Raw genomic sequence first — 113,100 nt, forward strand, 5'->3', positions numbered from 1 at the left:
TAACAGGCCAAAAAAGAAACAGTAGCTAGTACTGGATAATTCAAACCATGTGTTTTACATAAGTTCTTTCCTCTAAAGTTTACTTCTTTCACCTGGTCCTCGTCAAACAGCACTCCATGCTGCATATTTATCCGCTTCATTAAATCTCCACCATCACAGTATTCCATCACAATATACAGCTTGTTCTTTTCTGAAAAGTAAATTTTTTCCTTTATTACTCATTAATACAGCAATAAATTCTTTTTATTTCATATGGTCCTTCTTTCAAAAGGGAGTAGTTAGTCTTCTATCTATTCCTCCATTTCAAAGAGTAACTGAGAAAAAAATGGATCCTTCCACTGAAACCTGATGCAAAACTAAGACATGAAAATATATTTAAATGGAGATTCACAAAAATATTAAATACACAAGAGAACGCTCAACAGACCATACTGATAGAAAGACAGATGTTCTTACAGGCAACGCTTAGCAGAATGCTGCATAGTTGGGATTGTTCTCCAATAATAACTAAGTATACAGTCAGGCTTAGGGAAAAGGTTAAAAGTAGCCAGTGTCCACAAAGAAGAAATAAACAGCACAGGCTACTTAATATGGAAACACCCTATTCTTATCCCTCTGAGGTCCAGAAGACTACCAGATTTATGTGTCCTTTACAACATTTACAGTCCTGATCACAGAAAACAATTTGAACACAAGCTGTAACCATTGAATTCATTGCATAAGGCATTGCTTATGACAGATGTCAGGAGGAAAAATAAATATAGGGAATTAGCTTTTGTGGAGAACAAACCTCCTTCTATCTCTTTCAGTCCTGAAGAATTCCGTACCCTTGAGTGATATCTCAAAATATGGCTCAAGACAAAATGCCAACAGGATCTATTTCTTGCCATACTGAAAAGCTCTCTTCTATTGAAACTCCTAGAAAAGACTCATTAAACTCTGGATTCCTATTGATCAAGACTGAAGTTCAACTTAAGAAATGCAGACACTCCAGGACCTAGCATTCATGCCACAATACCTTAGGTCCCCCCACACACAGGAAGAGGGCAAGTGATGACTGAATTTAATACCTCATGTTCATTTTTAGGAGTTGGGACCTGTCCCCACTAGTAAGCAAGGGGTTGGGGACAGGCTCAAGGTTGGGCAATATTAACAAGCCAGGTTGTGCTGCCTTCCACTCCTATAATCACAAATAAAACAAAAATGTTAAAAGTAAACCTTGCAAAGAATCATAGAAGGTTACGATATTTGCGTGCTTCATCTTGGCCAGAAGAACAACTTCTTTCTGAGAGGCTTCTTTTTCTTTTACAGGCATCTATAAAGAATTAGGAAACTATATGCTAGCAACAATTACATTAAACTCTTCAAAAATAGTTACATTGTTATCAAGCCTTTCCCACAAATAAAAAGATTGTGTACCAAGGTGATGCAGAAATATAAAATATGATGTACATATAATGTAAAATATCAATTTGCAGTGTATGCTTGGAAATATATTGGGACGTTACTGAAGTCAAACCAAATTATGACATTTTACAAACACGCAAATGTATACCTTTGAACTTTTTACACAAATGCTATTGTTAAGCTAGCTGATGAATAGAGTTAAAATCTAAACTCCCTTTCAGTATTTGAAGAACAAGGGTCTAGATTATTCTGTATTATTAATATGGGCAATCTCAAAAGCATAAAGTAAAAAGAAAGAAAGTCCTTCTGATTTACTGGTGTTATGAGTTCCTGCAACATTTCAGGCAAACTCTTTGCCCTACTACATTAAATGGAAAATTCATACGCAGTTCACTGTGATCATACTTTCATCAATATTACTTCTGAAAAATTCATGTCTCTGAGTATCTATCCATTGAAATGTCCTCTTGTATTTATGAAAAGTTTCTTACCCTCATTCTTAAGAAAAAAATTTGAAATGCAATCCTCAAAGATTCAAAAATCAGAAAGTGAATGAAACAGAGTAAGTAATTTTCTGTATCCAGCTCTTGACTTTTGAAGGAATGGGATCCATAATAATATTTTATTATCTTTCATTTTTCTATTTTGCATACATCAAAATCTAAGATCAGAAATGTATGTTTTTATTGGTCATGGGCATAGAGAGAAACTATTTATTTTTTATTTAGCTGTCATTACTAGCATATCAGTTTTTCTGGGTTTGAATCTGGAAGTTATACAGTTCTTTCTAGAACTGATACATATTCATTCCTCTATTATAATTCTCTGATATATTAGAAATTCACGTGTGGCCCAGAATAGCAAAAGACCTGTCAAAAGCATGCAGGCACTCATTGAAATTGACTGTTGAAACCCCTGTTTTGAAATCACAGGGGATTTAATTGCCCATCTTTCTGGAACCAAATATAGAAGTGGTATTCCTCTGATATCTGGGATAGTCGTCCTAACCTGCCTCTGCAGTCAGCAGAGAGAAAGAGAGCACTTTTATGGCCCGATTCAGCTCATTCTAAAACAGAATTCTAAAACACACAGATCAACAGCATCCTAAAAATATTTATTTCTCTTGTTCTCCTAAAAAGGGAGTCTAGCCAAGCAGCTCAGATGCTGACAGCTACAAAATGGACATTTAAAATTAGATGAGATGAATCAAACTGCCATAAACGTAAATGAGAACTGGAAACACTCCATTCTGTATTAATCACGTCTGAAAATATGGATGTGAAAATGAAAAAGTTTAACATATCACAAAATTGTGATTTGTTATTTCAGTGGCAATAGTTTCATTGCAGTTGAATCATTTATTATAAAATTTGAATTAGGTTGTGTCATGCATTGTAGGCAGAGAAAAGATTTGAAAGGAACAAAAATGCAGTAAAAGGTAAACACTATCAATATCAAAATATGTATTTCATCTATGCTTCTAAAATCACTGAATTATCAAAGAGTACAGTCTTCAGAAAGTTTAACTCTATATAATTGAGATAGAACTACAAAGGAGATGAAACATAACCCAAGTTCATATCCTAGCTAAATGCAATTAGCACCATCAGGTAAATAACTACCGTTATCATCCAGGTTTTGTTGTTTTACCTTAGTTAAATTGATCTCTTTGACAACACACTGCTCATTATCCACCTTTCCTTTTGCCAAGAATATTGTGCCAAAAGATCCTTCTCCAATTTTTTTAATGATTTCATATTTATCCATGACGTCTTTGTTTTAAAGCAGTTTCTAAAATAAAAAAGTCCCCGAGTTAGTATTGCACAAAGTCAGTGCTGTAACATCAGGGTTTGTGCTACAAACCCAATACAACACTACCTTTTATGACCATCATTTTTATTATGTTATTACTGCTGCTGATTCTTCCTGAAAATGTCACCTTCCTGGAAGTCTGCAAATTATTGTGGATCTGAACTTTCAGTAAGCAGCAAGTTTATGAGTGTCTCATAAAGAAAAGCTTGAAGCTTAGTCCTAGTACACCCTAAAGTTAAAACATGAGAAGGCAGTAGAAAGTACTATGTCATATTAGGATACGATTTTGGAAAGTCTGACTCATTATTTCCTGAAGTTAATGTTACCGCAGAATTGTTCTTGTAATGGAAAAAATAAAATTATCATCTATTTCATGTTGACTTATTTTAAACTAATGCGATCTAATGTTGGCAGCAAAATGAGAAGCCACTGTGTTTTGCAGGAGACCACAGCCAAGCGCAGTCAGGCACCAGCAGCCACCTGGAAACCTCTGGCAGAAACGGCAATGTCACTGGGTACCTGCAACGTATCCATAAGCAAACTTACACACCTAAATATGAGCAAGCACCACTATAAAACTGTTCTTATTAGTTGGCCTGAGTTTTAGCAAGGGAGATTTGCTGAGACACTAGACTTTCCCTGTCAGTTGCTGGCAAGCTCTGCAACAGGCTACCTCAGGAGCCCGTGTGGGCTCCGTGACTGGTGGTTTCTGAAGACTGCCTTGCCAGCGCAGGTGGGCTGATCTTCAGGCATTCAAAATTTAGGTGTTGAGGTAAAAGCCAGCTCCTGTTTGTAGTCACCGGTGAGAAGCGGCCACTCGGGACAGGTGGGCCTCTCACACAGGTGGCCACTGCCCTCGGCCTGCCATTCACCCAGGCCTCTCACCTCCCAGGGCCTCGCCTCTGCGGGCAGCTCAGTGGAAGTGGGCTCTGCAGAGGGCGGCAGGGCCAGACCTCGGGCTGGGTGGTGGGGCTCCACCGGGGGGTGGCGGTAGCAGCGGCCACCGCCTCCCCCGCAGTGGGAGCCTACACGAAGTCACGGGTGGTGGTCTACAACCTCCTGTCGCTGTGCCCGCCGCGCAGGGGGACAGCCGCCCTTCCCGCCTCCCCTGTGGTGCCGTCGCCATGGCGACGGGGCGCGCCAGGCGGGCTGCCTTTGCCAGGGCCTCCCTCCCCTGAGGCCCGGCCCGGCCCGGCTCGGCCAGGCCCTAGCGGGCCAGACCCGCCGCCGGAGGATGCGGTACCTGCGTGCGCCCAGCCGCCTCCGGAGCCCCCGGGGCCAAGAGGAGGAGCCCTCGCCGGGCTCCGCGACCCCCCCGGCGGAGGTGTGGCGGCGCGGCGGCAGCGCCCGCGGGCGGGCCCGGGGCAGTGGGCAGGGACGGCGAGGGCCCGTCGGGACCAGAGGGAGCCTTATTTCCCCCGCACAAACGGCACCTCCCTCCCGCGGCGGGTGTGCTTTGCTTCGGGTGGTCACTAACAGAAGTAGGGTGGACCAAAAGGAAATCTCGGCTGCCTCAAGTCTGCTGCTGAGGCTGCTGACAGAGCCCTGGAACAGGCTGCCCAGGGAGGTTGTGGAGTCCCCTTCTCTGGAGATTTTCAAGACCCGCCTGGATGCAGTCCTGAGTAACATGCTCTGACATGCTCTGGGCAATCCTGCTTCAGCAGGGGAGTTGGACTAGATGATCTTTATGGTCCCTTCCAACTCTAAAAATTCAGTGAAATTCAGTCAAGTTCTTGAATCCTTGGCGGAGCCTCATGTACCAGCGTGTGTGCAACACAGGAGATGCGGTGTGAAACGGATCCGGACTAAACCTACAGATGTCCTAAAGCGTTTCCTATCTGCTATTCTTTAATGTTATTTATTACATGGACACACGCCAGAACAGCTTTCCCAGGAGAACTCAGCTGAGAGGGGAGTGGCGGAGCAGCTTTGGTGAGCAGCTGGTGTCCAGCCAGGGTCAGCCCACCACAATCATAGAATCATAGAATGGTTAGAGTTGGAAGGGACCTTAAAGATCATCGAGTTCCAACCCCCCTGCCATGGGCAGGGACACCTCTCACTAGAGCAGGTTGCTCAAAGCCCCATTAGGCCTGGCCTTAAACACTTGCAGGGATGGGGCATCCACAACTTCCCAGGGCAACCTGTTCCAGTGCCTCACCACCCTCACAGCATTTCATTACGTAGTCAGGAAGAAAAACTTCACCCATTCTCATAGTGTTACACCCTCTCTTTGAAACATGGCAATTTCAACAATGGTATTAGCACCAATGCTTTTGACTGAACATTTCTGCCAACTCCAAATATGTTCAGGATCTAGACTTGGTTCGGTTATTTGCAAGTGTTGTAGCTAAAAAAGTTTGTTACGCATTTTCCACCCTCAGTTTTGTAACACAGAAAACATGCCCACTCAGATTTTTTTGACTGAAATAATTTTATTAATAACTACAACTATTAACAACGATTTGGATTATAAATACTGGCAAGTCTAACTTCATTTATTGCAGGCAAATTCAAGTTTTCAGTCACTGTGTTTCAATACCATTTCCAGTTCTGACACCCAGTCTGGGTCATCTTCCTCAAAGTCCCTAAAAATAGATTTCAAAATGTTATTTTGCAAAGAAAAATACAACTTTATAAATCTTTATTTGCTATTTTTCTCCCTAAAATTACCCTAGGAGAAATTATGTTAAAAATATCAACACGAGAGACTTTATTTCCTGCACCATTGTGATTAAGGAACCAATAGACGTTCTCTTTTGAATTTACCCAAATAAGTTTTATCAAAAGCAAAAACAAATGCATGTACTAAGAGACTGCAAATGTGTTGATATTAACAGCTTGCAGCTGAACTGCAGTAATACGTGCCTTAATAGTTCATTTCCAAGTGCCACAAAAATAAACAATGGCATTAACTGAGATTCTGAGAATCCAAGAACCCTCTCCAAAAACATACACACATCTGTAAAACACAGTATTTCTGTTCAGAATATGTTGATGTACACTCCGCTCTTTCAAAAAACAGAAGTGGGTCACTAACATAAATAGAACACAGAAGTTATGAAATTTCTACAAATATTTCTCAATAATTAGATATCAAAGTGATTTTATTGCACTGTGCATGAACGAGTAGGAAGAATAATCCACAAATAGAGCAAACGTACCACTAGGCAAGTAGATTTGCCCCTGGTTATCTGAGTTCAAGGTCAGAGTACAAAGATATTTCATGCAAGAAGGTTTGGTACTTTACTGTGGTTCTAATTTCATCCCATGCTTTCATTTTTGCAAAGTCATCAGCAAATTATTGGCATGTCTGCTAATAACAAGCAACGTGTTTAATCTCAACACCATCCATAACTATAAATACAGCAAAGAAAACCTGTACGATAGCGAATGCATGAAATTTTAAGATCATTATGTAAGAGAGGGATGGATTTAGATGCTGAGAAAAATACTGTGGTTTTTTCAGGAGAATGTCTTTTTGGAAAAATCACGTAGAGGAACCAAAGACAACAACAAAAATACATGGATGTAATCTGGACGTACGTGTCATCTTCATCAGATCTAGGCTCAAGTCTCTCAGAATCTATGGCAATATCTTCATGTTCACCATCTACTTCATCAGATGCTTCAGTTTCATCAGAAAGCGGACCTCTTAATAGATTTCCAGAAGCTTTGAAAGTATAAAAATGAAAATGTCACCAAAATCCTTTAATTTTAAAAATAAAATTATTAAGAATATAAATACAATATAGCCTTTCTGATTTGTCCCCAGTTCTTAGCAGATTCCAATACAAGCTGTTACCTATTTTAAGTGGGGCGATAAACTAATAATACAACTGAAGTGCAGAACAAGTATTTACAATTTATGGCTGTGCACATCTATAGGCTACGGTTATCTTTTGCCGTGCCGTCTTGCCATCCTGTCTTTAAAATAGGGCACTACTGACTTAGTGAAGGTGGATTTACCTGATGGGGCTACAGCCTATTAATTGTGCCTCGCTAGGGCGTGCACCAGGCCGCTGAGCAGGGCGGAGACTGCACGGCCCTGCAGCCGCTGCTTTTTTTGTCCCAACCTTATTCAGCTACTGAGCTGCCAGTGAAAGTTCCTCATAAAGAGATGCAGTGGAGATGTGCAATCACTCATGGATTCTCAGCTGGGATTTTTGTAATCCCACATTTTAGTCAGCAAACAGAAAAAAACCCAAAACAGTCTGTTGTGACGCGAACTCAAGTGCACAAGCTCTATAACAGAGGGGCTACGTATGTGTAAAAAAAAAAAAAAAAAAATCTTTATTAATAAACCTGGGGATTTACCTGGTTTATAAATTGTGTATGTTTTAAATGCTAAACTGACATCTGCATTACTGAGAATGTTCATCAGGGTCTGAGGAGCTTCCTTGTTCCACTGCTTACGTGGCTTATTTTCACTGTAGTTTATAACACAGCCACCTAGGTATAAAATCGTTAATAAATACTACTTAGACAAAATTGCATTAGTAGTGTGGATTACAAAGATCACATTCAGGAGCAAAATACAGGAGGAAAAGAGTCTAGATGTTTCCATCTACAGCGCTGCTGACCTTTCAACACGCTGAGGTTGACACTATCAGCATGAAGAGGAAAGAAAATTACCAAAGGCCACGGCAGAGCCAGCGGAAACTGGCCAAGGGGTGTGAGGAGTCAGGGTCTCTGCAAGCTTATTTGGTGTCTCCATAAATCTCACAAAATGGGCTATTTTTGTGCCTTTTAATAGCAGAACACCTAAATGCATGCATCTTTCTGTTCTCTTCCTTTGCCCTGCATTTAATTATCATTTAATGTTCCTACCAGAGCTTTTGTGACTGCTCTTATTTATTTCAATCGCATCTATTCACATTTACTTGGAACACACATCCAAAATCACATGAAATAATTATAACAGTATATACCCCACAGTGTGGGGCATTTTAAAATTGGGGTTTCTTCTGAAAAATATTTCATGTTAAGTGTTCTAATTAAAAGCTGATGATATGGAAGAAGAATGTCCGCCTCACATCTGAGGTACATCATTAATAGTTCTTGTCTTGCATAATCTGTACGTTAAATGACAACAGAAGTAGAGGTATAGATGTTATATGCTCTCAATAGTATGCTGTACTTGAAAGACAGGCAGCTGTGTTCTGCATCAAATTAATTCCTCAGTGTTACCCCCCACAAACAGCATATTAAGAGGAGAGTTGGTAGGATAATTTATTAGCAATGATTGTAATTTCAGGGTTGCTAATATTATCTGTGGCTTTCACCACTCTTTTGAATCCTCCTATCACACAAGACCACAAAGAAATTCTCTTCAGCACAGTGGACTTTTTGAGTGCTTGTTAATAAAATATTTTAAAATTATTTTTACATCATTTTAAATTTGCCTTGTAAATTTTTCACTTTTAAAATCTGTAAAGAATGACTGATATTACTTGAATTAAAACCACATTTAATTAAACCTTACTTTTAGCCTCTTCAGACGTAAAACTGGAAGAAAGCAAGGATGCATTTTCTAGGACACCCACTACAGAACCAGGTATCCTTTTTTCCCATTGTCTCCTATGGGGATGTGAGAAATCAGTAATTCCTGGGAGGACGGCAGAAGTTTCTACTGTAATTGCAACAACAACAAAAAAAAATAACCAGCATCTAACTTGATTCTCTGTCCATGTGAACTAGTTCTAAGCGTACAGCACTTTACTAACAGTGACATTCGATTCTGTGGGTGCAAGTCTGAAATTGGTAAGAGTTCCCCATACATTTACCCTATACCAAATATTTTCAAAAAATCATTTTTTAACACTTTGGCCAAGATTTTTCTTTTATTATTATTTTTTAAATCTCAGATAAGCAGTAAGAATCAATACGATTGCAGAAGTAACAGACAGCGGCATGGTTTTCTATACGTGCAGACTTGTATGCTCTACCTGTTTAAATAGCTGGATCATTGACATTTAGATATCACTACATAGAAGGAAATGCATCAGCCTTAAAACCATAAAACTTACCCTCTTCATCAGATTTCCTTCGTTCCTTTGTGCTTTCACTCAAATCCTTAGTATTATTTTTCCTTTCTAAGTGGCTATGCTTGCTTTCATCTTTACTTTGCTTTAAAAGAGTAAAGACTATATTAACCATTATCCTTGTTGCTGAGAAAAACAAAGCAGTAATATTAACATGGCATTAATTATTTCAGTTTTGCTATTAAATGGCTGGCTGCTATTAAAGATCTTAACACTAAACCACTGACACCACAAAGCCAATTGCAATTGCACTCTTATCTATTACTGCACTGCATTTCACCCTGACTGCCCTTTTTTGACAGACAATCTCAGTTTCTAAGCACACATGCAATTTGTGGTTTTACTCTTTTACATTTAAGAATAGTGGCAATGTAAAGATAAATGAGTCATATTCCCAGGGAAAACAAGATGCACCCAAATATTAAGCTTCTCAGATTGACAGGTTTATTAAATGGAAAAAAAAAAAAAAAGCCCTACCGGCAACATGTTTTGAAAAATATACTCAATGTGGCTGAGCCAGGCTGTGCTAATAATGTACCCACAGGTGACTTCTTGGCCACCTGTGACTTAATTCTTCTCACCTGAAATCTCACATGGGCCCTAAAACCTACTGAGAATTACGTCCAGACTAGACTGTTTCCACAGCAGCCTGTTCAAAACATGTCCCTAAAGCAAAGAAAATGCATTAATTTTTGCAGCATCCCAAAACTTAAAAAAACAGGAGAGGGTTTTTTGCTTTTTGGGTTTTTTTTCTGACAAGGCTATAAGAAACTAGTTTGGAACTAAACTAAATGTGAGAAGCATCAAAAAGTTACAGTGGTGGGAAATGCACAGGAAAACTCTGCAGTCTGAACAGAGATGACAGCTGATCCAGTAGGCTGATCTATGGTTTAGCATACTAATAATTTTCTATATGAACTTTTCTATAATACAGAACATTCTAGATTAATAAAATACAAATATTAGCCTTATATTTGAATACTTACCTTACTTTCTTTCTTATTATTTGAGCTTCCACCAGCCATGACACTACCTGATACATTAAGGGACAGGTTCAAGAGTTAATACTTCTAGCAAACATTTGTGGCAAAGTGGTGTTCCAGAGGTATGACAGCAACACCACTGAACCGAGCAATGAAAATTCTGTGAAAGCTTCTTCCCACTTCTGTCAACGTAGCTCATTCTCAACAGGGAGTCCCTCTACTATTCAGTTCCAAACGTGTACAAGTTTTGGTGTAGCTAAATTTATGCAGAAGAAGAAAATCCAACATTGTCTCTAGAAATTAAATAATGAAAATAGCTTGCTTCACCGTATTCTGGGAAAGAAAGCACTGTCACATTTAAACTATACGCAACAGCTACAAGTTTTACTTGTTTTAAAACTGAAAACTTTAATTCTAGCACAAGTCTTAAGACTGACAATGTATGTATTGTAGCTCTGCACCGTACTTCTCATGCTGGAATAGGATTTACACTCTTCAGGCATTTTTCCACACAAGAATATTAGATTTTGAAATAATTAAAAGTAGATTTGAACATATAATACTAAGGTTTTATAGCTGTATTTAACATCTTATAATTCCTAGTCAAGAAAAATGTTGCTGACTTACCCTTTGGTCTTGCTACATTGCCTTCATGTTTCTTGGTTTCCTTAAATACCTGCTCAAACTCATTTGTCATCTGGAATATGTATAAGGAGATGCAAGTACTGTACCATTTTAACTTTCTCAAATTATTGTATGTGCTATTTGTTAAAACCAGACTTACTATACAAAAGCACTGTTACAGCTAACACCTAACAAATACCTAATTTTAGCAGCATTGTGTCAATATTTTCAAAACAAACCCTTCTAAAAACTCAGTTTTCTGAGAGGTCTACAACTGTATGACTTTCAGAGTAGGACCTACACAACACTACATTTCCTGTTGTTTTACACAAACAAGCTACAAAAGAAACTGATTTAGGATCTAAAATGTAGATACTATTGTTTAAATCTAGAGACAAAGAATATACCGTACCTCAGAAGGCAAACAATTTTTGATAAGTTTGGTTAAACAACTTCTTGCAAGAATAGTACTGGCTGATGGACGATTCTTGGGATTTCTTTTAAACATCTGTTTTATTAAGTAATGAAGTTCATAGGAATAATGAGATGGTAGTGGATTGTAGGATCCTTTGCATATCTTAAGGATGAGATGCTTCCAGCTCTTGGCTTGAAACTACATTAAAAACAAATGAACGTTAGAGCACGGAGTTTAAGCACAAAGTAAAAAGAAGCTGACATAATTTAAAAGCAACTTTAACATTAATTATATAAAAATGCATGGTATGTATCTATGTAGGCTCACTATTACCATACTGATTTGGCTCCTGGTTTGACAGTTTCAGGGTTCTAATTCAGAGGTGTGGAATAATGACCCTGAGTGAACACATCAGTAACTTTCCTTTACATTTTGTAGGGCTATTACATAGGCATTTATTTAACAATGACAGAAACATCATTTGCGAAGAATGAAATCATTACAGTTTCCATAAAAAGTTTGACTAAAACCAGATCGTAACAGACACTGCAAGCAATAACCTGTTCAACTGGAAACCAGGTGGGAGTTACTCCTATAAATTTGGGATTGTTCAGTGTCCTGGTTTGGGCTGGGATAGTAAATGTTCTTACTAGCAGCTGGTATAGTGCCGTGTTTTGGCCTTAGTTTGAGAATAAAGTTTATAACACATTAATATTTTAGCTATTGCTAAGCAGCCAAGGCCTTTTCAGCTTCTCATACTGGCCCTCCAACAAGAAGGCAGGGGTCACCCAAGAAGTTGAGAAGGGACACAGCCTGGACAGCTGACGCCAACTGGCCAAAGGGATATTCCATACCATATGACATCATACTCAGCATATAAACTAGGGGGAAGAAAAAGGGGGGCACAATCAGAGTTATGGCGTTTGTCTTCCCAAGTAATGGTTACGCATGATGGAGCCCTGCTTTCCTGGAGATGGCTGAACACCTGCCTGCTGATGGGAAGTGGTGAATGAGTTCCTTGTTTTGCTTTGCTTGCATGTGGGGCCTTTGCTCTACTTATTAAACTGTCTTTATCTCATCCCGTGAGTTTTCTCACTTTTAATCATGATTGTCTCCCCCATCCCACCAGGGGGGTGAGCGAGCAGCTGTGTGGTACTTAGCTGCATTCAAATTTTATTTTTATAGGAATATAGCATTCAGGAAGTTTGGATCATCTTAGTGTCTTTTACTTCACATACATGAGATCAGAATCAAACTGCAAGAGTGAAATCATAAGCCAGGAAAAATGCAGACTTCAATTTTTAAAAAAAAGAAAAAAAAGAAAAATCATCAGAAGATCAAAAGTAGCTCATCAAGGCACAAATAGCCTCTTGCAAATCTATACGAAATGGCTGAAGTTGTTACTTTCCTCAGTTGACAATCAGTCCTCAGTCAGGAATTACTGTATCCAAGTACAAGCCATCGGATAACTGCGATATCAGCAAGGACAGCTGTAACCATGGATGGCAACAGCCTGAGCAGAAATGGCTGAGAACTTCTACCTCCAGGCAGAAAGTTTTCTTATGGCACACCCTGCTGCCTTGGCTGCAGAGTGCCAAGCATCCCCGGCGTGGCTTTTATATCACCTCTGATGGATTATGCAAGATGGTATGCAACCATCACATAAAAACAGATACATAATATTATTTCACTGCTGCTAAAAAGGGAAGAATACTCCACTCCTTGGTATCCCAGCTCCAAGCACGGCCTGAATAACTGTGACACTGCCAAAGCCTTGCCACAGACCTATTTCGGCTAACACACACCTCTATACAGACTCCTTTACCACTCAGTGACATACAGTATAAATTTCTAAATTCTTGTACTGCTAGCAGTTGCAGCTGTAGAGAACCTTTGGCTGATTCCAAGGCATAGGTTTAGCTCAATGAAAGGAAACTGCTGCTTATAAAAAACTAAGACAAAATGACCTTAAATTAGGATGATTTCATTTTCTTGCAAAACAAATGTATCCTGATAAGGGCTCTTGTGTTAGCCATGTGTCTGTATATAGAAGCTGGAGGCAGTTAACAGCTGAAAAGCACACCATCAGCATGTAAAAGACAGTGTCCCAGAAATGACAGAATCATCCATCAAGATTCCCACTGTCCCAATAGGAGGATAGTGCTTGGACAGTGACTTACTGGATTTGAACGATAAGCAAATAGGTATCACTGACGCAAGGTACAAAACTGTTTATTGCTTACTACATTTTCCTATACTCGCACGCCAATACGTTCTCATTAGCAAAGACTTTGAGTGTCCTTGCCTCCGAGATCTTCTGTGATTGCCTTGATCCTGTAAAACAATGCTCACTGCAACATCCCTGCAGATATCTGGAACCAGTCTGGTGGCTGCTGGACTCCTTAATAAGCCCCAGATTACCTCACTTGATACTGAGGAAAATTAACCAAGAAAGAAAACCAGAAGGCAGGTAGTGGAGGAGAGGTGAGAAGGGTAAAGCAATATATCCCTCTTTCAAAAAGAGCACCAAACATATCAGTCAAATTATAACTGACTATGAATCCATCGAACTACAGCTAACTGCTAATTAAGTTTTAAGGAATTCCAAAACTTTTCTGATAGCGATACAGCTGTACTTACCGGATGTCTAAGAGTGCACAGCTCATACAGGATACATCCCAGAGACCATATATCACTGTAGATATAGAGAAAGACGAGAGAATTTGAGCCAAAAATTACAATTTAATATCCTGTCTGGAAAAAGTGAAATTCATTATGTGTACATAACTGAATTGAATAAACTAAAAATAAATACAAGTAACCATAAAAGACAATACAATTATGTGTTTAACCTCTCCAGTGGAAATGATCTTGTTTATTTAATCCTTTCCTGACGTAAAAAAGGATAACTGTCATGTAGTTAGCTTTTTATTCCTAGAATGACTTTTAAGCAATTTGCTGCAACAGTATTTATTCTTCTGCACTTGAAAGCCTTTGTGTTCCATGGCCCTTTACATCAGATGGCAGACACACAATCCTAATTCTGAGAGCTGGAATTCTGGCCTTGCCAATAGTAGTTCTTCTACTTAGAAAAAAACATTATCTTGCACCAAAAGCGAGTACTGCCACCTGTGCAAGAAGCAACTGATGCCTTTCTTGCAAGAGAAGCAGAAAAAACTTAAGTGCTAGAAGGTTTCTTCCCTCCCCTGGAAAATGAATCACTCAGTTCAGGTACAACTTGGGTCACAGAACAGATCTAGGGGAGGGGATATAAAATGACTTAGCATTTTGGATTCTGGGAGGATACTGTAAATGCCATACTATCAAGATGCTCTCAAAAGTTCTTGCATAAGGGCCAGAATAACTGGGCTCTATAAATCTAAATCATCTGTTCTGTAACCGGTATCCCTACGTCACCATCAGGACTGGCAAGAAGAGCTTTAAAAATGCGACCAGCCAAAAAAATAAGACCAGCAAAAAGACACAAACACATACATATGTATGTGCATATGTACGTACATACATGTTTGTACGTTTGTATGTATGTAATCGCTCTCCCAAATGCACAGAAAGGTCTGCACACCAGTTTTCAAACTTTTAAGACTAAAGCTACTGTAATCTCAGTTACCCCAGTAAAGAGGAATTGATGCCTTTGCATCTTATAAAAAATTGTAATTGCCTCTTTCTCAATATTCTTCAGCTCGATACCTTCTCCAAACCAAATATGGATATGCCACAAAGCCAAATTGAGACAGTAATAAAAAGACATAACATCAGTCAGGCATTATTTGTGGCCACTGAAAACAGGAATACCTTTTGTTGTTGTATGGCATGCTTTCCCATATTTCTGGAGGTACATAATAAGGAGTCCCCACATACGTGCAAGCGTATGACACTGGGCTATTGAAATGACAAAGAAGAAACACCAGATGAAAAGTAATGATTTAAGAACTCCATGCTATTTAGCAATGGTAAAATAAAACTTTATACCACTGAGATCAGTGGAGATATCCACATACTGTGCAAGAAGGCGCGCAGATCCAAAATCTCCCAGTTTGACTTTTCCACTTTGAGTGAGGAAGACGTTCTGCATTTCAAGAGCATCGATTAACATTATTCTAGGAAACATTTCTGCAGTTTGTATATACAGAAAACACAGTGACCATCATTTCTGATATTTTATCTTTCTATTTCCTTTTACTTGCTCCTCCTAATACTTCTACAGAAAAAAAAAAGTTAAGAACTATGTTGTGTTTAAAGGGAAATGGAAAGGTTATATGGGACTAAAGCCCCAGCACCAGTAGCAGAGGAAGAATCAGAGCTTAGAAATGCCTTAATCTCTATGCTGTACTCAAACCACCAAGGTCACACTTTCTTCTGAATTTCTACCTTTCTGCTAGAAAATAGTAAGAAAGAAAAAAAATGAGAGGCAAGGTATTTACAAATTGCACGCTCCATATATGTTTTATACTTCTGTTATTGTTTTAAATTGTTTGCAGTCTGTCATGAGCAATTAGTGCCAGCAGCAGAGTGGATATGAAGGGTATAGCTATACTTACATGATGTTTATGCCCTCAATATTATGTCATTCCATACACCAAATAATTTCTTAAGCCTAAATGCAAAACACAGCATGTAGCAGTAACAGGAAATTATGAAACAGGTAGCTGAACTTTCACATGCAGAAGAGATTTCATTAATGGCAACAAAACTTGCTCTGTTCACCTTGGATTTGATATCCCTGTGCAACACACGTTTATCATGAATGTGCTTCACACCCAGGCACATCTGCACAAACCAGTGAAGGATCTGAAAAGAGTAACTAAGAGTTATAACAACTCAATGCTGTATATAATGCTTTACTAATAGATAAAAAAACACTAAGAAAGATTAAAAAAAAGCATGTTCAGAATATCTGGGAGCTAAAAGCAATTCTAGGGTAACAGCCTCCAGTCAACATGAAAGATAAAGATTTAAGATAAAGTATATTTTAATATGGCAGAAGGAATGTTTACTAGCCATGCCTAGAAAACTCTAATAATACGTAATTATAACGAAGCTAAGGAGTCACTACATGGCACTTCATCTGATGGTCACTTTTGTAAGAAGTCAATTACAATTTCATAGTCAATTAACAAATTAAAAACAAACAAACAAAAACAAAACAAAAAAAACCCAAACCAAAAAAACACCCCAAACCCACACTGAAACAACACGCTGTTTCTAAAAGGAAATGTATTCTTTTTTTAAAGTAACAAATGAAGTTCTCAGAGATGCTTGGCCAATCTAAATATTAGATTAGGTGAGGACTCTGGTCTTTTCATTTTAAATAAAAGATGTTCCTAGGAAGTAGCTTTCAATCACTACAATGTCACTCCAGACCTTCTCCCAAGTAATTTTATAGCCTCTGTGATAAAAGGAGTTAATGCCCGCTGAATGGTTTAAACATTTAATTGCTACATAAAATGCAAGCATTTAGGTTCCTGGCTACTTTCATTTATCTTACCAGAGCGCTTTATTTACTTTTCATTTGCAGTACCTCTTTCTGCGCTTTAAATTCTGGCCGAAGTTTGTGTCAAATTCTTACTTAATTGCATAAATTTATACATGCAAACCTGACTCCATTTTTCACACTGCCTGCACAATTCTCGGATACTGACAGCGATCTCTTTTTTTTATTCCTTTCAGTCCAATTCTCGTCTTGTTCTGCTAGAAATTAACAAAGAAATAATGCTTCTATTCTATCTATAAATGTCTTTGCTTCATCTAAGGAACTTCAAGGTGTTTGTATATCTATAATTTGTTTTATGCAATGCAAGGTGCTTCAGTTTACGTGAAAAAGGATTCCTAGGTCCTTGGTTAAAAATACTATCTTTTCTTACCGTATCTTCAGGGAACAAATTTCCTCCTTGGTGTTTAATCTTTTGCATTAGATCTCCATCATCACAATATTCCATCACTATATACAGATGTCCATCAGCTAAATTTTAGGTAATTTAAGAATAGTTAGTATTTTCATTAGCAGGGTTAAATATATTATTTGTACTATAAAGCTCTGACTACATGCTATGTATTATATATTCTAATAAACACATATTTAATTTATAACAGGAATTATAAACAACAACAAAAAAGTAATCTTGATCGCTCAGGAGTAAACAACTTTAAACAAATAAAGGTATCTTGAGTTTTTAGATTTACCTTCAAATGATTCTTTATATGCAACGATATTTGGATGTTTCATTTTAGCCAAAAGAATTGCTTCCTTTCTAGAGTTCTCTACATCAGATGAAGACTGAAAATGTAAGTACACTTATATAAATATCACAGCAACAAATTTTCATATATACACATGATGCACCTCACTTTCCAAAAGGAAAATATTTTTAAGAATTGTTCTTCAGTTATTTTAAGAAGTCATTTAGAAACTTGAAAACCCCACAGTTTTTTAATCTATGGTTTATTACTAGCTGAAGACTTCTTCAGTTTTTTGGGGGGGTTGTTTTGGGGTTTTTTTTTTATTTTTATTTGAGAGGATACTTTCCTGCTTCAGTTAATGACTTTTTCTATTTCAAAAGCGTAGAACTATGTAACAAAGCGGCACACGCTGATTTTGGAACACCTGCCAGTCTACACTGCATGAACTCAGTATAAAGCCAAGTGCCCAGCTATTAACTGAGCTTCAGTCTCCATAAAGCCCGGGATTTTGTGATTTTTTGTTAGCTAAGTGCAGAGAAGGTAACCCAAATAACTGACGACCAGCAATAATATGAGGCTAATTTCCTCATTAGGTGTTGCAGATGAGATCTGCGTTCTAGTGAAATCAACAGGAATCCAGCCAAGAGCATCAGGGGAGCAGGGGTTTCATTCTAAGTGTGTTCCTATTTGCTCTACTTCCCAAAATGTAACCATGCACTATCTGAAACTGCTACTTTACTTATTATCAACAACATTTACTCAGACATAGTTATATAGCAGCAGTACCATGCAACTCATACACAAAACTCTAAGCAAAAGTATTCAGCATTTCAAAAATATATCCAGTATTATGATTTTTTAATTTTTTTTTTTTTAAAGCGGTGGGTGAGGTGATGTACATGTCACGCTTACCATGGGAAGTCTTATTTCCTTCATTGCATACTTCTGGTCACTGATTCTATGATGAACTAGGAGAGCTCTGCCAAAGGATCCCTCTCCTAGTACTTTCAGCACTTTGTACTCTTCCATTCTTTATAAGCCTAGCTCCAACACTTCTCTTCAAACACTCTCTTTCACAGGTTTATCTTCTAAACTTTGTCATGACCTTGATTCATTTTTTGAAATTTACTGTTAATATAAACTGCAAGAGAAAAAAACCACAAAACGCAAAATAATGAGAACGGGTGATAAATGTGGGTACCTACAACTATTCAGCATTACCACAAATAGAATTCAAACTGCTCTTACCATTTTTTTTTTGCTGTAAAAGAGGCCTTCAGAAAGTTCATACGGCGTTATCTCTGCTTTTTTTTTTTTAATTTTGAATGCTAAAGCTCTTTGAAAATGTAAATGATAGACCTACAACTTAGCATCTTCTTTTTGTTACCTGCACTTCTGCAGGCGCTTTCGTAACGCTCAACAAAACTCACGGGCACAGTATTATAAACTTCAAGCTTCCAGTGACAATTCTCACCTAGTACAGCATAAGTGGGATGGGATGGGGTGGGGTGGTTGGAAGGGACCTACAACCATCATCTAGTTCAACTGCCTGACCAGTTCAGGGCTGACCAAGCATTAGAGCACATTGTTAAGGGCATTGTCCAAATGCCTCTTAAACACTAACAGGGTTGGGGCATCGACCACCTCTCTAGGAAGCCCGTTCCAGAGTCTGACCACCCTCTCAGTAAAGAAATGCTTCCTCATGTCCAGCCTAAACCTCCCCTGGCACAGGTTTGAACCACTCCCACGTGTCTGCTCACTGGATTTACGGATTATGATGTTGTTTGCTCAACACGTTGGTACTTTTAAGTTAGGTATCCACGACTCCAACATCACTTTACATATACACCTGTACACGCACGGTGTTTTAATGGGCCGACACGTTGTTTTTAGGAGGCATCTCAGGCCTTAATTGTTTCTGAAAGGATAAAACGCCGATTTACTCAGAGGCTGAAAAATAAACACGCCGATTAATTCGCTTGAAAAAACTCTGAAGGCCCCTAAGCGATGACTAAAGATGGCGTTTTTCAGGGGAACGATAACACTCCGTGTGTGCTTCACATTAATAGCAGTTAAACCTGGTAGCTATGTCTCCCCTTCCACGAAGGGGGGAAGCTGAAGCCCACCCCAGGCCCCCTCAAGCCCCGCCGGGCCCTCAACGCCTGAGGAAAGGCGTTACTCACCTCAAAGGGGCCGCGCAAACCGCCCGAGGCCTGAAGAAAGACCCTCTCGGGCAATGCCCGCCGCTTCCTCCACCACTGGGCCGGGCACCCTCAGCCTCACCGTGTAGGGCTAGGGGCGGAGGGTCGGGGAGGAGGAAGAGGACGGCGCCGCCTCAGAGACCGGGCGGGACCGGGGGAGCGGGCGGGGCGTCTGCCCCGCCCGCTCCCCCGGTCCCGCCCGGTCTCTGAGGCGGCGCGGTCGGCTATGAAGCATCTGAGGCATTTGTTCCTCAGAACACTGGTATTTATTAACAATAACACCTCAGCAGGAGGCCAGTTAATACCTCAAGAGTCTCTTCAGACCCCACGTTGTATAAATCTCTGTGAACTGCTTCACAATCTGAAGTTACCTGACTGTAGGGAGGGACTAATTTGCGCCAGGGCACTAGCTAGTGAGATAAATGAAGCCTTAAGGCCACGCGAATTGTACTTTAACCTTGTGTTTTATCTATGGAAACGTAACCAGTGAAGTATTGACTACAAGATGTAAGGGAATGGCCTCAAACCAGAGAATCACAGAATCTTCTAGGTTGGAAGGGACCTTCAAGATCATCTTGTCCAACCATCAACCTAACTGACAAAAATAAACACCCACAAAACAACAAAATGCAACACCATCACTAAACCATGTCTCCCAGCACCATGTCAACCTGCCTTTTGAACACTTGCAGGGATGGTGCCTCAACCACCTCCCTGGGCAGCCCATTCCAATGTCTGATAACCCTTTCAGTGAAAAAATTTTTCCTAATATCGAGCCTGAACCTCCCCTGGTGCAACTTGAGGCCGTTTCCTCTAGTCCTGTCGCCTGTGACTTGGGAGAAGAGACCGACCCCCACCTCTCTACAACCTCCTTTCAGGTAGTTGTAGAGAGCGATAAGGTCTCCCCTCAGCCTCCTTTTCTCCAGGCTGAACAACCCCAGCTCCCTCAGCCTCTCCTTATAAGACTTGTGCTCCAGACCCACTCCAGCACCTCGATGTCTTTTTTGTGGTGGGGGGCCCAAAACTGGACACAGTACTCGAGGTGGTGCCTCACCAGTGCCGAGTACCCTAATCACCACACTGTTCCTGATACAGTGCTGGAAAACCAGCTAAAGCTGCTTGCAAAGCATACAGGTCTTGTGCAGTTCTGTTGGCAGAAGAATTTCCATTTTGTTTTCCATGCTAGAAATTGCATTTCAACTTCAGACTTCCAAGTTAAAAGAAAATATAGTAAAATCACCCTGAGCCTGACTCCATGCAGCCCCCGTGCAGAGCAGAAACCACCGCGACACAGATGTTCTAGTGAACACATGAACCACAAGATACAGCAGTTAAATCCTCCACAACAGAGAACCAGAAGTGCCTGCAAAAACCATGTTCTGTCTGGGACATGTTTGATCCCACATTACTTCTTGTAGTACTACACGTGGATGCTTAGACTTGCTCATCAGCAATCAGGAGGGTTGTCTGAAGAAAATGTAGTGCAATAGCACACTTGAAGTTTGGTTACTTGTTAGATGCATCTTCTTAGATGCAAAGAGCATGTCCTTTCTGCAAACAGAAGATTCTGGCTAGCCGTAAGGACCAACTTCTGTTTAACAGTGAGATCTGAATGCTTAGCTAACATTTTAAGTCACAGTTCACATAAACTTTGCATACTGAAGATCTGGAAACACTCAGCTTCTGCTGAATGTGAAAAATTTCAGTGTTCTGCTCCAACAATTCACTTCCAGAATTCCAGTTCCAGGCCTATGGCCATGTTCTCCAATTCATTCCCAGCTCAAAGCCCATAAATAAAGAACAAATACAACTCAGTTGATTAGTTTAATACATCTACCATATTACAGACTAAAGCAAACCAACATCATAACAGTGACATAGTAATTAGTGTATCAGATCTCATTCTAAGAGAGATCCCGTCAACTAAAGGAATTAAACTCAGTTTTGTTGAAATACCTCCTAAAAATGGATACAACAGTTTAAAGTTAGTGTACAGCTTACTAGCTGGTTTCAGTTTTAAAAACTAAGTGTTTCTGTAGTAGACATTGCCCCATTGGAACGCCTATATTATTTTTTTTCCTTAAACTAAAAGTCAAGATTGTGCAATTCTAAAGAATGTATAGGAATTGCAACAGGAAAACAGTAGATATTAGCAATATACTACAATCAAGCTGTTATATGAAGTGTTAAGCCTAGTCTTTAATATTTAATGAATCATTTAAAATGAAGACACTGATAAGTACTAAAACAGAGCAGATTTACCACCATTTTAACAAGGCAGAAACTTATAAATTCAAAAGTTTAGTGACTTAGGCAGTCAAATTTCATCTTAAGCCATCCACACAAGTTCTAGATAGCTCCTCTCTGAAAGCTGCTATAAACAAACACCCCCCAACTCTCCTTAAAAAAGATCCAACCTTTAACCCCCATGTAACATTCCTGCTACTTTTTACTCTTCTACTTCAGCACTTGTTTCTTTGAGCCCATTGCTCTGTTTGTGGATAAATGCAGTGGCTTTTGATTCCAGTTCTCCCAGCTGTTCAAATGGATCCTGTTCACATAGATCCTGATCTTTAAGAGTATCCGACAGCTTGCACATCTTCTCCCGAATGCGTTGAGAATATCGCAAAGGGGTCACAATTTTCAGGTGTTTAGCACTGGAGTCATTTGCCTCATGCTGCATCTTCACACTTAGGAAAAGAGAAAGAAAATAAATAATCACTAAACATAGGTACACCATCATACAAATTACCTTTGTAGCATCTAGCAGAAACAACAAGTCATGATTCCTATTCAACTCTTTCCCATTCCCATAACCAAAGGAAATGGCAAACAGGCCCTTTCTCATTCATACAGTTTAAAGAGTGCAACACTCTTCTCGGGAAAAATACTTTGATCTGGAGAATCTCCTGATAAGATTTTCCAAAGGAAGATTTCCCCCCCATTCCATTGGGGAAAACTTCTTGCTATGAGGGATTGCAGACAGCTGCCATGAGTCCAGCTTCATCAATTGCCAAAGCTCAGCACAACTTTCCTGAGTCTGCTGTCTTAGAAGAAACCTTGTGGCAAGAAAGAATTTAAGTGTTACCTGTTTTGTCTTGAGGTTACTACCCATTTTTTTTTGCCTCTAGGTACAATTAAGGTAATCCTTACAGGACAGTTATATCTTGTTCACTTCTGTGTTGTATGACATACAGCCACATGTACATTTGAAAAGGGGAGGACTGGAGACACCTATTTTTCTCTTTACCTAGCTTGGTGTAGAAGTGCTACTGCCATGTGGGCTGTGGGAGGGGATCCTAAACCTGGAATTTATGTCTCTGCCACAAAGAGGTTTGAGTACTCTGTATTGAGGCATTCAAAAAGCAAAACAGTTTGAGTAAATAGAGGAATTTATTTAAAAAGTCTTCCTTCTGAAGGAAGAGGAAGCAATCCTAAAAAACTAAGTTCTTGAGAGCTTTTTAACTAGGTGTTCACAAATGCAGCGCCTCTGTTTCAGCAGGACACAAACAATATTGTTGCCCCAAACACTGCAAACTTTCCATAGTTACCTGAAGTAATCTTACCTTTCCACATATGGTGTGGTAGATAGATTGCATCTCAAGTAAGATGTGTCATTCTCCTTCTCAGGAGAATTAACTGCTTGGGTTGTATCTTTCACCTTATCCTCATTTTGCTCTTCTGTTTCACATTTTCCTTTCTTCTTTGCATGTTCTTTAGTCTTGCGCTTTTTAGTCTTTTTTGGAAAGATCTCTTCTCTTGGTTTCAAGTCTAAACCCATTTCTTCTTTTTTGATCACTTCACTGCTAATCTCTGCCTTCTTGTCATCACTTTCTGCTTTTTGGTCATCATCAGAGCCAAGATCCTTGAAGGTCACCTGAACCTGCTCTACAGATGAATTTGGTTCCTTGCTGACTTCCACTACCTCACTTAAATGAGTTTCTGTCACAGTTTCCCCTAAAGCTGAAACATTGAAGAAAGTACAGCTGTGATTAGTTACAACTACAGAGAATTTAAAGATTTAGAGAGAGCTCTGAAAACTTAAGGGTTTACATGAGAATGAAAGTTAAGTATGTGTTGAGTCTGAGCCAGAGCAATTTAAGTAGCTAATAATTTTAGTCACCTGCAAGAACCTGCAACCTGAAAACTCAGGCTACTGTGATATTTCACAGAATCTTCATGGTTGGAAGAGACCTTTGAGATCGAGTCCAACCACAAAAAAAAAAAAAAAAGAGAAAAAACCCCACCACACCCACCCTCAAACCAACAATCTCAGGCACTAGAGCACACCCTGAAGTGCCATGTCTACACATCTCTTAAATACCTCCAGGGATGGCAACTCCACCAACTACCTCCGTGGGCAGGCTGTTCCAGTGCAATTTACCACCTTTAATTGACACTCTGCCATAACATAACCATGCATCTGCTAGTCAAGGAGTTTGTGTCAGAGGCAATGTTTTTTTAGCTCACAAGAATGTATTTATTTACTCTTTGATTATTAGGCTAAAATAGCTGGACAACATTGTTTTGATAGAGTTTAAGTAGAAAGCTTGACTATGAAACCATATCCACTACTCGTTTTAACACACCTACAACTGAAAAGGATTACTTTAGGCAAGGTTGTTTTCAAAGACAATCGAGTACAAAATGATCACAGAGAAGTTTCCATGAAATAGGATTTAATATAGGCACAAATGGTTTAAACAATTAGTTTGTGTTGCCTGTCAAGCCAGACATTTAACTAGAATACTCAGACTTACCATCCTCAGACTTAAGAAAGCTTTCAGCATTTTTCATAGCATCTATTAGTGTGTGTCGTAGTTCATCTTTAGGCTGGAAAAAAAGTTGTATTCTTTTAGAAAAAGAATTCCAAAATTGATCATCATTTCAGCTTATTTTGTATAACAGTTACAGGGAAAGTGGTACAGACCACATGATGTTGATATTATAAACCCTTTATTTAATGCTGTTCAGACACAAGTCAGAACACAAGTGAATCCTGTATTTGGTGCATTAAGGCTGGATTTGATGGCCTGAAATCTTGCTGCTATTAAAGCACAAGAATTAAGTCCATCAATAAATGTAAAATTAAGTTCTGTTTTGGCTTTCTAGTGATACAAGGAGTCTCAGTCCTTAATTTCTTCTAGGCAGAACATCACATGGTATTTTAACAGTCCTAACATTTTCTTTTTGAAAGTACAAAGCATCTACAGTGGTTACAAAGCAAACCAAATCAAATTTTTAATGTTCAAATAGGTCACATGGCTCTCCTACTATAAAAGGATTTATTAAAATCAGAAGTAGTGGCATTTTATGTACCATACTTTCATGCCTTTATCTTTGTTAATCTCAAACTTGAGGACCAGTTGCTCACCATTGCTCCTGCCAAAATAGCCTCTTCATAGACAGCAATAAGCTTTTCAAGAGGCCCCTTCTGTTTAAGACGCATACAGCAGATCCAGTATTTTGCAAGCTTTTTAGCCCCAGGAATGCTCAGTGTCAGATCTTCCAACATGGCACGTACTTCATCGCCTCGACATCCCTAGAGTCAACACAAGAGCAGAGATTTAAATGCAGTGAACATTGAGATGCTGTATTTTAGCTGGTTTTGAACTAGAAAGCAAGTATTTTTTTTTTTCTTTGGAGAGTAACCCTGAAAGTTGATGATGGCAAGTATTTCCAAGACTGAACTATGAACTTGAGCAGAACTGTCGTTCACCTATTCTTCCAAATGAGAATTATTTATACAGTGTTGTAAGTAGAAGGGATGGTAGAATGCATAAACATCTTCAGAACTACTCAGAAGAAACTTTTTCAGAAGTCCAGACAAGTTTCTGCAAACGCAAACTTGTTTTAGATGAATTACTTCATAGCTACTCTCATTACATTATAGCTTTTCTACTTTATTATGTTATGATTATTGCCTAATCTTATTGGGTACTTCAAGAAGCTAGTGAAGCTTGAGTGAGAACTTAAGCTTCTTCAGGTGTCAGCAAAAAGCTATGATATTGCTTAACTCAGGGAGCAATTAGTCCCCTGCATCTGATTCATTGGTCCAGCACGCCCACAGGATTTGCATGTTGTAGGGACCTGTACGATTAGAACGTGGTAGGCAAGGGACTGAATACCTGTTCGGTTAATTGCAGACATTCTGTGAGAGTGCTTTTGACCTTTTCACTGTTTAATACATCCTCTAAGGAATCAACAGAAGAGAATTCTTGTTCTTTACTTTTAGACTGGGGTCCTAGGAGCACAGATATAGGAGGTCTCCTCATCACTTTTCCTCTAGACGCCCTCCATTCATCCAGGCGAGCTCTGCATTGAAGAATATTATTAGCCAAAGGGACAGATGTTTTATCATTTTTCACATTGACTGACAGTAACTAGGGTAAGTCATACAAAGACATACTTTCCGGATAGTCCTCAAGTCCTCTCCCTTTAACTCAAAAAGGAATACAGCTGCCATTTAGACCTGCATCGGAATTTCAGAGCCATGTGTATCACTATCTGCTTAGGTATCTATCAGGTCAGAACTCTTTAATCTCTCCCTTTGCAGCCGCAACAAGACACTTGATCTACAGACCCTTTTTTTCAAGGGAGGGTAAAAAAAAAAAGTAATCCAGTTTTTAGTAAACATGGCTTCCTACAAGGAGTTCTACAAAGGATACTAAATGACTTTTAGATTATGAATCTTTACCCCATCATATAAAGCTGCATTCACCAAGCTGAAGAATATCATTGACAAGTGCTCTCCTTTAGTCCATAAACATGCTCACTTCTATATACATCCTGCATCACACTTGGTTTTTTTTAAAGCAGTGGCATGCACACGCAGTTTGCTTACAGGATTATCTGTCATGCCTAAGGCTGTTACAACACTTAGCGTAAAAAGAAAGGGAGCTTAAGCAATATACATTTTAAATTTACAACCACACAGGACAAGCTGTAAGCCTTAAGAGCTGCTGCAGTTAGTCTGAATCCTGATTTTTCAGTATTAAGGCTACAGTTTTAATCTGCTGCCCTTGGGTGCTCAGTTCACTTATTTTTCAATGCATCTACAGCAAGAAATAGATCCAAAAAATATTCTTGGAAAGAAGGTCTAAATACCTCCCAAGATCAAGCTACAACAGTGAGTAATTCAGTTACCTTCTATCTACTGCTGACTCTTTTGGCAGAATAGATTTTCTGTTGCCATTAGTTCTAGACTCCCATCCCAACTTCGTACCAGGAACAACAGGAATTGGTTTTGCTGGAGCTTTGGATCTTGCATCTTCGGAAAAATCTGTGAATTTCTTCCCTCCTAGCGCTTTGCGATCAGAATTGTTAGAAGCAGCCTTAGGTGGCTGCACTCCCCTTCCACCCATCATTTTTTGGCCTGTTACTTTCTTTGGCACCACAGCAGACGCCAGTTGCCATTTCTTCATACTGGACTGTGAGTTAATAGCAGCTTTATCAGATGGTTTGCTCTGGAATGGGAGGAAACCATTTGGTTTTACAGAATTAGGGTTGTCTGTGCCTTTGATGGTCTTCAGAACTGTGCTTGTGGACACAGACCTTGCTGCTGGTTTGATGGCAGAAGGGAGAAGCTTTTTGTCTGGCAAAGAACTCTTTTCCCTCTCATTTCTTGGTGCTTTTCGGAAGGAGTTTATCTTGGATTGGATAACTTTGCCACGATATGTACCAAGCACTGGTTTCTTTGGTAGGCAGATACTTGAATTTTCTTTTTCTGCAATCAATCGCTTCTCTTTTATGCTTTTTATTTGCAAGAAGGACTTGGTAAGTGACATATGCTGAGATTTTACTTCAGTGACTTCATCCTTGCAAGGATGATCTTCAGGATTATAGTTTGTGCCTGATATGGAATTTGTCAGTGTGATTGTGGAAGAGTTTAAAATAACATTTTTCTCTGAGGTTCCACTGGATTGGTCCCATGACAGTTTATTAGTATTCTCTTTATTTTCCTGAAATAAAAAGCATATCCATGGAACTGTTAGAAGTACATTGGAAACAATTAGCATGCAGCACCAAAGAGAGGCTTTCACTCATTTACAGGACTAAAGTGATTAACAGTAAACGCCACTTTAGAAGTATCTACAGAAGTAGTGTATATACGCTCTCCTACAGCAACCACTGGCTTTTAACTTCCAAAAGTCACCTTCTAAGGAGAGCCATAGAGTAGAAACTTGCTTTAGGCTGTGTGTAGTCGAAAGCAGTATCTCAGTTTGCATACCCTATCACTTAATGGCAGCACCATTCCTCCGCTTAATGCGGGTAGCCTACTAACACAAGGTAGTGAGTAAAGCCTTTAATTAGGGCATTAGGATATGTTACCAGAAGAAGGAAAATTTCTTACTAATGAGTTGTAGGATGCTGTAATTAAGAATAGACATGTGAGTTTTTTTTATGGCCTTACTACTGCCTGAAACTCTTAGCCTTATGTTCTCTGTATAACCCTAGCCCAGAGGCCATGAGAAGTGGGACCTAGTCTTTTCCTCCAAAGAAGATGCTCTACAGGAACTAATTCAGCATTATCCAAGCAGCAGTTCTGGAAGAGTGAAAGATCCGAAGGCAGGAAAAAAAATAATGTGAATGACACATGGGAGTCTGCAGAAGCAGATATTCTTCCCCTTTAAGGAAGATGCCCTTGAACAGTAAGAAAACAGCACTGTATCCCATTTCCTGGTCTCTCATTCAAGCTTAGAAGTTAGATTTGACCCAGCTAATAAACAGAGCTTGAGTATAAGGGCTGTTATTTCAGGAAGCTATGTAGTTTAACTCAACTTTAAAATCAGACAAGACATTAACACAGACCAAAATACCTCCCTTCAGGACATTTCTAAAAATAACTTTGTTCTGACTTTTGGAATTTTTCCCCTTAACACTCAGTTTTGAAGTTTTAAGGTTTTTGCTTTCCTCCTCAAATAAACCCAGGTCTCTCAAACCTTTCAGAACCCAAACTCAAAACCATCTAACATGAACACAGGTTTTCTGTCTATTTTTTTTTTCCTTCACCTTTCCCTGAGAAAAAGTCTGGAGAAGAACCTGTATTTTGCTATTTCTAAGGAGCACAATTATGTGCATCTTAATTCTAGAAAAGTGACACAATTATTTAGGGAAAACATTCCCTTGAACTCTGATTAGGTATTGGCATCTATTTCTGATTACATTAGATTTACCAGCATCACAACTGAAAAACCACAGGCCTTCAACAGTTTTGTTAGTGGTTTGGGGTTTTTTTCCAAGTAACAGAATACATTCGAAGAATTCTCTACTCTGACAGAAGACTTTGCTCAGATTTTAAATAACTTTCCCCAAAGACTGAAAATACATCCAAAAAATTCTGAGTATCAAGAAAAGTTTTTAAAATTTAGTCATTATTTCAGCTACAATGGTATCCTCTTTAACCAGTCAGGTACAAACTGACTGTCAATACGATCCATTACACAGAGTAATGTGACAGATCTCCAAAAAGCCTATAAGCAGCCACTGAATAAGTGAAAAAGTTTTAACATACTGCATCACTGCCCTGGCAAACTTCTCATGCTCTGGAAGTCGTATAATTTAATACAACTTAAGTGAGTGGAATGTTGTAGTCACAGAAACAGAGAACCATCAGTATTTGAATATCAGTCAGAAACTTACCATTTCTGGCTTTGGAGATATTGAGAGCTGTATTTTGTCTTGCAGCTTAGTGGTAGTTGCTCTCCTAGTTCTGCTACTGTTTATAAAAAAAAAAAAAAAAAGACATCTTAAATCATCCTTACACTAAAAATACATTCCTTTGTTATGTTGCAAGTTTACATGGTCCAGGTGGCAGTCTGCAGGCTGAACTCTCACTGAAGCATTTGTTTGGCCTGTATTCTTCCTCCAGAATAAGTGGCTGAACAACCACTGATCAGGGCCCAGGCTGCAAAACATCCCTTCTTGCACCATAAAGAGCTGGCTATTATTAGGGAAGAAAAGAGAACAGACCCTATTTACTGCAAGTGCCATTCTGATGTTTAAGGATGAGCACCAACCTGCCTGGCCTGATGCATCTGCTACAGAAGGTGTAGTTTCTAAATGCTGCAGTTGAGGGGGAAGAAGGAGCAGCACACCGGGTTGAAGCTCAGCTACTGCAATCTTCAGAGGCCAGGACGTTTGAGGCGAGTCTAAACAAGGATATGTAGTTCCTACCACACTGACAGGTTGCAAAACCTCCAGTGAGGCACCAGAGCTGGCATCAGACTACCCAGTGAGTAAACCATCAAGACCAGTATTGTCTCCTAGCAACTATGAAAATATATTGACAGCTCAGAAGAAAAACATCTCAGTTTAAAGTTACAGATCAAAATTCTTCCTCAAATGCTTCATGATTCGCTGTATGAATCATGTGGCACTATTGCCTGTGACTGAAAATTAACATTTCAGTTAGCAACCAATATCTTTGCATCAGATCTTCTGGAAGCTAGCTGAGTTGAAAATGAAGGTACATAAGTGAAAATAAAGATAACTAGTGACTTTGAAATGCTGGAGAAAGCAGTCTACATCATGCTATCACCTCTGTGTCACCTATGATAGAGAATACACATTAAGAGAACTGATTAGAAGTCATAGAATCATAGAACCATTCAGGTTGGAAAAGTCGTTTAAGATCATCAAGTTCAACTGTCAACCTAACACTGCCAAATCCACCACTAAAAAAGCATCCCTAAGCACCACATCTACCCATCTTTTAAATACCTCCAGGGATGGCAACTCAATCACTTCCCTGGGCAGCCTGTTCCGGTGCTTGACGACCCTTTCAGTGAAGAAGTTATTCCTAACATGCAGTCTAAGCCTTCCCTGGCACAACTTGAGACTATTTCCTCTCATCCTATCACTTGTTACTTGGAAAAAGAGACTGACATCCAACTGGCTACAACCTCCTTTCAGGCAGTCAGTGTGGAACAGCGATAGCTTCACAGTAGGGAAGTGTCTGCAAAATAAAAGCATTAGTCATACCCACATACACGATGGCTCTAAACAACGAGTTAACTGAAGACTACGAAAAGCCCTGGAATTTAATAGTTGGAGAAAAACTGAAAACAGTTTTTGTTTTCAGTAAAGTAGGAAAAGTGAAGTATTGCTACAATGAAAGTAGTTGGCGCTGGTTTTCTAACACAACATAGCCTCCTACAACATGAAAGCACTTGCTTTTTCCCCACTATACAGAGCCAAGTCTTTGACAGATTATACTTATCCTTGTCATTTATGCATATTTTGTATTCAAAGGTTGTTGTTCAGTTCAATTTGTACTACCAAGTAGTTCTGTGCTGTTAAACGTGGGACTGTGCCACCACAAGTATACAAAATGGTAAGCAAGACTTCCCATTTAGATGGGGCCAAATTTCAGACTGAAATTTACCATGTGTAAAAATATTAAAATAAGCAACAAAGCTACACCATGAACTAATGTTAGAGCTAGAGCCTCTGTACTCCTTTACACCACTGTCTTCTCTAGAGAAACTTCTGTTGCTTATTGGAAGGTCTTACACTAAATTGTCTAGACTTCAGACAACAGCAGGAAGAAGTCAATAAAAAGAACTACTAATTGGCGATAGGTGCCCACATTTTGCTTACAGAACATCAAGCCTACCTGCTGGCCATCACACAGGCTGGGTTTTGTTACAGTGTATTTGCTTTTAGCAGAAAATAGTGAATTAGTACCTATAAAAATGCAATGGAGCTAGATCAAGTGGATTGTGAACACATGCAACATAGCCTGAGTAGAAAGAAGGGGAAAAAAAGTTATTTACAGAAGGAAGGTTGTAGAGGCAAACAGCTAAGCAACATTTGAAATGAGAGCTCTGCCATGAAGTTATCCGGTCCTGTCACGGTCTCTAGGGGAATAGATAATCCACTTCATGAATTGCATCTGTTGTATATTTGCTTAACAAAAACTTTCAGTACTTGCTCACAATAAAAGGACTTTAGGAAATCCATGTGGTCACTATCACTAGCCTTGTTGCATGGTCTCACCTTTCAGTTCGGGTTCTCTGCAAGAACTGCTATTTACGTCTTTCCCACCAACCATGGACCATTCTAAAGGAATGTAAGCCACTGCAGAAATACTACCTGATCGATCCCTCGTTTTCTTGAATGGGCAAGCCAGAAAAGGTCTTTTTTCTTGATAGATATTCTTCAACTTTTTGTCGCCTTTGTTCTAATGGGTTTGAAAAAAAAAAAAAAATCAGACTTACTACATTTTCAGTTGAAATAGTAATGCCAGACAAACTTTGTCTCTTTGAAAAAACAAAGCACAATTAGAAATGCATCAAGACATTATAAAATGGACACCGTGGATTAAGAAAGTCTTCAGTTTAATATTCACATCTTGTGTCTTATACAGTTTTTCATTTCCTGAGAAAGGCTATATTGAAGGGGCAGTTGAATGTAATTTCACAGCCGTACAAGATGGCTGTTTTGCTGCATTAAGCTAAAAGAAGCACGACTCTGCGATCTAAAGAAATCGGACTCCTTTTACTTTCTGGATGCCTGTCCAGTATTTCACATACTTAATGTTGGTTCAGCAAGCACCAGCTTTTCACTTGTGACAGTAGTGAGGCGAGTATAGCACACATGAAAAACACTGTGCACATGAACCCAACTGACCATCAGTGAAATCATTTGCTTCTCTTCCGTTGTCAGCTGGGCATCTGTGCAAATGTTGGACCAATGTGAGTGCTAATAACAGCACAAAATGATCCTGAGGCCAGCTGTCACTGCCTTAATACAGAAAGTCAATCCCAGAACAGGATACTACTTCCCATGTTTTTGCTGCTTGACCACACACCAGAGAGTTATGTCCTTCATAGGACTATGTATTTTTCAGAGACCTTTCCTTATTCCCATAGGGAGCTAGTGACCTTTGCTTGCTGGCAGCAGCTGGGTTAAGATGGTCCTGCCACCCAAAGCAAGATCAAGCATCCACACAGTCAGTCTAGACAGTTAAGACTCCAAGTCTTACAACTGTTTCATGTGCAGTGGGTTGTGAGAACAAGGAGTTAAGTCATTATCTTTGATTCAGAACAACAATTCCTTTATGGCATTCAGGAACTTGTGGCATTGCACTGTCCGCCATCATAGACGGGCTCATTCGGCAGTGGAAGTCTTCAATGAACTCACATATAAAACCCAACTTCTGCCCCTCCTAGGCAGACATGAGTCCCCTTTTGAATGTTTGCACCTGTTCCTTATCTTTCATATTTTGTCTTGCCCATTGTTCATGATTCACACTTCAGAAATCTCTGCAAGGTCCATCAACATGTTCCCTCAATACTGAGATACTTCTGTATTACTGAAGTTCAGAGAGTAGAAATTGCTAGAATATTATTGCCTTTGAGGACCTGAATGTTAATTCTAAAAAGAAGTAGGCACTTGGTTGCACAGTAAAAAGTTATCAACCTACAGAATGGGGTAATTACCCTCAGAACCGCCTCCTAGTCCTATAGGAGAACTGAAAAGGCAAGTTCTTTCTCATGCACTGACACACCAAAGCCCAAAACACACAGCCAGCAGAGTGAATAGAGACTTAGGCTTGGGGCAACACTGTGTTTCACTTAGGATATAGCGCTTTTTTAGCACAGCTTTCCAAGCCCACGCTGAATGAAGCCCCAGGGGCAGCATACACCACCTGCTTCTGAAGAGGGGTACACCAGAGCTCTACCTGCCAAGAGATGCTGCCCAGTAGCAAGCATCCCACAGCTTCCCGCGCACCTTCTGCTTCAGGAACTCGGCTCCCACCGACTCCAAACAGCAAAGCTTCATCAAAGCGATCCGATTCGTTTAACTTGCAGAAGCCAAACCGGGCAGACAGTAATAAACAAAAAGAGCGCAAGTCTAGATCGCAGCATTTGCTTGTCTCAATGGGATGCGTTTGAGTTAAGGTGTGCCTTTTACCGTGAGGAAAGGATTTCGCTTCAGAAGCCCTGCCTGGAGTGGGGTGAGCACCGGCCCTGCCGGCGGCATAGGGGGAGGGTCGTGGGGAGAACCGGACCCAGACCTGCCCTGGAGGCTGTGAAGTCTCATCCACCCGCTCGCACCGGTCGGAAGCTCCAAGGCCACGGTGGCGGGCACTGCCGCCAAGACCCCACCTCAGGCGATGCCCTCGTCTCCCGCTTCCCGAGGAGAGAGACCGGCTCCTCCGTTACCCACCACGGCCTCACCCAGACAGCAAGCACCTCGGCCTCGCGCCGCCGGGAGCGGATGGCGCTTCAGCCCCTCTGGGATGCGTCTCCCGGTGCCCGCCTTACCTCGGTACGCCGGCTCGGACCTGCGGCTGGTCGGGAGCTGTGGAGGAGAACGCGCAGCCATGGCCGCCCACCGTATAAAGAGGGTCGCGAGGGCCGTTTGAATCACCCGCCGCGGGACTTGAATTGGCCAATGGCGAGCGGGAGGGCGGGGCCGGCTGCTTGGGCGGGCGCGAGGCGGAGGCAAGATGGCGGCCGCTCCTCAGGTCGCCGCTAGAGGGCGCGGGGCGACCGGGCATGGGGCTGACTCGCCTGGCGACTGCAGGCGGGGAGCGGCGGCTGCGGCCTGGTCTGCCGGCAGCAGAGCAGGAGGGGAAAGGGCTGCGCCATGGACCGGTTCGTCTGGACCAGTGGGTTGCTGGAGCTGGGGGAGACTCTGGTGGTCCAGCAGCGCGGCGTGCGGCTCTGCGACGGGGAGGAGAAGGTGACGGGAGCGGCCCTGCGCGGGGCCCGGCGGCCCGGCGGAGGCCGGGGCTGGGGGGAAAGGGCACGGCCGTGGGCCCCAGCCAAGGGGGGCGGCAGGGGACGTGACTGTGGGTGTTATCGGGAGAGGGGGGGGCGAGAGGAGGGGTGTGAAGGGGCCTGGGCTGCCGGCGGAGCGTCGGTCGGGGGTGTGGAGGTTTTCGCTTCAGGGCCAGGCAGGGTTTGGCTCTGTGAGAGCGATCGTTAGGGAGCAGATCCAGGCTTCGTGGGACCGAGGAAGGCCTTGGATGGTGTGTGCCCCACGGAAGGAGGGTTGACATCCCCATAGGGCTGCTGTAGCTGGTGTCACTGCCAGCTTGGGCATCACTTGATGTCCAGTGCTTGGGCTGTCACTGTCTTCCTGTGACAGGGGCCAGGCTCTCCCCCATGTTGCTCTGCACAGCAAGCTGTCCTCTTTGGCTTGGATGCCACATACAGGGTGTGCCATACAATTCACACTTGAGTCATCGCGATATCCATAAAATGCTCTTTAGCTCTGGCTGCCAGGAAGGGGCTCTCTTGCCCTCTGCTCTCATCACAGCCTGTTCAATTATTGTTTTGCATCACGGCTGGAATAACTCTTGATCTCTCCTCATTTTTCCTCACCAGAGTAGGTGCATACCATGATAAAAAGCTGTAAAAACATGCCTCCAGTTTTACATGTAGGAAGCAATTTGCTAATGCAGATTTTCCCAAATACTGATGCCTGTCTGATAAAGGACTTTTCAACAGTAAAATGCATAGAAGCAATACTCCTCTGTGATAGGCCAGAAGATTTCAGACTCTGTGTAGCATCTTCCTATTAGGTTTGCTTTGCTTTTTTGCATAAGTTTTACTTTCTTTGTCAGCAAATAGTGTTCCAAAGGTAACAGCCCTGTTTAAAATACGATATTTAGGAATGTTTGTGTATCTTGCACAGCATATGGAGGGAGGATCCTTCAGGATTTCCTGGGGGAAAGTTTATACAGTTGAAAAAGGAAGTTTGTGTTTATCTATCTAATCTTTTTAAACTAATTTTCTCCATTGTTCTCCAATTACTGTGTTTTCTGAAAAAAGTGTTATCAAAATAGTGGCTTGTTGAATCTGATTGCTATGTTGTAGCAATGTGTAACGTTTCCAAGATAAGTATTTATGCAACTTACTGGTTAAATTGATTGTTGATCTGTTTTATTTTTCCTGTTTAGGTGAAATTCGATAGTGGAGTATTACTGCTTAGCACACACAGACTAATCTGGAGGGATCAGAAGAATCATGTAAGTCCCACTTTTGTCTCTGTTACATCATTCAATTGTAAATTCCATAATAAACAACAGGTAGCTTGCAATGAAAAGATTGCACATGGAGAAGAGATTTTTCTTTGCTTTGTGTGTGTTTTGTTTTACAAGTATAGTCCATTTTTTGGCTCACAGTAGAAAGAAAATTATGTACAGGAACGTTCTTTCACCCAATTCTGCTTTAATAAAATAGTCATGCAGAAATGAGAAGGGATGGGAATGAATCGTATAAATTTTCCTTTTCTACAGCACAAAATAGAGGAGGAAAGAGTCTGATATCATGCACTAAAAAACATTGGGTTATTAAACATTGGAGTGGGCTGCCCAGGGAAGTTGTTGAGGCACCATCCCTGGAGGTATTCAAAAGACGGGTTGACATAGTGCTTTAGTGACATGGTTTAGTGATGTTTTTTTCTTATCAGAGTTAGGTTGATGGTTGGACTAGATGATCTTAAAGGTCCCTTCCAACCTAGACAATTCTATGATTCTATGATTCTATTGGTTTTGAGACTGAAGTTGAATGTGTGAGGCAAATCATAATGTGAACTCCTCTCCCATGCTCCTTGTCAAGCAAGACCTTTTCTTCCTCGTTGTTTTCAAGTCCAAGTTTCCCTGTTTTCTGCACCCACCATATAGTCATAGACCATGATTTGATAATTTTGTATGTGTTTTACCTTCACAACTGCCTGTTCTTGTGCTGAACCATCCCTTCAATAAACAAGAACATTTGTCTGTACTGCTGTGGAGAATTAACTCAGAAGTGGCAGTGGCAGAACTACACTGTAATACTGCTGCTGAATGCTTTGTATCATCAAGCCACAGACTGCAGGCTAAAAATGGGTAAGAAAGACTACAAACACATACAGAGCTCTAAGCGTAGACTGTGACAACGTGCACCATTTTGCAGCTGCAATCGGAGGAGACGTCCTTCTCAGAACCAGGTTGCATTATGATTGTTTTGGACACAATCTTTTAGAAATTTAGCCCTGGAAGCCAAAGTTTAGACAAAGCTTGTTCAGTTGACAACTTTTCAAAGGCATTTTATATTCCACTGAACTACTTTTGCGTAAGAATAGCTGAAGCACCTCTTGCACCCAAGGGCCATTCCCTACCAAATATCATATCCTTGCTTCAAAGCAGGGAGCTACTAAGAGCCTTCTAAAGGTAAGGTCACCAAGGATGTTCTTTATTTGGCAAAGCAATACATTCTTTCCTTAGGGATTGTTTGCAGGAATAGCAGAACTATTTTTAGTAAAAATTTTTCAAAATGTTTTGAGAGCTGGTCCCCAGGGTGGGGTTACTGTTAAACAAGACAGGGGTTGATAGTCCAGACCACGAGCTATTCTGTATATAATTAACTTTTTTTTTTTGGCAGACTTGGTGTGAGATTATTTATCTGTGCTAAACTGTCTGTGTAAATCGCTTCTTATTTCTTCATCAGCATCTCTTCTTGGCAGGTGGGCATGTACTACAATGTGCACTGCTTCTAATCTTCTTTCTTGAATTTTCTACTTGCTTAGAGTAACATTGCATGTCACGGCTTCAGCAAGTCTAACAACTTTGCCTATTCTCTCCTTCCCAACGAAAGGATGACATTTATCTCTTTTCCTCTACTTCTCCCCCTGCTCCTAGGCCACATGGTTCCTTGTACTCTTCCAAGATCATTGAATTTGCTAAATCAGCAGAGAAGAAGCTTGGACAATAAGAAAATAGTTTTCTTTTAACACATTAATTTAACTCAGCAAAGATCCTGACAAGCTCCATGCTTGATTAAGAGAAGGGGCAGAAACATGGCCAGGAGATAAGCAAAAATTACCCAATTCTGATCTAATATAGACCAGGTCTGCTTCAGTGGAGCCAGGTTTGGTTTTTTATTTTAAGTTTATGGTATACAAATAACTTTATTAGTGTGATAAATGAAGCTGGTTCTTTCTCAAGCTCTTAGGATGGAAGCATGGGGAGCACAATGCCTTTTTATTTTTATGGTGAGTTGTTGGCTGAGCTCAGCCTTAGAAACCTTAGCTAGCTTACCTAGAATACACTTGTAGATGGTTCCCTTTTACAGTGTCAGCAAACTTTAGTAATAAAAGAGGTGCTTGTTAGGTTAACATAGCAAACCTTTTTACAAAAACAGACAGTTGTGTTTTATGCCTGCTCTTCTTATATTGTTACATTACCTCTCAATTGAACAGTATAGAAAATACAGTTATTTCCAAAGGAAAAAATACTAATTCTTTTAGAGTTTGTTACATAGCTAGATTTGTACAGTATTTAAAATCCTAAAATGTGAACATGGGACACTAAAAGAAATATCCAAATAAACTTTGATTTCATATACCCACAGCATTTTTAATGCATCTCTCTATTTGTATCACTTCCTCTTGCTTCTGTCACCAGAAAGGGCTGGTTCAAAATCCTTGGGCTTACAACAACTTCATAACTTTTTAGCTGTGAACTAAGTTAATGTAATCATTTTGACAATGTACATACTAAGTGTAGTTGGGCTTTTTTGTAATTTTCAAAAACTTTTTTTTTTTTTTAACAGAAGCATTGTTTTGCCTATATTTTAAGTGCTTGGAGCTATGTTGGTGTTCTACAGACAGTAACAGTTGTATACACCAGCTGTAAAATTTGGGGCCATAGAAGTCTCCAAATAATTTATATTAAGAATTTTTAGAACAGAAAGTTAAACTCATGTTTTTTCCCAATGAGAAATTTACTCATTAGTCAGAGTTCCTGCACGTGTACTTCCCTAATCTCCAATTTAGTAAGTGTTTAATCATTTCATGCAAAGAGGAGCAATTTTGGTAGTAGGGATTAAGAGGGCCCAATAACAGTGTTTACTATAACCTGGTGTTAGGCACAACCTCATGGCAGGTGGAAGAGGGAGGTTCAAAGAGGAACTGTAACCCCTGTTTCCTGTATTCTGGGTGACTGTGTCAATCACCAAGCTATTGTGCGGAAGAGGACGTTCGCCAAAGGACGCTCACCAAAACAAGGCCAGACACCCAATTAGATGCTGTGAATTGCTCCCTTGGGCAATTTCTGTCTCAAATGCATATAGAAAGAGTTTGGCCTGGGTAGCTTAGTCTCCCACAGATGGATACAGGTTTTTTTCTTGCTCCGCTTTGTTTTGTCTAAAGCACAGTCAACACACGGATGTGTGTTGAGATGTATCAACTACTGGATTAAGTCCGTGGGTGTGGGATAGATGGAGAAATTCCTATTTGGTGTTTGACCTCTCAAAGGATAGTCTAGTTTTTTAGATGTTCAGCGCTTAAAAGACTGGTGCATTTAGATGTTGTTTTAGCTCCCAAAGTAGCAGCAGTGCAAAAATTTTAAGAACATATGAGCATTGTGCACCTACAGGGTTAAGCTGCAGTAGTGTGGAAATTTCAGTGTTTAAACTCTGTACTTAGATACTAAAGATATGTTAAATTTCTGAGTCCTTCTATGAATCTAGCTTGACATGTTGACACGTTGACATTTAAATTTGTTTTTTGATTACCTAGAATGCAGTTTCAAGTTTGTATTAAGTTTTCTACTTTAATAGATTGTTTCTATTGTTACCATCATGTTTCATACTGAGTGCCTCAGGCAACACCTGTAGAGATCAGTATTGTTTGTGAAATGGGGAAAGAGAACACTTGGTTTTAGAGAATGCCTAGTCAGGATATGGCTTTAATTTCACTTGTGTTTGTGTTGATTATTCCAGGAGTGCTGCATTGCTATCCCTCTGTCTCAGATCGTCTTTATTGAAGAGCAAGCAGCTGGGATAGGAAAAAGGTAACGTGATAGTCATTGTCTTTTTTCAGATGGATAGTTTGCACATGCATCTTATGTGAGGTACCAGAGACTATATATTAATTCCTGGTGGGTTCCATTTACAATCCAGGTTTCCAGACTGACAGCCAGAAGGACCTGCTTTCCTCACTTGAGATCAAATGTGTGAGAGAGTCATGACAAAGCAGTGTTTGATGCTATTTGTAAAATAACTGTCTTGTAATCACTAAACAAATATGTGTTGTAGCTTGCCATTTTTATTTGCTTAGTCATAAATGACAACAGTTATTTTGCTGGGTCTACATTTGAAAGCTAATTTTAGTCTTTTGTGCCACAGAACTGGTTGGGGATAAAAACTCTGCCAGATCCCGTATTATATAACTTTTCATGACCATGTGATTGATTTTGAGCATGGAAACACTAGCGATGGTTGAAAGGAGCTCAAGTGTTTCCACTCACTTGAATAACTAATTCAGTTTGGTATGTGTATAAAGAAGTTTCACAAGCAAAAGAGAGAAAAATATTAACTGGAGAAACACATATATAGTCGACATCTGCTTGCAGCCTGCAGTCAGATGGGTGAGGTAATATGCTGGGGGTATCCAGAAGAAATTGGGAAATTCACTAGTGCTGGAGAAGTCAAGTAAATAAAGACCCATTAAAAAAGTATCAGTAAAATGAAATGGGAACAGCGGACTTGCAGTCATGCTGTGATATCAGTCTGTTATGTTCCTAAAATAATGCTATCTCAAGGTTTGTTTTGGTGGTAGGTGTCATTTTAGACTGTTATTTCCATGCATGTTACCTTTGAATGTTGGTTTTGGATAAATTCACATACAGTGTTCGCAAGTGACATACAAGTAGGATAGATTAAACATAATATTGAGACCTTTTGTTTTCCTGTGACAAAGATAGTGTATTTTGGCAGAAGGCAGCTTTGGCAGCAAGTCAAAAGCCAAATCAAATGACTACTTGATGATCAGTTTTTATCTTAACTAAAACATTTTTCAGAAATTACTGCTTGAAATGTTAAAATTTGTTATGTTTATTTCTTAAGAATTGAATTGGTGGTCTGTACATTTTAAATTTGTGAGGTGTAGCTGTTTTAGAGGTTATAGTAGTTTTTCTGCAAGATCTGTAATATTGAGTCAAAATACTTAAATGTTGATGCGCAAACTTAAAGTATTATTTGATGTACTTTAGCTCTTATGTGAGAGAAAGTTATAGAGGTTTTGATTAAATGGCTGACTTTGGCCGAGAAATATTTTTTTAGATATCACAGAAAGCTGCCTCTTTTTCCTTTAACTTTTTCTCAGTGCCAAAATAGTAGTTCATCTTCATCCTGCGTCTTCGAACAAAGAGCCTGGTCCATTCCAAAGCAGCAAATATTCCTACATCAAACTTTCTTTCAAAGAACATGGACAAATTGAGGTAAGTTTTGTACCATGCAAGGCCAGCACATCAGATTTTTGGACACGCTTTTCTCCTCTTGCTGCGTTAGTGATAATTTTCCATGATCTTTCCATGTTTACTTTTGAGGTGGAGCTTTTTCAGTACATGCTTTTTGAAGACAAACACTATGAGCCTTCAGGGTTCTACACTTTGGTTAAATAATACAAATAGAGTTCCAGAAATGTCAAGAGGCATTATTAGGCTTTGTTCTTATTTTAGTAGATTTAATATAATCTTATACTTTCTTTTTTAATCTTTAAACTGAACACAGGATTTTCCAAAATTAAGTCTTTGAAATCTGTTAAATGTCTAACAGAGTAAAAGGTGTTTCTTTGTAGCTAACCCTCTACTGAACAGGAATCAAGCAACTTCTTCCTAATCATCTCTCTAATTTTATTGCTGAACGCTTTTTGTTGCCTCAGAGCTTTGTTTCATTTTATGCTTTATAAATATTTATTGTGTTTACCTATACCAAATCTCAAAGGCCTTGAGCATTCTAAAAAAAAAAAAAGTAATATATTTTTAAAAGAATGCTTACCCTAAAAAACAAAGAAATTGCACGCTGTAAAGAAATTTCCCAGTAAGATACTCACTTGAAGAGACTGAGAACTCTAACTTTGAACAATGAAAAAGCCATACCTGTTCACCGCAGAAAATCAGATTTTCAACTTGAATTAGTTATAAATGTCTTATAAATGCATGTGCCTAATGAGACTCGCTTTCATTTCTTTGTGAGTAGTTTTCAGCTCAGGATGACTGTAAATGTATGCCTAGTTACAATTGTATAGCTGTTTTGCCTAATCGTAACCTTCTTTATTTTAATGTTAATGTTTGTGTCTGAAAATCAAACTTACTGTGCTTACTGGTTACCTAGCCTATCAATTGCACTCCACATCTTTTATTTATGACTTCAGAATGCTTTCCTGTGAACTCTGAACAACCATAAGAATGGAAGAGATTTTCTTCCTGGATTTTGGTCAGTCCAGTATACTTAAGTGTTAACTAATCAACTAATGCCACCTTCTGGTATTAGCAATAAACAAATAAGTGTAATTGATCTGTGTGGTTGTCTTTATATTGTTGAATTAACAGATCAGTAGTAATTGGACTGATCAACGTTCCTTCGTTCTAAAAGCATGCATTTGAGCAAACCTCGACACTTTTAACTTTAGCATGTTTTAGAACATTTTGAATATCTGACACTCTTTACTGCTTGCAGTTCTACAGACGATTATCAGAAGAAATGACACAAAGGAGATGGGAGACCATGCCTACTGGTCAGACTATTCAAGTTAACAAGGATCCACGGGTACGTGTAGAGCTTCTGAGCAGAATCCCATGTATGGGATGTAATCTCATTTCCACTTCTTGCTGCCCCCATATCCTGCATCTGACATACCTCTCTAACCAACATGGTTGGCACGTGGGAATTCAGCTTTACTTTGCCTGTTTCTTCACTGGCATATATGAGTTCCTCCTTTGCAGTTTTCACCTGATACAGAGCACTGTAGCCTTCTCTACCCTATTTCAGTTTAAAACCATTACCCCTCGTCTTATTGCTACACTCCCTGATATAGAGTCCCTCCCCATCTCTCTTGTAGGCACCCTTTAGGTATTGGAAGGCCATTACAAGGTCTCCCCGGAGCCTTCTGTTCTCCAGGCTGAACAGCCCCAACTCTCTCAGCCTGTCCTCATAGAGGTGCTCCAGCCCTCTTATCCTTTTTGTGGCCCTCCTCTGGACCTGCTCCAGCGGGTTCACATCCTTCTAATGTTGGGGCCCCAGAGCTGTATGCAGTACTCCAGGAGGGTTTCACGAGAGTGGAGGGGCAGAATCACCTCCCTGGACCTGCTGTTCACGCTTCTTATGATGCAGCCCAGGATGCGGTTGGCTTTCTGGGTTGCAAGTGCACATTGCTGGTTCATGTTTTGCTTCTTATCAACCAACACCCCCAAGTCCTTCTCCTCAGGGCTGTTCTCAATCCATTCTCTGCCCAACCTGTGTTTGTGCTTGGGATTGCATGGACCCACATGCAGGACCTTGCACTTGGCCTGGTTGACCTTCATGAGTTTTGTACAGGCCTGCCTCTCAAGCCTGTTCAGGTCCCTCTGGATGGCATCCCTTCCCTCCAGCATGTCGACTGCTACACACAACTTAGTGTCATCTAATATATGTCAAATATATTAATATATTGATCATATAGTACTATATGAATGAAATAGGGTAATTTAAGGATTGTTCAATGTCAAATCACATGTACTCCATTGTAAATGTAGTACCTATAAACATAGTTGCATTTGGACTAATGGGGAAGCCTGTACTCTGCATCAAGAATCACTAAATGAAAATGCCTTACCTCCTGTCAGACCTCTTAAGTCATAGCAAATCATTAGCACTGGTATTAAGCTTTGCAATCAGATTTGAGGGCTCGCGCCTCTGCCACTTTAGTACCAGCCTTTCTAAAACACATTTGGCATCAAATGAGAGGTTGACCATCGCCTCCATTCTGATACCTCTCAGCAAGGTAAATTAGGCTGCATTTAGCATTGTGTTTCTGTGGCTGTGTTTCTTCAGGCTGGATTTCTTGAGGTAATGATGTTTAGGTGCACTCGGGCATTTCCACAGCTCTAGTATAGATGTTCACATGGACTCAGGAGGCTTTAATTGAGATGAGCTGGAATACTCAGTCTGGATCAGGCTATTAAGCATCTTTGTATTAATAGCTTCAATATAATAATCTTATAATGTCTACTACAGCAAATTTATGCTTTACACTTACTGTTTATTTTCTTATGCTGGTTTAAAAAATACTTTCCAGAAATATATGAAATATCGTAGGCATGATACCAGCTCTTAGCAGGAACGTTTCCTGTCTTCTAATGTAAGGTTTTTCACATTGAGGCGGATGAGAAAACTTAGCATTTCCTATTTTGATTCCTTTCATTATTTTCTTTTGCAGGCAGGAAGAATAAGAGCTGTAGGAATTGTGGGGATTGAAAGGAAATTAGAGGAAAAAAGAAAAGAGACTGACAAAAACATTTCCGAGGTAAATACTACTGAAGTTTCAAGGTCAACCACCTGTCTGAGCATTTACATTCATTCACTCCTTCTTTAAGGGCAGCTGAGACTATTTATTGTTTTTATTGAGAAGTCTGAATTGATTAAGAGTGTATAATTTCCAGTTATTTACTTTGTTTAACTGGCTTTTCAGTATATGTAAAGGTACTTCATTAAGGCTTCCTTTCAAGAAGACTGTTCTTTGAAACTAACGGTGTGTATTTATAAAATTAATTTTGGTAGAATTAGAAATCTGAGTTCAGTGACTTTATATCAGGGGAAGCAGAACACAAAGGCATCTGCAGAAAGAGACTATTACAAGTTTACAGTTTTTTTCCTTATGTTTTTTTTTACAGCTAATTTTGGTTTCAATTGAAAATTTAATATATATGAAGAAGAATACGCTGATCCAAGTGTCTGCATATAACTATGGTGAAGTTAGGTTTTCATCTTATAAATACTCAATTTTTATATGTTAGATTTAGGCTTACAATTACAGCAAAATGTTCTGCAGTGCAGGCATCGGTAAGATGTTACAAGTATTTTTGCAGAATACGTGAGCTAGGTGGAGACCATTCTTTTCCCTAGAAACAGCACAATAGTTGAATTCCAGATAACAATACTGATGGACAATAGAGGCAATTAATTTCTTCATATATACCTGGGAGCAATATCATGCTGTCTTGTAGTAGAGGTTAATACAGTGGTACTCATAAACTACATGCAACAGATTCGTTCTTGTAGCAAAGAACGAATGGGATTTAGTGTGCCACAATAAAAAAGGCATTCACTGGTACATAAGAAAATTACAGTACCTTTGCAGACCACATGCTGTTTCAGATACTGGTAGCATTAAACTTTTTCCTTTCTGTTTATGAAGAACGTAATGAATGAAGTTCTGTGTGTGGTTCAAAAGGTATTGTGGTTACATGCATGTGCATATAGTTCAAAAGGTATTGTCTGGTTATTTTTTCCTTTAGTAGCTTTGTCAGAGAGTAAAAGAAGTCCATTTATACGTGTTGTATGAACGGAGGAAAACCATGACTTGTAAAATCCTGCCTTCCTCCAGCTTTAAATGTTATAATTGACTTAATTTAAAAAATGGTGCCCTGGCTTCCAGGAAAAGGCTTCCTGCATCTGCTGTTCACTGCTGATAAGAATCCAGTTCTTTAGCCTTTTGTTTATCTGAGGAAGTTCCTGTTAGGTGTGTGCACATTCCCCTTTGTTTCCAGGCCTGCCCTCGGTGAGTCAGGCAGAGGAGGAGTTAGACACAGCTTGCTGTTTATTTAGCTAAATCAAGGGTTCTTTTGATGAATGATGTTTTCATGCAGGTTATAGAGATTAGAAATAAACTGGGAAAAGCCTTGTTAGAAAACTTTTTGTTGATGTCATATACGAGTACAGTAGAAGGACTTTGATTTACACTAAAGATTGGGAGATCTATCGCAAATTACTGAATTTGGCAGATTAGGAAGTAAGAAGAAATACTTCAAAGTGAAGCTTTTGTTCTGATAGTGGCAGATTATTGTTGTAGGGTGGTATATTTTCTTTTTGCCCCTTGGACCTAGCTTTGTCCCACGTAATTTTGGATACCTAATTTAGGTACCAAGTGTTAAGAGGCTGAAACACTGGAGAAACACTGGCACTATTAGGAGGGATTCAGACGAAAAGCCAACCCTGTCCCTTCTTGGAGCCATCTCCTTCTCTTCTTTGCATGTTGGATCTCAGACCAATAAGCTTCTAAGTAAGGTAGAACGTAGATGGGAGCAATTGGGTCTTCCTGCTTAAATTCTGCTAAAATGTGTCTTTCTACTGGGAGATTAGTCAGAATAAGCTAGGAGTCACATAGAAGCAATGACTAGAAGCTGTAAGCAAGATGTATCTCTGGTCATTCGACGTACTCTAACTGAACAACCTTCTCTACTTGTGGATGGAGGGGCTGGGTGCTGCTGTCAGGCAAGCTTTAGTTGAAAAAGTTCAGAAATTTTTCTCACACTGGTTGTTCAAAAAAGGTTGTTTGAAAAGGTTGACTACCTGGGGCTGCCGTCATGTATTTGAGAGAAACAAGGTGAGAAAGGCTGAATGGGTGTTGCTGAGGATGGGAGAAATGAGAGTTGCCTTTTAATATAATTGCACTAATATAGTTGCTAACTTTTTTTTTTTTAATTTTTTAATGCTACTTGATTATCATCACTAAAACTTTTGAATTTCAGTATACCTTCAGCTTTTCTTAAAGTACGTTTATTTAAGCCTAAAAATGCCCTTTGTGGATTGTTGCAGAATTGTTGTATTTACGATCGTAGCAGTTTACTAAGCTTAATAGGCTTGATATAATTGTGGTCCTATGATTGATGTCCAGTTCATTACATATTTTTTTGTGGAAACAAAAAATTTCTTAGACTAGAAAAAAATTGTTTTGTACAAATAATTTTTTCTTTAGCAGCTGTTTTTGGTTTTTAGGTCTGACAACTAGAGTTTTCAGAGGATGTTTTTTATCTTGTTTTTATCTTAATTTATTTAAATCTGATTATTTTTCTCATGAATCTTACTTAATTCATTTTTTAACTGTTCTATGTTTATTATGGTAACATCACTGTTATGTGATACTTAAATGAAGATATGTTGCGATACATTTTCAGAGGTTTTATCTCTTAAGTTAATCCTAACTGTGAAAGCATATACCCTCTTCCTTGCTTAGTAAGAAACAGTCATTTCAAATAACTTAGTAACATCTATTGATTAAAGTAAAATTGCCTTGTCAGGGGGAATACTTCTGTAGCTTTACAGCTGGCCTGCTGCTGGCCAGAAACAATAGATCTCCTTGAATAAGGGTTAGCTGTTGGAAGAAAACCTACCATCACCACCAAGAAACCTTCCCCCAGCTTCTAGGAGAGCATAATAAACTTGGACAGCTTAATCTTTTCTGGGTCTCAGTGTCTCATTGTTCCTTCCTATCATATGGACTTCGTATATCATATTGAATTAGTGTTCACATACTAAAAAAGTGTGTGATTGATTCTTTTCTTCATTCTTTGTTATTTACGGATTGTGTAATTTTAAGACCTGATATAAAACAGACATATCAACCAATTATATATAATATCTCACACTGTAAGATACTAATCTAAAGGGGTAGTAGGGTGGACAAAGGCAGCTTACTGTATCCCTGAAGCTGAATGCTGTAATTATACTGATCTGCAGTGTCTGCTTTTCATTTCAGGCTTTTGAGGATCTTAGCAAACTGATGGAGAAGGTATGGCACGTGTCACTTACTCAAGTAGACTTATACTTGTTTTCTCAGTTTTAAGCGTGCTTTTCTCTGTTGAGCTGGAAGTTGACTTATCTCTGTGCCTTTCTTGATAGGCTAAGGAAATGGTGGAGTTATCCAAGTCAATAGCTAACAAGATTAAAGAAAAACAAGGTGACATCACTGAGGATGAGGTAAATTAATTTTGTTTTCAAAGTCAACCGAAATATTCCTATGCAAAGCCGAAAGCTGTTGGTTTAATACATGTAATGTTAATAAAGAACACTTCATGGTTGGTTTTCTTCATGTTTTAATTGTACATAAAGTAAAAGTGACTTGCTTGTTTGGTGTTAGCTTTTCTTTTGACCCTTTCATAAAAGCAAAGATTTTATTGCCCTTGTGTAATTTTTTGTATTTTTGACCTCTGATGGTCAAAAATAAATTGTAGTAAGTCTTCCCTTCTCATTGCTAGTAATTGACTTTATTGGTAGTAAATCCAATGGATTTATTCACCAAAACTGTTTTATAGTAATAAAATCAAAGACTTTTAAAAACCAGATTCATTCACTAGCTGATGTAGTAATTTATTTATTCATTTGTTTAGACTATTAGGTTCAAGTCCTATCTACTGAGTATGGGCATAGCTAATCCAGTTACTCGGGAAACGTATGGATCTGGTACACACTACCACATGCAACTGGCGAAGCAACTCGCTGGAATCCTGCAGACGCCATTAGAGGTAAAGTACATAATGTTTGCGCCAGCATTTGCCGTGTGTTGCTGAATTTTTATGTAACTGTCTTTCGGCTGTAGTACTGTGCCGCTTTTTAAATTCTCAGATTTAGCAGCTCAGCTGCCTGATACTCAGTGTTCATGGAAGGAATATATATCCTCTTTCTAAATAAGAAATTTTAAATCTAAGTTAGAAGTTTTCTTTGGAGTAATGGCATCTCAACTTCTAATTTGTGAAATATCACTGATATTTAGAAAATCGTACTAGCAGTCTTTGTTCTATTTGAACAGCCCTGTGTTCATCCCTCACTGCAGAATACTACTTTTTTAAAGAAAGAGTGAAACAACATTGAGTTTGAAAATATAAGTAGTCAGTCTTTGAACAGCTTAAAAATGGCATATTTTGCAAATATAGCACAGTTATTACATAGGTTACTCCCTGTTAGTAATATCTCATATTTTAATTTATCTGAAGCTATTTTAGAATTTAGGATTCTCACCAAAAAGTTAGATTTCATGCTGGAATTAATAAGGCTATGTGTCTACTAAAAAGCATTCTTATTACAGTATTTTTGTGACAGCTGTGTGCTACCTACAGAATGGAAAACTGAGTGTATCTGAAAAGTAAAAATGGTAAATTGATTGATAGATTTAACGTATTGCAATTCCTTGTTTCAGAGATTTATTCTGTGCTTTAAAATAAAAGTAACTCGCAGTCTTTGGATATAGTATCAGTGTTTTGCATTTAAAAATTATTAGAGAAAGGTAATAACAACTTACCTCTCAGGCTAGAAATACGTGGTATTGCCTTTTTTTCATTAAAGTCCATCATTTAGTTCCTCTGTTTTACCTGTTTAATCAGTCGAATGCAAGTTGAGATACTGTGTTTACTAGATTAATACTGTTTCTCTTACCAGTCTTGTGCTTACCACAGGAGCGAGGAGGGATCATGTCACTTACAGAAGTGTACTGTCTGGTAAATCGCGCACGAGGATTAGAGGTGAGAAATGGGTTTTATTAAATATTTTATAAAATGTACTTCAGTGATAAAGTAATTAAAGAAAAAAGGTAAAACTGTTCCCTACTAATTGCTCAGTCAGTCTGTCTGTCTGACAGCATGAAATGATCAACCCTTTATTAAAATTAGAGGTTTTTACCTTTTTCCTTTCACCTTCTTCCATGTAATGTTTATGTATCCTCTATAAGTTGTCATAATGCATGCTGCTTTTTATAATACCATATAAAAGGGAAAATCCATCCTTATCTGGAAAGAAAACTGAAAGGGCAGAAAGCACTAAAGAATGGTGAATGTTTTTTTGTTTGGTTTTTTTCACAAAATACATCAATTCTTTCTATAAACAAGGCAAGAAGGATTATTGTCGAACACACGGTAAAGGAACAAAAAGGAGCATAGAAGCCAAGAAAATAGACTAGACAATAGAAAGGAAGAAATTTAACAATATTGTGTAGCCCAGTGTATTTTATAGCTGTAGTTATTAAAACTGTTTGTTTTGGTGTTATGCTATATCCTTGAAATACAAGCTGTGAATAAATATGTTTTACTATTTTAATAGTTGCTGTCTCCAGAAGATTTAGTAAATGCTTGCAAGATGCTGGAGTCACTGAAATTACCACTAAGGTAAGAGCTTTACTGATGTATTTATAAAACATGGCACTTGCAAGTGCTTGGCTGACTTAATACTTTACCTGCAGTAGATTTTTTTTTTGTTTTTTTAAACAAACTCGTCCTTTGCTTAAAGGATGCACCAACATCAACTCTATATTAAAATATGAATTTTTAACTGTGGTTCACTTTGCTGGGAAGACAATATTCTTTTCAGTTCCATTAGAGTTTTTTCAGACTGGGAAAAGTGTTTAACTAAGACCAGATGTACACCCTGCTTTTTTTGGTCTCTTCAGATTTTGAAGACACTTTTAATATTAAGTACATTTTACAGAGCTTTTTTCTTTTGTTTTCCTTTTGTAATGTGGTTATAGGTGTGGATGCATTAGAAATGTGGCCATAGGTGATGTGTGCAGGGGTTTTAGTTACTTTGACTCTTTCTTTTGATTTTAGGCTTCGGATATTTGACAGTGGAGTGATGGTGATTGAACTCCAGTCTCATAATGAAGAGGAAATGGTAGCTTCTGCTTTAGAGACAGTAAGTGTGCTTCATTTCCTTCAGTGTTCTGACCATGCTGGGGAAATTTAAACACATTAGGTATAAAAACTGGAGGTACAGGATTTCCTTTTGAGGTTTTGAAATACAAAATATTCCACTTCCAAATCTTCTAACAGTAATAGCACTTTTCAACTTCAAAGTGCTGTGCAGGCAATAATCTTAGTCATTGCTTTCTCCTTAAGGAATAAATCACTTTTCCGTCTCCTTTCAAACTTCATTAACCTTCAACCTTCCTCCAAATCTTTTGCGCTGTAGGATGAAATTCATGGCATGTATTAAGCACTTAATTTAACAGAAGTGGACTTCAGACACTGTACTCAATGTGGTTGAAGGCAGGGAAAGTAGCTCTTAAATCTTGACATAGGCAGCTGTTTGGTTTGGGTTTATTTCATAAAATAGCACATTGCATGTATAACATCTTGTACCTGGGTTTGCTGCTGTGAGGAGCGTTCAGTTGGGAGTAGCATGTATAAAATTAAGCTAGCTGCTAGCTTCATCAGAAAGAAAAAATAGTATCACTTTTTCAGTGTGGTAAACCTTCTCGGTCTTGCTACCTCTGGACTCTTTAAAAAGTCCTGCTATCCCATTACTTGATGCGTTTTCCTGTGTCTTTTTCAGTGGGATGTAATTTCATAGAGTAAAGGCTGATTCAGTGTATCCGAAGTTAAACATCAAAGTCAAAGAGGCTTTGACTTAGGCAAGAAAAAGTAGAGCTATCACAGACACCTTCTCACTTGATATGTGAGGTAGACTCTTCAGTGCATTTTGCATGATTGTTATCATATAGCTTTCTCTCATCAAAAAGATCTTTACGTAAACATGTATAGCTGTCTAGGAAGATCCCATCCTAAATGATGAAAACTAAAATGCTTAAATCTTTCAATATATGTTAATCCTTTCAGTTTATTTTCTTATATTTACAGAATAATACCTAGTCCATTTTGAGTTTTTTATGATTATTTTTGTTTTCTAATTAATTTGTTGCCTTCAGTAAGAGTGCTTATCTCTTTGAAAGGAAAGGAAAAACCTTTTCTTGGTAAAAAATGAGGTCAACTGCAAAAAACAAAGGATGGTTGATTTATTACCAAAGTGACTTTTTTCTTTTATTTTCATAATATGAGACTTTGACTCCATAGAAAAATCTAAGGTAGAGGCTTTGAATGAGGAAGGTGAGCCAATAAGGGAAAGGGAAGATGAGATCAGACTTGCGGCCAAAAGCACCCTGTACTTAATGTATAATGTACAGTAACATGAAACTTCTGAGAAAAAGCAAAAGGAAGTCACAGAGTTTCAGACAGGAGGGAGAGGTGGTTTTGAACGGCTGGTGAAGACAGGAAATGATAGGGAAGTCAAAGGAACCCAGTCACCCTTGACGAGAGCAGTAGTTTGGGAAGGAAAGATAATTAATCACCCGTATGCATATGAGATTGTATAGCTGACTTCCGTTACTCAGATTTGATCACTTAGCTTCATAAAATCTCAAGTTAGGACTAATTTAATCTGAGTTTCTGTGAAAAGGCTACTGCTGAGAATGCTGCAGAATAGACCCCTCCCCTCCCAGTTATGTGGGAAGCAGGAAATGGCAACTACGTCTGGATTTATAAGTTTGCTTGAATCTGAAGCAATGGAGAAATGGAAGAATTATTAATTTGTAGGGTAATAAACCACATGTTTTTATGGGAGATTCAGTGCAGTAATAAGCCCTGGCTTGACATCTAATATTTTAAGCATCCGCGTGTCCAACCTATGTGAGAAGGTTTCATTTTAGCACCTATCAACTAATGTGGTTGAGACAGTGAGAAGGAAGTTTTGAGTGCCAAGACTGAACTTACCTTTTGTGTGATTTGAATGTGATGGTGGCTTTTTACTGATCCCACTACTGTCCCATACTCCAGGGTGGAGTACCAAGATTTTTTTATTTACTGTGGGTAATGGGGATATTTTAAATGAACTCAAATTATGCACCTTCACCTGAGGTAACTTGAATTTATAAATCAATGACCTGTCCTGAACTGCTACCGTTTATTTCCTTGCTCAGTCTTCACTGTTTGCAGAACCGCTTAGTACGGTTGGGCTGTGTGAATACTGATTGTGACCATAGACTGCAGTTTGTGAGCTATTTTAATTTTTCCACTTATTTTGTCCCAAGGCATTGTTTAAAAAAATCTGAAAGAAAGGGTACCGTGCCATTCTTTTACAGATTTAACTCTTTTCTGTGTTCCTCTTTTATACTTGGCAATTTTCCCAGGACACACAAAAGGCATTTTAAAGGGGAAATACTCATAATTATTTGTACTTTTTTAAAAGACAAACAAACTAGTTGTCTTCATAAGGGATTTGCTACCAATTTATCGCTTCACAAAGCTAAACCTGATACAGTAGCTGAGAGAACTTGATTGTTCTTTTAATGCCATAGTTTGTTTATTTGTGTGTTTGTTTTTTTTTTTAAAAAGGTATCTGAAAAGGGTTCTCTCACAGCTGACGAGTTTGCTAAGCTGGTGGGGATGTCTGTCCTCTTAGCCAAAGAAAGGTAAGTAGTAATTGCTGTGTTTAATAACACCTTTGTTATCATGTTGTCCTTAAGTAATACAGCACATCTTCTTTTGGTTTCTCCAGGCTGCTTCTTGCTGAAAAGATGGGCCATCTTTGCAGAGATGATTCAGTGGAAGGCTTGAGATTCTACCCAAATTTATTTATGACACAAAGCTAATGAAGTTCGTGTACAATTTTTACATTTAACAGCTGAACATGAAAGCAGAGGGCAGAACCCTTCCAACAACAGACTGTAGAATTTTTATTTTGTTAGTCAACTGCAACGGTAACAGCAATGGACATTGCAATTCTTTACAGTTCTCAGGTATTTCACATGCTGAATCCTCTTACGTGGAACTGAAAGGAATCACCAAGTCAGAAGAATGTTAATTATCTCAAGCCGGCTAATTCATGTTTCAAGTTTTATTTGATCTGCTCCGTAGTTTCTTATTTCAAGAGAAGTCAGAAGAAGATTCCACCCAAGTGAAAGTGGAGAGAATATCCCTGTAGTCTGCCATGAGGGTTGGTACCCAGAAGACAGGTTACTGCGTATTCCAATTTCACTTTGTTTATGTCTAGAGTAACAAAGCAGGCAGATGTATCCGCAGCGATAAGAAAAGTTACTTTGGTGTGTGCTGAGGTATAAGGAACAAACCAGTGTAGAATAACCCCTTCTCCCTGAAATGATGAACGGTTTTCTAAGAGAGGATCTTGGGCTTCTTGTACTTTAAGACAGAAAGAACCTGCTGCAGGAACGATTAACATGTGAATCTAGAAAATATGGTGTTTATTTTGTCATGTCTTATGCTAATATCTCAGATAGGAGCATTGTTAGCCCAGACTTCCTCCCTTCTCTTTCCTTGCCATCTTCCTTCCTGTCTCACTATGTTGCACTTGGGGTGCCCTTTCTCTGTCCTCTCTTTACAGGCAGTGTGGAGTAGCCCGCTGTCACTCTACCAGACTCTGTGCTTTAATGTGCTTGGTCTTCATCTTGTACTTTTAATTTGTAGTAGATCATTTGTTCGTTTTATCAGCCTGTTATCTTGTTTTGGAGAGACGGTTCATTTGCTTATATCTCACGTACAAAAATTAATATGCTTTCAATACTGAAGGAAGGAAGAAGACCATCTCCCTGTGCTTAATAGTCATGAGGTATCACATTGTTTGCTATTCCAGTGTTCCCACTGAATGCAGTTTGATAGTCTCAGCTTTCATAACTCCAGTGGAGTTGTTATATTACTCGAAGAGCTGTTGTTGTGATAATAATGGTAAGTGGATATTTACAATCCACATCACTTAAATTTTTGGCATTCTGAAATGACCAGTTTTAATAAATAATGAAATTCCTTCAAGGTGTGGGCAAGGACAACTTATATGTAACTGCACTGTGGTTGTAATGGCCAGATTGACATTATAAAAAAGGAGAAAAAGGCTTTTAATAGCCTGAAAACATCTTCAGGAATATTTTGGCATTACCATAGCTTGGACAAGGATTAAGAGCCTGTTAAGTTCAGTGTAGAGATCCCTACAGTGATGGTATTTTTGGTTCTAGGATGTTCATTTAGATCCAGGGAATTGTGTCCTCTTATCCTTGTCACAATCAAACTTTTATGCCGTGCTTTCTTTAGGGCAGTTTTGCTCTGTTTCATGAAGGTGCTAAAACTAATGTGTTTAACACAGCTGAAGGTTCCACACTGTTCTCACTGTGTTAACCATCTAGTACCATCTCTTCAGGAGCCTCGTGGCTTGCTGCTTTTCTTCATCCTCACCACACCCCACAGAATAGATCTATGCGAGGTACACCAAGCATCACGCATTTAAGGAGGAACTGAAAAGAGAAATTCAGAAGCAAAAAGCTGTTTTGTGACAACTGTTTCTTTTGTCCAATACCCAAACCTGTCAAGGGAGACCAGGGGTTTATGGGCCTGAACTTCTCCCCACAAGAGGGCATGTCTTCTGCAGAAAGAACAAAACCGGAAAGCAAATGCCAAGCGTCAACTCCTAGCCTCTGTTGCTCCGACCCTGAGCATTTCATTATCTTAATTAAGCAATAACAATACAGCCTATTTAGAACGATGGTACGTTCTCGAGCTTTTCTTTCCCAAGATTTTTCCTTGGTTTTTTTTTTGGGGGGGGTGGGTTTTTTTTTTTCCTACAGGGAAGAAATCTATAGGGTAAAGTGTAATAGCTGGTTTAGAATGTCAACATACACATGAGAAAATGACTACTAGAAAGTGATAAAAAATTAAAAGATTTTCTAATTAGACTGTTCTGTCATGTTTTTTTCTTCCTAAATGTTTTGGGCAGCTTTAAAGTCTTTACACATCAAAATCTTTTGGTTCTGTGGGGCAGGTTTTTGAAACACATCATATTTTTGCTGTCTCGTTTTGTAGTTAAAAGGGTACAAGATAGTTTTGATCAAAAATTAAACAGCAGAATGAAATGTAATTAGAATGGCCTAGTTCTGTACCTGAGTAGCCTGTGCCCCATCCCAGCCAGAATCGCAGAGGTACAGATGTCTGCACAAGCACCAGTTTCACGAGGGAGCAAGTCTGAGCCCGAGCCAAGGATGCATCCTGTGTGTCCTGTGCTGGCGTTGGGAAGGCGTTTGACACATTGGACTGTGTTTTCCCAGCTGAAAGACAACAGAAAACATGCATCTGATCCCATAGGGAGAGCCAGCTGTTGGGGAAACAAACAGAGTGAGGTGTTTACGGGTGTGCGGTGTCAGGGGAGTACATCACGCTGTCCTAAACTCCCGTTGCCCACTCCTGTTTCCTTTGGTACTACCAGCAAAAAAAATCCATTGGCTGTACTGAAGCAGGATTATTGGGGAGAGGAAAATGTAGGAGTTGCCATTCTCACAGATCATTCTGGTTTAATACAGAAGGTGCCTACATGAACCTTCCATGTTTTGATTATTCCTAGAATATTTGTATCACGATACAAGAGCATTATCTTGTTTTGCCAGGGCTGCCCAATTATACAGTGCTTTGAACAGGGGTTTGTAATGGAGGGCTGTTCAAAAAGCGCTTGGTTTTTTTATGGAGCAGTCTTCAATGGCGATTACGTTTTTTGTTTGAAAAGATTGGCCTTTTTATACCTCTCAGAGGAAAAAAACCTGCTGCTCAGGAATCTGTACATCTTTTCTGTTTCTCCTTTGCCTTTGTTTTCGGGAAAATTATTCAGCGTATGGAAACATTGATCTAACCTGAACCATATTGCTGAAATGCAAATATTTTTTTTCTCTGAAAGATAGATATGTATGTATGTGCATTTGGACGTCTTCAGAAGTGTGTCTTTAATAACAACTACTGGTTGCATATTGATCAGCTAAACTCTTCAACGCTCTGTTCTTCTAACAGGACTTTGACAGTTTATCCAAAGGGCCCAACTGTGCTTCTTGTAAAGTTAGTGGAAGTATTGTCACCAGTTTGATGAGGACAGTACTGGGAGACAGCATGAGCCTGTTGCTGTCAGCAGAAGTTCCTCCTTCCTCAAGCCTGGCAGGCTCATATGCAAGTGGCCAGTTCTTTCAAAATATTTACACACTGAAAAGGCAGGAATGGCTGATTCACAATTATTTGTGGATTTGCTATGAAATCATCATTTTCTTTGGGAGGAATCCCCTCTCCAATGTTGTTTTGGGTTTTTTTTTCTGAGCTAGATTCACAAATCTGACAATTACATTGCTTCTCCTAGTAGTTCCCATTTCATCCTAATTCTTAGCGCTTCAGGCATTCACACGAAATACAAGACAATACAAGTTCCAGGTCGTCTTCTGCTGGGAGGACTTCAACTATCATTTTGTTCTCCCACGAATGAGCTGCAGGTACTCACGCTAACAGGATATTCTGGGCCCGTCTGTTGGCAACGTTCGTCTTTATTTTAAGGAAATCCTTAAATACTTAAAAACACCCAACCCAACAATCTCAGGCACTAGAGCATGCCCTGAAGTGCCATGTCTACACGTTTCTTAAATACCTCCAGGGATGGCGACTCCACCACCTCCCTGGGCAGGCTGTTCCGGTGCCTGACCACCCTCTCAGTAAAGTAATTCTTCCTAATATCTAATCTAATCCTTCCCTGCTGCAACTTCAGACCATTTCCTCTGGTCCTGTCATTATTCCCTTGGGAGAAGAGTCCAACACCCACCTCTCTACACCCTCCTTTCAGGTAGTTGTAGAGGGCAATGAGGTCTCCCCTCAGCCTCCTCTTCTCCAAACTAAACACGCCCAGTTCCCTCAGCCTCTCCTCATATGACTTGTTCTCTAGACCCCTCACCAGCTTGGTGGCTCTCCTCTGGACACTTTAGGATACTGGCAGGCTTGAGAGTCATTTTTCTTTGTGTGTTAAAGTATTATTCAAATATTTAAAAACCACCAAAACACAAGAACTTCAGGAGTGAGTGAGGAAACCTCAGTTTCAGAAAACCCCGTGGCCTGCTAGTTAGCACAGACTCGTGAGACGTAGACTTGACAGAAACCACCTGCTTCATGTCCCTGCTCCAGACCAAAGACCAGGATCTTGGGTCTCCTGCTTTCCCATTGGACTGTGAATGCTGAGATTTCAAATTCCCGCTAATGAAAGAGTGCTTTAAACTCTCCTCTGCTCAACGGTGGGCAGCAAATCTCCCTTATGAAGAAAGGCTGAGAGAACTGGGACTCTTTAGCCTGGAGAAGAGAACGCTGAGGGGAGACCTTATCAATGCGTATAAGTATCTGAAGGGTGGGTTGAAGGAGGAGGGAGCCAGACTCTTTTCAGTGGTTGCCAGTGAGAGGACGAGGGGCAACGGGCACAAGCTGGAACATAGGAGGTTCCACTCAAATATGAAAAGAAACTTCTTCACGGTGAGGGTGACAGAGCCCTGGAACAGGCTGCCCAGGGAGGTTGTGGAGTCCCCTTCTTTGGAGATTTTCAAGACCCGCCTGGATGCAGTCCTGAGTAATATGCTCTGAGACATGCTCTGGGCAATCCTGCTTTGGCAGGGGAGTTGGACTAGATGATCTTTATGATCTTCCAACTTTAAGATCTTTCAGATCTTCCAACTCTAAAAATTCAGTGAAATTCCAGGTAAAAGGGGGTGGTACTGCTGGAATAGTCACAGCACTCCTGTGAACCTAGTCCTGCTCTAAGCATAAGGCTCCGATTATTTAGGCATTTTGCATTGTTTTGTTCAATTCAAAGTATTTTATGGAGGGTTTCACTTAGATGATGATGAATTATCAACAAAGTGATCTCAGGAAGTAAGTAAAGGAAGGGACTGATATAATCTAAATGCTGTATTTTTGAAGTCAGCAGTCAAACAAATCAGCCCTCCCATGTCCCTTGCTTCATACATGCAGAACACTCCCAGAAACTCAAAGACAGAACTTCTTATTTTCTTTTAACCAGAAAGTTTGCAGGAGGACACACGCTGTGCGAAGTCCTCTCTTTTCGCAAAGAACAATAAAGGCAGCACAGTTGCACAGAATAAATCTGTGTCTGTTGCTGGTATGGTGTTTGTACTCTGTTTATTGAATTATTCACTTCATGTAGGTAGAATTCTTTTCAAATGTTGCCGAAATATAACAGCATTTGACACGGTATACGAGAAACACCTGTTCTTTCAGCCAGACCCAGCAGTGGGGCGTGCGTGTGGCACCATTCCCCCGAGCTTCACTTCACATCGGATGGAGAATTTGAGGTGTGTCCTTAAATTGCAAAGATACTCTGGTTTGATCCACCCGTGAAGTGAGAATGGCAAAACTCCCACCGACTTCAAACCCCAGTCTTTGTTATAATTATCAAATGTTGACCAGTTAACAGTTCTGAAAATGGGTGTATCGGGAATGGCTGAGCTCTGACGGGCAAGAAGGAAGAGCTTAAAAGACATTCTGGAATAAGATCACAAGATGTTTTGGTCTCTTCAGTAGAAATACCGAAGCAGGCACAACTGTTGCAAAGTGACTATTTCTGATCTTTCTGCATTCCTATTGTTTCTTCCACAGTGTTTTGGGAAAGCCCGAGATAAGGATAATTTCTTTTTCCGCTGGGACTCTATTTATAGGCTACAAGGCCAGAAGAGACTATTACGACCATTTCACTTGACCTCTCGGGTAACAGAAGCTGTAGGACTTCCCTTAGTTGATTTGCGTTTGAAGTAGAACACAAATTAAGTTTTAGGAACAACAGGAGATTCTGGGAAATCCCACCATAGCTCTTGGCAAATTATTCCAATGACTGTTACCTGCTGTAAATATGTTTTCTGTGTACATAATCAGAGTTTATTTAGTTTTGGCTTCCAGCCACTGGACCTTATATTTAATAAGAAGTCCTTTATTAAGAGTGAGTTCCCTTCATGCCAGGTGTCCTGGAACATAAGTAGACACTTTCCTGCAGACTTGCTTCCTCAGGGCTCGTCCTTTGCACTACGGTTGTGTGATTATTTCTCATAGTGACAGATGAATTTCACGTGATAATCTCCATTTTGCTATCAATGGTAACTTCTGTCTCCCTGATTTTCCTACAAGTTTTGTGTTTCCTCATAGCGATTTGATTGAGGTCTTATTTCTTGCGCTTGGTCGTACTACTTTCAGGTGGGACAGTAAAAGTAACAAGTGACGTCTTTCTCTCCTTGAAACCTGTGGGCAGCAGCACAAGAAAACTGATGTGAGGGTGGGAGCTCAGGATGAGCTAACAACTCGGTACCATCCCCGGATCTTTGTAATGTGACCTAGGAGGGAACTGCACATCCTATAAAGCATGTCCTGCAGCCTTTGTTCCTAGATATGTAATTTTATGGGAGCTACATTAAAATACGTATTGTTTGCTGAAGCCCCACTTGCTCAAAGACCTGGGCTGCTCAGCGGTAGTGACCTGCCTTCGGGACTTAGCATTCTCCCAATTTGTGTGTTACCTTAAAACTTAAGCAGTGACGATGTGACATCCTCTTTTAGGTCTCTAATCAAAGTTTTAATTTGCTGAAGCCTAATTCATGCTTAAATCTTTAGGTAAATACATCCCGCGTAAAGAGGATACCTTAAAATGACAGTTTGAGACCAATTAGTCAACACTTAACACTTCTACTGTGCTAATTTTGCAGCAATGTCCTTGGTGGAAATGTTGGGGGTTACCAAGTCAAATGTTCTATGGAGATGTAAAGTATTATGACATCATACCTTCACTCACCAATCTTCTGACTTTATCTAAAGTACATTTTAGGGCTACAAAGATGATTAGGGGCCTGGAGCATCTCTTTTATGAGGAGAGGCTGAGGGACTTGGGTCTTTTTAGTCTGGAGAAGAGAAGACTGAGGGGGGATCTGATCAACGCCTATAAATACTTAAAGGGTGGGTGTCAAGAGGACAGGGCCAGTCTTTTTTCAGTGATGCCCAGTGACAGGACAAGAGGTAACAGGCACAAACTTGAACATTAGAAGTTCCATCTAAACATGAGGAGGAACTTCTTTACTTTGAGGGTGGCAGAGCACTGGAACAGGCTGCCCAGAGAGGTGGTGGAGTCTCCGTTTCTGGAGACATTCAAAACCCGCCTGGCACGTTCCTGTGCAACCTGCTCTAGGTGGACCTGCTTTGGCAGGGGGGTTGGACTAGATGATCTCCAGAGGTCCCTTCCAACCCCATATCATTCTGTGATTCTGTGATTTTCCACCAACCTTTGTCAAGTGGCACTAGTGATGGTATTCCCCCTTTTTATTACCAGCTTTTCCATCCCTGTGTCCGGAATTCGGGTAAGGCTGACAGGTCTGAGGCAGCCTGGGCTGCTCTCACTTTACAAACCAACCAAACCACCAACACCCCACACATGAGTACTCATCCAGTCGTCTGAAACCTCTACAGCATCTCCAGACTGATGGGAAAAAACAATCTTACAGGTTATCGGATGCGAATTTATCCAGAGCTGCTGATTTTAAGATGTTTAACTGGAGCTGCTCTTATTTTACATTCTCAAGCTTGCATTGGACCAGAAAGTATTTTGTTGCCATCCTGGAATATGGCTCAATCACCTGTTTTCCTCCCCAAAACAGAACAGAAATATTTATTGAACATCCACGCTTCTTTTGCATTCCAACTGACAAGTCAAATTTTTCACGTAGTGGTAGACCAGTAGGATAGCTACCGTTCTTTTGTTTCAAATGTATATTAAAATCAGAAAAACTTTCATCACTCAACACTGCTGGCTGCAGACCTCATCTACTTTCAAGTTCTTTACCAGTTTTCTGCTTCTAATTTCTACCAATTCCTGACAGTTTTACCTTTTTTTCCACTTATTTTTATTTAAATACCTTCTGTAGTTAAATTATTAGTATTCTTGCCAGTTTTCTTTTTTTTTTTTTAAATAGCTTGAGAAATTTTCTTGAACAAGGAGGAGGTACCATTTCCAGAAGGACACATTTCAGCTTCTCAGTGTTTCCAGCTTTCTGAAGTTTCCCCCTAAACCACCAAATATTTACATTTCTGTTTTGGCCCTTACCGTGTTCATCCATAACAGATGTATCCCAGCCAGCTCCACTCTGGGGGTTTCACAATTAATTCTTCTTTGCCAGTGCAGATGAGGGCAAAGAGAGATTTCTCTTGCTCGCACGTTTTTCTTCCAGAGTCAGGATATTATTACTGCTCCCATTAGGAAGCTTGAGGTCATGTTAATATGAGCAAGAGGAGACTTTTAGCATATTTTGCATAGACAGAAATCAAACCCGGTGTCACATCTCTCCCCCTACGCGGAGCAGAGAGGGAATCCGGTAGGCAGCCTTTCTGCTTTCACACCTGGTGGTCTGTAGTCAATATGTGCTACTACATGATCTTGGTTTTATGCCAACGGAGAAAAAGGACATTTTCTTCCCAACCCAACTGTGCTGGCAGGGGAGAGAGCCACAGAGCAACACACCACCTTATGCCTACTGAAAACCACCAGCACAGCCAATCTGGTGCTGGTGCCCTTCGTATAAATACCCTTATTTTGGTTTGGGTAAAATGAGGGACATCAGTTTCGGCTCGTGGCTGGTGTCAACATGGCTGCTCTGGCCTGGCGAAGCAGTCACCACACGTGCAAGCATATTCTGCACAGCTGTCAGCAGCTGGAAAACAGGTGATCCTGCTTTTACAGGCCAGGATGCTTTTCCCTGCCTGTCACAGCTGCCTTTAACGTTTCAGCCGTGGGGGCCACCTCAGCACAGGGGCTACCTGGGGTCTGCGCTCAGGTGGGATCCCTCTGCACACTCCTCGCTTGTTTATCGCACCGGTGGCCGGCACTACAGATCAGCAATTAAAGCTCCCTCTCTCTTTGTATCCTTTGGTGTCTAAATTCATTTTGTTCTCAACATTATGGTTGCAGGCCAAGCAAGTATTTGTCTGCTCCCTCTTTCTCGTGTCCCTTCTGTTATTAGTTTCTCGCTCTCCAGGGAGACCGACTTTCATGGCAAGGAACCCGGCATTTCATCCGCCCCTCGCCAGATGCCTCAGAGACCAGCTCCGCCGAAGTACTTTAATGAAAAATATGTTCCTGATGAAATTTGGACGGCACGTTAACAAAGACAGATCTTAGTCTTTAGCATCACAGCAGGTGCGTTGTGTGCAAACACAATCCAGTGTGCTTCAAAGGGTTTAATAATGTAGTCTCTGTATTTATCCCGTGCTTATCCTCCTGTTACCTGGGGGGCTTTACAATTTGTATCATGTAATCACAGGGGCTGGCTTGTGTTTTTTTTAATCACTATATTTTGGACTGTGTCCCCTTTTGGATATGTTGACACAAAGGTGAGATGGGTCTAAAAGAAGGCACGGAGAGGGAGCACCGTGACCTGAGCTGCAGTCGCGGTTTTGTTTCTGGCTTTACAATTTGAGCATAATCTCAGTGAATCGGTTTACTCTGGCAGAAAAATGAAGACAAAGCCTTTTTCATCAAGAGTGGGAAACAAAAAGACCAAAGATCACTCATAACTCATAAAATACTCTAAGGCCGTTGCATCAAAGGCGCTATAATAAGTGCAAAATACTGCGATATGAGTAAAATATCTTTCCACATGTTCTAGACTCCTTCCTGCTGTGTGGATTTCTTTATTATTTTCTCCTCTGTATTAGAATGGAGGAATGACAATTTTTTCTTAGTGATTAAGTTTTTAAGAAGTTGTGGTCATAGAGGAAAAAAAGCCTGGCAAACACTCACCGATGTAAGATTTTTCAGATGTTAAATATAGGGAGCGAGTGAGACCGGCGTGTCAGTGCCGGGACTTCAGCACACGTTTTGAAGCAGGGAACCATTCACCACACGCTTCCTCTCCTCTGAACTTCCCCGTCATCTGTAATCTTCTTAGAGTATTATTTTCTTTATTACCACACATGATTTATAACCTGTTTAATTCAAACCAAACCCAGTGCCACGACACCTCTACTTGTAAACCTACCTGACGGATGTGAAAGGAGCTCCTGGCGTGACTGTGTACCTGTGCGCCTCGGCACCTCCACGGTGGCACTGCCTGGTGCCGAATCTTTGCTGTCCGTCACACAGACTGGGATTGGGCATGGGAAACTCCTCGGCATTCAAAGGAAGGGTTGAGCTATGTCACCGCAAGAGATGGAGCAGACTGTGCAGCTGCAAGCGTCTGATGGTGAAATGCGGTCGCCTTCACCTGTTAGACTGGACACACACGCGTGTGTATCCCTTCTCCTCCGAAACATCAAGCAAAATCTTGCAGACACCAAAAAGATGTCCAAGTTAAAAAAAACCCTGTACAGACCTCTATTAAAACAAAACAGGAGAATATTAGGAATTCAGATTGTTCAAATCCAAATGTTTAAAAAAAGCCTGGAAAATCTTTATGATACGTAAATACTTCATTCTTTGCTGTCCAGAATACTGTCCGAGTTCCTCAGTAAGCGTTTCACTTGCTTTCCTGAAGGTGTTTGACGGCACTCCAGATGGCAGTGTGCCTTTAACCACCGCATTAACCACCGCAGACCCCAGCGAGCATGTGGAAAAGGGTTTGAGCAGAGGCTGGAAGCGGGAAGGCAGGGGACGACGGGGGGATAGGGGGGGTGACAGACCTTTTCAGCTGCTCAGGCTCAGCATTCGCGTGGGGCCAAGACACTCGTGTTGCATGGAAGTTGTATTTTCTCAGTCATATAGGCGATGAAATTTAACTAGGAGCAACATTTTGGAGTAATTTTGGATGCCAGAAGTTGACAATTACTTCTTGGGCCTTTATGCTGTGCCCACGCTTACTGTAGATGAATTAGGGAAAGGAGGAAGATTCTTTACACGTAACATCAGTTGATTTAAATGCCCCTTGAAATCCTTCCGCAGCTTTGTGGGTGTGTGGGTATCCATCGGTCTGTATTTAAATCACAGACTCCACGACAGGGAAATAAATTTAACTGTGGTATGAGATAAATGGGTGACTCTGTTGCATAAAAACAGATGGAAACTTTTCTTTTAAAGGTGTCTCTCTGCAAGAGGATAGTTTTATCCTGTCACAATAGTCCCTGAATACTGTCCGTGAACACTGGGCATGACAAATACCCATGCATATATGAACTTTGGCTGCAGATGGAGCCACGTTAAGGAGCCAGGACTGTTCTTTCCTGCTGATGACATCTTTTGATGCCTCATCTTCAACAAGGGCAAATGTAGGGTCCTGCACCTGGGGAGGAAGAACCCCAGGCACCAACACAGGTTAGGGGTGGATCTTCTGGAAAGCACTACTGAGGAGAAGGATCTGGGAGTCCTGGTGGATAGCAAACTTTTCCTGAGCCAGCAATGTGCCCTTGTTGCCAAGCGGGCCAACGGAATCCTGGGCTGCATAGGGAAGAGTGTGGCCAGTAGGTCGAGGGAGGTCATTCTCCCCCTCTGCTCCGCACTGGTGAGGCCACAACTGGAATACTGTGTCCAGTTCTGGGCTCCCCAGTTCAAGAGAGACAGGGAACTACTGGAGAGAGTCCAACGTAGGGCAACTAAGATGATTAAGGGATTGGAGCACCTCCCTTATGAGGAAAGGCTCAAATTGCTGGGGCTCTTTAGCCTGGAGAAGAGAAGGCTGAGGGGAGACCTTATCAATGTTTACAAGTACCTAAAGGGTGGGTTGAAGGATGATGGAGCTGGAGTCTTTTCAGTGGTTGCCAGTGATAGGACGAGGGGCAACGGGCACAAGCTGGAACATAGGAAGTTCCATTCAAATATAAGGAAGAACTTCTTTATGGTGAGGGTGACAGCCCTGGAACAGGCTGCCCAGGGAGGTTGTGGAGTCCCCTTCTCTGGAGATTTTCAAGACCCGCCTGGATGCAGTCCTGAGTAATGTGCTCTAGGCAATCCTGCTTCAGCAGGGGAGTTGGACTAGATGATCTCTAGAGGTCCGTTACAACCCCATATCATTCTGTGATTCCATGATCTTCACTGCTCCAAGTTGGCTCTGGAAAGCATCGCCCAGTCTGCCCGCTGCTTTCTTCATACAGTAATGACCAACACCAGTGCCTGGCTCTGACATACAAACTCGTACATAGATGGATGCCTTTACCAAAGCCTTGGCAGGAGGGGACTCATTTTGTGGCGAGGACTCGCCACCGGCCAGAAAGGAAGCTTGTGGAGAGGTGCAAGGGATGGAGACCACCACACATCTGTGGAGAAATGGCGACTTGGGCCAGTGCGACAGCCTGGCCTGGCCTCCCGAGGGCCACCTCAGCCTGCACCGCGGCTCTCCAGCTTCTCCATCACCGAAGGGAAGGCCATGATCGTTCACCCGGGGGCGACACAAACCGCGAAGAGAACTGTTGGAGGCCGCCCCTCACCGGGGCAGGGCGCTCACCGGGGCAGGGCCGCTAACGGAGCCCGGGACGCGTATGGAGAACGGGACCCCGGCGCCACCCTCCCTCGGCGGGCTGCCCTCACCGCGTCCCTCCCGGGGGCCCCTCTCCCATCGGGGCCGCCACACCCCGGCGGCGGGCGGGAAGGCGTGTGAGGGCGGCGCGGCCCCGGCGGGGCTGGGCAGGGCAGGGCTGGGCCTCGCCGCGCCTCGCCGCCAGGGGCGCGGGCTCCCCTCGCCGCCGCCCCGCGCCCCGCTGACAGCCGCCCTGACAGCCGCGCCGCCATTTAACCCTCCCCCCGCCGCCGGCCGGGCCGGGCTGGGCGCTGCCGCCGCCGCCGCCGGAGGTGAGTGAGCGCCCGCCCGCCCGCCGCTGAGGGAAGGATCACGCCGGTGCCGCGGGCAGCAGCGGCGTGGAGGTGAGCGGGGGTAGCGGGCGGAGAAGGGAACGGCGTCTCCCGCCCGGCCAGAGCTTCCCTTTGACGGCGGGGCGGGCGATCGCGGGCCTCGCTGAGGCGCCGTCGGCGGGGCGCGGGTGGGCTACCCCGCGACGGGGGTCGCTTCCCCTCGCCCCGCCGCGGGTGAGGAGGCGATTGAACCGCAGGGTAGCGCCGGGCTACCTCAGGCTGGGTGGTGACCAGCGGGACGGAGCCCCGCCGGCAGCGGCTGGGGGACAGCCCGCCGGCCGCCTGCGAGGGGTGCTGAGGGGACCGTGCGGCGTTTGCCCTAAGGCTGGGTTGTTCAGGTTTTTAAAAATGCCCCTGTGAGTTCAAGGTTCTGGTTTCGTACGTGCCCTCTGCCTGGGTTTTCCCTCTGGTTTTCCCTCTCCCCGCGAGGCAGGGACCGTCCCGCCGGGTGCTTCGGCGCTCCCGAGGTGCCGGTGGCACCGACGCGTAAAGTAATTGCCATGTTTTGGGGTTGTTTTTTTTTTGCGAATCTGTGGTAAGTAGGATTAATTTTCAGCGTTTTTCAGCAGGTTTAGGCATTTCTACTTTATATTATCAGCCGCTAGATGAAACCGGGCGAGTCTATGACAAAAATTCAGTGTAAAGCACGGGAGACAGCTTCCCGGTTCTCTTTTTAATACTCAGACTTCGAGATATTTCAGACCTGCTTATTACACGTATTTCTTATTATTTCAGCTGTGCAATATGTATTCCCCATACTGTGATCATTAAGGTAAACTTGACCAAAAGCGGAATTCTAGAAACAGTGAACAATATATATATAATTTTATTTTTTTTTTTAAGAAATCTAGAGGGGAAAGGAAAGAATGGATGACTGCATTCCGTCCCTTATGCCATAAGGGGTGATCTAATGTATTTGATTCTTTGCATTCATTATTTATTGTAGCTTGGACACTTTCCCAAATCTCCTTATGCTTAATAAACTTATTTTCACTGTACATTTTCCAAAGTAAATCTCATCCATCTATTCAGTCTGCTGTAGCCCTTAGGTTTCAAAGGACGGATGTTGCTGGCCAGCTAGCTCCTGAATTGCTGAGTTGATATCAAAAGGAACTGAGAAATCCCAGGATTTTGTGAGATCAGACCCCAAATGTTGATGAAAATAGCTTTTACCAGCTAATTATTGGGTATTTTTCTTGCACAAAGAGAATCTGGTGCTGTCAGTTTCAGTCTGGTGAATTTAGATGCATAATTTTAATAAAGCCATTATCTGATAACAATGTAAAATTGTCTGATGTGTAAATAAGAATGAAAGATGCCTTTGAGGATGTCAGCTCTAGCCCCCTGCTGTGGCAGACATCGCCTATGCGCTTTCCTTGCTAAACTCATCTTCCGAGAACTGGCATATTTTTGGCCCTGACCACTCTGACTGGTCAGCAGTGATACCATTTTGATAAAATGTGATGCACACCTGAGGTGCTCCCTCTTTAATGTTGAAGGGGGAGGATTATATGGGAAGTTCTGAAATTCCCAGCAGGTGGTAACACTTCAATAGCTGGCTAATCCCACATTGCAATAAGCGAATGCTGGTTGAAAATAATTAATCTCTTTTCTACCATACAGATAAAATGTCTTAAATTTGCGAAAATGTTGCAGATACACATTTCTTTCTGCTGTTAGGGCTGCTTGGCGTCCCTCAAGTGAAATGTAGGGAGGATTTAGGGACTTTAAGGCTTTTCCATCTCTAGCCTATTTTACTGCCATCCTGTCCTGCATAACCAGAATTGTGCAAATTTCGGGTTGCAAATACAGCTGAAAAATGTTTACTAATAGAGAGCTACTAAGGAAACTCTTCTTCACCTGGGATTGTGGTTTTTTTTTTTTTTTCCTTTACATTCTGGCAGCATTTTGCTTGTTTTATTTTAAATTCCAATAGATAAGTGGTTTTTTCTGTCCCTGGGTCCATCAGGGTGGCTGGGGTATGCGCCGCTGTTTGGGGAGGTGGTGGGCTGATTCCAAGAGGATCAGTCCTCAACCTGACCCCCCCACTTACTCCTTCCCTGAGTCCTTCTTGTGTCTTCTTCCCACTTGTGCCCCAAGTCATGGCATGTCCCGTGCTGTGGCTGGATCCACCTTCACCTGGAGCTGTGGAGCCTGGGGGACAGGGAGGGACAGGGCTGTGCTCGCTGTGGGGGAGAGATGAGCGAGGACAGGCCTCTTCCCAACTCCTGAAAGAGGATGGAGGGGAGGGCTCAGCTCTTGCCGGGGATTTGCGAAGAGGAGGAGGATTGAGGATACCTGTGGCAAAATAGGGGATCCATCAGTGGCACTCCCCTTCATGTGAATGAGGCTCCAGGGCACAGAGGTGTTGAGTGCCGTGAGTTTGTGTTCTCATTATACTCCGTGCTTGGTCATGGAGTAGCTGATTAATTCCTGATGGCCCTTTCTTAACTGCAGGGCTTACTTGCCTCTCACCTCCCTTATGAAGGGAGAGTAGCTGCTGCGTGCTCTGCTGTTGCAGCTGATGGAGCTGGTCACCAGTTAGCTGGGCTAAATCAGCAGGTGACAGCACTCGGAAGGTTTGTGAAATGTCATGTCTGCTCTGTGGCCTTGGCTACTGCTGCAAAAAGTACTTGGAGTCATAAATCCAGTTGGCGTGTGGTTTGTTGTGGTCTTGGGATTGTTTTTTTTGTTTTGTTTGTAAAACCAAAAGGATCACCAAATACTTTATGATTTTAATGACATAGTGAATAGGGACCTTATTTGAATAGATGAATGTATGTGACTCTACTAGTATATATAGCCTATTCTGTTACTTCTTTACTTGCAAAAAAATATTGTAAATAAAACTGTAAAATTCATCTTTGTTTCTCACATGGTTTGGTGCCTGTAAACCTCCTAGTTCATGGTGGATTTCTTCTTGTAATACCCATACCAGAGACTGAGGTGCTATTTCCAGTGGAGAGCTATGACACAAGAAAGCTAAGTGATGTGACCAAGATCGCACAGGAAATCTGTTGCAGGGCAGGGACTTGACATTTTCCTGTGTCGTTTGTGTTACATACAAGCCCCTTGGTCTTCATTTCCAAGGCCCTTTATGGCTTTTGCCCTTCTCATCTGTCATTTCCAATTCCCTTTGGAGAGGAAATCTTCCACTTCCAATCAGCCCATTACACCGTCTCTTGGAAGAAGAAAGCGTCTTTTTATGTTGCTGTGCTTCTGCTGCGTCTCACACAATAGAGCCTCAGTTCGTGCTTGTCCACGGGAGCAATAAATTAAAAAAGCCAATTATTCCAAGTCTGATAGCCTTCTCTGGTCGATCATTTTTCATCTCATTAAGTTAATGAACTTGAGGTAGAAGATCTGAAGAGAGTAGAAACCATTTAAGATGCACTGTCTGCCTTGAAAAGCAAAATTTTATGCGAGTATGAAAAGTGGAAGACTAGTGGAGTGGGGAGCAGGAGACAAAGATGTGGAGAGTTTTGAAGAAGACCTAAAAATGAGAAGAAATCTAGAAAGAAGTTGTCTTAGGGAATACTGAGAGGAGAGGGGATAAGTCTGAACTGGGTTTAGAGGCCAGCATAAGGCCTGTCCAAAACTGAGGTGAGGGGAAGGGAAGGAAAACTGGAGGGAAGAGGAAGAAACCCGTGGGGAAAGAGAGGAGAAGGAGCGGTGATGCTACCCCAGAAATGGGGTAGCGATTCTTGCATTCAAAGCTGCTCTTAGAATTGATCTAGCAAAGGGACAAGATCTCAGGGAGGCTTCCTGGAGACCCTTTGATGGAGGCTTTGTCCAAAGGCAGGGCTGTTTTGCAGCCCGTAGCCTGAATTAGCTGTGGGTGAGGTGGGAGGGCTCCCGCTGCAGCGCAGTGACCGCAGAGGGTAAAGTAGCCCCGGGCTAGGCTTCCAGAGGTACCTGAGCTCACTAACTGGAAGTTAGTTTTGGTACCGTGTCAAATACTCCCATTTCTGGCCTGGGTGTTGCCTGTGCTGCACGCCGGAACCTTTTTCCCAAGCGAGCCAAGACAGCACAGAAGGAAGGAGATTTTGGTCTGATGAGTGATCAGCGTTACAGAAACACCCAAGGGCTTTCAGCTCCATCCCTGGCCTTGGCTAGAAGGAGTCCCTGTCCTGAAAAGTCTGCGCTATAGATACAGAGCGGGAGAGGTGGGGTGGGAAAGAGAGGAGCAGAGTTAAGGAAGCAGTTTGCTGACCTCGTATGCCTGGCAGTGGCAGGAACAGGACCAGAAGTCAGGTCTCCTGCGCCTCCTGTCAGCACCCTGTCTTGACCACGCCGGGTCGGGCTGACGCACACAAATTCAGATGCAAGGTGACTATCTTGATTGAGAGTGTTCTCCCATGCAGGCTTTTTTTCTTTCTTCCCGGGGATTTATTCTCCCTTCCACAGCTCCGTTTCCTCTCTGCAGCGTGTCGCTCGTTAGGCTGAGATTAGGATTATTTGAATTTCACCTGTCAGTGTGTGACTCTCTGACAGAAGTATTTGTAAAAGCCATTTGAAGAATGCGCAGCTAAGAAAGTTAGAAATGGAAAGGACCCATTAAATCATCCAGCACAATCACAGTTGTGGCCCACAAAGTGTTTTTTCCCCTCTTTATTTCAGAGCAGTTTACAGCAACGCTGCCTAAATTCTGCTGTTTTCCTTGAGCAGTTATGCTAGAGGCCAAGGCATCTGTCGCAATTATTATTTTTTTTTTTTTAAATGAAACCTGCTTTTTCTTCTTTGGACCACTGTGATTCTTTGTTTTGATTAACTGATGAATGCTCCATAATGATACATGAAAAGAACGACGTCCCAGGCACAGTAGCTGTGGGCTGCCCGGGAAGGCAGGCTGGCTCTCCACCACCCTCTGCGAGCAGCCCGCCCTTGTCTCGAGGCATAAGGTTTGTCTTCCTGTAATTTACGGCGTATCAAGTGAAATTGTGGGTGGTGGCGGTATCACTGTCCCTATCTAATTCTTTCTGGAGCCTTGTCAAGTTCGTGGGCCGGATGATGATTATTCCCTTCAGATATGTACAGCTATTATTGTAATGGGCTTTTACTGAGCAAAGCCATGCTGTTAGTCTTTTCTTAGTAATTATTGTCTCTAGCCACTTGGCATGGAGAACAGTTTAAAAAGCTTTCAAATAACACGTCTGCTGTCTCGTAGTTCAACAAGTCTAGCAGTGTAATTGTTGAAATATCTCATCTGTGATTCCTAAAGACGTACCTGATCTTTGCTGTACCTGGTTCCTATGTTTTACCTTTCTGCTTTACAGTTTTGTTTGCTCCTAGCTTATGTCTGCTCCAGTGCCAGATTTCTCTCATAAAATTAGGTTGTAAACTTTATGGAACAAGAACTTTCTTGCATGTTTTCATGATGCTGAGCGCAGTAAGACTGACTTGCTGATGCTCCTGTGCAGTACAAAAGAGCAATTCTTGTGTTTTGAAAATGGTTCCCTTGAGCTAGATCTTCTCCTTTTAGATTCTACCCTACTTCTGTTTCTGAAGCAAACTGTTGTTTTTGCTGCTATCATCGTGCTTCCAACCTGTTTTATGTGATTATTATGAGATTCATAAACGCTAGTTTAAAGCACATTGGCATAAAATTGTGAAACTTGCCAAAAGGAACTCTATTTTTTTTGGCTTTATCAAGACTGCGGAGAAAGTAAGCTTAAAAAATGGTGGAGGAAAAAGTGGAAGTTAGCACCTTTTCCATCTGATCAGTCTGAATGACATAAAAGGCAGTTATATACCTCTCATAAATCTAGCAAGATAGATAGATAGATAACTAAATATATTACTGGACCTGAATAACAGTGTGGTTTGGTAATTTTCTACTGAGTCTCTCTTATGCTTGAAAGCAGTTCACAGTAATTGATATGAATTGTGTAGCAGCAATAAATCTTCAATGTCAACAAGTGCTGAAGTCAGAGTTACATTTTGCACAAAATACTACTTGTTTTGCTATCATGAGTCTTGATCTTAATATAAGAGATGTACAGCAGCAGTTACTGCAGTGCAAAGGTAAATTTCTGTGACCTGTCTTTGTTGTTCTGGCTCAGGAGATGGCATTTCCGGAGGGAAAATGTATTGTACTTGCACTTGCAGTTGTACTTACTCAGATCCATTGATACAGTATTAGCAGTTATTAAGTAAATGGGAGAAAAATGTTGATTAATAGTGTATTATTTTTACTTACTAGTGGGATGTCTTCCTCCTTGTATTTTATGAAGCAAAGTCAACACAGCTGTAATTTTTCAGCTTTCAGGTGATCTTGGAAAAAAGTGCCTGCACTTCGGAGCTGAAGAAGGACATGAGGAGTAAAAGGACCTGGGATCTCACTGGTCAGAATGAAACAGATGTTGAAAGATTTTTCAAATCTGTTGTTAGTAGTGCTCTGTGACTATGGTGAGTATTAGAGCTATCAAGGGAAAACTGTGAGATGTATATTCACACGGTGGTTTTGGATGGTGCCATTTCCAGGTGATCTGTTGAAATCAAATGCCACAGAAGCCACCACTGATATGCACAGAATATAGTCTAGATCTTATGCAATATTTAGGTGGGAAATGCAGCTTGCATAAACTACCCCTGCAGATCAGAGTGGCAGGAACCTTTCCTGCTGTAAATTTGCTCAGAGAAATAAACAAGACAAATGAACAGATTTCTGTGGGCATCATTGAGGGACTGGCTGTGTTAGCAGCAGTAACTGGAACTCTGCTCTCTTGTGAGACTCATATTTCATAATATTTAATGAAAGTCATGAAACATAGACCTATTTTAGGTATCCATACTAGAATTGGTGGAACTGCACCATACAGCTACCTGTTTCTCACCATTAACTATAGAAGGAATCTATGGTGGCTGGCTGAGATTTAAGCATCTACAGCATTGGCAACCTCCTGTGGTTGAGTGAGCCCGCATCCAAGCTGCCACTTGGAGAACTTTTGAGAACAAGAGCGGAGTTCTTTCCTGTGCCCATATGATAAACCAAAGGATGGTATTCGTATTCAGTCAATTTCAGCCATGTAAAATTAGGCAGCTAGTCAGAGGCAATCAGTCTCATTTGAGAAGCCCACGAATAAATCAGCACATATCAAAAGCAGCTCCAACCCATCTGCAGTCTGAGATGTGTGGAATGAGAAAGCACCTCCTTCTCACCGTCAGGTGCCAAGGAGGGAGGTTAGACATCTACGTTCGAGATGATAGACAACTGTAAGATGCCTGCAAGCTGAGAGGCATCCTCTACATGGCGTCTTATCTTTTCCAAGATATGGAAAGAATGTACCAAGTAGGAAATATCTTTGCAAAGGGAATTAATTCTTTACTGCACAGTGAATTAGAAATTTTGAAAATGTGACTCTTAATTCCTGAATAATACATATGTTTTCAAAAATTACATTCGTAATTTAAAAGCAGTGTTCTGACAGCTGCAGTACGTTGTCAAACCATGCTAAAGGATTAAGCCATGCACTGCTGAAACGTCTGTAGCATGGAAAAATGGAAAAAGGATTGTTTACTCCCTGCTTGTGGAACAGGCCGTGGTAGCAGGTAGTTCACACACCAGACATCTGAAGATGTCTTACAAAGAAGAGAAATGTATACAGTTTGCCCTCCTTGTACAAGTGAGAAAAATCTGATTATAGGTAATGACTGAAACCAGTATGCTCAGCTACTGAAGCCTCGGTGCTTGCTCCATCTCCACTCTAGAACAAGGGATCACTAGAAGGTGTAAGGAACCTAGAATTGCCATCTTGTAGATGAACTTAATTCCAGTAAAAGTAGAGACACTTGCCTGTGGCTTTTAGTACCATTTCTTCTTTTAATAAGACAAAGTTAATTAGCCAAGTTAGGAACACTGCACTGGGTGGGAAACACAGTGAAAGTAAGTATTTAATTCACTTAACCCAAGAAGTGAGGTGAATGATTGCAATATCCACCGGTTCTTGGTGAGTCAATCCTGGAGGCATTAACAACTAGTTGACTCAGAGGTAAAAGCTATTATTCCTGAACTTTATAGAGCGTAGCACAGTAAGTAATTACAAGGTGGAGTTAAAGAGCTAAATGTCTGCTGCAAACTTTAGGTGCATCATATTTTGCCTTATTTCCAGTTAAAGGGAATAATTCAGAAAATTACTTCCAAACTGTTCTGCATCTACACATCATTGAGTATCACGTGTGTAAATAGTTTTTAAATGACTATTTCATTCCTATACTTCTCTGTTTCAGACAAAGACTATTTTTTAAATGATCCAGTATGCTCTGGAAAATTACTGTAATGCTAAAAAAAGCCCTAACATACAACAAAACAGTATTCTCATTTCTTATCAGTTTTTCTGATGTGTTTGTTCTTCTTAGCTGTGCGCTACTGGTGGCTGACATGCCAACAGCAGAACCCAAGTTGGCTTAAACACAATTAAAAATAAATAAATATCAGAATAGCACCCTCAGACAATTCTTCTTGCTCTTTGGTAAAAACAAGGATTTTCCTTTTGATCTTTCTAAGCATGAGTTCTTGCAAAGACTCCTCTGGCAGGTTGTTGACGCCACAGACAAGCTCCATCCAATGGGAGACCATTGTAATAACAACCAAAAATATACAAAATATACAATATACAAAAATATGCATTGAAAACTGCCCCTGACTGGCTGTCCAAACAACTGGGACCAAGTTTTGGCGTGTGACAGAGTCCCGCGTGCACAGTAGGCTGGAGGGCAGCTGAAGGAGCTTGTGGTGGAAGCTGGCTACTTTTGACTGGTGCCTTTGTGGAACGTTGTGTAAAACTGCTGTATGGGCTGTCCAAGAGTGCAAAGTTCCTGTGTTATTAACCAAAGATGGGAGAAAGGATGCTATGAGCCGAGGTGCACCAGCCAGAGCTCTGTAATGCTCTAACAGCATCCTCCAGTAACGCTCATTTTCCCCACTTCCCAAATGACCTGCATTAGGGTTGATGGGAGCTACATGGAAGTCCCCTGGCCTCTCTCCAGTCCTCCCACACACATACACAGTGGTGTTAATTCTTCACATCTGAGCCTTTCCAAATAAAAAACAGTGCAAGAGAGTCAAGCCAGTTGTAAAAGAGAGTAAGGACGGTAGAGCAGTAGGTACAAACATCAGTGCTTTTCATTACTATCACTTGGATGTTTTTGTTGTAAGTTTAAAGCGTGAAGTTGAAATTTTTCATGCTGGGTTTTTGCCACGGTCTGATTTCTTTTTCCCTCGTAATGTTTCAGCTAAGTTGAATCTAGGCCAATTCCTTTGTAGAGAAATGCATCACTTTGCCCATGTTCAAAGAAACCAAAACCAGCAACTGGCAACCAATTCACTGGGAAACCCTAAAACACAGCTGTGGGAACTTCATGTTTGTTAGAGTGCTCACGGTGGCCTGGGACATGCTTTCTGCGGTCCTTAGGAAGATTTGCCCAGACTTGGTCCAGATATAATGCCTTGTAAAGCAGTTAGTGAGGAAGTTCTCTGAAAGGTCGAGCATGCCCCAACTCCTGCTGGCTCCTCTTCCCAGCCCCACGCAATACTGTGCCTGCTCCAGCCCAGGGTGGCAGAGTTCCTCCACATTTGTGATACTGGGCACGAGAGTTGCTTGTCTGGTGGTCTCTGCTGTCGTGCCAGCAGCGAGCAAGAAAGGTGGGAACTTACTGGAGTTAATTACATACCTGAGGAATGGAAGAAGGTAGAAGAGCTCTAAGGCAAAGAGATGAGGGCAGGAGTTTGGAAAACCGTGGTAACAGTAAAGGAGTTAGGATAGTACCCAAGAGATATTGACAGTGAGAGTAGGAGCAGGACTGGAAAATATGGACAGGCACAGATGAGCAAACCATAACATGAAGAGCAGAGAGAATGTGTTCCTGGGCAGTTCATAGAGAGCCATTTTTCACAGGCATTCAGGGTCTGTTTCCTACTCTCTGAGTGGAGATCAGGTTTGCTGGAGTGCCATGGGCTCAGCACAGCTGCTGAGCACACCGTGAGGTCCCACAATGGGATCCTGCTTTGGATGTCTGAAAGGCCATTGTATTTAAAATCAGGTCCTGGGTTTCTTAGGGCATCCACAGTTAGTTGCTACTTGACAGTTTTCACCTTTGTGCCCGTGCCTTGGTTCCTAACACACTAAGCAAGAATAGTGACATCCTCTCATCTTTTGGGAATATTGGAAGGATAAACTCATTAATATTTCTAATGCACTAATATGCTGTGATAAGAGCACAATAGAAGAGTCCATGGGGGAAATGAATAATTCTGTGTTATCAGGCTGGATTTTGGATGGTGTGCAGTCAGTAATACATGGGACCACCCATGGAAGAATGAGAACAAAAGAGCCCTCTGGTAACGTGCACCATCCATCTGCCAATGAAGCAGCGTCTTCTGGAAAAAGTGGTACTGAGTCATGCAAATTAAAGACTGAATTATAGTACATATATTTAAGAGTTTATGCATGATTTATATGTGTAAGGCTGTGCATGCCACCTTCATTTGGACTTTATGGATGTGGTTGGAGCTGGTTATTTTCAGCATGTGTTATAACTGTTGGAGAGTAATAGGCACTTCTGGTACACGCTGCACCTCACCCTGATGTGAATGTCTGTAGCGGTCAGATGAATTTCTTCCTGAAAATGTTCCCTGCTGACAAGAAAGTGAATCCAAGGTGACTAACTCAAATTGAAGCTTCGAGTGGTAGGTGTCTAATGTTATGTGAGATGAGTCCTGCTACTCCTGACTGCTGAGTGCTTGCCTTGGCAGTTGCAGTGTTTTTCCAGCAAAGCTTTCTTTGAGGTAATCTTAAGACATGTGTAACATTTAACAAGTCAAAGTATTGTTAGTTGATACTGCTTATGAAAGGATTGCTTTAACTGAAGTTTTACATTTCCATAGCACCTTCCATCCAGGACTCAGAAGCCTGTTCCCAGACAATTAATTAAATAAAGATGTCTCGCGGCACATTCTGTATCTGAAATAGATGTATGCAGTTCCCATTTTTCAGATAACCTTTCTATGTCTGAAATCCTTAAGTTTCAAGTGACGCAGAAAATCTAGCAGAGCTGAGAACCGAAATGTGATCTTCCCAATCCATTGCTTTAGATATCATCTATCCACACTAGTTACAGCATGTCTCAGGATAATTTGGCAACTTGCACAAACATGGTCATGCAAGAAGTGAATTTAAAAAGACTGTGCCATTTATGATGAAATGATGTCATTTAGACATGTTGCACCACATCTGAGACAAGAAAAGTGCTGCAGTCACCATCACTGTTATTTTCAGCTCTTTCACTCAAGTGTCTCTGTGATGCAAATGAGCAAAATGAAAGATTCATAAGACAGAGCAAGAGAAGAAGCTTCAAAAAGCATCATGCAGACTTCCTATTTTATTTAATTTGAGGGACATTTTTCATGTTTCTGTATTAAGAAACTACTGTCCTTTTTTTGCTAAATTATAGCTAAAGTAAGTGGAACAACAGCTGGCCACTGTGAAGCAGACTTTAAGAATCTGTAAGTGAAAGAATCTGAGAAGTTTGAGAATCTATCCTGATAAATAAAGTTTTCTGTGAAACTTTCAGGTTGAGGTTTTGTTGTTTTTTTAAACCTTGTTTTTAACCTTGTTGAACATGTTCCTGCAGTGGACTTTGAGCTGCTCCAAACCACATCCCTGCACAAAGGAGAGGTGGTGAGCTTTAATTGCTATAGCTAGAACCTCTTTTTTTGTGTGTGTGAACTGGTTCACTTTAAAAAGTTTGAGAACCACTTCTTAAATATCCACTTTATAAATCTTCGTTTTCTTCCATAAGGTAGATTAGATAAACCATCAGCTGTCTCTTTGGTTCTTAATACTGTTGTGAAACTGTTTTCCTTTCAGTTCTCGGTGATGTGGAGTATCTCCTGTTGGAGCGCCCGGGTCATGTAGCCTTCAGCAATGATACAGTGTCTGTGGAATACCAGTACTATAGTGGTGGTAATGTGTCAGCAGAGCATCTGTCCATCCTGTTGCTGGATGCCAGCACCAACGAGATAATTGCAAGAAAACAGCTTCCAGCAAATCAGTCCCAGGGGATGGTAGAGTTTGAGTGTTTCCATTTCAAGAGTGCTGGGGACTTCTTGTTCAGAATGGTGTCTCCCAGCGATAACGGCAGTGCTGCCCAGTGGAGCAGAAGAAGCATGCCTACCCTCCATGTGGAATGGCCTGTATTTCACATTGATTTGAACAAGAGTTCGGAGGTGCTTGGGAACTCCCTTCAAGTTGGACTTTTTACAAATGAGCAGTTGTGTGCCATGAACGAGACAGTGATGTCGCTGGATGTGATATTCACTAGCACCCTTTATGAATTCAGAAGAGTAAGCTCTGATGAGACTCTGGGCATCAGAACTAGCAAAGCAATCCCGCTCTCTAGGTCCCAGTGGGTAGAGTTTGATTGCCCACCTGTTGGTCAAGAAACATACATCACTGTGTTACTAAAATCGTTAGAAACACATTCCATCATTACCTCCATCGGACCCATAGATCTCCTCCACAAATTTGGATACAGACTGGTTGTGGCACCAGAAGCAACATGCAAAACTTTGGTTCAGGTCTTCATAGTCTCTCCACCGTGCACTTCTATCAGCGGAAAAATTGTCGTCTATAAAGAGGCTCTAAAGCTTCCTAGTCAAAGAACAACATGGCTGTATGAGAACACCCTTCACCCAGGAGACAACAGGACAGAATTTAACTGCACTTTGTTTGATGTGGGGAAGAACAAATACTGCTTTGACCTCTTTAATTTCTCAAACCGAAGCCATTTCCCAACAAGAGTTAAGGAGTGTATGATGATCCAAAGGAATATGGGTTTGTACTGGTGTTTGTCCTCTCTTAGCTAAATTCATCACTTTTCCCCACCAACATGGATGATGATAAATAGGTTTGATTGTGGTGTCCCCTATTGAATAGCTACGTTTTGGGTCTTCTACACCAGACAAAACAGTTGTAATGACACATGCAGATGGGAACAAGATGGAGTAGAGTGTTATGTAGAGGCATACACAAGGATATTTGGTAGCAAATGCCACTGTGGTAGCTTCGAACTGCAATAAGTTAACACTAAGTACCAACCAAAGCTGTTTGGGGCGTTCTGAATAATCTGTCTATTTAGTCTGGGTAAAACTGAAGCTTGGCCCTCTCAGTGAGGTAGGAAGCTACTGCAGTAGATCTGGCCCATTGGAGACACTAAAGATAGGATTAGTTTTACCTACATTTAAGTGTTTAAAAGCCAAGGGTCCAACATTAAGTAGTTGTCTAGCTTTTTAGTCAAGAGAGAAAGGCATCTCATAAGGGTGATTAATAGGTATAGAAGAAACATGGGCTGAATGGGCTGACACACTAGTGTTTCTTTCTCTAGACCATTTGCTGTAGGAATTTAGAATCCCACCTGTTAGATACACAAATTTTGGTGAAATGAATCAGGATTTGGCCATAATGAAAGACGCTGTTGGGTCACTTGGACAGCTTGCAGGTTTTTCAGGCAGCCTTTCAAGACATGTCTCTGCTGCTGCGTAAAACAGACCAGGATGTATTTTCTGACCCATGACGCCACCTGGCAGATCATGGGTCACATTCATATAGCTAAACTTTTCCTCCCAGAAAAGATTAGAATCATATAGACTGCCAACTAGGGACAGTCTGTGGTTCATATAGTCATTTGAGCCATGACCAAACATGGTTCTGCTGGTTGGCAGAAGCCAAAATCATGTCCAGCAGTCTGAATCATGGTTAAGGAGTGATCACAGTTAAGTATGATCACAAGACAGAGTTTGAACCCATTCCTCATCCTTGTTTAGGGAATATCTATATATTCCATTTATAGCTACACATCTTACGCAAATGTAGCTTCAGAGGTGGCAGTCTGTGGTTTGGCAGAGTCAACAAATCACAGTAGTGTGGCAGAGGAAGCAGATGAGGCAAATGTTCTTTTCATCCCTCATTTGTGGAAGGCAACCACAGTGAGGGATAGGCTGTATGTGGATGAGGGCATTGGGGCTGGGTTGTGTTAGGTTGTGTTGCCTACACCCTGGAACGGAAAAGTAAATGTTCTCATTTAGAGCAGGCTTGTGTCCAAACGTAATGAATTAGTCTTTCCCATGTAAACACTTCAAGGAGTTTGGGTTGAAAGGTTTGAGACATACACCGTTTCCTACACCTCCCCACCCTGGTCTCCCTGAAAAGGAAGTGCAGGAACTCGAGCCAAAAAAGGGTCATTGTGCTTCATGGGCAGGTCTCTGAGTGGAGTCATTGGGAGACCAGGAGCGTAGGACATGCTCCATAGCACACAGTCCAGACACAGCCTGTCTTAATTAGGCTCCTAGTGTCATATGGTCTTACTTTGTACTATTTCATAGATTTTAAAACTGTTAGCTCTTTAATTAACACTCTGTACTAAAAATGACCCCTGTTTTCACCATGTGCCAAACTTAGTACGTAGTTCTCTTCATCTTAACTTCCCATCTGCATTCTCTCTTGGCACACTCTCTCTTCCTTTGGCATAAGAAAGTCTATTTAAAATGAAAGCGTATTATTTTCTTAATGGAGATAATTCTCAAGGAAAAAGGAAGAGAGAATTCTAATTCTTTCTCTGTGCTTGAGTGGTATGTTACACTGATACGATCTAGATAATTACCCTGACAGATGAATACCTAGGATATGACATAGATACGTTTCTGTGCCCAATATTTGACTGTTTTAATTGATGAGATGCACCTTAAGCAATGACTCCCTGCAATCTGCTTTGTTTCCTTGGGTTCCCTGATAGCACCCTCCTTACAACCGCAGTCGAAAGAATCAGGCTATGCCTGTGAAGAACAGAGTTAAGTCAATAGCTGCCAAGTTAGAAGTGTCAAATCTACAAAGCCGATGAAAGCGAAACCACACCGTGTAGCCGTAAATAAAATGTCAATCTGAAATTAATTAGACTGCAGCACATCTGACTCCGTGCCTGTATCTGTGAGACTTCAAAGCCCGCAGGCGGCGTTTGAAAGGAGCGGGGTGTTCTGGGAGGGGTGCATCAGCCTGAAGCCACGACAGGCAGAGTGAACCTGCGCTGCCTGTGGTGGCCATCCGCCTCCTGGCTGCTTTGGAAAGTCTTCTCCTGGGCTCAGGAGTGTCTCTCACCCTGCTGCAGAGCACGGTGCGTAGACCCGGATCCCTGCTAGCTGTTCATGTAGAACGTACAGCTGCTGCACAACAGGCGCCTCTCCACAAGTCGCTTATTTTCTGCATTGGACTAACTGAACTCAGTCAGCTTAAGGCAAGGAGAGGTGATAAATCCTCTAGTCTGGGCTCCTGTGCAGAGTGAGCCATCACTTCTCATCCAGTTACTCTGGTGTTGAGTCCCACAACTAGTCGTTGCATTCGACTGGCGCTTATCATCCAGAGAGATACCCAGTCTTTTGTTGAACGTACCACAAAACAGAGACCCTTCTTCTAATTTCTCTCAATACTTTAATTTTATTTTTTTTAGAAAAAGGCATCTCTGTCTTTCATAACTAAAGCTCATCTAGCTTCATCCTGTTGTGAAGGATGCTCCCTCTGCTGCTCCCTCTGAAAGGAGACAGCTATTTCGTAGCCACTGGCTTCCCCCCGCGAAGACGTTTGCACATCCAGATTGTCTCTGTCCTTCCAGATAGTCTCAGTGTTTCTTAAATAAACTGAAAAGGTTAAGTCTTTAGTTGGAAGGTATTTTCTTCAGGATTTGATTATTTTTCTGGCTCTTTTTGCCTCCATTTCTTTTTTTTTTAAACAGCCCTTTTATTTAAGGACAGAGTTACCAGCTTTGGGTGCTGTCTGCTGACGTCCTCCTTACCCATGCCCCTTGAGCAGCTACTTACTGCTCCTCTGCTTTAATTTCCACTGATTGCATTAGCTAATTTTGCCATAACTTTTACCCTGTAAAGTCCTCTTGAAGTGTTTTTGCCTATGACCTTCCAATATGTAATCTACCATCCTGCAGGTACCATTTGTATTCCTTCTTCCTACATTTTACATTTTCCTGATTTACAATCTAATTTTCTTGACTTATCCTAACTTAGCAAGTAACCTACATTGCTCATACAACTGCACTATCTTCTTATGTTATCACAAGAGTGACATATTTTCTCAGTAATGGTTTTATATTTATTTTCCTGTCAACTAGGCAAGCATTGTGCAGCACTGAGCCTTATACTAATCCCTTTGGAATCTCTCCAAATGCATTCCCACTCGGTGATGGTTTTCTGTTGACAATTGCATATCAAATCTGTCACTCAGCCAGTTCTTACTTCATTTAGCATATGCTTTATTATTACGAAGCAGAGATACCGTCTTGTAAAAGATCAAAGCTCCTAAATCATTAAAATTATCTTCATCCAAACCACAGAGGATGAGATAAAGGAAGATTATTTTGCCACACCTTTTTTCTGTAGATCAGGCATCAGTTATAATCCTGACCCTTCATCAATCTTGCTTTTTACGCCTCATTCCAGCCAGGTTTAGTCCAGCTTGTGGAACAGGGATCTGGCTTGTGGTTGGAGTAGGAAGGAGAAGGCTCCCGGTGACCCTGAGTGGGCCAGGACAGCAGCTGTTCCAGCCCAAGTCATCAGCTTCAGAATGAGTGTCACAAAAAAAATCTTGTGCTATCTAAGACTGTGAATATATCTATTAAAGGTGGGGAATATGTTTATTAAGTACGAGCCAGCACTTGTGCAGCTTTCTGTAGACTCCAACTGGAGAACCTGTGAAAAAATAAAAGCGAGATGTGAGTCACTTCATTCATCTCAGTGGGATGTTAACTGTTTCACGCAGGTGACTTAGAGAAAGTCATGCAGCTAATTTTTTCCCTGTGTTTGACCGGATTATTTGAATGTCTGAGGTAGGAAGCTCTATTAGATCATCTTACCCAGCAACAGATGCACTGCAGGCTCATTCTTTTCAACACTTTATCCTGTGCTTTGCTCATCTGGGATTTAAGTGTCCCCAGCAGCGAGGCTTCTGCGCTCCTTAGAAGGATGTTCCATTTCCTAGCGTGTATCCCACTTGAAACATTTGGGATGAGACTGATAAAATGAATCAGTAATGCTATAGCATGGAAATGGGCATATTTTCTTCATATTTCCAGTGTTAATTAACTTCCTTTTATAGTTCTTAGTTACACTCTGGAGACCGGTTTCAACTTTGGTGTAACTCCAGTGAAGTCTCTTGCACTTACCGACACCAGAGATTAATTTTGTTCATCTGACTTTTGCTAACTGTCCGAAAAAGCTATCTGCAGGTCAGCAGGGCATAAGAAATGCAGCTGCTGCCAGCAAAGGGAAAGAGGGAGGTAGGGAAAGACCTTCTGAAGGGAAAAGTGATCAGTAAGGGAGGAGAGAAGTATGTGGAGTATCTAGGGGTCAGGCAGGGATATACAACTTCCATCAAATTCTTGCTCCCTGAATAAGATTGTATGAATCAGACCTGCCTATCTGTAGAAAAATCTGGGAGCCAATTAGCTCTATTGCCTGAAACTGTACCTGGCTTGCATTTATTTAGAAACAGGCAGATGCAGGGGATCTGGGTATGCCAGGGCTGTTTTGTGCCCCATCCCCTTCTCCTGTGTCAGTGAATGCTTCATCTCCGCACTCCCAGCATTTTAGGAATAACTCGGGTGTTACGGGCTCACTGGGATAGCTCTTAGCTTCTGAAAAAAAAAAAAAAATTGTTAGGCAGTGCCTCTGTAATTCTTAAAGGTGACTGTTTGTGGGGAAAAGACTGTAATTCCCAGTCAGAGTCTAAGTTTTCTTCCTTTAAAGGGATCCTTGTCCTTTTGTTGTCCAAGTTAGTAACCTGTTGGAGCATGCCACCATTTCAGTGGACCCAGGCTTCATTTCCATGGAAGTAGAGAAACACAGAATGGGTGAGAAAGGTCTTATCCAAACACCAATACACCCAGTGTACACCCAGTCTCAGGACATAAAAACTCATCTTGGCTTCTAGGAGTACCCTGCAATCCCCCAGGGCTGGTATAGGCATTTACATGAGCCTGTAAATAATTAGTGATCTTGTCCCATGTCGCTGGACTTGTTGAAGTGCTTTGGACTATCACGTGCGTCAGGCTGGAAGGATGATGCTGAGCATCCCTTGCTGAGCGCACCGCTGGATAGCACTGCGTGCTCAGGGTCCTGCCAACACAGAAATTTGAGGGGAGATATGTACGCAGAGCAACAATTAACACAGTTAATTGCATTTATTCTTTCATGTTGGCAGATCTGCCAACTGTCAGCTATTTCAAACTAACTCATCAGTTAGATGCCTTCACGTTGATAATTGATTCCTCAATTGTATGTGAAAAAATTCACACTTATTAGAGCTAGTTTGCAGTGCATACCTTCTGGTTGTTCCCCTGGCGCTTTGGATCCGTTTGCCTTAAATGGAGGTTAATCATTTCATTTCCTTGGGGTAGAATAAACTACGCTTCATTTTCTTTTGCATTCTGGTAATTGCAGGAGGTTGCAGAGCAAGTTGCAGGGGTTTAAATCTCCCGTCTTTCAGAGAGCTGGAGCATTTCCTGCTCTCCTGCTGTTCAGGGCACATACTCTTAGCCCCAAAGCTATGGATACCACGTGTTTTTGCTGAGGAACTCTGTGCCCTCAGCTGAAGTCAGTGAAAAGTGCCCCACGGCGATGGGCACATCATAGATTTTGATGTCAAAGTTAGAAAATTACTCAGCCCAAATGTTCTTGTACGTTGAAGCCCACAGGCATCAATGTGGAGGCTGCTGAACACCCTCCACTGCCACCGGTGTTAGCAATGGAGGCAACCAGAACCTTTCTGGGTCTGGCTGTATGTCTGACTGTAATTAACAGAAGATTAAATGAGCTAGGAATGTGGAGAGGGGAATGAGCTAGCTCATGCACTGGAAATTATGTCAGGGACTCACCAAGCTGCTCACATGAAGCAGTTTACGAGGAGGTGGGTGCTTCTCCAGCTAGGCTGCCTCCCTCTGCCAGTGATGAGGGACACTGCTGGAGTCTTTAATGATACTGATGTGAAGAAAAGCGTCATGAGATCCCCAAATACTGTGATACCGTGAAGTCTTTCAGAAGAGGGACCTGTGGGCCCTTGACTGACTATTGATTATGGCCTTTTTTCTTGCTGCCCTCACTAATAGCTCTGCTCGCTTGCTGATGTGATTTTGTAGCTGTCCAGGCTCTGTACCTTTAGGGACTCCTTACCCCAACAAAATTCCCCAGGTCCCCCCTCTGGCATCCTCTGACTCTCTTTCCTCCCAACACCACACATTATTCAGTCTTGCTCCATTTCGCACTTCACTGGGAACTGGCACAGCTGCAAACTGGGGGAGGAATGGGAAAGCTCAGCCTGCCTCTGGGCTCCTTCTCCCCTGCTGTAGCAGCTCTCCAGCTCCAGAGACAGAGGGGTGAAAGCAGAGAGATGCACAAAGAACACAGAGTGGAAGACATCCTGGGATCATGGATATTACAATATCATGGTAGAGTCAGTGGAAAACAGCCAGGGAGTCACTTGGTGTTGTGTAGACTTAAAACCGCAGCACCACTGGGGTTTCTCACCATGCCCAGGCTTTTCTCTACTCCGCATTAGGCAAGGCAGATGTACTCGATCATGTGCACACAGATGTGCCTGAGTATGTGCCCACACACGCTTTACAGGCTCGGCTGCCGGCACAAGCGTAAGCTCAACACCTCTGGGCCTCGTCCTGCCATGCAGGTGAGTACCTGCACCCAGGAGAGTGGCCCTGCTGGTTCTGCTACGCTCCTCGCGTTAACAGCATTCATGCTGGCGTGCTCACAAAAATTTGTAGGACAGGGCCCAAAGCAGTTAAAATTTTGTGTTTGTTAAAACACAGCTGTATTTAATTTTGTTCGAGACTTTTAAAAATAATAACATGCTATGAACAATATGGCAAGCAATATAACATGAAATCATAAAGCCGTTTCCAGTCATGCAACACACTCCAATCCTTTAACATCATAAATTGTCCACTGATCCCGAGCTCGGTGGCATGCTAGCAGCAAAGCAACAGTGTAGGAAAATTTAAAGATCGTGACCTGTGTTGGCAGTAGCAACACCATAAATTATTTAAAAGAGCAAACTTCAGCAAGTGTGATCTACATTTTGTGATTTAGCTGGTTTTCCACTCTATCTGTGAGCGGTGAAATGGAGTAAGTGGTCTATTGTTTTGCTTTCTGGTGCATTTCAAAGCCAGGTCACTGAGTCAACTGACCCATAGGAGGGTCCCCAGGGTATCTGTCCTTAAAGGTTGCACCTGGACTTGTGCATTGGTGTGGAATTTAAAGTTGTGGTCCTGTCTCAGTATCACAGCTGTCAGATACGGGCAGGAACGGTCCCTTCCTCTCTCTGGGTTCTCACTGCTGTAAAGTTTGAGCGTTGAACACTGGATGAGAATGTTGCCTAAGCAAAAGAGGGATTTCATTATGTATTAAGACATGATAGTATTTGAGGTAGCATTAGAACCCGAGCCTGCCTCCACTTAAAATAAATAAATGAACCTGCAAAATTTCATCTGGAGTTAATTGCCTAACCATAAGCAATAAAACAAAAGGGACCTGTAAGCTGTCAAATGAATGACTCAATAACACGTTTGTGTGCTGAGAAGATAATAAAGAGAAGAACCAATATCGCTGTTTCATTGGGCCTTGTAGGCTTATCCTCCTTTCACAGTCATATAAATCAGGAGTAACTACACTTAAGTCAATGAAGTTATCCTGCTGTAAAAGCACTATTTGTCAAGCAGGAATTGGATTAATATATAAATTACAAACCCATTCCAAAGATTTGTGGATTAATTTCCATTTGCTGTTGTTCCAGGCAGGTCCTGCCAGCCTTGGTTAACTGACTGCTGTGTCGCTGGCTGGCGCTGGAGCGAAAAAAGGGGAAAAAAAAGCGGGAACGTTGCCTCAGACTTTGATGGAAACAGGAGCAGGTCCCTGGATGCTGCTTGCTCTTTTGGTGTTGCTGTTTGCATTGTTTGGTTATTTACTGTTGCGGTTATTTTAAATAAGGGAAGACAAGTGGCTGTGTCTTTAAAGGTAAGGAGACAGACGCTCCTCATTGCTGTGAATTTGTGCATTTGCAGAAACGTGGAGCCCATGGCAGCCCTGGAGCCCCTGCAGCGTCACCTGTGGGGACGGCGTCCGGGAGCGCTTCCGAGAGTGCCTCACCTCCTTGCCGGCAAAATCAGGCTGCGCTGGATCACCCAGGGAGACTTCCTCCTGTTCACTGGAGGAGTGTTTGTGTACGTAGCTCTGCTCTCCTCTTCCCTGCGGTTGCGTGGTTGCCCTGGCAAAACCAAAGGGACTGTTATTAGAAGGGCTTTGTAAAATGGAGGCATCCGGTCTCTCCTTTGGTCATAGTGATTTTGGGTGGGGGGTGTGTCACATTCCTGTGGTTGATGGAGTAGGGTGGTAGCCTACATGCATTTGTGGGACAGCTGGAGACAGGGCTCCAAGCCTTAAGAAGTTTTCTGCATGCTGTGAGTGCCATGGAAGGGCTGGGGGAGCGATCTTGGGGCCAGCAGAACATGTTCGGTACCAAAAGCTAAAGACTCCAGGCAGTGAAAACCTATTAAAAAGTGAAAACCTATTGAAAGAAGACTGGTTCCAGCTGGGACCTGCGGTGTGGGGGTCTCACTCTGGGATTTTTTTGAGGTGGCAGTGCCAGGTCTCCCCCTACTCCAGCCTGCCACTGCTGTTGGCCAGTGACAGGGCAAGCTGGCTGGTGCTGGTGAGTGACAAGTGGGTGCAGATACAGGAGACTTGAGCCTCCTGTAAGGTGAGAGGGGGTTAAGAGGGGGTTACAGCAGCCGCAGGGCCCCCCCCGCCCCGTGAGGCTGGATGAAGCTGTGCCAGCACCATAATCGGGTGCTTGCAGCCGGTGTGAGAGGCAGGAGAAGGGATCTGTTTTAACGGGGTGATGGTGCTCAGTCCGTGCAAAACTTTTGCTTCTTGCAAACTCCCTGCTGAAAAGGAGGGTGCAGAGGCCAAGGGGCCCCAGAGGTCTGTCTGCTCAGAAACTGGCTGATCTGCAAGCTCCAATGCCTTCCTGTCCCACAGGGGGCAGGGATGGAGAAGGGAAGGTGGTCAGGGACTGTGCAGGCTCCCAGGCTCTCAGGCTGTAATTTAACAGATAATTTAAGCTATTACAAAGTGAGCAATGCCTTACCCCTTGCTTGGGCTGCTTCCATGCTCTTCCTTGTGCTGGCAAAAGTGGAGCGTGGAGAACTGGAGTGGAGCCAGCTAAAAAATGGACAGTTTGGGGATGTGGTGGGGGTGTTGTTTGTCAGGTTGCCACTGCAATGATAAGGGAAGGGCAGCAGAGGGGGAGAATGTGTAGCTGGAGCAGGAAGAGGGGAGGACTCCTTTTTTGATGGAGGTGTTAGCTTGAGCCAGCTTCAAGGTGTTTGTTGAATGAATGCCTCAGAAGTGTACAGGCAGGATGGAACTGTATTGTGGAGCACTGGAAGGAACAAGTCAGTGTTGAACAAAAGGACGGGTGAAAGGAAAATATTAAAAATTACATTCCATCAAGACAGGTACTACATTTTGTCAGTGTTCGTGCAGCGCTTGGGATGTTTTAACAATTTCTTGTTACGGTGTCTGATGTTTTGTGTCTGATGTTTAGGAGCCCAGCTTAAAGCTAATGCCCTGCTCTAGGGCTAGTTGGCTTCTCCCTGCCAAACTCTGTCAGATTGCTGTGGGCAGCGCTGCCACCAGCGAAATGCAGTGGGGTAGTTGGTGTTTTTCTAAAGCTGATGCTGAGCTGTTCTATTCCGTGCCTTCTGTTACCTGCTGGAGGGGTGTTTCCCCGAGTATGGTCCTTGCCTGCCAGTTTCACCCCACTCCTCTGGAGCTCAGAGAGCAGTCCCGGTGCACAGAGCTCCCCAGAGGAGGGTCTATGCATGTGAAGCATGTGCTGGACACCTGATTTGGGGTTGCACAGAAGGGACAGGCCTCTCTGGTGCTTCTCAGTGGTGTCACTCTTTCCATGCAGGTGCCATATAATGCCTGTATAAGGCATATGATGGTTTCCAGAGAGGTCAGCTGTTATATGTGTTATCCACAGTGCACATGCCCATGGCAGTATGGTTGGAGTTACTGGCTGACAGCACTCAGCAGGTCTGGACAATCCTCAAATTCCAGTGAGATCTCTGGAGGCTTTATATATAGAAAACCCAGATGCATGGGAGGCCTACATCTGCACCCAATGCCATGAGATCATCTGGAGGAACTACCTCACTTCTCTCCTGCACAACTTTTCTAACCTTTCTGCTCCCACATCAGGCAGCTTCCTTTACAGAATCACCTACATGGTTTCATCTAATTGAATCTCAGGCTACTCAAGAAGTGACTTGACACTGCTCTTACGGTGTTCATTTGCTGTCTGATCTCAGGCTGGGAGTGTCATTTCTCCCCACCCCCTGCTCATCCGAACCTTTCTGAAGCAGGAGAGCTTTTTTTCAGCAAAACTATATTTGCAGTCATTAGTCCAGCAGATGGAGCAAATGGCTGAATAAATGAAACCAGCACACAGTCTAGGGGCAGAGGTAGATGGGGTGGAGAGAAGCAAAACTAATTGACTAAGTCTTGTTTCAAACCTTGCTATTTGCCAGCTGTTAGCTTTCTACTCCAAATGGTACAGCACAGTCTGCATTACAGATAAAAAATGGAGTCTTTAAAAAACAGCTGTGAGACTGAGAGGAGGATGAGCAGTGGATGAGTTGTTCTGCTGTGGTGGTACTGAACAGGGCAAACGCTGGTCCTGCCTTCTCCCCTGGGGTCATCCCTACTCAGGCCCTCAAAACAGCAGTGCTCCATGCTCCAGGCATGATGTCATTGGGCTGAATGCAAGTTTCAGTGAACCTCCAAAAAGGATTCAGCAGACAGTGGCCTTGTTCTTTATGCTGGTGTCGAGCTCTCAGAGTGACATGAAGATCAAAGTTAATCCTGTGGCAACATTTTTCAAAGGTTTTGCGACTGTCAGGTCCCAAGCTCTCAAAGAGATGGGTTTCCTGTCCACCCAGCGCCCTGCACGTCTGTTATCGTAGCAGCCTGAGACCTGGCCTGTGTTCATCGGTGTATTTGTGCATCCTGCACATCTAATAGTTGTGCTACCAGCTCACTGTTGGATGAGTGTTCCTTCTGGATTACGGGAAGTATACGGTGTCTGCTTCTTGTTATTCTGCAGACACGTTTCCTGTGGCTGGATAGTCACTGTGGTGCAGGCAGGAGCACCTGGCAAGTTTTACAGCAGACTGTCCATCACCCCGATGGAAGGCTCTGATAAAACTAGAGACTGGGAGGAGGTTGTTAAGTGGTTCAGTTTGAGCTCACAGCTTCATTGCCAGCTCTTGTCAACCACAACTGAGGAGCCTTGTCCTCCAACAGCATTTTCATCGCCTTGTGAAGCTGATATTTGGTCACAAGAAGTTGGGAAATGAGTGCTACCTAACACTAAAATTAGCTGCTGGAGCAACTCATCCATCAACCGGGCTGTTTTCTGCTCAGGGCTGCCACTGAAATGCTGGAGACCTCGTTCGAAAAAAAAGAATTATTAGTCTCTCACTGCTTCAGCTGTCTGTAGTGTGGTGTGGGTGAGAGGTTTAAATAGGGCTGTGGAAAGCTCTGAGATGTTCACACTGCAGGTTTGCAGGGTATTCTTCCCCCTTTGAATGCCTGTCTCCAGTCCACGACAGAAGAGTGTCAATACCAGAATGCCAGGGGCACCAGAGCAAGGAGCCTGCTGGGGGGGGGAAGGTTTTGTCCGTTGGGGCTGATGCTGGGCGGCGGTGGAAGAAGCGCCCTTGGAGGGCTGCTTAGGAAAGTTACACTGCCCCTGCCAGCGCTGCCTTTCTGCTCTTCAAACTCACTGCAATTCTCATACCCACTGAAGCTGCCCTAGAAATAATTTTGAAGCGATACCTGAAGCAACAGCCTGGGTTGGGTTATTTTTACCCCTTTTATGGCACTTTTTCACTGGGGGATCTTATTGTATTTCATAAAGGAGGACAAATATTATCCGGTTTTACACATATTTAGGAGTGCCTTATGGAAATGGCAGGTCAGGCAAAAGTAATGATTACATTTAAAAGGTCCGTGGTTTAGAGTAAGTAGATCTATTCCTGCCAGTTCGAAGTCATCACCAGTAAGTCATCTAAAATAAGCAAAATTTAACTTCCTGTATTACATTAACTGGTTATTTTTCCCTCATAGTTAAGTATCCATCCTAAAATACCAGAATGCTGATGGCAGTGTAACTCTGACAGACCTGTGTTCTCTTTGTTACAGCTATCAAGCCTCCCACCCCACCTTCTGTCCAGCCAGGAGAGGATGAGAAAGCAAATAATATAGTCACCATCACAGGTATCTCCTTATGCTTGTTCATCATCTTTGCCACCGTTCTTATCACCCTCTGGAGGAAGCTCTGCAGAGCTCAGAAGTGCAGCACCGCTGTCCGCCGAAACTCCGTCCATTCCCCCGGCTTCCGCAAAAACTCCGACGAAGAGAACATTTGCCAAGGAAACAAGCAGCGGGACAGCTTCGCTGAAGGAGGGGATGCCCCTGTTAACATTCCTCTGACCTACAGGCGGAGCCTCCAATTTGCCCAAGACGACGATGCCTCTGGAAGTGAGAACTTTCAGCCAAACGCCCAAAAAATAATCCCTCCGATTTTCAGCTACCGCCTGGCGCAGCAGCAGCTGAAGGAGATGAAGAAGAAAGGCCTGACTGAGACCACCAAGGTGTACCACGTCTCTCAGAATCCCCTCACGGACACGGTTGTTGGTGCCACCACGATGCTTCCCCTGAGCGGCGAAAACCAGGAGGAGGCAGCGGCAAACAAATTTAGGATCAAATCGCCCTTTCTGGACCAGCCAGTCAGTCAGCCCAAATTCCTGGGGGAAAGCTCTCATGCCAGGCTGGATTTTCCATTCTCACAGCCCAATCCTGCAATAAGCCCTACCCAAACCTTGGTAAGAAGAGCTCATTTCAAGCACCAGGATAACAGAGAGGACTTGCCCGAGAGGGGCTGTCACAGAAACCCGCACTTTAGAAGAACAGCCAGTTTCCATGAAACTAAAAAGGCCAGGCCTTTCAGGGAGAGAAGCATGTCCACCCTCACCCCCCGACAGACTCCCCTCTACAACTCCAGGACCAGAACGTGGGACCAGGGTTTGGAGGACAGGACGCGGCCAAAATCAAGAAACGCTAATCCAGCTTGTGAAAAGCTGGATCAGCCCCACAGTGCTGTGCCGGGCTGTGAACCGCAGGGCCACGGCGCAAAGTGCCACCACAGGGCAGGTCCCCCGGTGAAGAAGCTGGACCTGATCACCGACCGCCAGCCTGCCGGCCAGGAGAAGGCAGCTGATAAGCCTGAGACTAGCCGAAGCAAGAGGGGCCCTTCACCTAACCCCAGAGGCACGTGGCGGAAGGAAACGGGCTCAGCGGGCAAAGATAATTCCCAGAGAGGCCCAAGTGTAAGCCCTGCCCAGTACCGGAGGGACAAGTGCCAGAGCTTCCCCTTGGACCCTGAGTTTGCCTTCTATGATAACACTACTTTTGGCTTAACGGAGGCAGAGCAGCAGATGATCGACCTCCCTGGGTATTTTGGCTCAAATGAAGAGGATGAAACGAGTACTTTAAGCGTTGAGAAGCTGGTGATCTGAGTGACTCATTGCAGCCCTGCAGGAGGGGCCTGCGTGGGATTGGATCCGCTGGATCCATTGGCTTCTGGTGGAAGGAGCAGCGGGAATCGTGTTCCCTCCACACGGAGCAGGAAGGAATAAGTGTCCCAAGTCTGGCTTGTGGGAACACATTCCTGTCTAATTACTGGAAAGTGCTTCCGTATCGTTATTTTTTGTATGCATGTGTGTACAATACACACAAAACACCCCGGGAAAGCACGTGTTAGTGAAGGCGCGTGACGCAGGAACAGCCAATAGATTTTATTGCGTAAAGCGGTCACGTTTCGTGCATCGTACGTGATGAATGCCACTGATCTAGCCTTTCTCACCTTGTGGACCGTGGACTAGTAGACATCACCTAGTAGACTGTCAGCCATCTGTCCTAATTAGTGAAATCATTTCCCGTGTAGAAAACGCAAATCTCGAGTTGTGAGCAGTCTTCCTCGTTTTTCTGGTAGTCGTTGTTGAACTGTGTTGATTCGTCGTAGTTGCTCGAATAAGTCAGACGGTGGCGTTTCTTTTAGCTGGTTGCGTGAAGGTGCAAGCAATGGACGCTGAGTACTCGGAGTGAATTTAAAATTGAGGGGGCATTTTTCATCATTCAAGACTGATGTTTTCTTTCTGCTAGTATTTATACCAACAAAACAGTAAGGTACAAATATTTGCAGGAAATGAGCAGAAAAGGGCATGCTACTGGGAGGGCAAAGAAAATGGATGATCAAATTTTAGTGCTCACAGAAATGTTACCGCAGCATTTAACCACCTGTGAAAGGCAGTGAGAGAACTGTTGAATCACCCATCCTTTCCATTATCAGCTTTGCCTTTATTAAACTTTTAGAAAACGTAAATAAACTGAAAATAATACTACTACAGCAAGCTCAAAATAAATTATGAACAAAACCAGCGAGCAACAAATTTATTTGATGAATACGTGTTTTGTGAACAAGAAAAAAATAAAATGACCTGACAACATCTGGTGATTCCCAGAGAGTCTTATGGGGCAAATACAAATGGTGTGGGGTTTTTTTTTTTGTGCTTTAAAACCAGAGATCACAAATTGGCGATGACACACTGCTGCAAGTGTTCAGAGCTGGGTTGAAACCCCAGTTAACGACAGAGACGGAGCTCGAGCCAGCGGGAATGAGTCAGAGACTTTGCTTGGCGTTTGTCAGGATCACCGTCTCTTCAGGGAGCTTGCAGAGACCAGGGGGATGCTATTGGGCACGAAAAGAGGAGGTGCTGGCGGTGGAGGGTGGAGTGAGTGAAGGTAGGTTCAGGCAGAGGACTCTCAGTCTTCCAGCAGCTCTCCCACGAGGAGCCCAACGCTACGTGGCCTTTAACCCGCCTCGTGGGCGTGAAGGAAAAATGAGCACGTGCTCTGGCAGGAGGCTGCTGTCTTTCTCAAAACTGGCTTTCTGAGCAGAAAGCAAGATTTCCCAATCCCACACCTTCTTTTTTTATTTTTTTTTCTCTTCCAAACCAACAACACTTTTAAAGGGAGAGCGGCACCGCTGTGCTTTAGCCGGTTACCGATGGCAGCCCACTGAAGCCTCCAAAGCGTGCGACAGGCGCACGGCGGGAGGGCTTGCTGTGGCAGCCTCCGAGGAGCCAGCCGCTTGGCATTTGCCCGCCAGAGTCAAACCCCGCCGTTTGCGCAGCCTTTTTTGATGGGTGGGACGTTTTGCAGCTGCTGCCGGAGCGCCGCATCCGACGGGCAGGGTGACGTGAGCTCCCTCTTTCCCAGGAGGCGCACCAGCACCATGCGCTGTCGACGTTCAGCCCAGCGCAGCGTTCCTGCCAGCTGCGTATTCCCATAAACCCTCAGCTTGAAAGGCTGTGTAAAGCATTTGAGAGCATGTCCACGCTTGAGGACCGATCCAAGGCTAATCAAATGTAACGAGTCTTTAAATTGACTTTAAATTGAGCTGGAAATCAGACCTTTGAAGCAGTTGCTGCTCAGGTTACTTACCAGCCCCATGGTGGGGTAAGCTCCGCTGCCCTGGAGCGCGTTCGCCCCGAAGCAGGGATCTGTCAGCGTTAGGCCCCCAGTGCTACAATATCTGTTTGCGGCTTTGCTGAGTCTTTTGGCGCGGGAGACCCTGGAGAAACGGGAGATCAAACGTACAACGCAGCGACGACGTTCAGCAAGCACTTCCCTACCCTTCAGTGGGAGCGATCTGAGCTTGGCAGTAGCCCTCCGATCAAGTAAGCACTCCGCTGGTGGGATTTCACCCTGTTTGTTAAGTTAAAGAGGGTTCCGACACGCTTCCTGGGGTTTGCTGGGGGGGTTGTGGGGTCCTGCACAAAGCCCCGTGACCCCTGCATCTCGGAGGGTGTTCCCTGCGTTGCAGGAGGGCAGGAGAGGGGCAGCCTTGCTCTAAGCCGTGATGCTGCTTCCTGCAACCCCGTCTCAGCGCTGGGCTGCGTTCAGAACAGCTGCTGTGAGGCATTAGACTCGGTAAGTACATCTTACATCTAAGACAGCAAGTCAGACCCCTTCCTCCCAGCTTGTTGGATCTTGCCCCCTTTTTCTTTCTCAGAGAGAGAAAAAATCCCTTTTAACTTAACGGATGCTGGCTGCAGGCAGTCCAACGGTAGTGCCTGCCTCTCCTCAGAGACACAGGGCAAAACAGGCTCCACACTCTGGACTTTACATCACTGCTCACTCACTGGGGAACTGGACTGGGTAGCGGTTGTCTAAGCCCTGATGACATCATCTTCATAGAATCATAGAATCACAGAATGGTTCGGGCTAGAAGGGACCTTAAAGATGATCGAGTTCCAACCCCCCTGCCGTGGGCAGGGACACCTCCCACTAGACCAGGTTGCTCAAAGCCCCATCCAGCCTGGCCTTGAGTATCTTCTGCTTAATACTCTATTCTCGGATGGTTTATCAGCTGCTCGATGAACTGTCAAACCGGTAACGCTGGCCCTTTGGCGCTGTAGTTGATTTCCAGCACGCAGAGCTGAGCATCGCCACTCTCTAATCTTTTCCCTAGCCCTCTGCTAGAGGGGGTTGAGCATCACCTGCCAGAAGGCATTAACTTATTTCGCTCAACATTCCTCTGTGTCCTCTGCCTAGACAAAAATTGTCCTTGCTGCCCTCAGCACTGCATCGGCGGCCACATGGTCATAACGTGCACGGTGAGCCCTCGTGTTCGCAGTTACGACCTTACGCTAAGATCTTGCCATAGTGAAATACAGAAGTAGTGATCAGGAAGGAAACAGTAAGTGCTGGTTGTTTGCGTCTCTCTCTTCACAAGGGCAACCTCATTGCCAAGATGTAGGTGCAGGTTTCGTTCCACGTGGATATGTGCCAGCGCTTGGGAAGAGGGCAGAGGTGCAGCCTTGCCCGGGCACAGGCTTCAGGGGCACGGCCCATTGCGCTCCAGTGTTCTCGTTTGCAATCACTGGGACTTCTAGGAAGAAGCAAGAACAAGGTTCACTGGGATGGCTGGGAAGAACTGAGAACAAGGTTCAACTGTTGACAAAGCAGAAGAACCAAACCAAATTTTACACTCAATGTTCACACGTCTCTGCATCGTCTCCAGGACAGCTTGAGCCACGGAAATTCAGCTTACGTTGGCAGACCCTCTAAACTACCCAGGACAGCCGGTGTGAAAGCACCAGAGCCAACACCAAAAGAATTAAATTCTCCTATTATGAGCTTTCTCAAGATTTTCATCCATATTTCTGTTCAAGTTCCTACTGTTGTAAACCAGATAGGAAATGTTAAGTCCTACTGAGATGGTTTTATTACACACTTTATGGATATATAATACAAATTACAGTATGCATGGATCTACAAGCAAATAAATGGAAAAGAACTGCCAGTTTAAAAAATGATCGTAATTCAGAAAACAAATCGGCTCATTCTACAACATGGTAGTTAAATGATTTGCATCAAGCTGATACTACTGTTCATTTTAAACTGTTGTTATTAACAACTCGTGGAAAATAAATTTTCAGTATTCCATTTCTTCCAGTCTTTCGCGTTGCTCTTTTGTTTCAGTCCAATGAGACAGTCATTGCCCTTCACTAACTCAAAGTCATCTGGTAAATTACACAAGAATGTACAAATGAATCACGACTGCATTTTATGAACTCCTAAGAATATCTGTCCTCATCTTAAATTTAGTAAAATCTGCCTAATTTTAATCCGGGGCTTAGGTCTGGTTGGCAGCATTGTCTTTGGCTGCAGTAATGTGTCTCTGCTGTAGAATTGGGTCTGCAGTGGGACGCTGTTGGCAATAAAACCCGGTGTCCACGGGTTGCGGGGGGTTTACTTCGAATTCTGGAAGCACGTTGGCAGCTGGAGCATGTCCATCCACTGGTTTGGTTTCACACGCTCCAGGAGCCTTCTGCAACTGAAGTGGCAACTGTGGACCACAGTGAGAGCTGCTTAAAAACATTCTCTTGATCCAGAGCAAAGCACTAACGGCAGCCCATCACCTATTTGTTTCTATTCTTAACGTTCTCATAACTAAAGCGCCGATCGTTAAAATCAAGATGAGAAAGGTTTAGCCCTTGGAGAGCACAGATAGCTAAAAGAACATGCTTGATCGTTTAAGGTCCAGAGAGCTTTACATAAACACTCTCCAATGAAGTCCTGAAAGCTGCTGAAAAAGCAAACTAGTCATTCCATGACTGAGATCCGTATGTTTTCCGTTAAATTGTTGGCTGGCCGTGCTCAAACAACTTGTGACATCAGCTTCAGCCAGTAGAAACAGGTGCAGCTCCGGTTATCACAGTGCGGGTTTGGCAGCAGCAGAGGGCTTGCTATTAACTTACACAATTCCTGTCAGCCTGTATGGTTTTTTTCTTTCCAAAGCAGCAGGTTTCAGCCGCCCTGACTGTTCTCACCATCCCCGCTCTCGCTTTCAACAAAGAAGGGAGCCCTGATTTTCATGGCCGAGTATTTTAGGGAGTACCACATCCCGTGCCACGTAGACCAAATGATGCCGTTGTCGCGGGATCCGTTGTACCTCCCTGTTCTGTAGTACCGTCCGTTGAGGTTTACGGCGTGGCACCTTGTAACGAGAGATGAGGGTTAGCGTGGGAAGACATTGCGTCATTGCAGCGAAGGACGATTTTCACACAATGTACATTTAGAAATACCAGGGTGGGATTCACTGACAGGTTCAGACCCGTAGCTATATCTGTCTGCGCTGAACTGGTTATCTGAAGTCCCGCTATAGCCTATGGAGATCTGGTTAATGCATTTAGCGGAATATGGAGAAGTATGTGGGTCGTCCCCCACCATTTTTGAGGAAAAACTCCTTTACTTTGAGGCTGGCAGAGCACTGGAACAGGCTGCCCAGAGAGGTGGTGGAATCTCCTTCTCTGGAGATATTCAAAACCTGCCTGGATGCCTTCCTGTCCAACCTGCTCTGGCTGACCCTGCTTTGGCAGGGGGTTGGACTAGATGATCTCTGAAGGTCCTTTCCAACCCCTACCATTCTGTGATTCTGTGATCCTAAAGTAGACACCTACACTGGTCAGATAACTCAGTTTGTTGACTCCTTCAACTGTATTAATTAGGGACATGATTCAGTTCACCTCCAGCTGCTGCGAGGCAGGCAAGTCCTCTCGGCTGCACGGCCACCCACACCCTCTGCATCCCAGAGGAATCAACCGTTTTCCATACCTGTTAAACCACCAGCCGCCCTTGTTCTCTAAAGCGCAGTTGCCTGCCAGGAATCGATCGTGGTCCTTGTCAGATGTGGTGAACTCCATCCCTCTGTGAGAGGCTGACCACTGATCTTCAAAACTGCTCCCACCAGACAGAGCGTCGCCAGCGTTACCAGAATAGGTGCCAAACCATAACCTGTAATTGTCCTGCAAGAATATGGGAAACACGGCTTTGATATCGGCTCTTTCTGCCCTTCCTCCCATTTTTGAGATCAATTTCGCTCTGACCATTGTATCCACTGTCAAAGGCCTGACTGTTGAAGTCAAGGGTGACTTTTGGCCCCATGCTTTAATGACCCTAGTGCGGATCACTGTGGGATTTAAACTTCCAGAAGGGATTGCTAATTATTGCTGCTGCTACAAAGGGCTTCAGGTTTTATTGTCTTTCAATAACCGTTTGATAAACTGAACAACAAGCTGAAAGGTTCTTCCTGCCTCATCAGGAACAACTTATGAAGAGCGATTGAGGGAGCTGGGGCTGTTTATTTTGAGGAAGAGGAGACTGAGGGGTGACCTCATCACTCTCTACAACTACTTGAAAGGACATTGTAGAGAGGTTGGTGCTTGTCTCTTCTCACAGGTAATTAGCGATAGAACAAGAGGGAATGGCGTCAAGCTGCAACAGGGTAGGTTTAGACTAGACATTAGGAAACAATTTTTCATGGAAAGACTGGTCAGACACTGGAATGGGCTGCCCAGGGAGGTGGTTGAGTCACCATCCCTGGACGTGTTTAAGAGTCGTTTAGATGTGGTGCTGGGGGATATGGTGTATGGGAGAACTTTGTAGAGTAGGGCTGATGGTTGGACTCGATGATCCCAAGGGTCTTTTCCAACCTGAATGATTCTACGTTTCTATGAAATAAGTTTTGCAGAGCTGTAATTACAACCCTGATACTGAAGTCTGATGCTGCACATGCAGATGCTCTCCCCTCACAGACAAAACAAGCAAATCGCTACTCTCTCCATTTCTTACCTGCTCATTTGCAAGCTGTAAATTTTCGTAGACTGCGTAACGTCTTTCCCCGTGCCAGTCCATCAGGTCAATCTTTAATGAGGTCTCTCCTAAACACAAAGCGGTGTCCTGTTAAATTAACTACCTCATGCAAATTGGAAAAAAATCTGTGGGGGGAAAATACTTGCACCTCTAGCGAGCAGGTCATGGATGTGGTCGTTGCCCAGCCAGTATTCATCATTCTTGCCCTGGAATTTCCCAAATCCAAGTTTGTAATCATCCCATTTCCTGCAATGAGATACAAATACCAGTTTCAGCATGTGAGGGAACTAGACAGGTCGTGGCACTTAGTGTGGTAACAAGTAAAACTTCAGCTGTATCTCTAAGACATTGTTTTCTAAAAGTATCCGATTTATTGCAAGCTGAGCTGAGATTTGTCACTCTGCCTTAGAAGTAAATACAACTCACAGCTTACTTCTCTGCCTGCTAAACACACATATTGGGACCAAACCTTCAAACTGCCAGATGCAGCGCTCGCAGAATGAGGTTGTCAGTTGGATGGGAAGGGAAAGCAGCAGCTGTCATATCAGTCTGCAGCAAAGCGTCTGATACTGTTCTTCAGCAAGTCATAATTCAAATGTACTCCTGGCTGGGAATTAATGTTGCAGTCTAAAATATGCTACAGTCTTGGATGCATGATGTGGTATGGTGAAGAATCAGAAACTGATCAGAAGCTGCAACCAAAAGCTTCCAGATGAAGTTAAAAGGAAAATATCTAGGTCTTCTTTGTGCTCCTGTCCCATTTAAATCTATTTTTGATTCATTGACCATTGATTTTTTCAGAACCACTGTTTGGATGTGGCAACTTGTCCTTCAAAGACATGTACTTATTTTTCATCAGGCTTCATCCTTCTAAGAGAAATCTCCTGCTGTTACTTTCTTCTCACCATTTCATTCTCTTAAAATCTCCTCTGTTATTTATGTGTTATCTTTGATATTCACATATACTTTCTGCGTATCACCATTTCCAGTTTTAGTAACCCCATGTTTATTGTCTCTCTCCTATTGTTGTTTGGGATATTAATCCTGCCTGACCTACATACTAGTCAGTGCTCCTCTTCAGGATGTTTTTCATTCACCTGTGCTGAGAACAGGACTACCATGGCTCGAGAACCACCACTCCCTGGGCAAGCCAGCTCAGAACCAGTTGAGGTAGCTTTGCAGTGGACTCCACTCACTGTAAGAGACACCAGACATGCCCTAAAAGTGTGTGCTGTGATTGATAGTGAATTAATCTGTATGGGGACATTTCCTCTTCACTGTGTTTACCAGAGCGTCTCTCCCCCTGGAGATTTTCAGGTGAAAGTCACCTCTCTGGGACTTTGCATGGAGAAAGGACAATCTGGACCAGTGGTTTGGCCTCTTTTTCAATGATCTGAATAAGGAAATAAATGTTACATCACACTGTACATAATTCAATGAGAACAAGTATGTTCAACGCGTCTCAGTCTGTTTGCTGGCAGCAGATACCTGACAACTTGGAGTCTTTAACAGTCTCCAATAATGAAAAAACAAATATCTACACATTTACACACTTACTCAAATGCGGAGAAGCCATGGAACAAGTGATATAGATCCATTTTGAAAATGGCCTCCCACTACCAATATGCACCACTGGATTGTCCTAATGCAGAGAGTTATCATCACTAAAGTACAGTCTTGCATATCCTGCCTCTCAAATGCTGGGTTTTGCCAAACAGCAGGACAGGGATGGGAGCTGGAGGCCTGACTGCAAGCCCTGTTGATGCATCCACGATGTACCCGCCTGTTGAAATTCTCCTTGCCGTTACTCCGCCGCTGAATGACGGTCCACCCTCCGCCATCAGACATGTCACAGTACACTAGGAAAGGCTCTTGGTCCGCTCTGGGCCTGATCCGGTAGTAGCCGGTTTTGGTCTTCTTCCGATTGTACACCGCGGAGCAATCTAGGCAGAAAAGTATAGGTTTGTTGAATGGGAGGGAAAGCAAAGAGAAGACATATCTGAGAGGCTGTGTGAGACAAGGACACTTGGCCAGCCTGTGTATAGCTCTGCAAGCCCCGCAAAGCCAAAGCACAGGGTTCATTAAGGTAGCAGCAATGCTGTTTTGCAAACTGCTGGGCCTAAAGAAAAGCAGCAAGCCTTGAGAGCCTTTACAGCCATGCCCTCTGAGGGAGTCATTCCCTAATCTTTGGTGAGATACGGGTCGGCTGCAGCTCAGGCCAGGGCTATAGCATGGGAGCGGCGCAGGACCAGGACTGGCTCTGTCAGCAAGATCATTTGCAGGAAAGCAAATTTCCATGTGGGAGGTAACCTCAGCTGTACTTCAGACTGGATTGGGGCCCAAAATTTCTAAAATAAGAGGCTAAGGTCCTGTGACCATCTCTACCAGGGCTATATCCGGAGACTGCCTTTCAGGACCTTCAAGCTTCACACTTTCATTGAGATGACCACAAATGACGATATCTTGGCCACAGGCCACAATTTCAGTTATGACAGTGTTCTCAAAGTGACACCAAGGAACACAGCACTCATGCCTGCTACTGCGCCACAGAAGTGATGGAGGATCCAAGGAACAGGGAGGCTGGGCTCCTCCAAACAAGTTTCAGTGCCCACAGCTGAGCTAGGCACTCTGGGCTTCTGTAAATCACCCAGGGGAAACGGGCTTTTCAAGAGCAAGACCCATCCCTTCCTAAAGCAGATGTTTAAAGTAGGTCTGGTGGAAAGCAGCTGAGAGGTCCTTGTTCCTCTCTGCACCAGAGTCCCAGGTGAGAAGCCCAGCTGCAGGTGTCTGTGTTATATCTGGGTGGTAGCTGCCTAAAGCTGGCCAGCTGACTCCAGCCGCCAGTCTGCCCTTTTCCTTCCCATGTATCTGACTGCATTTTAAAACACAATCCACTTTAAAAAAATCTAAAACTTCTAGCAGAAATAAAATACGATACATAGGATACTGCAGGGAGAAACAAACATTTTGGCAAGCTGAAATTTCCACATACACTACTGCAAGCTGTACCTTGGTCATAGACGATCAAATTTCCACTGGTTGTAGGTAAAAGCATCTCATGTTGCATGCTCCTGTTGCCTGAGAACAGCCCACTTCTTGTTCTATGGTAAGTGTTCTCCAGGATGTCCTTCAGTTGCAGTTCATATAAGTAAAGCAAGTCTTGAAGCTGTTTTAACCTTTGTCTTAATTTATTGTTGTCTAGGAGGCAGATATCTTTTTCCTATGGAGAAAATAAAACAAAAAAAAAACCCCATGCTTCAGTTAGCGGTAAGAACAGAGAGGCAGAGAGAGAAGGAGTATCTGTCTCCTCTTGATCCTAACATATCACACTGCCTCTGCAGATCAAGATTTGATGGTGGTCTCCTAAGGTACACGAATCTTGAACAGCTTGGGCTGTTGAGCTGAACCCAGTGGAAAAGGGTTTTCTAGAATGACCTTGCCACTGCTCAGAGCATCTCAGAATATGATCAGATACATACAAAATTACTTTGGATGAATATAATTCAGCTCGACTCCCTTTTAATGAACTCAGAGGGAACGTTTACAGACTATGAAACGGCTCAGCATAGCAAGAGGGGGGAAAACCTGCTCTTGCACTGCAGCCAGGCCAAACCAGAAGGGTTCCAGAAACATCTTCTTGTAAAACTGGAAGATAAAAGAGCTGACACTTGGTGCAAATCAGCAGAAAGCAGTGAGCCTACCGAGATCAGTGGAATAACTTCAGAGCTGCATTACTGTGACCAAGACCAGAATGTTGCCCAAACTGGCTGGGATAAACATTTTAAGTAACATTTAGTCTGTAGTTGGTGTTACTCCATTAAAAATGAAACAAACTAGAGCAAAATTCCTTCCAACGCAGCCAAGCAAACCCGTGCAACAAGAATCACTGGCTATTTCTGCTCTGAGCAAGCTGGCTTGAGTGACACCAGGTCAGGACCAGTTCTAGGCGTAAGTAAAACAAGCAGGTTGCCCAGAACAGCAGACTGACTAGCGTGCTTAAACATGGTCTCCCAGCTGCCTCTTTCTTCTCTTAGGTCTGTTGGTTTTCCTCCACAGAGGAGGAATTCCAGGCTGGAGGCACACGGGGACCTGCTGCAGGCAGCTCCCAGCTCGCCAAAGTCTCCTTGGCAAGCTCTGTACCTCCTTGGTATAGCCCAAGAGTCATTTTCTCATCAGACGAGTACAGATTGGCTCAGGCTATGCCTACCTCCTCTTCCCCTTCCCATTCTTTAAAACACAATGAATAAAAAGAAGAAGAGTTTTCCCTGAGGGAATGGAGCGGAGTATTTCTTCACTGGCCATAAAATCACCTTTTAAAAAAAAATAATAATTTAAAGGGCTTTTCTTGTTGTTGTTTTAATTCTTGGCAATGTCAGTCCAGCCACCCAGAGAGCTGTGAAGGCCCTAACGCTGTGAAAACCCTGTATTATGAGGGCAGCAAGAATCACCTTCCTTTAGCTGCAGGCAGATACCTTTTTGCTCTGCTCTCGCAGCCCCGCGTCCTTTTTGTAGAGGAGCACCTTTCCCTACATCACTGGGAACGATAAACCGTTGGCACACCGCAGAGGGGTTGTACGGACACTAGCTAAAAGATACGCACCGAAAACCTGGGTGCAGCTGAGCCAAAGCTGACCAGGAGAAGGAGCAGCAGCAAGCAGGGCATCATCATGCTCATTTCTTACCACCTGCAAAGAAGCATTAACAGGCTGCACTGGAGGTTTCTTTAGTTCCTGTTACAACTTAATTCCCCCTCACAGTCATATGAAATTCCCCAGAAAATGCCGCAGAATTTGCTAAGGAGGTTGCTTGAAACTACAGACAGGACAAAACCAGGGAAAAGATGCATGTTAGGGAGAAGCTGAAGCACCATGCAGCGTGCTGACAGGGGGACTGAGGTCTGGGTCCAAGCTCCTGCTTCCCTGGACAAATAAATACCTGGCGTGACTCTCCAGCAGCCTCTGCCCCTTCTCCCCAGTGCCCACACAGATGGGAAGTTACTTAGCAATAATGCCTCCTTGGAAGACTTCTTGCCAAACTGGTTCGCTAAAACTACACAGTCCTTATTCTGTCTAAATTCCCCAAAGTTAAGAGGAATTTTGCCTCCTGGTTGAGTGTAGGCATTGCCCCTCCTCGGTCCATGGAGCATTCTGTCAGGATGGGATTACCTTGGAGCCCGAGGGCAGAAGTCACCCATGGGACAGGGTGGGCATGGGAGAGTTTTTGCTGGGATTTCAGTGTAAGAGATCTCTGCTGCCGACCTGCCCCAGCACACAGATGGGGCTGTGGTCGGAGAGTCCCAGCTGGAAAAAATGCTAAGCGACTGCAACTGGGAACATGCAGCTGAAGGCAAGTGAACAGTACAAATTGTTCACAGCGTGCTCGCGTGGTGCTTTAAAAGAAAAAAAAAATCAGAAAGAATTAAAAAAATCTGAAAAATAGGCTAAAACCAACTCCCCCGCTTCACATCTGGAAGTGCTGCAGAAACTTGGCTTCCCAGCTCTACACTCTCAGCGACGTGCTTTGTTTCAGCTAGGGCTCTATTAGCATCCCCGCAGCGGCTGATGCTGGGGCTGCTTCCAGAGCCGGCAAAGCCGCTGGCGACAGGGGAGCCATCTGCCAAGCCCAGAGCAAGCTGAGAGAAGAAGCACCCTGTGGAAGTCACCCATAAAAGATGTCACGCAGGAAAGGATCAGGCCCCGTAGCGTGTGGGTGGAGGCAAAAAGCTACCAGGAAGGATGGGTTCGAGCGGTGGCTCCTGAAAACCAGGCAGTGCAGACCGGAGGGAAAGAAAGCAACTTCATCTATGCCTTTATCCACACGTATTAAATGCACATACCTGTAACTCGCCTTTCCTTCAGACCTCCTCCTGGTAAGATTATCTCCCTTAAAAGTCAACTGCAGAAGAAAGTGATCATAAACCTGGCTGCGTTTCTAGAGGCTGATGAGATTTTCCTCTCCAGATGGCCCACATCAAGGGCGCAGACAAAGATGGTTTCACAGCACTAGGCAGTTCCGCAGAAAAGGCGCTTGCAGTTCCTCGCCTGAAAGAGTTACCCAAACTCCGTTTTATCTGTTGTTACCCAATACTCATCCTGCTGCTTCCCAGTCAGGATAAACGACAGTCAGGTTTCTATCAGAGAGGGGCTCTGCTAGTTGTGCACCATTACCCACCTTATTTGACTAGGAACTAAGACGGACTTCTTTAAGTGTTTATATGAATCACTCAGACTAATGCTCCCTGCGGGAGTTTTATCTCATGTTTAATACATCCAGGCTCATTTCAGTAAGTCCATCCTGCAAGGTGGAAATAACGCAGCTTTTCCGCTCAGCATTCCTTTTGCTGTTTAATCTGGTTTATATGTTAAAGCACAGCACAGCTGTAATGGCAAAGGAGCTGCAAATCTGAAGCAAGAAGCGACCGCAGGGGTATTAAGCAAGACTCACTATTGAACCGACATCTCAGGAGGTTTGCAGTTGTGTAACTCTCCTTTGAGCTGGATGATTAGATTTGCTAGTTAACACAAACAAGGACATTTGTGGAAGAGAGGAAAAAAACCCACCCAAACAAACAGATGGGTGCCTCCCTTTGCGTTATGGCCAAGGAATTACAGATTATTTTACAGAAAACAGCAGGAATATGCCATTTTACAGAGCTGTGGTCGGAGGAGGGACCAGGGGCAAAAAGACAAAGTGTATAAGCCCATCATAAACTTCTCTATTACTCTCCAGGAAAGCAGGACTGTCCAGCTATTACCGACTACAGCCATGCTGTTTATTTCTGCATTTAAAAACAGCATTCCTCTTCTCCTGCAAGAACCTCCACTGACCCATTTCACTGCCAAAGCATTATGTAAATGATGCTTTTCTTCTCACTTGTTTTCTACCCCCAGCTTTAGGCTGGTTTTGGAAGCTGTGAAATTAAATGAGTGAAACGTCTCTTCTCCTCCTTAGTGGGTACTCAGCCCTTTCTTCCACCCCTTCAGCCAGCAGCTGCAGCTGATGGTGGGGTGCTGGGGTACCACACTCCCGAGCACAGGGGGGCTGCACTCCATACCCTGGGGTGTTCATCCACCAGCCTCTTCCTTAATTGGAGCCAGCCAGACAGCGCCTGAGACACTGCGCACCAATTTGTCTTGCCTTAATGGCCAACAACCTCCTTGACCCACAAGCACCTCCCAATCCTTGGTGGCGTCAATGACAGGCCTGGGTCTGCAGTGGCAGTGTTGGTGTCACGGTGTGACTGGCAGGAAACATCAGGCCGCATGTTTCCAATTCCTGCTGGTCCCAGGGTAGGAGGGGGTGGTGGAGCTGCAGTCCTGGTGGGACTCATGCGTGTATGTTATGCGATTGCAACTTTGCAGGGGCAGGACTCAAAGTCCAACTTTCCTTCAGAGACCACCCCAAATGCCTCTCAGAGCCAAGATACCTGGAGCACTCTCATGCTCTCCTGAGGATTCCACCAGTGTTAACCTCACCAATGTCTACATGTGAAAAACCCAGTCATCCAGAATGTGTTTCTTGCGTACTTGCGTCACGATGAACTTGTTTTCCCAGGCTAGATGAAGCCTTAGGAATACCTGAAGCACAAGAGAAGGATTGCCATGAGGTTGAGGTGGGGTGGGGCCCTCATGTGAGGTGGGTCTGGCAGGAGGGTGTGTTCATGTACAGCTCCACTGGCCCGGAGCTAAAATAAGTCATCGTAAAGACCATGGACACGGTGTGATCACCGGTGGTGTTTCCTCACAGATGTTGAAGTCCCTAGGCAATGGGACTGTAAATGTTGTTTGGTTTTTTTTTTCCTGGAATACACATGCTGCACACATATTCTGCACTGCAAATTCCTGATTAGTTACTTGGAAGGAGATCAAATTCCCTCTTCTTAAGATACTCAGTGATCTTGTCAGCAAATAATAACAGTTTCATTAACTAAAAACCTCCCCACCCTGCTCTCCTCCACCCTCCTTCCAGCAAAAGTACGTCGGTGCTGAAAAACAGTCATGAAAACCTATTATTCACACATTAAATGCACAGCCAGCATAGCAAGAATGCAAACTGGTGGATAAACGTGAATGAAGAGAGTGGCTCTGGGGCAGCTCTGGATATTCCTGCAGTCATGGGGCACTGGGCTCCCCCAGAAAGAATGGGTTGGGATGAAGACATGAAGGTGACACCCAATGGACCTTCACTCCCCCAGAGCCCAATGGAACATCACTGCAGCTGGAAGACAGTGGTGGCCTCTCAAAACTCTCCCAAGACCAGTTCCTCCTTGTTTGTTTTTTCTTAAAGAGGGAAGGGAAGAAATGAGGAGGATTGCTTCAGACTCCAAAGGAGGTACAGAGACCTGAGGTTTTCACAGCAAGAATCTGACTGCCTAGGTGTGCCCCAGGAAAAATCAGAGTAGTCTACATCCAGCTCAAAGCAAAACAGTTCATTTGCACTGAATCCAGGTGCTTTATGCATTTGCCATTATATTTATACTCTATCACGTCCCACCTTCCATGAATACCCTGCTCACTGGGAGAGACCATGGACCAGGCTCCTTTGCAGGCATCGCAGGCCCTTGATGTGTGAGCTACCGCACATCTTCTGTAGGAATCTGAGCTGCCAGATTAGTTAATGTATGAGATCTGAAACAAATATTTAAATTTTTTTTTTTAAAAAAATCTAACAAGGAAGGGTTTCATCAAAAGTAAGATAAATTTAAAGGATCAGGATGACATCAGCCACCAGAGTTTCAATCTACGAAATAACTGAAACCAGCATTTGCGCATTAAAAGTCTGTGGTTTGTTAGCAAGGAGTAACCACAGAAATCTGTGTACAAAGAAGGAGTAATGGTGGCAGACCATGAAACATGCTAGATCTAAATGTTTTGATAACGTTCAAAGAGCAAAGACATAATTCAGTCGAACTAATGAGTCTGCGTGCAGCTTATGAGTATCTAATGGGTTGACACAACAAATGTAATTAGTTTGTAAGTTCCCGAGGGCAAGCACAGGTCCGAGCGGATCTCACATCAGGAATAGCTGTACCAAAGGGAATTAGTCACAATGCCAGAGGGAGTATGTGAATTATCTGCATGATCTTCTACCTACCCGAGGTCAGAGAACTCCTCTGACCTAATCTACTCCCATTTGAACTAGAGCATCTCTTTGAGAAAAAGACATTTTGGTGTAAAAAATTCAGCATTTGAAGAACCAGCCACAGACCTTAGCATGCTCTTCCACTGCTTAATTACTCACATTGTTAATTATTATTGGGTTTTTTTGCCCTGAGTCTGAATCTGCCAAGTCTCATCCTGCAGTTTTTTAATCTCGTGATGCCTTACTCTGTGAACGGGAAGAGCCCTCTGCTGCCAAATGTTCTATTCCCAGCTTAAGGCTAGGTGCAAGCTGTGCCTGCCCCTGCCTGGGAACCCAAACCCTGGGAGTTGCTTTGGCTGCAGGTGTAAGTGCTGGGGGAAAGCCAGCAGGGCCATGGAGCGAGGGGTTGCATGGAGCTTGTCCTGGGCAAGGCTGGACACCATGGCACGAACACATCCTGAGGGAAGAGCTCTAGTGGGTAGGGAACTCGGCTGCCATGGGGAGGGAGGAAGGGCAAGAGCAAGTTCTGCTCCTGGGGTGATTTCATTCAGGGCTGTTTAATGCAGAACACATACACAGAGGTGAGAAGAGCTATGGGTGGAGCATGGTGGGGTGTGGTGGAGGTGAGTTGAGGGGGCTTCAGGGACTGCAATACCTCTCTGCCCATTTTTGGGATCCTGATCCACCCTAGGCAGGGGCAAGCAGCAGAGTTATGTGGCCAGGACAGTGCAGAGCACACAGAGTAGCAGAACTGCAGGTTCCCGGGAGGAATCTCTGCAGCCCAACAGAGCCGTACCCAATCAATTTAATTGCCTCTAGGATTAGGCAGATGCTGAACAAGTACCTTTCTAGACCTAACCTAAGTATGCTTATACCCCTTTTAAGGTACCTTTCCAGATCCAGCCCTGACTGACTGTGATTAAGTCACTTCAAGTCACTTCTTATCTTTTCTTCCAGAAGATGGACAGCTTTGAGCTCCTCACCCAGGTGTGATGAGGTGCACTGCACAGCCTTTTATTCACATCACAGCTCTTCCCTCTTCTTTCTGGAGTTGTGCTTACCAGGACTGCAGAGCAGAGAGCACAGAGAAGCCAAGCAAAGAGCTCAAGCAATGTTTCCAACCCAGCTCCTTTCCTTTTTGTGGATCCAACGATCTTGTTATTCCTTTTGTCACAAAGCCACATGGCACAATCACCTGTGGCCGGCTACTGCCTGCTGCTACCCCAGGGTTTTTCAGAGTTACCTGTTTTTATAATGCAGTTGCTGATGCTCCAAGTGTCTGACCTGCCATGGTGTTATTCCCTGCAGTCGGGATGACTGTGATTTGCAAGACGTGAGAAGCTTGTCCAGAAATGCTTGCAAGCTTTTTGACGTGTATGCACGTACCCCATGCAGGTGGCAGGTGCCTCGCAGTGACAGTCAGTAGGAATATAAGTAGACCAAGGATTTTTTGTAAAGATGTTGTGTGGTCCTCCAGGTACCAAGGGCCGAAAAGCACTGTCCTGAGGTTCTTTGTTCTGAGATTGACAGTGGATGTACGGAAATGCACGTTGCTCACTCATCTGCACTTACCAGATATTAAAATTTACTCAGTGATAGGCAGCTTTCTTCTATCCAACTGCTTTTCCAACTCTGTCTCAGCTGCAAACTTCAGCACTGGGGTTTTTATCTAGGGCATGGTTTAAAACAAAACAATAACACAACATTAAACAGCGGAAGACAGCACCCAATCCCTGCGGAACCTCTCTGGAAAGGAATTGCTTAAGCATGGTTCTCCGTTTAGTTATTTTAAGACCAGTGTGCTGGGTTTTCACCAATGTGAACCAGACAGTTTATATTCTTCTACCTTTTTAATCAAATGTGATTTTCTAGCCAGAGAGTTGCTTACAGAAGCAACAAAATAATTGTATTTTATCAGTAAAACTTGTAATCTTGTTTTAGAGATATAAATTAGTTTGACAGGAATTATTTTCCCTAATCCCATGTTGATTTGCTATTATTATTATTATTATTAAATATTTTATTAGTTGAAGGCTCCATCTACTCTGCTTTCATTTCATCTGGGAGCAAAGGCAAGCTGACAGATCTATCATGATTAGGTCGTCTGATCTACCTGCTTTTAACATTGGCAGAGAATTGATTTTTGCCCCACTTATCTCCATATATCTGCTATCCCAAAACTTATTAAAATTACTTTTCTTGGCCATCTCTCTTAAGAGTATCACATATAAATGAGCTATACCTACCAATTTTAAAAATCTGTCAAGTTAAGAGATTCTGTTTACCACCCTCTCTGTTATTTTTGGAATGTAAAGTATGTCATCACCACTCTGAGATATGCATACTTCAACCTGCTCTCTACCCAGTATGTAACTAGATTATTTATTGAACATTTCAATCTTTTCTTCATTTTGTTGACAATTATGCTATTTTACAGTGATGAATAATCGTCAAGGCATCAGAACTCGATTCTGAGGGGTTTTCAAATGTCAGTATCATGAGTTAACCAGCAAAATATAATGAAAATTATTTACAAGTCTTGAATTTAAAAAACAGAATATTTTCAATGCTTCCTTTTTATTTTTAGCTTTACAAACCTTGGTTCTTGTTCCTACACTTTTCTCCACCGGCTGAGAGCTGGAAATTTGATTTTATTAATAAAAAAGGGGTGTTTTTATTTTAGTCATCTGACTCCAGAAGTTAGGGTTTTAAGAAAATAGATCAACCACCAGGAAACTCATGATGACGCATGAGAGCTGGCAAATCTACAGCATCATCAATGCTCTAAGATTAGCAACATTGAAAGGAACAGTTACAGTGTTATCACTGGCAATGCAGCATCTACCTATTTGATTTCTCCTTTTTAAGTGCATCTGCAGCCTCTAGCAAGCTGGTTCATCCACGGCCCTGGTATTCAGTCCGAGTGCCAAACTGGAAGCAGCCCAGCCTCAAGCCCCTCCTTTCACTGGTTGTTACAGGTTGCTTTGTGGAAAGTCCCCTTCAATACCCAAACTGCCTTCACACCTCGGTGCTTTCAGAGCCCAGTACAGGGGAAACTGGACTAGTGTATTTCTACGGTCTTCTCCAATATGGTCCTCCCCATGAAGGGGCTCCACAGGCATAAGCTTCTGCGCAGAGCCATTCACAGGATACCCACACGGTTCACAAGATCAAGCCTGTACTAAATAATCTGCGCATGGAAACTTTTTTTTTTCAGAATTAAGAGCATTTTTCTTCTCATCATCCAGCTCAGTTTCCATCCATATTTAGCTTTTACTCAAATACATAATTATCTGAATATACCAAATATATTTAGCTCATTACTTGCTACCACAGTCTGCACTAGCTACTTATGCATATATTTACATATACGACAGACTGGAAAGGGAAACTTTCTACTTAGTCTGCTGCCCAGAAATGATCCCTATTCTCAGCATTCATCTTAAGGATTTTATTTCTTTCGGGCAAGACGCATACGGAAAGGCTCCTGCCATCGGTTTAACCGCACCTACCGGGACCAAGCTCCAGCAGCCCTGGGAGCAGCCCCCAAAAGCTGGCTTTGAGCTCCCTCTGCTGCCGACCCTGCTGGAGAGAACCTTTCCAGCCCAGCCCCGGCCTCACCACCAGCGGTAAGTTCCACCGTAGGATGCTCATGCCCAGGGACCGCTTTTCACTTGCTGGGGAGCTTCGAGGCAGGCGTGATGCCTCTGCAGAGCACGGGGTAACGCGCCGTATTCTGCCTTGCAGGCTCCGATTCTTAAAAAAAAAAAAACAAAAAAAAACAGTGATCAACGTTACGTGAAAAAGCTCAGTTCTCAATATTATGTGAGAAACATCAGCGCTTGATGTGAGGCGTCTCTGCCCTGGATGGCGGCAGTCACTGTCACAGGCCATGGAGGCCCGACTGGCGGCCGACCTGCACCAACCCTCTCCCCATCGCAGCCCTCCCAAAAGCCGCCATCCCGCGGGGAAACGTACCAAGAGGTGTCAAAGCCCAGCAGCGGCCACGGCTACAAAACCCGAAGGGCCAAGGCTGAGGAGAAGGCGGCAGGCCCTGCTGGGGCGGCCTCCCCGCTCCTGCGGGCCCAGGACGACGCGACCCAGGCGGGACTGGCAGGCCCTTGCCCCGGCGGGCCCCGAGAGGCGCCTGGAGCCGCCGGGGACCCGTTGCCCCCCCGCTGCTGCTGCTGCTGCTGCTGCCCGGGAGGTGCCGGGAGCGGCGGCGGGGCCGTGGTCATGGCAGCGGGCGGGGGCCGGCCCCGGCCCAGGTGCAGCCGCTCGGCGCCGCCGGACCATTTAGCCGCGGCCCGGCGGGGGGGCTGAGGTGCGTTCCCGCTCTGCGGCTCGGCCTCCCCTCGGCGGGTGAGTGGGGCTCGGCAGCCCGGCTCGGGGGAGGGAGGGAGGGAAGGCGGGAGGGTCGGGAGAACAGCCCTCAGGAAGTCTAACGCAACTTTCCGCTGAGTCCGCCGAGCGCCGGGGGCGGGTGTCCGGGCTCGACTTTGAGCCCGGTGGGCGGCCGCGCTGAGGTGAGGGCGGCAGGGGGTGGGGGGGGGTGGGGGAGAAAGAGTTCCTGTGTGGCGGCCAGGGCTCGGCCTGCGAGGCCTCCGCTGTGCTGTCGGCCCTTCTCCGGGGGTGCGAGGGGGCTGCTGGCGGGGCCGTACCCGCCGCCGTGGGGGTCCTTCCCCGGGACTGCGAGGCTGTGCCCGAGACGGGTCTAAGGGGGTAGAGCCGCGGGG

At 42.9% G+C, this 113,100-nt stretch overlaps 6 protein-coding genes across 11 annotated transcripts in view; 2 read left to right on the forward strand and 4 right to left on the reverse strand.

Annotated features, from left to right (window-relative positions):
• NEK5 (NIMA related kinase 5) overlaps positions 1–3,174 on the reverse strand; it is a 28,111-nt gene extending 24,937 nt beyond the window's left edge. The window contains 3 exon segments of the mRNA XM_074154978.1: positions 93–190; positions 1,219–1,315; positions 3,058–3,174. Of these exon segments, the coding sequence (XP_074011079.1) occupies positions 93–190; positions 1,219–1,315; positions 3,058–3,174 (312 nt within the window).
• Positions 3,175–5,637: 2,463 nt separating this feature from the next.
• On the reverse strand, positions 5,638–18,509 carry NEK3 (NIMA related kinase 3). 2 transcript variants are annotated; one of them, XM_074148340.1, is made up of 15 exons: positions 18,393–18,509; positions 17,484–17,577; positions 17,165–17,262; positions 16,008–16,091; positions 15,302–15,369; positions 15,096–15,182; positions 13,923–13,977; positions 11,280–11,480; positions 10,871–10,940; positions 10,247–10,293; positions 9,246–9,345; positions 8,702–8,848; positions 7,534–7,668; positions 6,763–6,889; positions 5,638–5,804 (listed from the first exon to the last, which is right to left on the reverse strand). In XM_074148340.1, the coding sequence occupies exons 1-15, from the start codon at positions 18,507–18,509 to the stop codon at positions 5,738–5,740; spliced, it is 1,497 nt and encodes a 498-aa protein (XP_074004441.1). In that variant the 3' UTR covers positions 5,638–5,737. The 2 variants fall into 2 exon arrangements, with proteins under 2 accessions (XP_074004441.1, XP_074004432.1); XM_074148331.1 differs by having other exon boundaries at positions 8,702–8,854.
• A 2,986-nt stretch (positions 18,510–21,495) lies between these two features.
• CKAP2 (cytoskeleton associated protein 2) lies at positions 21,496–34,411 on the reverse strand. Of its 2 annotated transcripts, none has more exons than XM_074155669.1 (9): positions 33,955–34,411; positions 31,778–31,865; positions 29,324–29,399; positions 26,828–27,642; positions 25,810–25,996; positions 25,056–25,223; positions 24,442–24,514; positions 23,248–23,644; positions 21,496–22,371 (listed from the first exon to the last, which is right to left on the reverse strand). In XM_074155669.1, exons 1-9 carry the CDS (start codon positions 34,013–34,015, stop codon positions 22,131–22,133), a joined length of 2,106 nt encoding a protein of 701 aa, XP_074011770.1. In that variant the 5' UTR covers positions 34,016–34,411; the 3' UTR covers positions 21,496–22,130. The 2 variants fall into 2 exon arrangements, with proteins under 2 accessions (XP_074011770.1, XP_074011852.1); XM_074155751.1 differs by having other exon boundaries at positions 23,248–23,638; positions 33,955–34,015.
• On the forward strand, positions 34,181–54,936 carry VPS36 (vacuolar protein sorting 36 homolog). Of its 2 annotated transcripts, none has more exons than XM_074155882.1 (14): positions 34,181–34,375; positions 35,598–35,666; positions 39,403–39,473; positions 40,787–40,901; positions 42,142–42,231; positions 43,880–43,966; positions 47,198–47,230; positions 47,341–47,418; positions 47,829–47,963; positions 48,891–48,956; positions 49,531–49,595; positions 50,034–50,118; positions 52,593–52,669; positions 52,756–54,936. In XM_074155882.1, the coding sequence occupies exons 1-14, from the start codon at positions 34,280–34,282 to the stop codon at positions 52,847–52,849; spliced, it is 1,161 nt and encodes a 386-aa protein (XP_074011983.1). In that variant the 5' UTR covers positions 34,181–34,279; the 3' UTR covers positions 52,850–54,936. The 2 variants fall into 2 exon arrangements, with proteins under 2 accessions (XP_074011983.1, XP_074012070.1); XM_074155969.1 differs by having other exon boundaries at positions 34,280–34,348; positions 52,756–54,934.
• A 17,285-nt stretch (positions 54,937–72,221) lies between these two features.
• Positions 72,222–92,580, forward strand: THSD1 (thrombospondin type 1 domain containing 1). 2 transcript variants are annotated; one of them, XM_074155396.1, is made up of 4 exons: positions 72,222–72,279; positions 77,739–78,704; positions 86,998–87,156; positions 91,205–92,580. In XM_074155396.1, the coding sequence occupies exons 1-4, from the start codon at positions 72,222–72,224 to the stop codon at positions 92,578–92,580; spliced, it is 2,559 nt and encodes an 852-aa protein (XP_074011497.1). The 2 variants fall into 2 exon arrangements, with proteins under 2 accessions (XP_074011497.1, XP_074011507.1); XM_074155406.1 differs by lacking the exon at positions 86,998–87,156.
• Positions 92,581–96,331: 3,751 nt separating this feature from the next.
• Positions 96,332–105,465, reverse strand: LOC141468007 (fibrinogen-like protein 1). 2 transcript variants are annotated; one of them, XM_074152827.1, is made up of 8 exons: positions 105,120–105,465; positions 103,884–103,968; positions 102,293–102,503; positions 101,067–101,226; positions 99,432–99,529; positions 99,263–99,351; positions 98,246–98,436; positions 96,332–97,628 (listed from the first exon to the last, which is right to left on the reverse strand). In XM_074152827.1, exons 2-8 carry the CDS (start codon positions 103,956–103,958, stop codon positions 97,439–97,441), a joined length of 1,014 nt encoding a protein of 337 aa, XP_074008928.1. In that variant the 5' UTR covers positions 103,959–103,968; positions 105,120–105,465; the 3' UTR covers positions 96,332–97,438. The 2 variants fall into 2 exon arrangements, with proteins under 2 accessions (XP_074008928.1, XP_074008936.1); XM_074152835.1 differs by lacking the exon at positions 103,884–103,968.
• Between the last annotated feature and the right edge of the window lie 7,635 nt (positions 105,466–113,100).

The sequence above is a fragment of the Numenius arquata genome, chromosome 1, assembly GCF_964106895.1.
Source record: "Numenius arquata chromosome 1, bNumArq3.hap1.1, whole genome shotgun sequence".
Classification (NCBI taxonomy): Eukaryota; Metazoa; Chordata; class Aves; order Charadriiformes; family Scolopacidae; genus Numenius; species Numenius arquata.

Excerpts from the sequence above, each read along its gene's own strand:
- NEK3 (XM_074148331.1), bottom strand. The coding sequence starts at position 18,509 with ATGGAAGAGTACAAAGTGCTGAAAGTACTAGGAGAGGGATCCTTTGGC. Across the intron at positions 9,346-10,246 it reads ATAATAAGAAAGAAAGTAAG|CAAAGTAAAGATGAAAGCAA; the intron begins GTAAGTATTCAA and ends ACTCTTTTAAAG. Across the intron at positions 6,890-7,533 it reads ATACACAATTTATAAACCAG|CTTCTGGAAATCTATTAAGA; the intron begins GTAAATCCCCAG and ends ATACTTTCAAAG.
- VPS36 (XM_074155882.1), top strand. The coding sequence starts at position 34,280 with ATGGACCGGTTCGTCTGGACCAGTGGGTTGCTGGAGCTGGGGGAGACT. Across the intron at positions 35,667-39,402 it reads GGAGGGATCAGAAGAATCAT|GAGTGCTGCATTGCTATCCC; the intron begins GTAAGTCCCACT and ends TGATTATTCCAG. Across the intron at positions 48,957-49,530 it reads ATCGCGCACGAGGATTAGAG|TTGCTGTCTCCAGAAGATTT; the intron begins GTGAGAAATGGG and ends CTATTTTAATAG.
- CKAP2 (XM_074155669.1), bottom strand. The coding sequence starts at position 34,015 with ATGGCTGCGCGTTCTCCTCCACAGCTCCCGACCAGCCGCAGGTCCGAG. Across the intron at positions 25,997-26,827 it reads GAGTCAGCAGTAGATAGAAG|AGCTCGCCTGGATGAATGGA; the intron begins GTAACTGAATTA and ends TCTTCAATGCAG. Across the intron at positions 25,224-25,809 it reads GTCTGCAATTAACCGAACAG|GGATGTCGAGGCGATGAAGT; the intron begins GTATTCAGTCCC and ends TGTTGACTCTAG.
- LOC141468007 (XM_074152827.1), bottom strand. The coding sequence starts at position 103,958 with ATGAGCATGATGATGCCCTGCTTGCTGCTGCTCCTTCTCCTGGTCAGC. Across the intron at positions 98,437-99,262 it reads TACAGCTTGCAAATGAGCAG|GACAATTACAGGTTATGGTT; the intron begins GTAAGAAATGGA and ends ATATTCTTGCAG. Across the intron at positions 97,629-98,245 it reads GGCGGCTGGTGGTTTAACAG|GTGCCACGCCGTAAACCTCA; the intron begins GTATGGAAAACG and ends TCTCGTTACAAG.
- THSD1 (XM_074155396.1), top strand. The coding sequence starts at position 72,222 with ATGAAACAGATGTTGAAAGATTTTTCAAATCTGTTGTTAGTAGTGCTC. Across the intron at positions 72,280-77,738 it reads AGTAGTGCTCTGTGACTATG|TTCTCGGTGATGTGGAGTAT; the intron begins GTGAGTATTAGA and ends TTTTCCTTTCAG. Across the intron at positions 87,157-91,204 it reads TTCACTGGAGGAGTGTTTGT|CTATCAAGCCTCCCACCCCA; the intron begins GTACGTAGCTCT and ends TCTTTGTTACAG.